This window comes from Protopterus annectens, chromosome 6.part0 (genome assembly GCF_019279795.1).
Source record: "Protopterus annectens isolate FY-2018-M chromosome 6.part0, PAN1.0, whole genome shotgun sequence".
Taxonomy (NCBI): Eukaryota; Metazoa; Chordata; order Ceratodontiformes; family Protopteridae; genus Protopterus; species Protopterus annectens.
The window spans coordinates 1,193,048,119-1,193,192,297 of NC_056737.1; the positions used below are offsets into that span (position 1 = coordinate 1,193,048,119).

At 41.2% G+C, this 144,179-nt stretch overlaps 1 protein-coding gene and 1 long non-coding RNA gene across 2 annotated transcripts in view; both read right to left on the bottom strand.

The window, feature by feature from the left end:
* Nucleotides 1-35,266: 35,266 nt before the first annotated feature.
* LOC122804098 lies at nt 35,267-112,924 on the bottom strand. The gene is made up of 3 exons (XR_006365177.1): nt 112,873-112,924; nt 62,277-62,306; nt 35,267-35,287 (listed from the first exon to the last, which is right to left on the bottom strand). It is a non-coding gene; the product is annotated as an uncharacterized LOC122804098 (long non-coding RNA).
* Nucleotides 112,925-131,938: 19,014 nt separating this feature from the next.
* The window catches only part of LOC122803967 (arachidonate 12-lipoxygenase, 12R-type-like), a 173,872-nt gene continuing 161,631 nt past the window's right edge, over nt 131,939-144,179 (bottom strand). The window contains exon 3 of the mRNA XM_044073645.1: nt 131,939-132,033. Within this exon, the coding sequence (XP_043929580.1) occupies nt 131,939-132,033 (95 nt within the window). The remainder of the gene's footprint in view (nt 132,034-144,179) is intronic.

Below are 144,179 nucleotides of genomic sequence, written 5' to 3' on the forward strand. Positions count from 1 at the left end.
TTACTAACAAATATACTTGATAGCAATTGTCAGTTGAATCTGTTCCCTTCCCCCACCACTCAACTGATCCAACCATCACACTGAAACCAACATGGGTATGTTCATAAACAAACCTCTACTGTTGGGACCGTTGTTCCATTTGGTTTATCATTGTTTAAACTGTGTGCATACTAATATTCCCTGTTGAATAATCATTTTATTGCCTGCCTGACATACCACTAACTGGCATGCTGTTGCAACCCTAAATGCTATTCCATATATGCATGGGTTATGTTTGTTATGGCACTGTTATAATTGCATTGATCTGAAGTAGTTAACTTCATTTGATCAGCAACCTGTGGGTTTCGGATCTGACATGGATCTGAGCCGGTAGCATTCGAAGCAAAAAGATCCGAGCTCCAAGCTCCTCCCCTTACCCATACTACACTGCAGCCTCCTTCCAATCCCATGATCTCATTTACTGCAGCTTTGCCAGCACGGTATTTTTGAGCTCCAGGCAAGTTTGTCAGGGTTTTTCGAAATATTTTGGTCTGTGTGTGCCCCTTTGATATTTCTATAGATAACTATTAGTTTATCTCTCATTACGGGTTTCCTTCCTTGCTAGATATTTGAGTTTTGTAGTTAGAAAGTTTTTAACTTTCTGTCAGTGTAGGCCCCCATTCCCACCTGTAGAGTGTGTCTGTGTGTGTGTGCGTTTACTATGTCGGAAAGTCAGAAAGTGACTTTCTCTAAGTGCACATAGTGTGGCCACAAGCTGTTACTAGACGAGGGTCACAATCTGTGTGTAGTTTGCTTGAGAGTGCCTCATTTGTCATCTGGCTGCAAAATCTGTGCAGCCTTCAACCCCCGATCCCTGTGGGATTGCAGGAACAAGTTAATTCTGGCGGGTCTTCTACCCGCGGAATCAGCTTCTGCTTCTTCTTCTTCCGCAACTTCTTTGCCAGCCACGGCTGTGTCTGTCCAGCCTTCAGGCCTTCCTCTCCTTTCAGGGACTCACCCTCCCACCTTGCCACAAGGAGAGAGAGGCCAAGAAAGAGAGAATGAAAGACAAACACAGGGAGACAGAGAGACATTCAGAAAAGGAAAAAATAGAGATAGAGAGGAGGGCCACAAGCGGCAGGCTGAGTTGGATCCAACGGCCCCACCTGCTAAGGTGATTTTGTCTCCTGTTAAAGTTACTAGACTATCCTCTCCTTGGCTCTGTTCACCATGTTTTTCTCCAGAGCCGGAGGAGGAGGCTATACTACCCTCGAGGTCATCTTTGTGTCAGCTGTCCCGGCCGGCGTTGGTAGCGAACTCTAGATTGACTCTGAGCATCTCTGAAGCAGACATGGATCGGATGATGCGAAGGTTTCTACAAATTCAACTGCAGATGGGAGTGTTGCTGGCTCCCATCCCCCACCGATGCTGGGAGTTCAGCTCTGTTTTTTGCCCCGATAGCTCCTTCTCCGATCCACCATCGGATTTTGGAGTCTATGGATCCGAGAAGCCCCAGAGTGAGGGGGTCAGTGCCAATGGTACCTTCGGCATCGACGCTAGCCATGCCCTCAAGTCTGTTGGATCTGCTTTCGGATCCAAGCTCTCAGAGCTGTGAGTTGGGCATCGGATCCGAGGGTACGAGTGTGTCATCTGTTCCATTGTGGTCAAGGAATACCGTCCCTTTTGGGTCCAGCCATTCCAATTTCGGCTCCGATCCCTTCGTTGGATCCTAGGGTCACAGCTACCCTCACCACCAGTTTCAGGGAAACCGGTTCTCCTTTGGCATTCAACGTTGTGGAGAGGGTTCTCTGTGAAGGATCGAGACCCCTCACTCTTTCGTCGGGGTCCATCCCTGCCCCCTCATAGTTGGGTTTGTCTTCCATCATCCAGTCCTACCAGGGACAGCCTGTGTCTATTGTGCCCCAGCCAGATCCCCTGGAGGAACACAAAACCATTTGCGAGCCTTCCTTCTACCCGGGGAAGTTCCCCACAAACGCCAGTGTAAAAGGAGGCACTTGGACTACCCTGAGTCCCTCACTGAGGATACCGACTTGGAGGAAGAGGAAGGTTCTCCCAAATCACCCCCCGAAAGATGTCTCCTTTGGAGCTATAATGGAAATCTTTTGCCAGGGGGGGGGGGGTCCACCCACAAACCTTCCTCTGATGAGTTGGTATTCCTGGAGGCGTTCGACACAGGTCCATCTACCTCTTGGTTGTCCCCCCCAGCCGACTCTCTGGTGGACCTTATCACCACCAGAGCTTGGAAGGAGCCAGACACTGTGGAGCCAGTACCCAAAAGGCCCGACAAAATATTGAGTCCCCCCGGCAGACAGAGCTTCTTAGAGCAAAGGGTCCACGGTTGATGCCATGGTGGTGACGGCAGCCACAAAAAAGAACTTGCCCAGGAAAGTTCCTCAGTCCACCCCCCAGACAAGGAGTCCTGGGCGATGGGCCATCTTGGAAAGTGGACTTTTGCTTCAGCTACCTTTACTATAAGGGCACTGAATTACTTGGCCCATGTAATTTGACTGGCGTGGATCCTTATGTAAAAGTATGCCGAGTCTCCCCTGAAGTCCATGTTGGCTGAGGTTAAACGGACCTTCTCGGCTCGTATGGCTACTCTCAAGTCTGTGTCCAATACGTCCATGCATCTACTCTCTCACGCCGCCGAGGGAGCCACTAGGGCTAGCGGCTCCGTCTTTGTGATTTCTCTGAACCCTTCAAGGTGTCCTTTGCTAACGCACCCTTTGATGGTTCGACCCTGTTCGGGAAGACTGTCCACGATACGCTTGTCCAGAGCGAGAAAGATGGGAAAATGCTGTCAGCCATCAGGATCCGCTTCTCTAAGCCTCAAAGGTCCTTTTCCAGGAACCAGCGAGGCAAAAGAAGCTGTGGTTCTGGAAAACTCAGCAGTCTCGGAATGCTCAAGACTCTTTCTCCCCCAGAGGCAGAGGGGGACAAGGTGGATGCCAGCCCAGAGGCAGAGGGGGGCCGAAGAACTTCGGGTCATGGGAAGCTTTTTCAGATCGACCCATGTAGCAACCCTGAGGTGTTGCCCGACTGCTCCTCTCTGGAGGCAGTCGGGGGCATTTTTCGATGCACCTAGCCCAATGGGAGTCCATCACGACAGATCGCTGGGTGCTTCGAATAATATCCAGAGGCTAGTCTATTCCCTTCACAAACAAGCCTCTTTACACTAGGTGCCTCCTGGACATCCCACCCGCTCAGATGGAGGCCGCGGCTTTGGAAATACAAAAGTTGCTAGAAAAAAGAGCCATCCAGCAGGTGCCCCAGACCAGTCTGAATCAGGCATCTATTCCAGGTTCTTTTTGGTGCCAAAAAAGACGGGGGAACCTAAGGCCGATTCTCGACCTATCAGCCATGAACCTGTTTGTTTTCAAGGAAAAGTTCTGGATGGTCACGCTTCAATCTATCCTGCCCTTCTTGCAGGAGGAAGACTGGTTGTGCTCGACAGACCTCAAGGATGCGTACTACCATATCCTGATGGACAGGTGATCCAGGAGGTTCCTCTACTTTTGGCTAGAGGCCTGTCATTATCAATTCAGGGTCCTACTCTTTGGTCTCACCACAGCCCCCAGGGTGTTCTCCAAAGTCATGGCAGTTGTAGTGGCCCACCTGAGACTTCAGGGCATTCAGGTCTTCCCGTACCTGGACGACTGGCTCCTCACTGCCCCCACCAGGCATCTACTCTTACTAGCCAAAGATTTCTTTCTTCGGATATCACCTCAGCTGGGGATCACCATAAATCTCAGGAAGTCTTCCCTTCAACCTGTTCAAGTGTTAGACTTCATAGGGGCGAGAATAGATTCTCTTCAAGTCAGGGCATTTTTGACTCCAGACAGACTACACAGCCTGGTACTTCATGTGTTAGCGCTTCTGCAGTCCCCTGCACCCCAGCAGAATTAGTCCTGAGAGCCTTAGGGTCCATGGCAGCAGCTATCAACCAGATCCCTTGTGCTCATCTGCATATGAGAATTTTACAGTGGACGTTGCAAGTTCAGTGGTCGATACTTCATCATCCTCTAGGTTTTCCGATCCCTCTGAGCAGAGTGTGCACAAATTCTCTCACTTGGTGGCTCCGATCCTGGAATTTGCAAGAGGGACGTCCTTTTGTTGCGCCCCAACCACAAGTCATGGTGATCATGGATGCCTCCCATCTAGGGTGGGGGAGGCACTGTTTGGGCAGGACTGTTCAAGGCACATGGACTCAAAGTGAGACCATTCTGCATATAAATGTTCTAGAGATGAGAGCAGTCCTTTTAGCATTGCAGGCCCGTCATACATACTTATCTTCCTCTGGGAACTATCGCAATCCAGTCTAACAATATGTCAGTTGTCAGGAATATCAACAAACAAGGGGGAACCAAGTCTTATCCCCTTTGTCGAGAAGCCATGAGAGTTTGGGAATGAGTGATCTTCACCAACCGCTTTCTGATAGCAACGCACATTCCGGGTCGGTCAAACATCTTGGCAGACAAATTGAGCAGAACTATCCTTTCTCCCTACGAGTGGTCTCTGAACCCTTGTGTAGCGGAACAGATCTTCCTCAAGTGGGGTCAGCCTTGCTGTGATCTCTTCACATCACCATCCCACGCGAAGTGCAGCAAATTTTTTGCTCTAATCCCCCTGACAGGGGAAGCCCCCAGAGATGCTCTTGTTCATGCTTGGCCACCCGGTCTTCTTTATGTGTATCCCCCGTTCCCGCTCATAACAAAATTCTTACAGAAAGCTCATCAGTTGGGGAGCAGAATGATCCTCATAGCCCCATTCTGACCTCATCAAGTCTGGTTTCCCTGCCTACAGTCTCATCTCATAGCTCCACCTTGGATCTTGGATCCCATTCCGGATCTGATTTATCATCCCTCAGGATTGCTTCCTACAAATCTGGACAGCCTGAATCTCACAGCTTGGCTGCTCCAGTTCTACTAGTTTCTAGGACTCCCGGTATCTCTTCCCCTGTCAAATCCATCTTGGTTGCGGCACATAAATCCTCTACCAAGAAAATTTATTGTAGCAAATGGAGACGTTTATCCATTTGGGCTTTACAGATAAATCTGGATAATTTTACTGCTCCGATCCCAGTGGTATTAGACTTTTTGTCTCATATCTTCCAGCAAGGAGCCAGCTCTTCCACAGTGAAGGTCCAGCTGGTGGCTATTTCTCATTTCCATGTAGGGGACAATTTAGGCTCTCTCGCTGCTGCCAGAATTTGTAAGACTTTTCTGAAAGGCACTTTTCTTCTGAGACCTCCTATTAAGAATCTGTCCCCACCGTGGGATCTGACTGTGGTTCTTCTGGCCTTAGTTGCGCCTCCTTTTCAGCCCTCGGCATCAGTTGACTTAAATTTCTTGTCATGGAAGATGGCTTTTCTGGTAGATATCACCTCACCCAGGAGAGTGTCAGAGCTTCAGGCTCTTTGTATGAAACCCCCATATCTTGTGTTTCATAAGGACAGGGTGTCTCTCAGGACTAATCCATCTTTTCTCCCTAAAGTTGCTTCTGAGACAAACATTAATCAATCTATTAATTTGCCTGTTTTTCCCTAATTTTCAGAACAAAGGGGAATACAAACTTTATTTGCTGGATGTTCACAGGCAGTTATGTTTTTATTTGCACAGGATGGCAGTCTTTTGTAAATCTGATCAACTTTTTGTTTCCTTTGCTAAGCCTTTTTTAGGGAAACCAGTTTCAAAGGTGACTTTTGCTAGGTGGATTTTCCTTTGTATCCTACAAGCATATAGAGAGCTTGGTTTACTAGAACCAGTAGGAGTTCATGCTCATTCTACACATTCTATGGCAACATCTGCCACATTCTGGTCTAGAGTTTCCCTGGATGACATTTGCTCAGCGGCTACCTGGGTGTCCTCTCACACCTTTATTTCTCATTATAAACTGGATTTGGTGTCTAGAGGAAGGGCTTCCCTTGGCTCTGCAGTGCTCTGGAATATCCTTCCTTAAGGGACTCCCAAGATTTTGGGTAGCTGGGGACTCTGTCCCACAGGTTGCTCATCAAATTAAGTTAACTACTTCAGATAAAGAAGTTATGCACTCACCATAATGTTCCATCTGAGTAGGTAAACTTAATTTGTCAGCAACCGTCCCTCCCTGCTTCTCCCTAACCTTGGTGATTATTTTTGCTGAGCTCGATGTTCGGAGTTCATGAGCTTGAGGTTTGTCCTTGGTTCAGGAGTCTCAGTATTTAGTTTGTTGGTGTCACGTGTGGATTGGCAAACTCGATCTGAGGATTGGAAGGAGGTTGCACTGTAGTATGGTTGGGGGAGGAGCTGTAAGATCCAAAACCCACAGGTTGCTGACAAATGAAGTTTACCTACTCAGATGGAATGTTATGGTGAGTGCATAACTTATTTACTTGGGTAAATGGGAACCATGCATGTTATTTTATCTAATGTTGTAATGTGTTGCGCATGACTAACCAATATTCATTGTTAATTTCCACACCATAGCACATATGGGAAGGCAGATCCGAGCAGATCTGCCTCTCCCACCCTACCTGGCCAAGACACTGGGTCGCAGCACATCTGGGACCCAATTCAGATCTCCCTCATCTGCTGGTCCTGCACCACCCTTGGATGGAACCAGTTCAGAGGATGGGGTTCACCCCCCCCGCTAGTGAGCATTGTGAGGATGTTGTCACCCAGGATGAGGTCTGTGGCATGGTACGCAGTATACTCCAGATGGAGCTGGATGACCGCCTACAGCAGATGGTGGGCAGGCTGTCAAAGCTAGAGGGGCAGGCGGCCCCTCCAGCCCAGCCCCCAGCACAGCCACCTTTGGGGCTGTGAAGGAGTAGTGGTGACTGCCATCGGGTGGGGACATCAGTGCCACTACTACCATCTGGGGGACTCATGAGCCTCGGATTCCCAACCACCTCCCCATCAAAGTGTTTACCCCCATGTGTCATACACCTCCCCTGTCTGCTGTCTTGTCTATCTGCAAATGCAACCTTTCCTACCAAACCTCCCTCACCACACTTACCAATAATGCTTCCTTAACATCCCTCTCTCACCTTAAAAAAAGGGTCATCTGTCCCAGAAAAAATCATGTCCCATACATAACTCTGCATTTTGCCCAGAGACATGTACCCATCACACAATATAACCCTACCAAACATCCATATTGTATGATGCCGACACACCTCCCTGTAAGGTGTGAGGCATCAAATTCTAAATTGCCCACATTGAAAGCAGCTGTCGCTGCCAAAGAAATGCAGAGCAATGGTCCTTTCCTACACCCCTCCTGCACATCTCTACTTGTTTCTCCTCTTGTTTGTCCCCCTGCTTACCCCAATTTCACCACTTTCCTGTCTCCCTTTTTTATTTTCTTTATTTGAAATTAGTGTTGGTTTAAGTGGCTATAAGCAGGCATAAGCTAAGCTAAACTCACATAAGCGTCGCTTAGCTCCACGCAAACCTGCTTAGAACAGTGCAGCTGTGGAGGAAGGTGAGTTAGAGTTATATATATATACACACACACACACACACATATATATATATATATATATATATATATATATATACATATATATATATATATATATATATATATATGTATATCTGCATATACACACACACACACACACACATATATATATATATATATATATATATATATATATATATATATAGATATATATATATATATATATATATATATATATATATATATATATATATCTATATATATATATATATATATATATATATATATATATATATATATATATATATATATTCATTTCCCCTACTGTTGAATGTCAGTGCTGCATGATATGTGTGAGAAAACATCACACATATCTATACACACATATATACACAGTAGTAAGCGGGTGTGAAATGGACAGTTATGTCTGTTGTGAAATCCATGTTGGGAACACATTGCTCTTGGTTGTGAAGGTTCATAGGTTCATAGGTTCATACTAGGCTATCTGCCCTAGGGCATTTATAAGCCTAGCCAGAGTGTGTGTGGCTTTCACCACCCCTTAGGATGAGAATACTATACCCATTAGTTTTCTGTGCCTCTGTCCAGCAGTGACACAGAGATGATTCCCGGGGTAAACCTACGATCTCCCATCCACTCGTCAAGATTTCTCTTGAACAGAGTCAGTGAGGGGCTCTGCCTCACATGGACTGGGATTCTGTTCCATAGTGTAGGAAGTCTCTGGGTGATGAATCTATCCCTCCAGCACGTCCTATTTATATCCGTGTTGAGGTTTAAGTCTCTTGCTCTCGTGGCTCTGGTGGATTTGGATTTTTTGAGGTGGAGCATGTCCATTAATTCCGGGTTGGACATGGCCTTGTATGTCAGGCACAGATCACCTCTGAGCAGACGGTATGTGACTGAATAAAGCTGGAGTTTCTTCAGTCGGGCATCGTATGACATATGTTTGAGCCCCTTTATCCTTTTGGTGAGGAATTTTTGGGGTCTTTCCAACTGCTGCAGGTGTCGGGTAAGGTACATTCCGAATGGGGCATTGTACTCAATCATTGGTCTGATAAGTGAAGAGTACAGGGGTACAATGACCTCTCCTGATCTGGATGTGAATCCCTTCATGATCAGGTGGGCAATGTAGAAGGTCTTCCTAACCACTTTGGCAATGTGAGTGTCAAAAGAGAGGTTACTGTCAACTTGGGTCCCCAGGTCCCTGATAACTTCTTCCATGTTTAATGGATTACCACCTATGTGGTAATTAGGGGTTACCTTGTTTTTCCCAAAGGGTATGACTATACATTTTTTGGCCTTTAACTTAAGGCCATGGCTCTGGCACCAGTTATCCATTTATATGAGACCTCTCTGGAGGATATCTGTGTCTGATGGAGTGTCAATTATGGTGCCCAGTTTGCAGTCATCTGCAAATTTTGTCAGCCACAATCCCCCTATGTTTGCCTGCACTTCAGAAAAATAAATGCAGAACAAGAGGGGGCCCAGGACTGAGCCCTGTGGGACACCACTCGTGACCGGCTTAGAGTCTGACATGGCACCAGCAACTCTAACCCTGTGTGTTCTGTCCTTGAGCCAGTTTGCAACCCATCTTGTGACATATGGGTTTAAATCTAAGCTGGTGAGCTTTTCTATGATGCCCGAGTGGGGTATTGTGTTGAACGCTTTTGCTAGGTCAAGGTAGGCTGTGTAAACTGCCTTACCCTCATCAATGGCCTTAGTGACTGTTTCGAAAAAGTCAACCAAGTTCAAGAGGCAGGATCTGCCCTTGACAAAGCCAAATTGGGTAGGATTCAGTGTCTGTAGGTCTGCAATGTCTTTATTTATGCGTTCCATTATGATCCTCTCCATAGCTTTGCAGACAAGGCTCGTCAAGCTTATGGGGTGGTAATTTCCAGGGTCCGTAGAAGCACCGCCTTTGTGGAGTGGGACCACAGTTGCCGTACGCCATTCTTTGGGTACGTATCCTGTAGTAAGGCTAAGATTAAACAGCAGCCTTATGTGTGGGTTTAGTTCTTCATTGAGTTCGTGTAGCACACAGCCGGGGACACTGTCCGGTCCCATTGATGCTGTGTTTTTTGCTTTAGAGAGCAGCTCTCACCTGGGCATCTGAGATGTTTGGGAGGCTAGACTCTGGTGGGATAGTTATTTCTCCCTTTGGGGAGGGAGGAGAAATTTGCACTGAACCTGTCTGCCAGTATGTTGGCAATGTCTGTGGGTTCAGTGATTTTTTTATCATTTTGGACTAATTCTGAGCATATCTGGGAGTTTCCACCCAGGTTTCTAACATAGCTAAAGAAGGCCTTATGATTGTCTTTTGTGTCATTAGTGATTTTTCTCTCAAAGTTGGCCAAGGATGATTTTATGAGTGATCGTAGTTTTTTGATAGTATTGATCAGAGATGCCTTCCCTTTTAGGGATTTTGCTCTGTCATGTAGTAGCTTTCTCCTCTTGTTGTAGAGTTTGTTTATGGCTGGGGTCCACCAGACCTGGCGCCTGCCTTTGGTGGAAAGGGTCTTGATTTTATTAGGGATTGCTTGATCCATACATTCCTGGAGGTGCTCGTAGAAGGCATTTGTAAGGGTTTCAGCAGCGTGGGTTGTGGTTTCCACTGGCTCGGGGGCCTTGAAGGATACCACTCCAGTCTTAAGAAGTGTGAAGTTTGCTTTTGAGAAGTTCTTCACTGTGGTCTTTTTTGCTGGGGGTGGGGGCGGGATGTGGATCTCCAATGAGATTAATTTATGGTCTGATCTCACCAATGAGGGATATACTTCCAGTGTGGAGCATTTTGTCCCCATGTTTGTGATGATCAGGTCTAGTATATTTTCTCCTCTTGTGGGAATGGTGACTAGTTGTTCCATAGCATTTGAGTTTATGAACTCCAGGAACCTTTGGGCAAGGGTGTTTGGGCTTGAGTAACGTTCCCAGTCTATGTTTGGGTAGTTGAAGTCACCCAATATGATGGTGTTTGGAGAGGCATTCATACTCTCCAGTGTCTTCAGGAAGGCTGTGTGGGTTTCCTGAGTTTGAGAAGGTGGTCTGTAGCATGCTACAAACTGTAGGGCAGTTTTACCTATGGTTAATTTCACCTGGATGGTCTCTGATGCTTCGTGCATTGCCACTAACCTGGAGGTGTGGGTATCCTTTATGAATATGGATACTCCCCCTCCTTTTGTGATTCGGTCTGGATTTTGGGGCCGGAACGCATGATATGAGGTATAACCTGATAGTGCTGGGGTGCTCTCAGGAGCCTTGAACCAGGTTTCAGTCACAGCACAGACATCGATGTTCTCCATACTGAGGAGGGCTTCGAGGGCGTGCATCTTGAGGTTTACACTTCTGGCATTGAGCAGTATTACCCTTAGTTTTTCTCCATTTTTGTTTTCTAGGGTGGTAGGTTTATCATTTGAGCCTTGCCTAAAAAAGGCACTATGGGGTGGCAAGAGCCTTTGCCAATATCCGAAGCCCAGGAGTGACAGGTGCAAGCCGTCCCTTGCGAAGCAGCGTGGCTTGTCAAGCATGTCATCCCAGGCAGACAGACATTGGATCCCCTTAGAATGACACCAGTAATTAAGCCAATTATTAAAGCTGATCATTTTGTCTCTGTATTGTGGCATCATTCTTGGTGAGGGTAGGATACTGCTCAGGGTCAAGGTCATACCGGCCTGGGCTACATAATCTGAGAGCTCCTCTATGTCTCTTTTCATGTAGTCCAGGGAGGTACATCTCAGGTCGTTCACACCGGCATGGACAATGACTGAGTCATACTTGTACTTGCTGTGGAGTGACCTGAGTGCTTGTGTTATGTGGCGGATTCTAGCCTGACAGGCAGCTTACTGTGATCTTTTCCTTGTTCAGTCTGGTGAGTGGGACGTCAGTGTGTCTGACTATGGAGTCACCTATAACAAGTGTGTCTGGCATTGTGTTTGGCCTTAAGGGCTGTGACTGTTTAGCACACTGACTTTGAGAACTATGTGTTGCATGTCTTATGTCTTGAGGTGGCAGTTGCTTGGGTGTCTGCTTGGAGGCCTCTGTAGTTTTGGTAGATTTTTGATCAGTGCCTCCGAGTATGTCTTTGTGTGTTTATGTGTTTGTTTTGCAGTTGTGATAGTTCTATGTGAAACTGGGTTTGTGGTGTGCGTGGTTTCCTTCTCCTCCTGTCTGGTCTTGCCAGTCCTGAGTTGAGAGAGCTCAGCCTCCAGTTTGGCTATATAGTTGCATCTTTCACCTGTATTTGTGTTTTGTGGGAGAAGGAGTGGGTTGTCTGTGTACATGAGGCAATTGTAACATTGCCTCAAGATGCCCAGATTCACCAGCTGAACAGGAGAGGATGCTAGCAAATGACCCTTCGACATGCTAGAAAAAGTGAAAAAGTCAGAAGGGACCTATAGGGAAATGGGTACTCAAGGGGATTCTAGGCTAATGTAGTACTTTGTTTAGTATACAAGTACTTTACCTATATAAAAATGCTTTAGGAGCAAGTGCTGAGCTTTTGAGATAGAGAATAGACTGTTTAGATTGCAAGTAGAGAAGTTCTAAGGGAAAAATTGAAGAGTAGACTTTACGGAGCCAGAAATAGTTTAACCTTGTTTAACCGGCGCTGCCCGATGGTGCTCTATGGGCAACTCCGCGCTAAATCATGCAAAAGCACGCTAAAGCAAGCTTTATAGCAGGGGGTTGAAAAGAGCTAGGAATTGACTGTTGGGGAAAGATAGTAGGTATATTTGGGGGAGGTAGGTTGGGTTGGAAGACAGACAAGACAGCATACATGGGGTCATATATGACACATGTGGCGGGTAAACACCTTGGATGGGGAATGGTGTTTGGAAAGGGGAAGCCCATGAGCCCCCAAGTGGAAACAGTGGGACCAAGGTCCCCACCCATGGGCAGTCACAACTGCACCTTCATGGTCCTGAAGGTGCCTAAGCTGGGGGCTGAGCAGGAGGAGCATGCGGACCCTGTAATTGTGTACTGAGGGCCTCAAGGTGGTGTAGCACATACCCCAAGTCTCTGTGGAGCTCCCTATGCACCAGACCCTGGACCTGACTTCAGGTGACAGAGTCCTGTCTGTGTGTGCTCCAAGGGTGGAACGAACACCATCCCCGGAGGTGGTTCCACCTGAAGGTAGTGCAGGACCAGCAGATGATGAGGTCCCAGGGTGGGTCCCAGATATGCTGTGTCCTGGTAACATGACCAGATGGGGTGGGAGAGGTGGTTCTGCTGGAAACTGGCTTCCAAAAATGCTATTGTGTCACAGTTATAGAACATATGTGGGTAGTAATAGTCCATACATACCAGGATTACATCTAACAGCATGCATAGATATCTCCATTAACACAAAACACCAGATTTGGAGTAGTCACATAGCAAACAGAACACATGCATATATGGAACCATAGTGGCCCTTACAATAGCATGCAGGTGATATTGTTAGCAACATGCCACCAATGATAGTGTTTCAACATGGAACATGACTAGAAACACATTGCACAGACAGTCACCAAGGCCATTGACGAGGGGAAGGTGTTCCACACAGCCTACCTGGACCTCGCAAAAGCCTTTGATACAATACCCCACTCAGGCATTATAGATAAGCTCACCAGCTTAAATATAAACCCCTATATCACTAGATGGGTTGCAAACTGGCTCAAGGACAGAACCCACATGGTTAGAATTGCTGGAGCCATGTCAGACTCCAAACCAGTTACAAGTGGCGTCCCACAAGGCTCAGTCCTGGGACCTCTCTTGTTCGGTATATATTTCTTGGAGGTACAGGCCAACACAGAAGGACTGTGGCTGACCAGGTTCGCAGATGACTGCAAACTGGGCACCATAATCAACTCTCCAGCTGACACAAGCATCCTCCAAAAGGGCCTCATAGAAACAGACAACTGGTGCCAGAGCCATGGCCTCAAGCTAAACACCAAAAAGTGTATAGTCACCCCTTTGGCAAAAACAAAGTGCACAAATTACCACATAGGTGGTAATCCATTAAGTACAGAAGAAGTAATTAGGGACCTGGGGACCCAAGTTGATAGCAATCTCTCATTTGACAACCACGTGGCCAAAGTGGTTAGAAAAACATTTTATATAGCCCACCTAATCATGAAGGGATTCACATCTAGATCAGGGGAGGTCATTATGCCTCTTTACTCATCCCTCATCAGGCCCATAATTGAGTACAATGCCCCTTTTGGGATGTACCTTACCAGACACCTGCAGCAACTGGAAAGACCCCAAAAGTACCTCACCAAGAGGATCAAAGGGCTCAAACAGATGCCATATGCTGCCCGGTTAAAGAAACTCCAGCTCTACTCAGTGGCATACCGCCTGATCAGAGGCAATCTGTGCCTGACGTATAAAGCCATGTCCAACCCAGAATTAATGGACATGCTGGACCTCAGAACATCCACATCCCATCGAGCTACGCGCTCGAGAGACTTGAACCTCAGCACTGAAATAAACAGGACATGTTGGAGGGACAGATTCATAACCCAGAGGCTCCCTTCACTCTGGAATAAAATCCCAGTCCAGGTTAGGCAGAGTCCCTCATTGACTCTCTTCAAGAGGAATCTTGATGAGTGGATGGGAGATCATAGGTTTACCCCAGATATCACTTCTGTGTCACTGTTAGACAGAGGCACAGTATACTAACCTCGAAAAAGGGCATAGCAAAATTAATTTAAAATGGGTGGCGAAAGCCAAACACACTCTGGCTAGGCTTATAAATGCCCTAGGGCAGATAGCCTAGTATGAACCTATAAGTAGACATCCAAAGCTCACTAAGAATGGCTGTATCTGCACACAGTCAAGGTCATGAATTGTAGCAGACATAACCCAGACTTCACATCAATAGTGAAGGCACTGTGTGACCTCCAAGGGCTGTGCATATGAATTGACCTTGCAATATTGCAGAGTTGGGGGACATTTGTAGGGCAGAGTAACCAAATACTGTCAAGTCCAAATGGGCCATTCTAGTATACCCCTTTCAGGAATAGTGACTGCTGTAGTACACTTAACAGTTGGTGCAACAAACCATCATGTTAAGGGTGTGAACACTTATGCACCCACATATTGTATGCATATCAGTCCGCATCTGTACAACTAACACATTTGTTTGATACTGCATTTGATTGCACAGGTCATATGTCACATGTCAGGTTTGTGTAATGTTAACATATGCAGTATTGTGGCCCCATGGCATATCAGGGAAGAAGGTGCCATGTAATTAAGGGTGTGTACACTCCTCATAGCCACAGTTAGATTTGCAGGTTGCCAGTGTAATTGTATTTTATTGGTTATACATGCACCACTGATGATGAGATCTGCAAATTAGACATCAGGCATTCACTATTGACATCTGTCCACTTATCATCCCAGGTGTGTATCAGACAAGCACACAGCGGTTGTGAGCAGCAGAGCAAACATAACTGACACACATATACACATTCAGCAATGGAGTATATACCTGTGAGATATGGTGCACAGTACATACCAGAGTGCTGAACAGGTGCACAGCAATACTGTGTACATGGGTGCAGTGTGTTCCAGGGGAATTGGCATCACTTAATAACACAACCCATGCATCACAGAGATGCATAATGTTGGTAACAGGGATTGAATATAGCTGTGGTGCTTGCTGTTGAGTGCCATATGTCATGCATGTTGACAGATGGATAATGAGAGATCTGCATGTAATATCTTTGTGCAACATCACCTGTAAGAGAGTGTGTGTGTGTGTGTGTGTGTGTGTGTGTGTGTGTGTGTGTGTGTGTGTGTGTGTGTGTGTGTATGAGTGTATGTATGAGAGCGTGTGTGTGAGAGTGTGAGTGCGTGTGTGTGAGCGTGTGAGTGTCTGTGTGAGAGTGTGAGAGTGTATGAGAGTGTGTGAGAGTGTGTGAGTGAGAGTGAGTGAGAGTGTGAGTGTGTGAGTGAGAGTGAGTGTGTGAGTGAGAGTGTGTGTGTGTGTGTGTGTGTGTGTGTGTGTGTGTGTGTGTGTGTGTGTGTGTGTGTGTGTGTGAGATGAGTACAGTTAAGCAATGACGTACTGGTCTTAAAGTTTGTTTCTTGTTTTCCCCTCACAGGTGGCGAAGTGGGTCAGGGTCCGTCCTACAGGCAAACTGATGGTAGTGTCCATACAGACTCTGACAATGATGATAGGTGTGTTGAGGCACCGGCATGGATGTCAGGGGCTGAAGCTGTGCCATCGTTTGACATCCCACTGTTATCCACCCCATCCTCGCACACAGTCACATTGCCTATACATACTCCATCACTAGTGGCCATAGATAAGGGATATTTGGCAGGTGGTGGCATGAGACAGGATAGTGTGGTGTCTATGGTATGTGTGTCAGGACACAGCAGCCATAGCTGGAATCCTGGTGAGGTACCACACAGGCAGATGTATAGGGGTGTTCGTAGGAGGGCTGCTGGTCATTATGCCCCTGGCAGAAGTGCCACATCTGGGGTCACCAGATGCATGTTTCAGGCCGTCATGGAGGCGCAGGCACATATGGAATGGTATACCAGATAGGGTCTGAGGCTGCAGAGGGCTACTCATTCTGCTGTTATTGACAACATCCATGATCTTGCAGGTGCTCACCGTTATTTTGCAAAGGACCTGGATAGACGGTTGGGTGAGATGGTGGGAATCCTCAACCTTAGAATGTCTGTGCTTGAACTTATGTTGAGAGTAGTGTGGAGGCCATGTGGACTTAGGCCAGCAACACCAACAGGTGGAGGTCGACGTGGACGTCCAAGACTTCAGAGCCACTCCCACACTGGCAGTACCAGCCACAGCACTACAGGGGGGGGTGCTGTCCACACCACAACATAGCAGGCCATGTCCACATGACCCTGGCCAGTCCCAAGAGGGACCTGGATCCAGCGGACATATGTCATCATCAAGGGAGAGTACCATATCATGCCTTGTACCTGGTTGTGCCTGTGGAACCCCTAGCAAGCACAGTTTTCATGTCCATGGCTGGAGATGGTGAACTGCACACCCTGCCATGTGCAGTCTGCAGCTGTCCAACAAACCCTGTATAGGGCAGCCAAATGGCAGAACTGTGTGCATGCATACACACACACACATCACCAACACAGCTAGGGCAACCCCATACCTACACATACCACATCTGCACAGCCCAATTAACAATGAAACCCCCTAACACACACATATGATATCAAATGAATGGCTCTGTCTAGGTCTCTGGCAAACCCCCAACACACCCTGTGCATATGATGATACCTGTGTCACATCCTTGTCATCCATTACATTGATGCAGGGACAGGCTAAAATGGTTCTGATGCACAGGGTGACTGTACTATGGTGTACCAATGGAATGCTGTGTAACATGTTTTTAGCACTAAAGTTTAATGCTTACATGTCAGGATGTGTAGCTGTCTAGCCATGATGCATTATAGCTGTTATTAACATGGAGTGATTGTGGTCTCCATAATGTGTTCCATTTATGTTGTAGGTGTCTATGTGCCAGCAGGATGTTGGTCTGCCTTTGTTTCCTACAAGGGCTATGGCACTGTGGTCACATCTTGACTATGCCATATCCTGGGTACTGCTGAACACAAGTCACAGGTCTGTATAACAGTTACTGCATGTGCCACATGCCTGATAGGTCTGAGGGGTGTATACAGGTGAGTGCATGGTGGCTGATGTCAGCAGCCCTTCTACAGTGGACAATGGTAAGTGTACTGGGTGATACACACCACATGTTTGTGTATAACACACACACACACAGAGGCTTTGGTGTTGATGCAATACATACAGAATACTGTACACATGGATGTATGTACTTTTGCAAGGAACCCATTTTAGCCTATGTAATTCCACCAAGACAGAATACACACATCACATTGGGAAATAATCAATCTGCTAGTTTAATGTAATTGACGATGGTACTGGCAGGGTATATGTCCCCTTCCCCAATGTAGTGCAATCCTCAACTTGGTAAACATAGGTGTGCTGGTGTGTGTGGCACAGCCCTACCCTTTGGAGGATGTGGGGTGGTGTAGAACCACAGATAGCGTAATTGACAACTACTCAACCTGCCAACATGAACTGTACAATATTACAGCCAACTAAGCGAGGAGGATACACTCAACAATAACCGCAATGATGGTGGCTGTGTCCACAAGATCCATGCCCAGCTATATATACCAACCCCAGTATTGCTGTACAGATATACAGTGGGGAAGAGGGCATTTACACATCTACTACTAGTTGTGATGGAAAGAATTTCCACAAAATGATACCTGTGAAATGTTAGCATTTGCCAGTCAGATCTCAGACAGTTGACCTCCTGGGACATGTATATTCTGTAAACTGAAGTAGATCCCTTCACATACACACACACACTCTTACTTGGAAACACTGGGACTAGAACCCCTACCTAGGTACTAATATGTGTGGTCTTAATTGCATACGCCACACAGCTTTTAGGATGAGGTGTCTTCTAGGTTACATGTTAAGTGAAGAACATCACCAGACCTTGTACAGTATGGTAATGGGGGATGTACTGGTTGTTTATGAGCAATACATAGTGTAACATACTGTCATATACACATTAACAAACACATAACAGTCATACACACATCTGAGAGACCTGGGTTTATCAGTGCTAACTACCTTGTCAGTGTGTCCATTCTGTTACAGATACGCTGCACACAGCACATGCATCACTGGGCTGGATAATATACTCAGTTACCTGTAAGGCTGATGGTGACAGTGGTCCCCATACAGTGGACCTTGGGACATGTACTAAGGGGTACCATGGTGTAAAGACAGTATACCCAGCACCCACACCCCACATTGGATATTGTACTTACTGAAATCCATGATAATACTCTGACATACCCACCATCACACATTGACAAGGACTGCAATACAACCCATTGTCTATCTCAATTGTGCTACTACAGGGATATGTATCTATTGCACATGCCACAGGGATAGTAGGGTGATGTGTTGTCATGGCTCTCCTATGGTCAGCAGCATCACTATCCCTTATACTGTGTGGCAAGGTGTATTCTATTAAGATAATGTGGCCTCAGATTACTGTATCCTACAAATTTCACACATACACACACTTGCCAGGACTCAGAGGGTAACCCATGCCTATCTACCCAATTTTCTAACAGTGTTGTGCTGGTACTGTGAGCTCCAGGTAGTCCATAGGGTGAAGAGTATAACAAGGTACATGTAATGCCCATTACAGCAGCAGCCATATCGAACTATGGCAATGGGGGGTGCAGTGGGTGTGAAGGGCCTCAGGGTATTATCAACTACAGGTTTACAAACACAAAGAAACGGTTATTCTCAGTAATGCACACTGACATATTTGTGAGTACTGGGGTCCATAGGTGCATATGTTCATAGATGTGTATCAGGATATTGTCCATGGAGAGATGGGAAGAGTAGGGGATGTGGGTACATTGGTATAATGTCACCTGCCATTTGATAGCAGGCCAGCTTTCAACTGATGCCACAGGAGTGATCCTTAGGGTGAGAGTTAAATGCAACATCTAATCATCTGGTTGTCTCTTGCAGAGGGCCAGTGAGGTGCTCCAATTGACATGTATGCAACATGTATTATATAACATGGTCAGTGTCTGTCTTGGAGACCTGTACCCAAGCATGTTTGGTTGACTGTGATAGTGTAGTTGAGGTTTCCATGGCATGTGGTGCATATAGGGTGGGGATTCCTAGCTGTGGCATTCATAACACAGCTGGGCAGACATGTTATTGGCACTCAAGCATAGATTGCCTGTAAGCAGCCAAGATGGATACCTGACATCTGTACATCTGTACAGAGGACAGACAGAGATTAGCTACCCATCTGGTTATGCATTAGGATGAATGTGTTGACAGACAGACATCTGACACTGATAGGAATGCCATTACTACATAACAGCAGCCCTCAATGACATGTCCTATACACACAGTAGTCTACAGTTAATATCCACATGTCAGATCAATATCCAGCAGGAAATACTTAATGATACACAGCTCACACACCAAGAACATGACATTGTAGACTCAGAGTCCAACTTTGCATGCAGGGGTGTTTGGTTTCAGTACTACAATCTGCAATCTACTCTTACTTGGGAAAACACTGTCAACAGTAGTAACGTAACAATACACTACATGTCAGTGTGATTGCATATAACCTGGGATACTACCCATGAATGTAACACATTCAAATGGAAAAGAGTCTTGTACAAGTCATATATATTCAGGTGTCCCAGACAGTAGACTCACACCCCTTGCTACTGTAATGACAGCACATAGACACATGGTATGTACATGGAATTAAATACACTTATTAAAAAATGTCATTACCCTGCTATTTTATCAGACTGGAATGTAATCAGGCTGCTCATACCTGCCTTAACCACTCTATATCCAACAGCCCTTGTTCTGCCTATCAACAGAATAAACAGCCCTTACAGGTCTTGAACCCAGGACCCTATAGACTAGAGTCACAGCACTTAACTGGAATGTGATCACTGGTTACCAAGGTTGAGCCATGCTTAGCAGGTTTCAGCATTGCTGTAATATAAATGCTAAGCAGATTTGCGCACTGGTATGCAAAACTGAAATGGTCTAAGTGCCTATATGTTAAACCGTACATTAGCAGAGCTTACTGTTGTGCAAACCGGCCAAGGTACATATTCACAATACACAATCTGTCGACAATCACCATAAATACACAGACCTCACTACTGTACACACTACAACAGAATGTCCAGGTTTTGTCCTCAAATATAAGGCCTACTATATATTACATGACTAGCAGTCTGATATCTCACTGCCTTTTTATCAGGTATGATGTCAGTAAATAATGATATATTCAACGTATGCACCTCTTACTGCATGGCATATGTACAAAGGTTAGCAGAAACAAAGCACCCTGAACCACTGCTAGGTAGGCACACAAATTTATTAAGCCGAACAGTTCACTCGAAGAAATAACGCTGAATCAAATCACCATACGTTTTCGTCCACAACTTCATCAGATTACACTAATACATTCAATTAACTGCTTTTATATACTCATCCAACTTTTAAAAAACAGCCAGTAAAAACAATCATTGTACATTGAAATGCATTGAGTTACTGCCCTCTACTGACAAGGAGGATTATTACACATTAATGTCACAATTTTGCTGATCTCATTTTTAATACAGGGGCAAGTGAGATCATGTCATTTAAACCAGGAATTTACTGGCCTCCAACACCACTTGCCAGTATAATTCCCTGTATTCAACTAAAGTCTCCACATACTGCCCCTGGGTCCTTTGGCACAACCTCTAATATAAAAAACTGAAATTCAGCTTCAGGACAAGTTTTTGTGTGTTTGTACAGAGAATTTGTTTCACATTTTATACGAATGTCATAGGTGTGCTCATAAATTCTCTGCTTAACCTTTCTTTCACTCTTGCCAATGTAAAAAGCATTACATTTTTACATAACCCAACATAAATAATCCTTTGTGTTGCAATTCATAAAAGTTTTAAAGTTAAAATTTTGTTATTTCTGGCAGGTAAAGTAATGGTATCCCCAGTAATCAAATAAGAACAATAATTACAAGCACCACATTTAAATACACCAGCTTTTTTGTTTGTACCTGCTAACCTTGAATTCCCTTTACTACCTCTTTCAAAATATCCTTCAGGGTGTTCCCTTTCCTATAAATATGTTTTATTTCACCCTGGAAAATGTGATTTAAGTCAGAAACTTTAGAAAAGTTAATCCACTCTTTGTCAAAAATTCTTTTGATCACACCAGCTTGTCCATCATATGTGGTAATGATACCTGATACGAATTCATTATTTAACCCATCTACTTTCTTGTTTGTGACTTGTTGAGTTGCACCATCTTCAATTTTACCCAATACAGGGGCAAACCTTCCCTTCCTCCCATCACTGACTTCTTTGGAAACTCTATCAATGAGCTCTTCGGTAGCCTCTATTCAGGAACATGTTTCTCAGGTTTTACATTCGTTACCATAACATGCATCATCAGAAGTCATTCTACACAAGCACAAATTGCCCTTTTATAACACTCCTTTTCTGGTGTGGGGGTGCGAACTTGAGTAGTGCAGATAAGAATTAGAAAGGTCTCTTTTCTATAAATTCTAGACTCAAAGCCATACTCAGTTTTAGATATGTTAACATCAAGGTATTTCAATTCATCAGTAGTGAATTTGTGAGTGAATTTTAAAAATTCTGTAGTACCATTTAGGTATTCCACAAAGCTACCAAATTCATCTTGAGTGCCTGCCCATAAAAACACAAGTCGTCCAGAAATCTACCATACAACTTCCATAAACTACTATATTCTGAATTCAGTACAAACTTATTCTCCCAGAAGGACATGATAGTGTTAGCATAAGTGGGAGCACAGTGTGCCCCCATCGCCACACCTTTAGTTTGTCGAAAATATGCCCTGAAAGAATAAAAATTATTCTTTAGTACAATCTCCATTAATAACAAAACAGTTCTGTACTCATTGTGCCCTAGTAGTTTGTATTCAAGTATCATTTCTTGAACCATTCAAGGCCTACATCATGGGGTATACTTGTAAATAAATCAATCACATCCAAGGTACCAAAACCTTTTGTTTCATTTGCAAGTGATTCATTTAGTTTTCCTAAGAAATGCCAGGAATCTTTTAAAATAACATTGTTGTCACAAACAAGCTTTTTTATCTTCTGGTCAATGTACTTGGCCAAAGGTGCAGTGACCGAACCTTCGGCTGACACTATCACTCTCAAAGGTGGGTCACTTTCATCTTTATGCACCTTTGGTATCCCAAATATGGAGGGTATTCTCGGTTTGTCTACATGCAAATATTTAAAAGTACTCATGTCAATAACTCCATCCATTAATAAGTCATTTAAAATAACATAAATTCGCTTGTAGGCAATATTAATTTCATTCAAGGATATTCTGGTGTATTTGGTATTGTCATTTAATATGTCAAACATTTTGCTCTCATAATTAATGGCATCCATAAGCACAATACAAATGAATACAAAACAAAGAAACAATACCCGAAGCCTAAGAATTGGGTGAGAAATGTTAGAAATTATGACATTAATCACTACAGAGAACCTAACAATGACATTTCCGACAATGAATTGCCTTTAGAGAATGATTATGATGCTGCATTTCCACCTTTAAGGCGGTCTGAGAGACTTATGCACAGGGAACCTGTTACTTACAATTCAAAAAACTACAAAACCAGAAACTGGGGAGCTCAGGAAAGGAGACGACCAGTCTGGGAATAATTACAAACTGTGGTTTTAAATACAGTTATAATGATTTTAATATTTTCAATTACACAGATGTAGCAATTAACAGTAGTCATTTTGAACTATTGACAAAAGGTTTTGGTTTTATACCTAGAGAAAACAAATATTTTTAAACTTTTAATTGATATTAAATTATTTATTAGGAAGAAAAACTTAGAATTATATTTTAAAGGAAATGGTGTCAACATGAACAATGTAGAATTGCGTCGTAAGAGCACCTTTAATCCCCCAACACACCCTCAGCTAAGAAACTTTGAATTGAGCTTGGAACATGAGCTTAGGAAAATTCTGAGTTGTCACAAAGTGCAGTCTAATTTAACAGACCCAGAGTTGAAAACTTTGAAATCATTAAGTGAGAACAAGAATATAAGAATTATGAAGCCCGATAAGGGAGGGGGGGTTGTGCTTATGGATGCCATTAATTATGAGAGCAAAATGTTTGACATATTAAATGACAATACCAAATACACCAGAATATCCTTGAATGAAATTAATATTGCCTACAAGTGAATTTATGTTATTTTAAATGACTTATTAATGGATGGAGTTATTGACATGAGTACTTTTAAATATTTGCATGTAGACAAACCGAGAATACCCTCCATATTTGGGATACCAAAGGTGCATAAAGATGAAAGTGACCCACCTTTGAGAGTGATAGTGTCAGCGGAAGGTTCGGTCACTGCTCCTTTGGCCATGTACATTGACCAGAAGATAAAAAGCTTGTTTGTGACAACAATGTTATTTTAAAAGATTCCTGGCATTTCTTAGGAAAACTAAATGAATCACTTGCAAATGAAACAAAAGGTTTTGGTACCTTGGATGTGATTGATTTATTTACAAGTATACCCCATGATGTAGGCCTTGAATGGTTCGAAGAAATGCTACTTGAATCCAAACTACTAGGGCACAATGAGTTCAGAACTGTTTTGTTATTAATGGAGATTGTCCTAAAGAATAATTTTTTATTCTTTCAGGGCGAGTATTTTCGACAAACTAAAGGTGTGGCGATGGGGGCACACTGTGCTCCCACTTATGCTAACACTATCATGTCCTTCTGGGAGAATAAGTTTGTACTGAATTCAGAATATAGTAGTTTATGGAAGTTGTATGGTAGATTTCTGGACGACTTGTGTTTTTTATGGGCAGGCACTCAAGATGAATTTGGTAGCTTTGTGGAATACCTAAATGGTACTACAGAATTTTTAAAATTCACTCACAAATTCACTACTGATGAATTGAAATACCTTGATGTTAACATATCTAAAACTGAGTATGGCTTTGAGTCTAGAATTTATAGAAAAGAGACCTTTTCTAATTCTTATCTGCACTACTCAAGTTCGCACCCCCCACACCAGAAAAGGAGTGTTATAAAAGGGCAATTTGTGCTTGTGTAGAATGACTTCTGATGATGCATGTTATGGTAACGAATGTAAAACCTGAGAAACATGTTCCTGAATAGAGGCTACCGGAAGAGCTCATTGATAGAGTTTCCAAAGAAGTCAGTGATGGGAGGAAGGAAGGTTTGCCCCTGTATTGGGTAAAATTGAAGATGGTGCAACTCAACAAGTCACAAACAAGAAAGTAGATGGGTTAAATAATGAATTCGTATCAGGTATCATTACCACATATGATGGACAAGCTGGTGTGATCAAAAGAATTTTTGACAAAGAGTGGATTAACTTTTCTAAAGTTTCTGACTTAAATCACATTTTCAGGGTGAAATAAAACATATTTATAGGAAAGGGAACACCCTGAAGGATATTTTTGAAAGAGGTAGTAAAGGGAATTCAAGGTTAGCAGGTACAAACAAAAAGCTGGTGTATTTAAATGTGGTGCTTGTAATTATTGTTCTTATTTGATTACTGGGGATACCATTACTTTACCTGCCAGAAATAACAAAATTTTAACTTTAAAACTTTTATGAATTGCAACACAAAGGGATTATTTATGTTGGGTTATGTAAAAATGTAATGCTTTTGCATTGGCAAGAGTGAAAGAAAGGTTAAGCAGAGAATTTATGAGCACACCTATGACATTCGTATAAAATGTGAAACAAATTCTCTGTACAAACACACAAAAACTTGTCCTGAAGCTGAATTTCAGTTTTTTATATTAGAGGTTGTGCCAAAGGACCCCAGGCGCGGTATGTGGGAGACTTTAGTTGAATACAGGGAATTATACTGGCAAGTGGTGTTGGAGGCCAGTAAATTCCCTGGTTTAAATGACATGATCTCACTTGCCCCTGTATTAAAAATGAGATCAGCAAAATTGTGACATTAATGTGTAATAATCCTCCGTGTCAGTAGAGGGCAGTAACTCAATGCATTTCAATGTACAATGATTGTTTTTACTGGCTGTTTTTTAAAAGTTGGATGAGTATATAAAAGCAGTTAATTGAATGTATTAGTGTAATCTGATGAAGTTGTGGACGAAAACGTATGGTGATTTGATTCAGCGTTATTTCTTCGAGTGAACTGTTCGGCTTAATAAATTTGTGTGCCTACCTAGCAGTGGTTCAGGGTGCTTTGTTTCTGCTTACTGGTTTGTTCTGCATCCTCCGTTTTTTGGTTATATGTACAAAGGTTGACAGAGTTGTGGCTGGAGGCACAAACACAAGGCCAGTATTGACATGTTGCTGTGATAAACCCATACATTTACTGGTGTAACAGGGTTTGTTGTGACATATGTCTTCTGAGGGGTATGAAGTCAGTAACTCGCATGGCTGTCACCATGTACTGACTGCAGTCCTCAGAGTATGCTACTGCATTTCTAAAGATAGGAAATTTGTGAGTAACACAACACATGTAAGACTCCAAGCACTGGCCAGTCTGCATATAGCCCTACAGATGAGAGTTTCCCCTACCACATAACACTGTCACTACAGATATTAAATCATGTAGAACAGCTATATCCACACAAACCCTGTTAAACCAACATTATTTCAAATGTAGAAGAGCAATACTTTCTACATTCTGGCCTCATGTCTGGAACATTCCCCTCCTGTTTGTCGGCCTGTCTCCACAGTGTATGTTATAAGAGGTATAGCCAACTACCTTCTGTGATGCTGTTTGTCAAATACCCACATGAAGCCCTGCTCACAGTGGAGGAAAAGGGCCAAAACCCACATGAAGTGCTAAGTTATAGTAGTGTGTTTCCATGCAATTGGCAATAGGAATGATACCACAGTTGTTCCACATGCAATCAGCTACTGGGGGACTGCAATTTGTGCAGAGGCCATTAAGTGATCATGAGCATCACTTACAAAACTCAAGCTGCTGCCTAAGCAAAGCAAGTGTACTTTTTCACATCCACCAGAGAGGGAGTGAGAGAGACAGACAGAGACAAAGTAAGAAAGGAAGGGAGTAGGAGAGTAAGAGCCAAGCATGTTTGTGTATGATCCAGGGATGGAGAGTGGTATCTTGGAATTATGATTGTTCCCCATATTGTGTACGAATGCATACTGTCATGTGGTAATTACACATGGTTGTACACATTTATGGCTGAGGATTGCTGACTAGAATCTCTACAATGTTTGGAAAATGTTGGCCTTGTAATGTTGGCAATGGGACATGTAGCTCCTTGATATAATAATGGGGCAAAACCCACACTGCAATGGACCTTGTCATTACACAATCACCCCAACACCCGCACATGACACTTTTAACACACACTTACCAGTACTGAGTTTCAAACCCCTACCTGACTATGGATTGCTATTACATTGTTATGCAGTTATTGCACATGCTATGGAGCTTACATGTTGGAGAGCTGTCCAGAGGTATATTAGAAGGTGAGTGACATCAGCAACAGTGATAAAGGAGGGATAAGGAAAGTGTAGTACATGTGACTGGCCACAAAAGATGGTGTCAAGGAAGACAAAACCACACTCTTTCAGGGAATCACACACATTATCACAGCTGGCAGGGTCAGGATTAGAACTCCTACCTAACTAGTTTGCTACATTACAGTATTGCACAGTTATCACATGCACCACAGAGCTTATCAAGCTGGTATATGGCCAAAGGGTTATTTCAAGCTAACTGACATCAGAAGGCATGGTACAGTAGGGCAATAGGAGGTGTAGTGAGTGTGAATGGCTTCAAAATCATCAATATCCACACACACACACACACACACACACACACACACACACACACACACACACACACACACACACGTCAGTACTGACATGCATGGGTTCATTGCTTCACATGTGTGTAGTAGTTGACTGTGCCAGAAGACTGTACAAGGTTAGGCAAAGGGAATACCTTGGTATCAAGCCACATGACAATGGTCTCCATTGTGGCTCAGGGGTGTAGTCTCTGGATTGACCCACACAGGTGGGTATTGTATTCACCATCCACTTATCTGGGTTACTAATGTGGGTAGTGCTGTGCAATGCTTGCAATGTATGTGATCTATATTCCATAACATGGACAGTATCTGGGTTGTGCACATGTCCCATATGCATGTTCTGTGATGTGTGGAAGTGTACTTGGGGTCTCTGGGCCATGTTGTGTGGACAGATTGTTATCATCTGATGTGGCATTCCTCACCTCATGTGGTGAGACTTGGCTATGGACCTGAGGTCATGTCTGCACCTGCATTCACAGCATGATACATTCAATGGAGTTAGTGGCATCTGTCCATACAGATCATATGTATAAGGCATGGTATTCACTTTGTGGGTTACATTTGCAGAATCTACAGTTGTTGCAGGCGTTCAGTCGGGAACATAGCAAAGGACCACTGTAAGCAATTATTTGCCTATCGTAGGGATGGAACAGGGTGCCATGTCCTTTTACTTGCTGGATAACACACACTCAGTCAGGAGATGTTTACCCATCACAGTACATTCTGATGTCAGTGGCAGTGTTGTGGTCAACAGGCATGTAGTCCACTGCAATCACACCGTGGTTACTCTCTGTGGGCAATATGCAGAGAACTACCAATATAGTGGTTGTTGCCTAGCCAAGTGTGTTTGTGTATGAGATATGGGTGGAGAGTGTTCTCTGAGTAATACAAGGGTTGCCTATATTATTCAGCAATCCATAATGTCACATGTAGGGCTATAGATTGTCTACACTGGCCTCTCTGCTGTTTGATATCTGTTGTCCTTGTAAGGTGTACATTGTGACATATAGTAGGCCCTCAATATACTAATTTAGCAAAACCCACCCCACAATGCATTCTGTCATTACACAATCAGAGGAACCTCCTCACAGGATACTGATGATAAACACACACATGCTTGCCAGTACTGAGATTCAGTCCCTTACCTAGCTATGTACTGCTACTACAGTGTATTGTATTTATTGCATGTGCCAAGGAGCTTATTGGATGGATGTTGTCCCGAGGTACTTCTAAGGTGAGGAACATCATCAGCCCTTGCAAATACTGGCACTGGGTGATGTAGTGGGTGAGAGATCCCAAAACTAATTTTACCCTACTCACACATTTACATTTGTCAGAGGTGAGGTTAAACCTCTATCTAACAACTTTACGGACCATTATGTTACACATTTACCACATGCACCACTGAACTGACATGATATAGGCTTCGCAATAGATACTTGTAAGGTGGATGATATCTGCAGGACTGATAAAGTCAGGCTCTGAGATGTGTACTGGCTGTAAATAGGGACAAAATCTTTACGGTACACACGCAAACACTTACCACAGATGAGATTCAAACCTATAGCTGTGTAGTTACAACTACTACATTGTTCTGCATTTTTGGCATGCAGCACGGAGCTTATAGGACTAGCCCTTCTCCAAAGGTATATTTCAAGGTAGATGACATCAGCAGGATTGCTAAAATAGGCCAATTGAATGTGTAGTGACTGTGAATGGCCTCAAAACCATTACTCTCTACAGACACGCACACGCGCGCACACACACACACACACACACACACACACACACACACACACACACACACACACACACACACACACACACACACACACACACACACACACACACACACACACACACACACACAGAGTTCCACAGTTGCCATGTCAGGCATTAGAACTCCTACCTAACTAGTACATCACACTATAGCATTACACAGTTATAACATCTGCCATGGAGCTTACAGGGCTGTGTCTTGTCCAAGGAGGTATGTCAAGGTGACTGACATCAGCAGGCTTGCTAAAGTAGGGCAATGGGAGGTGTAGTGACTGTGATTGGCCTCAAACACATTGATTCCTACACACACACAGGGTTTCACAGATACCATGTCTGGGATTAGAAGTCCTACCTAACTAGTACATTACACTATAGAACTACACAGTTATTGCACATGCCACAGAGCTTATAGGGATGTTCTTTGTCCAAAGGGGTATTTCAAGGTGACTGACATCAGTAGGCTAGCTAAACTAGGGCAATGAGGAGTGCAGTGTGTGTGAATGGGCCATAAACCACCCCTCTGGAAACACACACACAACATTCAGTCACACACAATTTTACATTTGACAGGACTGTGTATATGACTACTAGATGAATAATGACTTGTAATACCATGTTACACAGTTATTACAAGCTCCACAGACACTATAGTGCTGAAGGCTACCAGAAGCAAATGTCTACAGTGATAGACATTGGCACATCATGTAATATTGGCCAATTGGATGTGTGGTTGGTGGGACAGGCCTCATGATAGGAAGCTCTTTGTCACTGTCTGTCTCTGTCTTCCCCACATCTCTGTTTGTGTATGTTTGACCTATTATAATGTGTTGTCCTTGGATATATGTGTGTATTCCTATCCAATGTATGTGCAAAGCATGACTGGTTTGCACAGGCATCTGTGACTGACAGATATGTATAGTCTACTGTTGTTGCCAGACATGGGCTTCATTTCAGTAAGTGTGGGAGCATGCCCGGTATGACCCTTCTGTATTTTGTTGTCAGACATTGGCTTCATTTCTCTAAGTGTGGGAGCATGCCCAGCATGACCTTCTGTATTGAATGTGTGAATCCATTCCAGGTAGGTTGCACTCCAGTGCAGGCATTTGTGTTCTACACCTATAGCTAGCAACCTGTTTCTGCAGGATATCTGTAGCTAGGTTGACAATATGGAGTCACAATGGGCAAAGGATAGTGGGATACTGTAACTAACTGTATCTGTGCTATTTCTGCTACATGGTTTTGGTGTTAGCAGAGATACTCAGAAATATGTACTGTTTTACACTGTTATGTATTATGTCATCAACTACTGACTGATATACATATCTGCTCGCAGTAATTTCCTGGGGAGTACAAGATGAATGAAGCTGTGTCCAGTATTGTGGCCTGCAGCCTACATATTCTTGCACAATCATGCCATTCTGGAGGGGGAGCTGCAGACACTTGCTGATGGGTCTGTGTAAATGGTCCAGCACCTTGGTGCTGTGGTGGCTGAGGATCCCATGCTTGTACATTTATCGACGTGACAGAATGGCCATATCCTGCTGTGGCCATACATCTCAGTTGTACAGATTCACACAGGTTACCCAGAGGCAGGGCTCATATATCTGGTCATTTCCTCTTCACGTTGTGGCTTATGAGCAGGTTTGTAGCCACCCAGTCCTGGGTTTGCAGGCAGGGACAGTATGGGCTCACATCAGAGTTTCAGACTTCACACACTCCATGGCATCCATGCCCCCCCCCCATTATTCTATCCTCTTCCTAACATTATTCAAGAGATATCTGATAAGTATCCCTATAGTTATCACTTCATCCCAGCAGTATTTAGGGGTTGGTCCCCAGTTCATGCAGTAGGACATGGTGGACATGCTACTGGGATTTGTCGACATGGCCTTGCATTTGTGTTCTGTATACTGTTATGTTGTGATTTGGGACTCCGTGAGATAACATACATTGGCAGGACGGGTGAGACACAGGCCTTTGACAGAGGACTGCAGGGCATTTGGTAGTGATGCAGGCCATCTGTAGCAGGCCACTGCATTCTGTCACTCCTACAGTCCCAGGCTGCAAGCCACTGGATTCCCCTGGGGTGACAGGGTAGGTGTGCAAGGTGTGAATGGCAATAGTCTCTGTCCTTATTAATCCATTGGTGTGGATGCTGGCAGGGTGCTGCTTACAGCTAGCGACACACCTGCATGGGACACCTCTTCAGCATGCTGCATTCTGTGGGTATTCCCATACAGAAGTGGGGGTCATATTGTACTCATCCCCAACAACAGGGATATGACCTGTGATGAACCTGTGGCTGATAGTGGGGAGAGCTGAGTGCATGTGCGCTATGGAAGCTTCTTGCAGCTGACTCTTAGATATATGTGAGGCATTCCCCTTATTCTGGCTTGTGCAGGGACATCAGCAGTTTCTCAGTACTTCATAACTGTGCCTTTTGTGGTCTGCCAGTGATTGGCCAGACTACATCAGTATTCCATACTACACAGACAACTAATGTACTGCTAACTTGTATGTACAATTCCAAAGGTGTATCTATTTAACAGTAATATTTTATACACTCTCTGTCTAGAGTACTTCCACCTGTGTACTGTGTGTATGTCTGGGCCCACATTCATGCCATGTCCATCTTTCATATGGTGACAGATATTACATATGAACAATTAATATGGATTACTGCTGGAATGGGTCTTGCTAGGATGCATTGTGTTTGGCACTGCAGTTGTTAGAACTTGGTCCTGTCATCAACAGTACTGGCCATAGGCCACCAGAACACAACTCTCCATGCCTACATGCTGACCACTTTCACACGATATACAACCCACAACAACCTAACACACAGAACCCTGAATATTGTACATGTGTAACAATCTACTTTGCTAGTTTGGCCAGCTCAGGTAATCTATGCTCCGCTGTTATTATACCCACACATACATGTTACTACATTTCTATGTAGGATTGTGGGGGGGGGGGGCATCTGACAACTGTAAACATTTTCTATGACTGAATTGGTATTTCAGGTAGTCTGTTGACCTCCATTTCATTCTGTATTCTGACCTATCATGCAGAATAGAGGCATATCAGTGTAGTACATATATTAGGTTTTATTGACCTACACTTCAGTTTCAGACTTCTTACCCTTCAGAACTAACATCCAACTGCCTGACCTGTTGTAGTCTGTCTGTGTAGGTTTGGAGGGGGGCTGTTCTCCATTCCCATCAGTCAGAGGCTTTAGCACAGCCTTTCTTTTTGGTCATCTACACCTGTCCTGCTGGCTGAGACTGTATGTGAGGCCCACTGACATGCATGTGTGTGTCCTATGGTCACATATTTGGCTCGCAGTAATTTCCTGGGGAGTACAAGATGAATGAAGCTGTGTCCAGTATTGTGGCCTGCAGCCTACATATTCTTGCACAATCATGCCATTCTGGAGGGGGAGCTGCAGACACTTGCTGATGGGTCTGTGTAAATGGTCCAGCACCTTGGTGCTGTGGTGGCTGAGGATCCCATGCTTGTACATTTATCGACGTGACAGAATGGCCATATCCTGCTGTGGCCATACATCTCAGTTGTACAGATTCACACAGGTTACCCAGAGGCAGGGCTCATATATCTGGTCATTTCCTCTTCACGTTGTGGCTTATGAGCAGGTTTGTAGCCACCCAGTCCTGGGTTTGCAGGCAGGGACAGTATGGGCTCACATCAGAGTTTCAGACTTCACACACTCCATGGCATCCATGCCCCCCCCCCGTTATTCTATCCTCTTCCTAACATTATTCAAGAGATATCTGATAAGTATCCCTATAGTTATCACTTCATCCCAGCAGTATTTAGGGGTTGGTCCCCAGTTCATGCAGTAGGACATGGTGGACATGCTACTGGGATTTGTCGACATGGCCTTGCATTTGTGTTCTGTATACTGTTATGTTGTGATTTGGGACTCCGTGAGATAACATACATTGGCAGGACGGGTGAGACACAGGCCTTTGACAGAGGACTGCAGGGCATTTTGTTATATTTATACTTAGTACTTTTACTTAATTTTAAGGTCACACTTTAGATGTGGGTTGTCTACATCTTTGGAATTTATATCAATTTTTAGTAAAAAGTTATTCATTTGTTTTATTATGTCGTTCCCCCTTTTAAAATAATGTATACTTGGGAATGACTATTTAGCATTTTGCTTTTTAAATGTACATATGATTTTGTGACACTTTTTTCTTGTGTATTTTTATTTCTTAGGAAATATACTGAATTTTACTTGGGTTTGACTGTGCCAAAATACTGTGTCTTTTTGTATTGTCACAGTCTTTTAACTACATCAACAGTTTAGCATGTATTTAAACTATGCCTGAGGCTTTTTGCATTTTACTTCTTCAGTTTAATGCAGGCATCTTGTTGCATAATTTGTGGTTAATTGATAGCAGTTGACTTCAATTAACTTTCAGTATTTAACTGCTTGTGTTTGGTTGCCTTTGTATCCTCTGAAGAAGCCACCATATGTGTGTGGCTTACGCTGTGATTTTCTGTTTTAATAAATTGCGTTTAGGACTGTGAGGGCTTCTGCCTTGTTCTTTGGTTTCCTTGCTTTCAGACATATTGATTTATGAGAGCAAAAGCAGCCCCATATAATTTTGTTGGTTTTGTTAGGTAACATTTCCCTGTCTGTGTACACCAGTGATGTAGAGTTTGTGGGAAAAACCAGAGTGATATGTGTTTGCATAGTTTATAGTAGTGTGCTGGGCTGGGCTGGTCTGCTGCCTGTGTAATTGGCTGATTCTGATACATTCCATCTGCCAGCTATGCTAGTTCTCCTTGATTGCCTTCCTACTGCTGTTTTCCCTTCCCATTCCCTTCCTGTTTTAGCCCTGAGGTGCGCTGCACAAACCCAGTGCTCAGATGTGAACGAAGCTGCAATTTCCTGTTTTTGTTTTTTTTTTGTTTGTTTAAAACCCGGTGCGTGGCATGCACACCCGTTTAGGCAATATAAATACTGTTAGGCACCTTCAGACACACTCCCTTCCTTAGCTGTGCTTAGCTAAGGGAAAACACGGGTCACAGAGCTCCAATAAGCTTACAGCATGTATGACACACACCCTTATGAAGTCATACCCCCTTATGAAGTCATCTAGTTCTTAGGCTTACAGCATGGTATTACTGCACCTACATGGTTGGGTGCAATCTAGCACTGAAGGGAAATCTGTGATTCAGTATCATTGCCCTCATTTGCATAGGATTGACTGCTAATGCATGGTTACAAAACCAAAACTCAGCCTTCCCCCTTAGCAACCTCTATTCCATGGTCTTGTTGTAGTATGCATGCCATTGACTACTATGGCAAACTTATGATTTTGGTTTAAAAGCTTATTTCCTGGGTTTTTTTATTATTTTCAGGCCGATTTCGTTTGTGCACCATGGCCCTATGCTTAAACAGCTGAAATCGACAAAAAAAAGTAAATTTTTATAATTTTGAAATTAATTTTCATGCCTATGGCCATATATTTGGCCTTTGGCATGCCTAAACTTTCTAATACATGCGTTTGTATGAGCTGTCATGCCTCCGTTTTGTAGTTTGCAGAAATGTGTTCACCTACTGGCTGAATACATTTCTGGAGTCTACACTATTCCCGCATGGATGCCTGCCTGCTTCCTGGATCACTAATTCACCTCATTTGCATGTTTTTTACCAGAAAATGAGGTAATTAGCATACAGGGGTTGTGTCCATGCAGGAATAGTGCAGGAGCGCTCGTGCACATCCCAGGAGCTTATTCCTGGCTCGCCCATTAGCCATATTGCCTGCAGCAGCTCTTGCACTATTCCTGTGCACACCGTGCAGAGCTTGCTGAAGCCTGTGGAGTGGATATATATATATATATATATATATATATATATATATATATATATAGATATATATAGATATATATATACATATATATATATACATATATATATATATATATATATATATATATATATATATATATATATAATAGATACAGCTGTGTGTGTGTGTGTGTGTGTGTGTGTGTGTGTGTGTGTGTGTGTGTGTGTGTCCATGTATATTTAAAAATACAGACATATCAAAACATAGACACTACAGTTTTGATACCAAAATACTGACTGTTCATAATACTGCCACACAAAAATTCCTAACTAAAAATATCTTCATTAACTTAATAGATAAAAAGAAATGTTACGCTTTTGCAAACAGCTTACATTAAAAACAATCAAACAAAAAAACTCCCTAAAAAACATAAGGCAAGGTTTATCTGAATAGTGGTAGTGCTATGGAAAAGGTTTTTCAAAGGTAAAGTACAAGGTTAGGGTTGTTATAGGGACAGGGCAGAGTTAGGGTTGGCATACATTAAGAGGATCTGCAGGGAAGTTTTCTTACAGAACAACAAAAAGTGAACTAATATTACTTATATTTCAAAATATTCAACAAACTGAAAGTAATTAATACTGAAAAAACTGCATGAGTTCTAATCACTAAAACTTTCTGTATGTAATACAAAAATTTTAAGACAAGGAAATAAAAATAAGGTCAGCCTACCTTCATGAAGATCACGGACCACTGTAAAAACAAGAAAAAATGGGTTAAAGCAACCATATAATTGTATGCTCCTATCATGAACAGAAGGACAGAAAGAGAAAAACATACAGAGACATGGCATCCTAAAAGCTAAATTTGCTTCTAGAAACACTAAAGAAATGATGAGTCATGAACATTCTATAAACATCATTTAAATGTTTTCATCATTTGCAAATCTGATTAATGTTATGATGGGTCTATCTTTTCAATGACACATAAAGATACAATATCAGTACTGCCATGACAGTAGGTCATGGATTATAGGGATGGGACTGCTCTGGGAATGCGAAGTTGCAGGGGTACTGTTATGGGACTACTTGTCATATGCAATGCAAATACAGTAAATGATGCTGCTCTGTAAACCCTGAAGGGCACTGCGTAGTACTGCTCATAGGTTCATCGGTTCATAGGTTCATAGGTTCATAGGTAGATACTAGGCTATTGGCCCAAGGGCCTACATAAGCCTAGCCAACAAGGTTCCCTGGCTTATGCCACCCAAGAAAGATATGTGGTTTAAGGTGACGGCACCACTCTGCGAACATGATACAAGCGTACTGCCATGGTACTTCTCAGTGAATGTGATGTAGGTATTATCTGATGGTTGTGAATCTGATGTAGGCACACTGTAATGATATTGCACTGTCAATGTGGTCTATGCATGTTGTAATGGTACCACTTCATAAACATGATTCACATGTACTGCTATGGTACTTCTCAGGGAATGCGATGTAGGTATTATCTGATGATAATGCATTATGAGTGTGATGTAGGGACACTAATGATACTACACTGTGAATGTGGTGTACTCATACTGTGATGGAACTGATCCATGAACATGATACAACTGTAATGCCATGATACGTTTCAGTGAATGTGATGTAGGTATTCTCTGATGGTACTACACTGTGAGTGTGATGTAAGCATGCTGTAATGATACTGCACTAAGAATATGGTGTATGCATACTGTGATGGTACTGCTCCATGAACATGATACAAATGTAATGCCATGGGACTTTTCAGTGAATGTGATGTAAGTATTATCTGATGGTTGTGAGTCTGATGTAGGCACACTGTAATAATATTGTACTGTGAATATGGCCTATGCATGTTGTAATGATACTGCTCCACGAACATGATTCACATGTACTGCCATGGTACTTCTCAATGAATGTGTGTGAGTCTGATGTAGGCACACTGTAATGATATTGCACTGTGAATGTGGCCTATGCATATTGTAATGGTATCACTCTGCGAACATGATTCACACATACTGTCATGGTACTTCTCAGTGTATGTGATGTAGGTATTATCTGATGGCAATACACTGTGAGTGTGATGTAGGCACAATGTGATGATACTGCACTGTGAACGTGGTGTAATTCCTGCCATGGTACTTCTCAGTGAATGTGACGTAGGGATTATCTGATAGTTGTGAGTCTGATGTAGGCTCACTGTAATGATATTACACTGTGAATGTAGTCTATGCATATTGTAATGGTACCATTCCATGAACATGATTCACAGATACTGTCATGTACTTCTCAGTGAATCATTGTGATAATCATCATCATCATCATCATCAACCCCCTTTTCCCCATTTTTGTACATGGGATTTGGGGTGCCATGTTAACTGTCATCATCTCTCAAAATTCGATGCTACACTCCTGACTTCAACACTCACGCCTGACTGTCACAGATCTTCCCTCACACAATCCAAGTCTTTGCTGTATGCCCCTGTTTCCTCTTACCTTCTTCCTGTCTGTCCAAAATCTCCTTCATCAGATTGCCTTCTGTTTTTCTGAACGTGTGCCCAAACCACCAAAATCTGTTCTATTTGATCTTTTCTACAATCGGAGCTACTTTGGCTTCTGCTCTTATGTCATCATTTCTTCATCCGTCCCACAGTGTGCATCCTACCATCCTTCTTAGTCACTTCATTTACATCACCTCTAGCTTCCTCATCTGCCCTGCATCTACTGATCAGGTCTCTGTACCATACAGTAGTACTGGTTGCACCACTTTTTTTGTATACCTTACTTTTCAGCTTCTTTAGCATTCTTCTGTCACACTCTACAACTGACACTCTATGCCACTTGACTGCTAGCTTTGACTTCTTTATTCAGAATTTCCTTCTCCTCAACCACCCCTCCCCAGATACGTGAAGCTATTTACCTGGTCCACAATCTTCCCAACTGTCTCACTTCTCATCTTATTTTGGTTTCTCCAATTTGCTGCCATTACTACTGTCTTAGCTGTACTGTGTTTCATCCTATGTCCCTTCAGGTTTGCATTCCATTTCCCTATCCTTTGCTGAAGTTCTTGCTCAGAGTCTGCTTGTAATACCACATTGTCTGCATACAGCAACTTTGTTAAGCTGTCCCCTCCAACCTATTTGGTAATGTAGTCCATCACCATTATGAGCATCAGTGGGCTCACAACTGAGCTCTGGTGCAAACCCATTCCCACTGGGAACTCCACCTTTGAGACCAAACACTGTTCGTACTTGACTTATTGTGCCTTGTACACAGTCTGCATTAATTCTATCAGTGTTTCTGGGGCTTCAAATAGCCATGGTACTGCCCAAATCAGCTTTCTTGGGACCTTCTCATATGCTTTCTCCAAGTCTAGGAATGCCCAATTGGACTCTTTCCTCAACTCTAGCTTCTTCTCAACTATTTGCTTCTCTGAAAACATTGGGTGAGTTGCACTGCATCTCGATCTGAATCTAAATTGCTCATCTCCCATCTTCCTTTCTGTCACTCTGAATATCCATTTATCAGTCATCATCTTCAGAATTTTCATGCAGTGTGACAGGAGTTTGTTACCCCTGTACTGCCACAGTTGTGAATGTTCTCTTTGCTCTTGAACACTGGGATTAGTATGCTTATTCTTCAGCCATTTGGGATATGTCTTTCTCTCCGCATTGTGATAAGTACCTTTCAGGAGCCGTTTCTCGCCTGTCTCACTCAGCACCTTTATCATGTCTGCTTTGGCTTCATCTGAGCCTGTTGCTTTCGCTGTCTTTATTTTCCTTAATGCTCTTTTCTCTTCTTCTATGGTGGGCTCCTCCTTTTCTATGTTTTTTCTTTTCATTCAGAAATTGTTAGAAGTACTCCTTCATCTGCCTTTGATGCCCTGTGTACTGGTGAGCAGGTTACACTGGCATCCCTTTATCTTTCTGTCTTTGCCTTGTAACCTGCTATAATTTCTTTGTGCCATCTACTGACTTACATTCCAGAAGTTGGTACAGTGCCCCTGATGCCTTGTTCTTTGCTACTGCAACTCCTTTATTAGTTTCTTTGTTAGTCAACCAGTATTCCTTCCTAGCCTGGTCAGTCTTTTCTGTCTCCCACTTCCTTCTGCACTCCTTTTTTCTTTTGATGACTTCCTGGACTTCTGCATTTCACCACCAGCTTTCCTTATGTACCTTATTTCCTTAGCTGACTCAGCCACATATCTGGTCTGTAGTCCTCACACATGCTCTTTTGAAATGCTGCCATTCTTCCTTAACTCCACCTATCTCCTCTTTTTCCTTCGGTGCTATAGGCGTGAGTATTTCCTTGAATGATTGTGCTTTCCCTCCAGTCAACTTCCAGGTCTTCTGCCAGGTCTCTGTTGACCTTAGAGCCTTCTCTGTCCACTGCTCATAGCTGATTGTGGCAACTAGTGATTTATGCTCTGGGCTAACAATTTCACTGGGGATGATTTTGCAATCACTGATTCGACCCCAGTGCTCCTTTCTTTACTAGGAGGAAGTCTACCTGTGTTTCATGCTGTATGTGATCTTCTGACTCTCTCTCTGAACCATGTGTTGGCTACTATCAAGCCATTTGCCAGACAGAAGTCTAGAATGGCCTCTCCTTCTTTATTCCTGGTGGCCCACCCATGTGGACCCAGGTAGTCCTCATATCCTGTTCTGTCTGTCCAGATATGTGCATTCAAGTCACCCGTTATCAACATCAGTTCATGTTGCCCTGCTTTATCCATTAGGTGCTGCAACTGCTGACTGAATGCACTCTTCTTCACTCTCGCAACCCTGCTGTGGGACAAAGGCTGAGATTATAAATACAGTAAATACACTAGAGATTATAAACACTATAAATACACTGGAGCCAGCCATGAGTCTGTCAGTAATTCTGATGACATGCCTCACTGTCTTCTGAAGCCTCTCCCTCACCACAATTCCCAGACCATTTCTAGCCTGTCCTTCTCCTGAGAAGTAGACTCTGAAACCCAAGCCAAGTGCCTTTGTGTCACTGCCTTTCCATCTTGTCTCTTGGTTGCATAGGATGTCTAGCCTCCTCCTTGCCATCATGTCATCCCCTTCCAAACTCCACCCTGTCTGTGAACCTACAATGAGTGTAGCAATTGTTAGTTCATGTTTCGCAGGTTGATTGATTTTAAGTCCAGCTTTCACTCAACAGAGCTATCCCAAGTAAGCCATGCTGGTCAACTGGACACAGGTCAGCCAGTAACTAATTGACTCAGGACTGTTAGGCTTTATGGCAAGTACACATTTGCCAATAGGGGCACATAAACCCTTCCTACTGTTAGCATGGCTCCCTGGCATAGGTCAGAGCAGGCTGGGTCCTCAACCCATTCTCACGGGCAAATATCCATGTCCATTTGGTGACATTAGTCAACATGACCAAATTACCTAGAGGTTCCATGTTATACCTTGATCCCACAGAATTTTTGTGCTTGATTACATATAGTCTCTATTTGTCTGTTTCATGACTCTGAGCAAGTCATTAATCAGACATTTCTTTGGTTGTTCCGGAAAAGGGCAATGTGTCCAGCTGACACTTTTTTACTGTGATGGTTCTCTTCCAGGATTGTGTTCTGCATAATATCGTTCTGTGAATGTGTATGAAGTAATGTGATGATCCAGATTTGTGAATGTGATATGAAGCAATCCAATGATCCATATCTGTGAATATGATGCATTGTGATGGTAGTGCCTACTGAATGTGATGTGAGGTACTGCATCAGTAGAGTACTGAGAATGTGAAGTGTGACATAGGGATATTACTGCTCTAAGAATGTGATGTGAAGTAATAACATTGTATCATTGTACAAGTAGGTCTGGTGATGGTGCCCTCTGTGAATGGATTAATGTATACTGACATGGTGCTTTTTGGTAGTGTCTATTGAATGTGATGTGGTGTACTGCATCAGTAGTGTACTGAGAATGTGAAGTGTGACACAGGGATATTACTGCTCTAAGAATGTGATGTGAAGTAATAACATGGTATCACTGTACAAATGAGAGGTAGAGCTGGTGATGGTGCCCCCTGCAAATGTGATACTGACATGGTGCTTCACTGTAAATGAAATGTGGTGTACTGTGATGCTAGATAGGAGGGTTGTGTACTAATTCTTAGACGGTCATATCTCACAGAATTCCACTTGCTCAAATGCAAAATTATCTCAGGTTCATAGACTTTGCAATTAGTCTGCAGACCATTACATTCCCAGCCAGTAACTAATGGTGAGAATCGATCCATATACCTTGTATTTGTGAGGTAAACACCTTAACAATTATGCCAACCCCAAACCCCACTGAGTTAGTATATAAAAGAAACGATTTCATAGGGTGCAGTGAATGAACACTTTCAAACTCTTACAGCTAGTTACTATATCCCCAAGGTACACCTCTGTGTTTACAGTTTTGCATGCCAAGCATCTGTATGTTGAATATTTCTCATGCAGCTGTCATGGTATTGTTCTGTAAATGACATCTGCGGTACTGTAGTAACGATCCTGTGTGAATGTGATTTGGGTACTGTTATGATGGTGATCCTCTATGAATGCGATCCGTCATGTTGTGATGCTACTGATGATGATAATGGTGATGGTGGTGATGGTGATAATGATGATGATGATGGTGATGATGGTGATGATGATGGTGATGATGATGATGGTGATAATTATGATGGTGATAATGGTGATGATGATGATGATGATGATGCTCTGTAAATGCAGTTTTGGTACTCTGATGTTCTGTAAATGTGATTTGGACAGCGTAATATTCTGTGAATATTATTTTCGGTACTGTGATGATGATGATGATGATGATGATGGTGATGGTGATGATGATGATGATGATGATGATGGTGATGGTGATGATGATGATGCTCAGTAAATGCAGTTTTGTTACTCTGACGTTGATCTGTAAATGTGATTTGGATACTGTGATGTTGTATGAATATTATTTTGGGTACTGTGATCATAATGATGCTTGAGAATGTGATTTGGGTACTGTGATGATGATGATGGTGATGCTCGGCAATGTGATAGGGGGTATTGTGATGACATCCTGTGAATATGATCTGAGAATCTCTGATGATGATGCTCAGTTAATGTTATTTAGCTTACTGACATGGTGGTCTGTGAATGTGTTTTGTGATATTATGATGATGCTTTATAAATGTGATAAAATAATACTGTGATGCACTTTCTGTGAATGTGATTTAATGTACTGTGATGGTGTTCTGTGAACGTGATATGGGGATCTCTGATAATGATTCTCTATGAATGAGATCTAGGTACTGTGAAATGGTCTGTGAATGTGATTTGAGGTACTGTGATAGTATTCTGTGAATGTGATATGGGGATCGCTGATGATGATTCTCTGAATGTGATTCATCATGCTGTGATGCTTCTGCTGATAATGATGGTTGTAATGATGATGATGATGATGGTGATGATTGAAAACTGCTGGGACAGAGCTCAGTTCTGTGTTTTTTTTACGGGTTAATTGGGTAATTTGTTTTAAACAGTTTGCTTGTTTTCTATTGTTATATATAAAAAAACAATTTGCACTTTATCTGCTTTTACTGTATTTGTGTTTCTTCCTATTTTATTACCTTATTTTGCTTTTGCCTCTTCTTAAAACTACTCAATCGTCTTTATTCTGCTGCATTTATTACTGCTTGGTAGTAGCCTGATTAAATTGTAACTGTTATTCTAAGTCTTTTGGTTATTGCACTTGGGCTTCAGATCAGTTGTTATACATTAAGAAGGTTTGTGGTCTGCACTGTTGTGGCAGGACAGGTAGCTTACATCCTTCTAAGTTAGGAATTGCTGATTGAAGGCTCAGTGTCTGTTATTCTAAAAGTGCATTAGTTCTGGCTTAAGCACTTGGGCTCTAGGCCAGTTATTTTACATTAAGAAGGTTTTGTGATCTGTACTCTTGTGGGAGGAGAGGCTAGATTCTGCCCTTCTGAGCTGGGAATTTCTGGTTAAAGGCCTACTGTGCCTGCTTATTTGAATTGTTTTTCTGATATTGGTGTGCCTTGTCTGCTGTAGCGTAGACTAGATTCAGGCCTGCTGAATCTAGTTTTGTTTGTATAACTTAAGCACTAATCCAGGCCATTGTTTCTGGAGAAGGTTCCCCTGCACCCAGTGGCAGGAGTGCGCAGTTAGAACTTGTCAGATTGAAGACTGCTGGAAATGGGCTCAGTTCTGAGTTTTTCACTGGTTAATTGAGTAATTTGTTTGTCAGTTTGCTCATTTTGTATTGTTATATATATAACAAAAATGCAATTTATTCATCTGATATTGCTGTAATTTTGCTTATTCCCACTTTATTACCTTATTTTGCTTATGCTTCTTGTTAAAAGTACTCAATTGTATTATTCTGCTGCATTCATTACTGCTTGGTAGTAGCCTGATTAAATTGTAACTGTTATTCTAAGCCTTTTGGTTTAAGCACTTGGGCTTCAAACCAGTCGTTTTACATTAAGAAGGTTTGTGAACTGCATTGTTGTGGCAGGACAGGTAGCTTACATCCTTCTAAGATGGGAATTGCTGATCGAAGGCTCAGTGTCTATTATTCTAAAAGCACATTAGTGCTGGTTTAAGCACTTTGGCTTCAGGCCAGTTATTTTACATTAAGAAGGGTTTGTAGTCTGCACTCTTGTGGGAGGAGAGGCTAGATTCTGCCCTTCTGAGCTGGGAATTTCTGGTTAAAGGCTTATTGTGCCTGCTTATTTGATCTGTTTCTTTCTGAAATTTGTGTGCCTTGTGTGATGTAGCCCAGAAGTTAGTAGTTTATTGGACATTTTGGGCTAACTTCTATCTCTTTAATTTCCCTGCTATAAAAATCGAATTTGCGCAGTTTTGCATGCCGGGCAGTGCCTGTTAGCTAGGGTTAAACTATTCCCTGCCCCACAAAGTCTGCTCTTCAATTTTTCCCTTGGAACTAGACAAACTTTCAACTTAACCAACCACTCAAACCATTTATTTCACATCCCAGCACTTGCTCAAAACTCATAGCAAGCACTAATTAGCCCTTGCACTAGACCCCCTATACTGTCCAGACGGACAAGGCTCTCTATTCGTCCCTACCAGCTAATCAGTAAAACAGGTCAATTTACCTATTCAGGCATGTCCAAAGGGCAGTTTCAGGTGTACTCTCCAGTCCAACTGGTGAATCTAGGCATTTTGAAGCAATGTTACAACTGCCTCATGTACACAGACAACCCCCTCCTCCTACCACCAAACACTAATATATGTGAGAGATGCAATTATACAGCTAAACTGGAGGCAAAGCTCTCTCAACCCAAGACTGGAACTGATAGTCAAGAGGAGAAGGAAAATGCTTGCAACACACCACCAATCTCACATAGACCTACTAAACCAACACCGGCAAATAACACACATAAAATACACAAAAACATACTTGGAGGCTCTAAATAAAAAATATGCAAAAGCAACAGACCTCCAAAGCAGAGACCCAAGCAACCTCCACACCCAGTCACAAACCATGAAACAGATACTTCACATAATCAGTGTACTACGCCATCACAGCCCTTAAGGCAAAATAACATACCCAACACACTAGGAATAGGTGACTCTATAGTCAGGCACACTGATGTCCCACTAACTAGGCTGGACAAGGAGAAGGTTACAGTTAGCTGCCTGTCGGGCACCAGGATCTGCCACATAACACATGCACTCAGGTCACTCCAGAACAAGTACAAATACGACTCTGTCATTGTACATGTTGGTATGAATGACCTGAGATGTACCTCCCTGGACTACATGAGAAAAGACATGGAAGAGCTCTCTGATCACATAGCCCAGGCCAGTATGACCCTGACCCTGAGTAGCATCCTGCACTCACCAAGAATGATGCCACAGTATAAAGAAAAAATGATCAATTTCAACAATTGGCTAAGTTTCCGGTGTCATTCAAAGGGGATCCAGTATCTGTCCACCTGGGATAACACGCTCGATAAGCCACGTTGTTTCACAAGAGATAGCTTGCACCTGTCACCCTTAGGCTTTTAAATACTGGTCAATGTTTTTGCTGCCCCCATAGTGCCTTTTTTAGACAAGGCTAAAAAGACAAACCCACCACTGTAAATAGCACAAGTAACTAAAAACTGAAGGTAATGCTACTGAACGCCAGACGTCTAAACCTCAAAATGCATGCACTCGAAGCATTCCTCAGTATGGAGAACATCGATATCTGTGCAGTAACAGAAACCTGGTTTAAGGCTCTAGAGAGCACCCCAGCACTACCAGGCTATAACTCATACCATACTTTTCGGCCACAGTACCTGGAACGAAACACAAAAGGTGGGGGTGTATCCATATTCATCAAGGATACCCACACCTCCAGGTTAGTGGCACAGCACAATGCCTCAGAGAGCATCCATGTGCAACTAACAAAGGGCAAAACTGCAATTCAAATTCTAGCTTGCTACAGATCACCCGCCATGACCCAGGACCCCCATTCCACGTTTCTGGAGACACTGGAAAATATGAAGATCCTACCAAATGCCCTAATATTGGGTGATTTCAATTACCGAAACATTAACTGGGAGAACTACTCAAGTACTAACTCCCTTGCCAAACACTTCCTAGAATTTATAAACTCAAATGCCCTGGATCAACTGATCAACACCCCCAACAGAGGTGACAACATATTGGACCTGGTCATCACCAACATGGGAGATCGGTGTTCTACACCGGAGGTCAAACTCTCGCTGGTTAGATGAGACCATAGACTAATCACTCTGGATATCCATATTCCGCCCCCCACCCCCAATCAAGTAAACCACTGTGAAAAACTTTCAAAAGCAAACTTCGCATTACTTAAGACCAAGGTGGAAAGGTTCACAGCCCCCATGCTAAAGGACATTGCTGTCCAAGCTGCTGAATCCCTTACAAAGGCACTCTATGAGCACCTGCATGAATGCATGGCTTGTGCTATCCCAAGCAAAACCAAGACTCACTCCTCCAAGAAAAGGAAATCAGTCTGGTGGAGCCCTGCCATAAACAAGCTATACAATAGAAGGAGGAAACTAGTGCAGAAAAGAGTAAAATCCCAAGAAGGAAAGACATCCCTGATCTGTATCAGCAAGAAACTATGATCCCTCATAAAATCATCTAAGGCTAGCTTTGAACGAAAAATTGCCAAGGATTCCAAAGTTAACCACAAAGCGTTCTTTAGCTGTGTCAAGAACCTAAGTGGAAACTCTCAGATGTGCTCTGAGTTAGTGCAGAATGGCACAAAATACACTGAACTGACTGATATTGCCAACATTCTGCCAGACAGGTTTAGTGCAAACTTCACCCCCCTCTCACCCCCTAAAGGGCCCATAATCATACCAGAAGAATGTAGTGCCCTGGCAATCACTGACACACAGATTAAAACAGCCCTATCCAAAGCCAAAAATACAGCTTCAATGGGACCAGACGGTGTCCCAGGCTGTGTCTTACATAAGCTACAAAATTAACTAACCCCTCACCTAAACAAACTGTTCAAACTCAGCCGCCTCTCTACAGGCTACATACCCATAGAGTGGCACACAGCAACAGTTATCCCGATCCACAAAGGTGGAGCCACAACAGACCCTGGAAACTATCGCCTTATAAGCCTGAATAGCCTGGTCTGTAAGGCTATGGAGCGCACCATCATGGAATTCATTAACAGAGACATTGGGAACCTTCAAGCATTGGACCCTACCGAGTTTGGCTTTGTTAAGGGCAAATCATGCCTCCTAAACCTGGTGGACTTCTTTGAGATAGTTACCAAGACTTTAGACAAGGGAAAGGAGGTCCACACAGCCTGCCTAGACCTCGCAAAGGCTTTCAACACCATTCCCCATTCTGGTATTATAGACAAGCTCACCAGCCTGAACATAAACCCCTATGTCACAAGATGGGTTGCCAATTGGCTCATGGATAGAACCCAAATGGTGACAGTTGCAGGCTCTTGGTCCGACTCTAAACCAATTACAAGTGAGGCCCCCAGGGCTCAGTCCTGGGACCCTTCCTGTTTGGTATATACTTCTCAGAGGTACAGGCAAGCACAGGAGGACTATGGCTGAACAAGTTTGCAGACGACTGCAAACTGGGGGACATAATTAACTCTCTAGCTGATACAAACATCCTCCAGAAGGGTCTCTCTGAGATGGATACCTGGTGTCAAAATCATGGCCTCAAGCTAAATGCCAGAAAGTGCATAGTCATCCCCTATGGAAAAAACAAAGTACCTGCAAACTACCACATATGTGGTAGTCCCTTAAATACAGAAAATGTAATAAGGGATCTGGAGACCCAAGTAGATAGTAATCTCTCCTTTGATAATCATATTGCCAAGGTGGTTAGACAATCCTTCTATGTGGCCCACCTAATCACAAAAGGGTTTGCATCTAGAACAAAAGCGGTTATGCCCCTCTACTCATCACTCATCAGACCCATCATAGAGTACAATGCCCCATTTGGGATGTACCTTACAAAACACTTGCAACAGCTGGAAGGACCACAGAAGTACCTCACCAAGAGGATTACTGGTCTCAAACATATGCCCTATGCAGCCCGACTGAAGAAACTCCAGCTGTACTCAGTTTCATACCGCTTACTAAGAGGTGATCTCTGCCTGACATACAAGGCCATGTCCAACCCAGAATTAATGGACATGCTCCACCTAAAAAAAAAAAAAACAAATCACCAAGAGCCACATACTCTGGGGATCTAAACCTCACCACAATGATAAATAGGACATGCTGGAGGGATAGATTCATATCCCACATACTCCCCATGCTTTGGAACAGGATTCCAATCTACATTAGGCAAATCCCCTCACTAACACTCTTCAAGAGAAACCTTGATGAGTGGATGGGAAACAGAAAATTTACCCCGGGGATCACTGCAGTGGCTCTGCTGGACAGAGGTACAGGGAACTAATGGCTCTGCTGGACCGAGGCACAGGGAACTAATCTAAGAGGGGTGGCAAAAGCCAACACATTCTGGCTAGGCTTATAGATGCCCTTGGGCAGATAGCCTAGTACTTACCTATGAAGCTATGAACTTATAATGAAGATGATGGTGGTGATGATGATGATGCTCTGTAAATGCAGTTTTGGTACTCTGATGTTGTTCTGTAAATGTGATTTGGACAGCATAATGTTCTGTGAATATTATTTTGGGTACTGTGATGATGATGATGATGATGCTCTTTAAATGCAGTTTTGGTACTCTGATGTTGTTCTGTAAATGTGATTTGGACAGTATAATGTTCTGTGAATATTATTTTGGGTACTGTGATGATGATGATGCTCTGTAAATGCAGTTTTGGTACTCTGATGTTGTTCTGTAAATGTGATTTGGATACTGTGATGTTGTTCTCTAAATGTGATTTGGATACTGTGATGTTCTGTGATGATAATGATGCTTGAGAATGTGATTCAGGTACTGTGATGATGATGATGGTGATGCTCAACAATGTGATAGGGGGCATTGTGATGACACCCTGTGAATATGATCTGAGAATCTCTGATGATGATGTTCAGTGAATGTCATTTAGCTGACTGTCATGATGGTATGTGAATGTGGTTTTGGATATTATGATGATGCTTTATGAATATGACAAAATAACACTGTGACACACTTTCTGTGAATGTGATTTGAGGTACTGTGATGGTGTTTACTTTGTGGATGTGATTTGAGTATTGTGATGCTGGAGTGTGAATGTGAGTTGGGGTACTATGATCATAATGCTCTCTGTAGCTGATTTGTGTACTATTATGATAATGTCTGAATGTGAGTTGTGGTATTATGATGATGGTGATCTTTGAATGTGATTTGACATATTGTGCAAAGCTTTGTGGAGATGATTTGGGCACTATGATGCTGGAGTGCAAATGTGAGTTGGGGATCTCTGATGATGATTCTCTGTGAAGGAGATCTAGGGTACTGTGAAATGGTCTGCTAATGTGATTTGACATACTTTGAAATGCTTTGTGGATATGATTTCAGTTCTGTCATGCTGGAGTGTAAGTGTGAGTTGGGATATTATGGAGAGGCTTTGGATACTATGAAGCTAGCGTCTGAATGTGAGTTGGGGTACTGTGCTGATGATGGTCTTTGGATGTGATTTGGGTGCTATGATGCTGGAGTGTGAATGTGAGTTGGGGTACTATGATCATAATGTTCTCTGAAGGTGATTTGGGTACTATGAATGTAGTGCCTGAATGTGAGTTGGGTACTGTGATGATGATGGTCTTTGAATGTGATTTGAGGTACTGTGATGATGGTTTGTGAATATGACATGGAGTACTATGCTGATGATATAATCTATGAATATGATTTGAATACTGTCATGATGCTGTGTGCATGTGAAATTATCATACTGGGATGCACTCTCTTTGATTTGATCTGGGGCTCTTTGATGATGTGATGATGATGCCATGTGAATGTGATTTCATTTACCATGATGAGGATGAAGATGATGCTCTGTGAATGTGATTTGGTGTTCTGTGATGTTCTGTGAATGTGATATGTGGTACTCTGATGATAACCTGTGAATACCATCAGAGTACTGTGATGGTGATTATGATGGTGATGCTCTGTGAATGTGATTTGAGGTTCTGTGATGATGACTATGGTCTGTGAATTTGATTTGGGGTTCTGTGATTATGATGATGATGTCCTGCGAATGTTATATGTGGTACTTTTATGATAGTCTGTGAATACCATCAGAGTACTGTGATGATGATGATGATGATGATGATGATGATGATGATGATGGTGATGATGCTCTGTGAATGTGATATGTGGTGCTTTGATGACAGTCTGTGAATACCATCAGAGTACTGTGATGATGATGATGATGATGCTCTGTGAATGTGATATGCGGTACTTGGGTCTACATTAGAACATCGAAGTTTCACAACTTCGAATGTTCTAATATTGACCCCTATTAAGCGAATGCTGACAACATCGAACATGCAGAACAGTGAATTATTTTCCTAGGGAAACAATTTGCTGTTCCAAAACACATACACACAACACAAGCACACCAAACAAACAGCAATCCACACACATACACCTAAAAATCTTACATCTAACCCTACACTAAACTGTACACACACCACTAACTATCCACTTACCTTAACCCAAACACTAACCCTAAGTTCTGTCACTATTGCACACTCACCTCACCCGTGCCCTAACTCTAACTCACCTAACCCACCCTAACCCTCACATTCACACAATCGCACACTTACCTGAACCTTTCCACCACAGTGCTGAAAATAGCAAAGCGACAGAACCGGACAACCAAATTCTTTCCCTAAGAAAAAATTTGGTTTTCGGCAGCTTCGCTATTTTCAGCATTCGCTGAATAGGGGTCAATATTGGAACATTCAAAGTTGTGAAACGTCGATGTTCTAATATAGACCCGTGGTACTTTGATGATAGCCTGGGAATACCATCAGAGTACTGTGATGATGATGCTGATGATGATGATGATGCTCTGTGAATGTGATATGTGGTACTTTAATAATAGTCTGTGAATACCATCAGAGTACTGTGATAATGATGATGATGATGATGCTCTGTGAATGTGATATGTGGTACTTTAATGATAGTCTGTGAATACCATCAGAGTACTGTGGTGATGATGATGATGATGATGATGCTCTGTGAATGTGATATGTGGTACTTTAATGATAGTCTGTGAATACCATTAGAGTACTGTGATGATGATGATGATGATGCTCTGCGAATGTGATATGGGGTACATTGATGACAGTCTTCTAATACAATTAGAGTACTGTGATGATGATGACGATGATGATGATGCTCTGTGAATGTGATATGGGGTACTGAGATGGTGATGATTCTGTTTGAATGCAATTTGTGGTACTCAGTCAAGATGTTCTATGAATGTGATCTGAGAAGTGTAACGATGATGTTCTGTGAATGTCATCTGGGTGTCTGTGCTGATGATACTCTGAATTTGATCTGGGGAACTGTGATAGTGTTTCCTGAATATGATTGAGAGTCTGGAGGTGATTGTTGTAAATGTAATGTTGACATTGTAATTATAATGATTTTGAGTAAAAGCCATTTGTGCTACTATGATGATGATTGTGAATGTGATCCAGGGCTAAGTGATGAAGATGAAATTCTGTCAATGTGATTAGAGGTACTGTGATTAATATCTCAGAATGTTATATGGGGTACTCTGATGGTGCTCTCTGAATGTGATATATGGGTACTGTGATGAAGCTCTGTGAATGTGATATAATCATAGTGTGATGTATTCTCTGTGAGTGTGATCTAGGTCTGGTGGGGATTCTCTGTTAAAGTGATCTTGGGTTCTGTGATGATGATGCTCTGTGAATGTGATGTGCAGTACTGTGATGATAGTTTGTGAATGAAGCTCTGTGAGTGTGATTTGGGAACTGTCATGATAATACTGTATGTATAAGATTTTGGTTCTGTGATAATGATGATTTGTGAGTGTGATTTGAGTACTGTGATGATCATGATAATGCTGCTGCTGCTGATGATGATCTGCAAATTTGATCGGGAGTACTGTGATGATGATGTTCTGTGAATGTGACTGATCTCAGTGACTACAATACTCAGTGAATGTTATTTAGATACTGCAATGATAATGCTTTTGAATGTAATTTCTGGTATTGGGGTGATAAGGATGATAGTCAGTGTATGGGATTCAAGATACTATAATGCTGCTCTGTGAATGGAATTTGGGTATTCTGATAATGATGCTATGTGAATGTGATTTGAGGTACTGAGATGACTATGCTCTGTGAATGTGATTTAGGGCTCTACAATGATGATGCTCTGTGAATGTGATTTGAGGTACTGTGATGACTATGCTCTGTGAATGTGATTTAGGGCTCTATGATGATGATGCTCTGTGAATGTGATTTACTCTGATAATGATGTTATGTAAATGTAATTTGAGATACTGAGATGATTATGCTCTGTGAATGTGATTTAGGGCTCTACAATGATGATGCTCTGTGAATGTGATTTGGGGTATTCTGATAATGATGTTATGTGAAAGTGATTTGAGGTATTCTGATAATGATGCTATGTGAATGTGATTTGGGTATTCTGATAATGATGTTATGTGAATGTGATTTGAGGTACTGAGATGATTACGCTCTGTGAATGTGATTTAGGGCTCTACGATGATGATGCTCTGTGAATGTGATTTGGGGTATTCTGATAATCATGCTATGTGAATGTGATTTGGGGTATTCTGATAATGATGCTATGTGAATGTGATTTGGGGTATGATGATGATGCTATGTGAATGTGATTTGAGGTACTGAAATGATTATGCTCTGTGAATGTGATTTAGGGCTCTGCATTGATGATGTTCTGTGAATGTGATTTGGGGTATTCTGATAATGATGCTATGTGAATGTGATTTGGGTATTCTGATAATGATGCTATGTGAATGTGATTTGGGGTATTTTGATAATGATGATATATGAATGTGATTTGGGGTATTCTGATAATGATGGTATGTGAATGTGATTTGGGGTATTCTGATAATGATGCTATGTGAATGTGATTTGAGGTACTGAGATGATTACACTCTGTGAATGTGATTTAGGGCTCTACGATGATTATGCTCTCTGAATGTGATTTGGGGTATTCTGATAATGATGATATGTGAATGTGATTTGAGGTACTGAGATGATTACACTCCGTGAATGTGATTTAGGGCTCTGCAATGATAATGCTCTGTGAATGTGATTTGGGGTATTGTAACCATAATGTTCTGGGAGTGTGACATGAGCAGTGTGATAATGATGGTCTGTGAATGTGATTTGTGCTGCTGTGATGAAGTTCTTTGAATGGTGTAGTCCTACTGTGATGTACACTCTATTATTCTGATTTGAGGCTTTATGATGATGATGACAATCTGAGAATGTTTTCTGAGGTACTGTGATGAGGAGGAGGAAGCTCTGAGAATGTGATTTTGGAACTTTAATGATCTGTGAATGTGGCAGTCACACTGTGATATACACTATGTAAATGAGATCAGGCATTCTGTGATGATACTCAGCGAAAGTGATGTGTGGCTGAAATATTCTGCTCTGTGACTGTGAATTGGGTTACTGTGATAATGATGGCCTGTGAATGTGGCCTAGGGTACCATTATGATCCTCTGTGAGTATGATTTTGGATATCATAATAATGATGCTCAGTGAATGACTTGTATGGAGCTAAAATGATGCACTGAAAATATGACTTCAGTACTGCAATGATGATGAAGCTCTGTAAATGTGATTTGGGGTACTGGTATCATGCAGTGAAAATGTGATATGGGGTTCTGTCCTGAAGATGTTCTGCCAATGTGATTTAGGACACTATGATGCTGGTCTGTACATGTGTTTTGGGGGTATTGTGATGGTGATATATTGTGATGGTGATCTCTAATCCTGATTTGTACAACTGTGATTAAGATGGATTGTGAATGTTATCTGAGCTACTCTGATGACAGTGCTGTTTGAATGTGACTTGGGTAATGTGACAATGACCCTCTGCGAATGTTATTTCTGTGGTATAATGAAGCTCTGTCAATATTATTTAATCAAACTGTGAGAAACTTTCTATGAATAATATCTGGGGCTCTCTGATGATGATGTTCTGTGAATGTGATCTTCAATTCTGTGATGAAGACAATCTGAAAAAAGCAAACTGTGGTACTGAAATGATGACGTTATGCAATCAGTTTTTGGTACCATGATGATGATGATGATGATGATATATGAATGAGATTTGGGTACTGGGATGATGATTATTTTGTGTAAATGTGATTTGTGATATGATGATGAAGATGTTTTGTGAATGTGATCTGGGTTGGTCTAACAATGACATTCTGGGAATATGACGTAGGTCTATATGCTGCTGATGTTCGTTGAATGCGATTTGGTTACTGTGATAATGATGATCAGAGAATGTGATTTAACATACTGCAATTATGCTCTGTGGATATGTTTTTGAGTACTGTGAAGATGATACTCTGTAAATGTAGCCTGGGGCTCTGTGATGATGATGCTCTAGTAATTAAATCTGAGTACTGTGATGATGTTCTGTAAATGTGATTTAAGGACTGTGAGAATGATGCCTTGTGAATTATATGATAGGTACTGATTCAGTACTACTCTGTGGACATAGTGTCTAGTACTAATACTATATTACTCAGTAAATGTGATATTAGGTACTGATATAGTACTGCTCTGTGAGAGTTATGTGAGGTCCTGATAATGTACAAATCTTGTAATGTGATTTGATGTGAGGTAATGATACAGTACTAATCTGTGAATGTGAAGTGAGTGCTGATATAGTATTGCACAGTGAAGATGATGTGGCACAGTACTATTCCATAAATGTAATGTGGGGTACTGATACAATGAATGTGAAGTGAGTGCTGATATAGTATTGCACAGTGAAGATGATGTGGCACAGTACTATTCTATAAATGTAATGTGGGGTACTGATACAATGAATGTGAAGTGAGTGCTGATATAGTATTGCACGGTGAAGATGATGTGGCACAGTACTATTCCATAAATGTAATGTGGGGTACTGATACAATACTACTCTGTCAGTATGATGTGGGACATGATACGGTACTACTGTGTGAATGTGATGTGGGGGTACTGATACAGTAGTACTCTGTGAATGTGATATAAGATAGTGATTCAGTACTACTCTGTGAATGTGATGGGGTACTGATGCAGTACTGCTCTGTGAATGTCATGTGGGATACAGATACAGTACTACTCTGTGAATGTGATGTGGGGTACTGATACAATACTACTCTGTCAGTATGATGTGGGACATGATACAGTACTACTGTGTGGAATGTGATGTGTGCACTGATACAGTACTACTTTGTGAATGTGATGTGGGGTCCTGATATAGTACTGCTCTGTGAATGTGATGCAGGGTACTGATACATCATTGCTCTGAATGTGATACAGATACCAGTATAGTATTACTGTTTGAATGTGATGCGGGGTACTGATATAGTACTAGTCTGTGAATGTGATGCAGGGTACTGATATAGTACTACTCTGTGAATGTGATGCAGGGTACTAATACATCACTACTCTGTGAATGTGATGTAGGATACTGATATAGTACTAGTCTGTGAATGTGATGCAGGGTACTGATATAGTACTACTCTGTAAATGCGATGGATATTGATGCAGTACTACTCTGTGAATGTGATTGATGGTACTGATATATTACTACTCTGTGAATGTGATGCAGGGTACTGATATAGTACTACTCTGTAAATGTGATGGATATTGATGCAGTACTACTCTGTGAACGTAATTTGGGGTACTAGTACAGTACTAGTCTGCCGATGTCATGTGGGACATTGATACAGTGCTCCTCTGTGAATATGATGCAGGATACTGGTAGAGCAATGAAGGCCCTGAATGTGATATGAGGCATTGTCACTCTGTGAATGTAATGGATGGTAGTGATACAATATTACTTTGTGAATGTAATGGGGATAGTGATACAATACATCTCTGAGAATCGGATGTGGGATAGTGATGCATTACTACTTTGTGAATGTGTTGTGGGGTTCTTATACAGTACTTCTCTGTTAATGTGATGCAGGGAACTGATATAGTTCTACTCTGAATGAGACGGATACTTATTCAGTACTACTCTGTGAATGAGATGTGGGATACTGATGCACTATTATTTTGTGAATGCAATGCAGAGTGCATGCTTTGTGCTGTTCAATATATGTGTTAAGTGCACTGTGATAGCACTGCTGTCTGAATGTGGTGCGAAAATTGTTTTGGTTCTATTCTATGAAAGAAATTTGAGGGATTGTTTTAGCACAACTTGTGAAAGTGGTGTGAAGTAATTTGATTGTTCTGCTCTGTGGATGTGATGTTGGGGACTTTGATCTGACTGTTGTGTGAATGTGTTATAGGGTATTGCAATATGTCTGATCTGTAAATGTGATATAGGTGTGCTGTGATCGTTGTTCTCTGAATTTGATGTTGGTGACTTTGATCTGACTGTTGTGTGAATGTGATATAGGGTATTGGAATACCCCCCAGTAAGGAAACCTCCATAAAAAACTTCTCCAAAGCCAACTTCATGCTACTCAAGTCAGAAGTGACAAACTTCATGACACCCATGCAGACGGGAACTGAAAGTTCAACTGCTGAGTCCTACGCTAAGGCACTGTACGAACACACCCACTCATGCATGAATGGTGCCATCTCAAATAGAACCAAGATGCTCTCCTCCAAAAAAAAGGAAACCAATCTGGTGGTCCCCTGCCATAGACAAACTTTACAACAAAAGGAAGAAACTGTTGCAGAAAAAAAAGGAAAATCCCAGGATGCAAAAAACTCCCTTACCAGCCTCAGTAAGAAACTGAGATTCCTCATAAAATCCTCCAAAGCTAGTTACGAAAATAAAATTGCCAAAGATTCCAAAGACAACCACAAGGCATTCTATAACTATGCCAAGAATCTAAATGGCAATGCTCAGATCTGCTCTGAGCTAAAACAGAATGGCATTAAATATACTGATCCCAAGGATATTGTCAATATACTGGCAGATCGATTCAGTGCCAACTTCACCCCCCTCTCACCCCCTAAATGGCCCATCTCAATACCGGAAGATTGCCAAATTCTGGTAAAAACGGCCACACAGGTAAAACACTAACTCCCAAAAGCTAAGAATACAGCATCCATGGGACCAGATGACATCCCGGGCTGTGTACTACATGAACTACAATATGAACTGGCACCTCACCTAAGTGTCATGTTTAATCATAGCCTCACCTCAGGTTTCTTGCCCACTGAGTGGTGCAGAGCTACAGTTATCCCACTCCACAAACGGGTATCCACCTTGGATCCCGGAAACTACCGTCCCATCAGTCTGGCAAGCCTTATCTGCAAGGCCATGAAGCGTATTATCATGGAACTTATAAACAAAAACATTGGCAACCTTCAAACACTGGACCCCACCCAGTTTGGGTTCATAAAGGGCCGATCTTGTCTCCTGAACCTGAATGACTTCTTTGAATCAATCTCCAGAGCCATGGACAAGGGTAAGGTGGTTTACACAGCCTATCTAGACCTTGTCAAGGCCTTTGACACCATCCCCCACTCTGGAATCATAGATAAACTTACTAAGCTGTGCATTAATCCCTACATCACCCATTGGGTTGCTAACTGGCTTACTGATAGAACCCACACTGTAAAAGTAGCCGACTCCAAATCCAGCTCCAGACAAGTGACAAGTGGAGTACCTCATGATTCAGTCCTGGGACCGCTCTTGTTTGGCATCTACTTCTCTGAAGTACAGGCCAACACTAAGGGACTCTGGCTAACAAAGTTCACAGATGACTGCAAACTGCGAGCCATTATTGAATCCCCAAATGATGTGAATACTCTACAAAAGGGCCTTACAGAAACAGATGCTTGGTGCCAGAGCTATGGGCTCAAGCTCAATGCCAAGAAATGTATAGTTATCCCCTTTGGGAAAAAACATGTACCCATGAATTACCATATAGGTGGCAGTACACTAAACACTGAAAGTATGATAAGAGACTTAGGAACACAGGTGGACAGTTGTCTCACCTTTGATAACCACATCACCACAACAGTCAGAAAATCCTTCTATGTGGCACACCTCATCACTAAGGGCTTTTCATCCAGAAAAAAGGAGGTAATTGTCCCACTGTACTCATCCCTCATTAGACCCATTATAGAATACAACGCCCCATTTGGTATGTACCTCTCAAGACATCTGCAACAACTGGAAAGGCAACAGAAATACCTCACTAAAAGAATCAAAGGCCTAACGCAGATGCCCTATGCTGACCGCCTTAAAAAACTCCAGCTGTACTCTGTTGCATATCGTCTACTCATAGGCGATCTCTGCTTGACATACAGGGCCATGTCAAACCCAGAGCTGTTGGACATGCTGCACTTAGAAATCCCAATCCCTCAAAACCACACACTCCAGGGATCTAAACCTTGTCATCACAATAAACAAAACATGCCGGAGGGATAGGTTCCTGACCCAGAGACTCCCCAGACTCTGGAATAGATTGCCCATACATGTCAAGCAGAGTGACTCTTTGGCCCTCTTCAAAAGGAACCTTGACAATTGGATGGGAGAAAGGAAATTCACCCCAGGGATCAAATCAGTTGCCCTGCTAGATAGGTGTCCAGAGAAGTAAAGAGTGTGCGAAGAAATAGCCAGGGAATTGTTATTGCTATGCTTGTATAGGCCCTAGGGCTGATAGCCTAGTACCAACCTATGAACCTATGAAATTTCTGATCTGTAAATGTGATATAGGTGTACTGTGATGGTTTTACTCTGTGAATGTGATATTGGATGCTGGTGACATTGTCCTCTAAATGGTATCTGTTTACATGATATATGGAATAAAACTGTAATGATGATGGTCCTGCTCTGTAAATGTGATGTGGGATACTTATACAGTACTACTATGGGATTGTGACAAGGGCACAGTCTGTTGTGTTCTGTTCTGGAATGTGATGTGGGGTATTGTGGTGATACTGCCCTTGGAATATGATTCAAGGGTTCTGTGACAGTACTGTTTTCAGAAAAGGATGCAGGGGTACTGTGATGGTGCTCTTCTAAGAATGTGATGCAGGGATACAGTAAGGGTATTTTTCTATTAATGTGATACAGGGGCACTGTGATGGTTCTGCTGCATGAGTGTGATATGGGGTGCTATGATGTTTCTGGTTTTCTAGTCTATTAATGTGATGTATGCAAACTTTGATGGCACATTCTGTCAAATGTGATATAGGGTACAGATTGCAGTATTTCTGTGAATGTGATCTGAGAATGTTATAATGAGAAATGTGGTAGTGCTGTTTTTGTGCTGGTGCATTATATTTGTATGATGTCCTGTTACTTTTTTACATTGTAGGCATTATGCAACGACTGTGATGTTACTACTCTGTAAATGAGACACAGGTGTACTATGATAAGATCTGCCAGTAATTGTGATTTGGGCTACTGTATTGAACTTGCTTTCTAAATGTGATATAAGTGTACAATGACTGATTTTGTAGTCTGGCTATGTGGTTACTGTGATAGTTTCTGCTCCATGAATGTCGGATAGGGGTCTTACAATTTTCCTGCTTTGCGAATGTAATGTAGGCACTGTGATGCTGCTCTTTTTGCAAATCTGAAATGAGTAATTTGGTGGCAGCGCTGCCTAAATGTGATCTAGGGTACTGTGATGGTCTTGTTCTTTAAATATTATATGGGCTGCTGTGGTGATTCTATGAATGTGAATGTGATGTTGGTACTGTGACTGTACTGTTCAGTGAAAGTGATATCAGTACTGTGATAGTTTTGTTCTGTGAATGTGATGTTGGTACTGTACTGTGAAAGTTCTGTTCAGTGACTGTGATGTTGGTACTGTAATGGTACTGTTCAGTGAATGTGGTGTTGTTACTGTGATGGTTCTATTCAGTGAATGTGATGTTGGTACTGTGATGGTTCTGTTCTGTAAATATGATGTTGGGCTGTGGTGGTTCTGTTCTGTGAATGTAATGTTGGTACTGTGATAGTACTGCTCTGCGAATGTGATGGCACTGTGATGGTTCTGTTCTGTGAAAGTGAGTTCTGTGGTGGTTCTATTCTGTGAATGTGATTATACTGTGGTGGTTCTTTTCTGTGAATGTGATGCTAGTACTGTGATGGTACTGTTCAGTGAATGTGGTGTTGGTACTGTGATGGTTCTGTTCAGTGAATATGATGTTGATACTCTGATGGTTCTTCTGTTCAGTGAATGTTATAGTGGTACTGTGATGGTATTGTTCAGTGAATGTTAGTGTTACTGTGATGGTACTGTTCCGTGCATGTGCTGGTGGTACTGTGATGGTACTGCTCTTGGTACTATGATGGTACTGTTCAGTGAATGCTTAATTGTTACTGTGATGGTACTGTACAGTGAATGTTAAAATGCTACTGTGGTGGTACTGGTCTGTGAATATGTTGCTGGTACTGTGAAGGTTCTCTTCAATGAATGTGTTGTTGGTACTGTGATGGTACTGTTTAGTGAATGTGTTATTGGTACTGTGATGGTTCTGTTCTGTGAATGTAATGTTGGTACTGTACTGTGAAGGTTCTGTTCAGTGAATGTGATGTTGGTACTGTAATGGTACTGTTCAGTGAATATGGTGTTGGTACTATGATAGTTCTATTCAGTAAATGTGATGTTGGTACTGTAATGGTACTGTTCAGTGAATGTGGTGTTGGTACTGTGATGGTTCTGGTCAGTGAATATGATGTTGGTACTGTGATGGTGCTCTGGTTGTTCTGTTTTGTGACTGTAATGTTGGTACTGTGATAGTACTGCTCTGTGAATGTGATGATACTGTGATGGTTCTGTTCTGTGAATGTGAGTTCTGTAATGGTTCTGTTCTGTGAATGTGATGATATTGTGGTGGTTCTGTTCATGTGAATGTGATGTCGGTACTGTACTGCGAAGGTCCTGTTCAGTGAATGTGTTGTTGGTACTGTGATGGTTCTGTTCAGTGAACATGATTTGGATACTCCGATGGTTCTTCTGTTCAGTGAATGTTATAGTGATACTGTGATGGTACTGTTCAGTGAATTTTATATTGGTACTGTGATGGTACTGTTCAGTGAATGTTATAGTGGTGCTATGATGGTACTGTTCAGTGCATGTGTTGTTGGTACTGTGATGGTACTGTTCAGTGCATGTGCAGGTGGTACTGTGATGGTACTGCTCTATGGGTGTGATGTTCATACTATGTTATTTGTACTGTGATGGTAATGTTCTGTGAATGTGGTGGTACTGTGATGGTTCTGTTCTGTGATTGTGATGTTATTGCTATGGTGGTTCTGATCTGTGAATGTTAGCACTGTGGTAGTTCTGTTCTGTGACTGTGATGGTATTCTGATGGTTCTGTTCTGTGACTCTGATGTTAGTACTGTGGTGGTTCTGTTTTGTGAATGTAGTGTTGGTACTGTAATGGTCAGGTTCTGTGAATATGATGTTGGTACTGTGATGGTTCTGTTCTGTGAATGTTATTACTGTGGTGGTTCTGTTCTATGAATGTAGTATTGGTACTACAATGATTCTGTTCTGTGAATGTGATATTGGTACTGTGATGATTCTGTTCTGTGAATGTTAGTACTGTGGTGGTTTTGTTCTGTGACTGTGATGTTGGTACTGTGATACATAAATGCATACATACATACATACAAATGTTTCAAGCATGGTTCTGATCTGTGAATGTTAGCACTGTGGTGGTTCTGTGCTGTGAATGTAATTTTGGGACTATGATTGTTCTGTTCTGTGAATGTGAGTACTGTGATGGTTCTGTTCTGTGGACGTGATGGTGGTACTGTGATGGTTATTTTAAGTGAATGTGAGTTTTGTGGTGGTTCTGTTTTGTGAATGTGATGTTGGTACTGTGATGGTTCTCTTCTGTGAATGTAATGTTGGTATTGTGATGGTTCTGTTCTGTGACTGTAATGCTGGTATTGTGATGGTTCTGTGAATGTGATGTTCATACTGTGATGGTTCTGTTAAGTGAATGTGAGTTCTGTGGTGGTTCTCTTTTGTGAATGTGATGTTGGTGCTGTGATGGTTCTGTTCATTGAACGTTATATTGGCACTTTGATGGCTCTATTTTGTGAATGTAATATTGGTATTGTGATGGTTCTGTTCTGTGAATGTCATGTTGGTATTGAGATGTTTCTGTTAAGTGAATGTGAATTCTGTAGTGGTTCTGTTTTGTGAATGTTATATTGGTACTTTGATGGTTCTCTTCTGTAAACACAGTGTTGGTATTGTGATGGTTCTGTTCTGTGAATGTCATGCTGGTATTGAGATGGTTCTGTTCTGTGAATGTAGTGTTGGTATTGTGGTGGTTCTGTTCTGTTAGTGTGACAGTACTGTGATGGTTCTGTTTTATGATTGTGAGTACTGTGATGGTTCTGTTCTGTGAATATAGTGTTGCTATTGTGATGGTTCTGTTCTGTGAATGTAAATCATAGTAGCTTAAAAAGTGACCCATTTCTCTCCATGTTGTTTTCTGCCCAGTCTTTCCTAGGGCAATAAATTGTTCACTTTTTATGCATAATATTTTTCAAGAATATTACACAGAAAAAAATGTTCTAAAAAAATCATTTAATAATCTGCACATAAATTGTTAAAGACAATCAGTAGATAAGTAATTTCATAAAACTAGCATAAACTGTAAACTAATATGTTAATTTATCAATTATTAAATGTTCACTGGTGTATATTCACTCAGTTTCAAATGGCTATGAAGAGGCAAACAAGGAAAGGAAATATCCAAAATAGTGTGCTTCTCTAGGATTATGCTGTGGGAAGATTCATAAAGAATTTGAATGACATAATAACTGATGAAGCAGAATGGAGCGAGGCATTTAGATACAAATAGAACTATCAGTTGGTTTAACTTTAGCCTGTTTCAATAGTCCAGTCTGTTTATGTGTTAATAAGCCATAAAGAGTCCTGCTTGATTTAAAGCATTTAGTGTAAAGTGCAAAAGAAATCAAAAATCTAAATTATCACATTGTATTTCTAATCAGTAGCAACATTGTAAATTAACTGGTTTAAATGAAAATAAATAAATCAACAAACCTATGTCTGGAGCTGGTCCACGAATCAGTCCTGTTTATTGGACAGAAATGAAAAGATACATATTAAAAAAAGTATAATGTCAAACTAATGCACAGTTTATGTTACAGTAACAATTTGTTCTTCTCTTTTGTGACATCAGAACATTCCATCCTATTCTCTAACATCACCTTGCTGCAAGCCCATATTTTCTTTATACCTCATCTTATAGCACACACTTTGTTTTCTTTTAAAAATGCTCCCGTAAAATAAAGAGTTTTAAAGTGTATGCTAAGTGGTATTTTAGTAGGATAACTCTTACATCTTTATCATGTCTATTAGATGTGCAGAACAAGAACAATTATGCCACTGACATTTCTGATGAAGCCCTTTTGAAGGTATCAGTACTGTGTTGCTATGCTATTTGAGCAACATAAACAGCAAAAAGTAGAGTCCTTGCTATGGTTATACAGTGAACTGAATGTATTGCAGTAATGGTTCTGGAGTAGGGCTTTGTTAAGGTTATACAATGAACTGAATGTATTGCAGTAATGGTTCTGGAGTAGGGCTTTGTTAAGGTTATACAATGAACTGAATGGTTCTAAAGTAGAGCCTTGCTATGGTTATACAGTGAAATGAATGAATTGTAGTAATGGTTCTGGAGTAGAGCCTTATTAGAGTTATACAGTAAACAATGTATTGCAGTAACAGTTTTAGAGTACAGCCTTGCTAAGGTTATACACTGAACTGAATGTATTATAGTAATGGTTCTGGAGTAGAGCCTTGTTAAGGTTATACAGTGAACTGAATGTATTGCAGTAATGGTTCTGGAGTAGAGGCATGTTAAGGTTATACAGTAAATTGAATGTATTGCAGTAATAGTTTTGGAGTAGAGCCTTGTTGATCTTATACAGTAAACTGAATTTATTACAGTAATGGCTCTGGAGTAGAGCCTTGTTGATGTTATACAGTGAACTGAATGTATTGCAGTAATTGTTCTGACACCATGTTTCTTACAAGTCATCTGATTAGGCCAATTCTAAATTATAACAATAACGGAAATATCATAAGAGATGTTGTAGTACACTTCAGAAATCAGGGTGCTGCATGTCAAAGGTGGAACAAAGCTGTCTCATCTATTAAACAAGAGACATAAGTTCTACCACAGTTAGCAAACACAGTTTGAATATGTAAATTAGCAACTTAACTTTATGCTAGTAAATCAAAGTACAAACCTGGTACCACAGTTCAGAAGGACAAAGCATTAACTGATCACCCATGTTTGATTAGCAGTGGATGTGTAGGAGGTATCAAGTGGGAGAGGACAGGAGTTAATATCCATTGCTGGCTGACAATCCAGGAGGTGGGGGCAGCCCAGGCTTACTGCACTAGCAGCATTGAAGGTATGGTGAGGTGACCATTGCAACCGAGTGAACATTCTTCATAGAGAATCGTTACCTCCTGATTAAACCAGGGATCTATATTCGGTCTTTTTTTATTTCAGTTGTGTGCTTTCTACCTTTCATTGGACTCCAAACTACTGGGCTGCAAAACACACAAATGACTGTAAGACTAAGGGAGCTATCACCACACCGCAGGATATGGAAGTAATGAAAACCTACATGCCCTCAGTCTGTCCTTGGCTAAGAACTAAAGCTTAACTTTTAATTTCAATAAGAGATACGTTATGACTTCTGCTAACTTACAGAACCCCAAATACAACATGAATGGTGATACTCTTTAACTGTTAAAAGTGTGAAAAGCTTGGGAATCACTGTTAAATGTTTATTTAAGGAATAGTCCCTTAATATAAAAGCAAAAGCAATGAAGCAAATGAGACGTCCCTTTTAGGTCATAAAATCCAAGGGCATAAATACTTTGTCAGACACATTTAACTCAATTATACAGCCTGTTCTTGTGTTTAATATCTCTTCTGTACATACACTTGGATGTTTACAAATTTTCTGGAAACTTAAAAAAAATAAAAAATTCTTTCTGTAATAACTTTCTTTTGCAGTCATAGACTAGATAAATTGCTTCTGTTTATTATTGCCTTCTAACGGGTAGGTATGTTTGGCTTTTTCAGTCCTGCAGAATTATGTACAGAGGCGTAACCACGTCTTGAACTCTCAATATCCCATTATATGTAATTCTCTTACCAGGAAGTGATTTGCCACATGCCTGATTTCATGACCGTGGAATAAATTGCCATCTTTTGTTAGACATTTAGAGGGATTATTTACATTTAATTGGGCGGCACAATGGTGCAGTGGAGAACATTGTAGTCTCACAGCAAGTGGTTCCTTGGTTCGATTGTTGGTTAGAATAACTTCTGTGCATGTCCTCTCTGTGTTTGCATAGGTTTTCTCTGCTTGCTAAAGTTTCCTCCACCATTTCAAAGACATGCAATATGTGGACTGGATACCGAAAACTGGCTGTAAATGTGTGTGTGTGTGTGTGTGTGTGTGTGTGTGTGTGTGTGTGTGTGTGTGTGTAAGTCCGTGCGTGTGTGTGTGTCCGTGCGCATATACATGTGCGTGTGTATGCGTGTGTGTGTGTGCGTGTGTGTGTGTGCGTGTGTGTGTGTGTGTGTGTGTGTGTGTGTGTAAGTCCGCTCGTGTGTGTGTGTGTGTCTGTGTGCATATCCGTGTGTGTGTGTATGTGTGTGTGTGTGTGTGTGTGTGTGTGTGTGCATGTGTGTGCATGTGTGTGCGTGTGTGTGTGTGTGTGTGTGTGTGTGTGTGTGTGTGTGTGTGTGTGTGTGTGTGTGTGTGTGTGTAAGTCCGCGCGTGTGTGTCCTTGTGCATATCCGTGCATGTGTGTGTGTGTGTGTGTGTGTGTGTGTGTGTGTGTGTGGAAGTCCGCGTGTATGTGTGTGTGTGTCCATGTGCATATCCGTGTGCGTGTGTGTGTGTGTGTGTGTGATGTATGAAGGAACAACCACAGCGCATCTATCCCTTCCAGTGGAATGAACATTGACTAGTGATGTGGCACCCTAACCCCATGTGCAAAAATGCAGTAAAGGAGGCTATTGATAGATGGATTTATGTTTGTGACTTATAGATGATTAGATGAGTATAATCAAATATTATTATAATAAAAAGGAGTGTGTGTTTCTAGATGTTCTTTGGACCTACATGCATTCTGGATAAACTATGACACTAAAAAAATAAAGGACTGAAGTGTGAAACCCCACATTTCTATATTTATTGAAAGTTTAGATCTTGGACTGTTTCATTTTTTTTTCATTTATTTGTGGTCAGCAATGAGGGTAAACTATATCTATGAAGGTGTAAATGGAATTGGTCACAAATGCATAATGCTATTAGAACTTGTTTTTACAATTTGCAAATACCTACTCCAAGCATCTGTTAATGAAATATTTATTTATTTGGTAAATGAGTAGATGAACTGGTCCAGAGACCTTTGCAGTTGCTACCTGGGCTTACAGATAATAAACAACACATGCAGACATAAGTTATACACTTCACAAATATGACAGAATATTAAATTTAGATAGTTGCAAAACTTTAGAAAGTTCGTACACAGTTACTATACATTTTGTATAAAGTAGACTGTCCTACACTTTTTATACATGTCTAATAAAATAGCTGGTTTACATCAGGTTTTATCCATTTGTGTCGGTTGTGATACAGTTTGGCTACATGAAATTTTTTCTTAAAAGTTTTAAATCGAATTTCCATGAAAAAAAAGTTGTGTAGGAGTGAGTAACAAGGAAAGATTTACAGAGATATGCCTAACAGTCTACGGAGAGAGCACAGCAGTAAGAATCGTTAAATGATAAATGAAACAGTTGAGAAATTGTAAGCATTTGTAGATTTGTAACCCTTCAAAGAGATTATGTATTATCCTTATTTTATGTTGTGGAAAAATAATAGAGATGGGAATATTGTATAAGTTATTGTCAGAACAGGAAAGACTGGGTCATGAAACCAAATATGAGCATGAATATGTTGAAAATATATCTATTACCACCTGTAACATGATGTTCTATAACTATACAATAACAGCTATGAATGAAAACATGTCCTGTGATGTAATCTATACAGATTTGACTTCAGCATTTGACAGGGTCATATACACAAAACACTGATCAATAAATTGGTACAACTAGGTATTGAAGTACTATTGGTAAGATGGATAGCTGCATTGCTTACAAATAGGACATGGCAAGTATCATACAGCAACTGGACAGGTTAGTCTTGGTTACAGTCAGGATGTCCCACAGAGCTCTGTCCTAGGCTCTTACTTGTTTAGACTGTAACCTTCAGCCCTATCATTTTCATCTGAGGTGTTTTACAGTCTGTATGAAGATGACTTGAAATTGGATAAACTGATTTCATGTGTTACAAATAGAGCATGTCTGTGAAATAACTTGACTAAATCGACCATTTGGGCACAGGAGAATAATATGCTGATAAACACACCAAAAATGAAGTGTTATGAGATTTGGGAGACAAATTAAAAGGTGAATATTTCATACAGTGCTCAGTGATTGAAACTGTATCTTCATTTGAGGACCTGGGTATATGGGTAGATCCATCTTTGAGTTTTTTTAATCATATCAACCAATTGGTTAATGATAGTTATAGAACTATAGGTTGCATAAAAAGATTTCTAAAGTCTAGGAACTCAGAAATGATGAAGTCATTATTTGTTAATTACATTAGACCCAAACTTGAGTATGGAATAACAATATAGAAACCTTATAAGAAAACAAGCTTAAGTAAACTCAAAAGAGTAAAGTGGAAATATGCCAAGGGCATCCACGGATGTGAAAAATTAAATTATTACAAAAGACTATAATATCTGAATTTGTACAGTCAGTATCTCATATAGATATTTAAGAGATCTTATTCAGGTATATAGGTATATTTACAGACAGCTACTTCTGGGAATGTTTCAGGTCATCAAAAAGTAGATGAGAATCATTAGACAATGTATGTAGAGCAGTGGTGCACAACCTTTTTGTGGGGCAGGCCACTACACAAATTCTTAATGCATCTGTGGGCTGCCTCAAAACATAGTAAGTCATTACGAGTTAACAATAGGTACAGGTGACTGGCATTTTTACTTATGACAGCAGTCATGAAATTGCCTGATTTCTGCATCAACTTTGCATTTAACTTTATTCTGGTTTGCAGCCATGACTTATTACAAATTCTTGCAAAAAGTTACTACTGTTTACAGACTACAAGTTATAAACAAGAAAGAATAGTTACTTCCGTGGCTAAAATTAGAGGTGTGCGCAACTCCAGTCAGTTAGGTTAAGTAGGCACATGCTGGGAAGTTTATGTGACTGGAGCAGGGCATAGTATTTTTTTTACTTTTTTAAAATTTTTTTGGTTACTCTCTGGGAGCCAGATGGCATTGCATAGCAGGCTGGATTTGCCCCCCATGTTGGACATTGTGCACCACTGATGTGGAAGATTCTACAGGAATGAGAATTGTACCTAGAATCCTTGCTGTCTCAGTCACAAACCATTGCATCTGGCACTGAGAAGTTTGTCTGCACAAACAATACAAACACCACACCTGTAACACCACCCACACCTGTACACCACACTTGCACATATGTAGAGGTTCTCAACAAACCTACCTAAACAAAAGAGACCGCTGAGGCAAAAACACACATGCATATCACAACCCACAGCACCAGGCACCACAGATAGTACACATGCCTGTGTCTCACAGCCTCTATGTCTCAGCCACAAACCCAACATACTAGTCATAGGAGACTATCATGAGACACACAGATGTGTCCCATGTCTCACAGCTTCTACGTCTCAGCCACAAACCCAACATACTAGTCATAGAAGACTCTATTGTGGGACACACAGATGTGTCCTGTATCTCACAGCCTCTATGGCCCAGCCACAAACCCAACATACTAGTCACAGAAGCCTCTATTGTGGGACACACAGATGTGCCCCTCACCAGGCTAGACAATGAGAAAGTCACAGTAAGTTGCTTGTCAGGTGCTAGAATCCACCATATCACAGACGCACTCAAGTGTCTCAACAACAGGTACTGTTATAACTCTGTCATAGTCCATGTTGGTGTGGATGACTTCAGATATACCTGTCTGGATTATGTGAAGAGACACATGATTGAGCTCGCTGAATATGTGCCCCAGGCAGGTATGTCCCTAGCCTTAAGCAGCATCCTACCCTCACTCAGAATGATGCCTCAATAAAAACAGAAAATGACTGACTTTAACAATTGGCTTAGTTTGTGGTGTCATTCCAAGTGGATCCAGTAGCTGACAGCTTCGGAGGACATAATTGACAGACCACGATGCTGTGCCAGAGATGGCCTTCCTCTGTCCCCTCTAGGCATCAGGCTTCTGGCAAAGGCTCTTGCCTTGCACAAAGTGTCTTTTTTAGGCAAAGTCATCTGGACAAAATTACCAATAGAAAAAAATCTTCTAAATGAAATTTAAAGGTCATGTAGCTAAATGCCAGGAGTCTTAACATGAAACTGCAATAATTGCAAGCACTCCTCACCCTGGAAGATGCTGACATTTGTGCAGTCACTGAAACCTGGTTCAAAGCTGCAGAGAGCACCCCAACCTTACCAGATGATTCATCCTACCATAGTTTCAGACCACAAATAGATGGCTGCAAAGCAAAAGGAGGTGGAGTTTCAATATTTATCAAAGACATACACACCTCCAGGCTGGTCAAACAGCATGACACACTAGAGACACTCCAGGTGCAGTTAACTGTTGACAAAACACCTATTCATATCCTAGCTAACTACAGACCCCCAAGCATGACTCAAGATGCCCTCTCCACCTATCTGGATTTACTTGAATCCATCAAAATTCAACCCTCTACCCTGATCCTGGGCAACTTTAAGTACTCAACCACAGAGTGGAAGATCTGTTCTAGCCCAAACACAAATGCCCAGAGATTCCTCGACTTTGTCAGTGCCAGTGCATTGGATCAGCTGGTCGACACCCCCATGAGAGGTAAAACTATCCTTGACCTGGTACTAACCAACATGAATAGCCACTGTAGCACCCCTATAGTGTCATACTCCTGGTAAGATCCAACGAAAAAATTATCACTTTCAAAATCACCATCTCTCCTGACCTTTCCCCTTGCCAGGATCAAACTAAAGAACCTTTCCAAAGCTGACTACAACCTCCCGAGAGCAGGTATAAACAGCTTCACAGCCACCATCCCTTCAGTTGCAACTAGCACTGATGTCCAAGCCTACACCAAAAAAACTATATGAGCACCTACATAGCTGCATGGACTCAGCAATACCTGACAGGACAAAATCGTCTTCCTCAAGGAAGAGTAAACCTGTCTGGTTAACAGCAGCAATAAGGTTTTACCTCATATCATGCATTCCGGCCCCAAAACCCGGACAATACCAAGAAAGGAGGAGGGATATCCATATTCATCAAGGACACCCACACCTCAAGATTGGTGGCATCGCACGATGCATCGGAAACCATCCAGGTGCAATTAACCATAGGCAAGACTGCTCTGCAATTTGTAGCATGTTACAGGCCACCCTCGCAAACTCAGGAACCTCATATGGCCTTCCTGAAAACACTGGAGGGGATAAATGTATCTCCGAACACCATCATACTAGGTGACTTCAACTACCCTAATATAGACTGGGAACACTACTCAAGCCCAAACACTCTAGCCCAAAAGTTCCTGGAATTCATAAACTCAAATGCCATGGAACAACTAGTCACCATCCCCACAAGAGGAGAAAACATACTTGATCTCATCATCACGAACATGGGAGCACAATGTTCAAAGCCGAAGTATACCCCTCACTGGTGAGATCTGATCACAAACTAATCTCGCTGGAGGTCCTCATCCCCCCACCGAAATGAAAAAGACCACAGTAAAGAACTTCTCGAAGCCGACTTCACACTTCTAAAGACTAGTGTGATCTCCTTTAAGGCCCCTGAACCGTGGTTAACATTACTCAAACCGCTGAATCACTTACAAATGCCTTCTACCAGCACCTGCAGGGCTGCATGGATCAGGCAATCCCAAGCAAAACAAAGACTCTTTGTACCAAAGGCAAGCGTCCAGTCTGGTGGACCCCAGCCATAAACAAACTCTACAACAAAAGGAGAAAGCTACTACAAGATAGAGCAAAATCCTTAAAAGGTAAGACACCGCTGATCACTATAAGTAAAAAGCTAAGAGCTCTCATAAAATCATCCAAAGCTAATTTTGAGAAAAAATAGCTAAGGACTCTAAAGACAACCATAAGGCATTCTTTAGCTATGTCAGAAACCTAGGAGGAAACTCCCAGATATGCTCAGAATTAGTTCAAAATGATGTGAAGATTACTGATCCTACAGACATTGCCAACATACTGGCTGACAGGTTCAGTGCAAACTTCTCCCCTCCCCTAAAGGAGAGATATCTATACCAAATGATTGTAGCCCCCAAACATCTCTAACGCCCAGGTGAGAACTGCTCTCTCCAAGGCAAAGAACACAGCATCCATGGGACCTGATGGTGTCCCCGGCTGTGTGCTCCATGAACTCAACGAGGAATTAAACCCACAGTTAGGACAGCTGTTTAATCTTAGTCTCACCTCTGGATTTTACATTGCCAGGGAGTGGCGCACAGCGACTGTGGTCCCACTCCACAAAGGCGGTGCCTCCACCAACCCTGGAAATTACCGTCCCATTAGCTTGACAAGCCTTATCTGCAAAGCCATGGAGAGGATCATAATGAATCTCATAAATAAAGACATAGGGAATTTGCAGACTTTGGATCCAACCCAGTTTGGCTTTGTCAAAGGCAGATCATGCCTTCTAAACTTGGTTGACTTTTTCGAAACAGTCACCAAGGCCATTGACGAGGGAAAGGCAGTCCATACAGCCTACCTAGACCTGGCGAAGGCTTTTGATACAATACCTCACTCGGGTATCATTGAAAAACTCATCAACTTAAATGTAAACCCATACATTACAAGATGGGTTGCAAACTGGCTGAGTGACAGAACCCACAGGGTCAGAGTTGCTGGCGCCATGTCAGACTCAAAGCCTGTCACAAGTGGTGTCCCACAGGGCTCAGTCCTGGGCCCACTCTTGTTTGGCATCTACTTTTCTGAAGTACAAGCAAACACAGGAGGGTTATGGCTGACAAAGTTTGCAGATGACTGCAAACTGGGCCGTAGTTGAAAACACATCCGACACAGATATCCTTCAGAAGGGTCTCACAGAAACGGATAACTGGTGCCAGAGCCATGGCCTAAAGTTAAATGCCAAGAAATGCATAGTCATACCCTTCGGGAAAAATAAGGTTACCCCTAGCTACCATATAGGTGGCAATCCCCTGAACACAGAAGAAGTTATTAGGGACCTGGGAACCCAGGTTGACAGTAGCCTTTCATTCGACACTCATATTGCTAAAGTAGTTAGGAAGACCTTCTGCATTGCCCACCTTATCATGAAGGTATTCACATCTAGATCAAGGGAAGTCATAGTCTCCCTATACTCATCACTCATCAGACCAATGATCGAGTACAATGCCCCATTCGGAATGTATCTGACCTGACACTTGCAGCAGCTGGAGAGGCCACAAAAGTTCCTCACCAAAAGGATAAAGGGTCTCAAAAATCTGTCTTATGCTGCCCGACTGAAAGAACTCCAGTTATATTCAGTTGCTTACCGCTTGCTCAGAGGTGACCTATGCCTGACATACAAGGCCATGTCAAACCCAGATTTGATGAACATGCTTCATCTCAAAAAATCTAGATCCCTCAGAGCCACAAGGGCGGGAGACTTAAACCTCGACAAGGTTATTAATAGGATGTGCTGGAGGGATAGATTCATCACCCAAAGACTCCCTATGCTGTGGAACAAAATCCCGGTTTATGTGAGGCAGAGCACCTCGCTGGCCTTGTTCAAGAGGAATCTTGACCAATGGATGGGAGATCGCAGATACACCCCAGGGGTTACCTCAGTGTCACTGCTCGACAGAGGCACAGCAAAATAATGGGCATAGTTTCTCCAAACTAAAGGGGTGGCGTAAGCCACAAAACTATGGGCTAGGCTTATAAATGCCCTCGGGCAGATAGCCTAGTATGAACCTATGAACCTATGAACCTATAAATAAACTCTATAATAAAAGGAAAAAAAAATTGCTGTCCAGGACTAAGAAGGAGCAGGTTTCAAGTTGGAAGCAATCTCTGCTTTGTCTGAACAAACAGATAATGTCACTGGTGATATCCTCTAAGGCTAAGTTAGAGTCCAAATTGGCCACACCCAATAAGAACAATCACAAAGCCTTCTTCACATACATCTGCAGCCTCAAAGGTAACTCCCAAATCTGTTCTGAATTGGTGGTCAAAAATACCACATACACAAATGCCATAGATATAGGTAACCTGCTGGCAGACAAGTTCAGTGAAAAATTCACCCCCCCTGTCCCCATCAGTAAACCAGGACATCCCCAGCATCTGCCTCCCTCCCCTCTTCACCAGGGAGCAGGTCATTAATGCCCTCACAAAGGCAGAAAATACAGCCTCCATGGGACGCAACAACATCCCTGGCTGCATCCTACATAAACTCAGGCATGAGCTCTCAGCACCATTAGGCACCCTATTCAACCAAAGCATAATCACTGGCTTTGTCCCAGCCAAATAAAGGACAGCTACTATCATCCCTCTACACAAAGGTGGTGCATCCAGCGACCCAGGCAATTATATGACCATCAGCCTAACTAGCCTGATCTGCAAGGCCATGGAACACGTTGTCATGGACCTTATAAATGAGGACATTGGCAACCTCCAAATGCTTGACCCCAGCACCCAACACAGTTTGGTTTTGTCAAAGGGAGATCATGCCTGTCAAACTAGGTCAATTTCTTTGAAACAGTCATCAAAGCCATGGATGAGGGGAATATGGTGCACACTGCCTACCTTGACCTAGCCAAAGCCTTAAACACTATTCCCCACTCGGGCATTATAAATAAACTCTCCCAGATAGGCATCAACCAGTAAGTTACCAGATAAGTAGCAAACTGGCTCACTGACAGAACCCACTCAGTCAAAAATAGGGGAAGCCACTTCTAATAGTAGACCTGTAAAAAGCGGCATACCCCAAGGATTGGTCATGGGACCTCTACTGTTTGAGATATAGTTTTCTGTGGTGCAAGCCAAAATCAGTAGTCTGTGGCTAACCAAGTTTGAAGATGACTGCAAGCTGGGTGCTGTCTTAAATTCCCCTAGTGATGTGAACATTTTTCAAGAGGGTCTTACCCAAACAAATGACTGGTGCCAAAAACATGGCTTCAAACTGAATACCAGTAAATGCATCATTATCCCCTTTGGGGGAAAATGGCACCCCCACTAATTATCACATTAATAACCATGTGCTAAGCATGCCATCAGTCATGAGGGACTTGAGTGCCCAGGTTGATAGCAAACTGACTTTTGACCAACACGTTGCCTCCATTGTATGGAAGGCTTTCTACATAGCCCACCTCATAAGTAAGGGTATTTCATCCAGGAACAAGGAGATCATAACATCCCTGTATTCCTCCCTTATCAGACTCATTATTGAGTACAATTCCCCATTTATTATGTACCTTGCCAAGCACATGAAGCAACTGGAGAGACCACAGTGGTTCCTGACCAGAAAAATCCAGGGTCTCAAACAACTATCCTATACAGATAGGCTAAAAGTCCTGTCCCTCTACTCAGTCTCATACAGACTGCTCAGAGGTGACCTGTGTCTGGCATACAAGGCCTTCTCAGATCCAGCCTTAATGGAGTTGCTGCATATCCATAAGTCAAATTCCACTTCTCCAACCCACATGCAAGGCCTCGACCTGGTCTGTGACATTAATTTGTTTGAACTTGTTGGCAGGATACATTTGTGCCCCAAAGACTCTCTCATCTGTGGATTAGACTCCCTCTCCATGTCAAGCAAAGTATCTCACTAGCCCTCTTTAAGAAGAACTTGGACAACCGGATGGGAAACAAAAACTACACACATGGGATCTTACCTGGTTCCCTGCCAGACAGGGGAAACAGGTGCTGACTTTGTGGGAACATGGGCAAAATTCTTGGCTAGGCTTATAAGGGCCTCCAAGGCAATAGCCTAGTATCATCCTATGAACCTATGAACTAATTGGTTCTCTGAGAGAGTAGGTCATGCATGGAACAGTCTACCAAACTGCATTAATGCAGGCACTAGTTTAGATATTTTTATGAACAGTCAGAGCACTTATTATGGGAACAACTGTTTTGGTATATTGGCAAGCTAGACGGTCATTAATGTCTGTGCTTCAAATTGTTGATTATATATGTATGTATGTGTTCTTAAAGCATTTACAACTCCCTTGAAGAGCTGTAAGAATACCTGAATACCTTGTTTCAGGTAGCAGTGTGTTCCACAAAGCTGGGGACATTCATGAGAAGACCCTGTCACCAATGACTGTTTTAAATGGGGCACTGTTGAGTGATATTAAGTTCTCCTGGGAATTCCTTATGCAGTAGAACTGTTTTATGACTGGGAGTTTTCATTTCAGAGGGAGGCAGTAACCATAATTTAATATTTTATATAGTATGGTGCATAGAAGATAAGAAGATCTTTCAGTAATGAGATGTCAGTTTAGGTCATTTAGAAGATTGCAGTGATATATCTGGACATTAGCAAATAGGGCATATTTGAGAATTTTATTCTCAGTGACTTGAAGTCTGAGTATTATAGGCATACTATAAAAAGGGAACTGAAAGACAATATTTTACTTTAGTGAGAAGGACAGCCTTGAACCGCAATTTGTGGAAAGTACAAAATATGGATATCCTATAGAAGAGTTTTAGTTGTCAGAGAAATGTATTAACAATGTTACTAGTGTGAGTTATAAAGCTTAATGCACATTCAAGGATTAGGCCTATGTGTTTGCGTTCAGTTACAAAAGGAATAATATTGTTGTTATTGTTTGTGATAGTAAGAGTAGGACGTTGAGAAACTCTTTGAGGGGAGAGTAAAATGCATAGCATCATTTTCTGTGGATTATTTGTAGATTATTTTGCTCAGACAATTGACAAAGGAGAAAGAAAAAGATTGGAGTTAAGATTGTAGGACTGTGGACATCTATGTACTTGGAGTAATAAAATATCATCTGCGTAGAGGGAAAGTTTAAGTTCAGGTAAGTTATCAGTGTTATCATTAATGAATGAAGAAGACAATAATAGGCCTAGAATAGAGCCTTGAAGGACACCAGTGTTTAATGGTTCATTAGTAGGCATTTAGTTATTGGAGTAAACTTGAAAGGTTCTGCTGTCAAGATAGCAATGATGATTTCACCCAAGTTGATTTTTATTTGTAGTTGAGCAAGCACAATTTTATGGTCAACTGTCTCAAAGACATAGGTCCAGTCCCGCAAAAAATATTGTCTGTACTGAGACTGTCATTTAGGTTACTATAGATAGTGCTAGATGGAAAGAGTATAGTGGTGGTTGTTCTACAATCATATCTGAAGCCATGCTACCAGACCCTGTCCCACAAAAATATTGTCTCTACTGAGACTGTCATTCAGGTTACTATAGATAGTGCTGGATGGAAAGAGTATAGTGGTGGTTGTTCTATAACCATTTCTGAAGCTATGCTATCAGATGGAAACCCATTGTTAATAAAGTGATTAAGTAACTGTTTACAAAGAATTTTATTTTCAAAAATCTTTGCAAGAGGGTAAACAGTGGCGATAGGTTGATGGTCTTTATGGGTTTTGGCCTGGTGTATCTTAGGAGGAGGTATAATGATGGAATGTTTCAGGGCTGCTAAAACAATTCCTGGGGAAAGTAAACATTATAAATATAAGTTAGGGATTTCACTATTTTGTCTACTACCATTCTCAGGAAGTTAGACTGGAATGCAGTGAAGATAGAGGTAGAAGGTTTCAAGATTGTTCATTTTTTTGTTTCCTTCTTAGACACAAGTCTGAAGTGAAAACTGTCTACATATTCTGCGGGAATATACATTGGAACTTGAACTAGTTGTATGTGTAATACATTTGTAATGATCACTTTGATTTTATGTCAGTACCACTGATAGTCCAATACAACTTGTATTGACTAGCAGTTTCCTTTTCTAGACAGGAGAGATAAAATCACTGAAGTATAATCAATCTACAGGAAAGTATCCAGGAACAGATGGTATTCCTGTGGAACTTTAGAAGTTACAACGGAAAAAGTGGTAAAGATCTGGAAAATTTTGTTTAACAGTATTTTAAAAGGAGGAGAAGCACCATCTTTAGGCTGTAATACCTAAAGATGGAAAAGGCCCTTTAGACCCAGACTCATATAGACCCATTTCAATTTTAAAACATGCTTGTAACTGTTTATGTCTATTCTAGCTAAAGGAATGGCAAAGGTATTTGCCAAAATTTATAAATATGGATAAATGTGGTTTTGAGGAGGAAGGCAAACATTTAACAACAGTAATAGGACAATTGTGACCCAGACTGAAGCAGAAGACAAGACAATACTGCGGTTGGTGGGTTCTTGATGCAGAGAAAGCATTTGACAGAGAAAGCTGGGATTTTATGGGTAGGGCAGTGGAAGCATTTACATTCCCTGATACAATAATGAGGTTAATTAGAAGGATATCTGAAGAACCAGAAGAAAGAATTAAAGTGAGAGGGTTCCTCTCCAATACGTTGAGTTTAAACAGAATCAGGAAGGGCTGTTTTCTTTCCCTTTTGCTCTTTGCATTATATTTAGAGCCATTGGACTCAGAAATTCAAGGATATAATTGGTATGGTAAACAAGAAAATTTGGCTTTATTTGCAGATGATATTATTTTGCATCTGATAAATCCAGAAAAGGACATCTCAACATTGTGGAACATTTTAAGACTGTTTCAAGTCTTTTTGAGATATAAAATTAATGAAGATAAAAGAAAGGCTATAGCCATAAATTATGTACCCACAGACAAAGTGGTTCCACAATACCCATATTTATGAGGACATGATAAGATGAAGTTTTTAGGAGTTTGGATTAAAAGGGCTTCTATTACGGCAGCTAAGGATATGTAGGAAGAGATTAATCAGAGGATACTACAAGTACTGATAAACTGGAAGCTTTTGTTTATGGATATGGATAGTAAGATACAAGCAGTGAAAATGTTTTAGTCCCTTTAGTATTATAAGTAGATCAGGCATATTTTTATCAACCAGAGGAGAACTGGACAATCGTTGATAGAGCTGAAAGAATTTATCTGAAATGTGAAGCGGGTAAGAGTTAACTAGGATAAGTTTATCCTGCGTATAGAATAAGGCGGTTTAGGATTATCTGATCTGAGGGGATATTTTAGAGCTACACAGTTAAGGCTTGTATATATAACACAAGCAGAAAACCTACAATTCAAAGTGGAAAGGGAATGATGAAGCAGGGAGAAGTTCAAAAATAAAAGGAGAGAGTGGGATTTTGGACTCAAATCCTTAAGCAGAATAAAACCAACCATATAGAATATTATAGTCATAAAGTAGCAGGGCGTTTTCTAAGAAGTAAGCCAGCACAAGAATGGAGAAAGAATATTTTATTAATAGGGAAGACTACAAACAGGGGCACAGAAAATATTCAAGAGGGGGGCTGGAATTTACTGGAGAAAACTGGTGAAGAAACCAAGCTATTGTGTGCAGATAATTAAAGAGGGAAGGGTAATATTGTGGGATATGGCTAAAAAGACATTTGGACTGCAGGCTGGAGATTGCCTTCTCTACCAGGGACTTTTATCAGAGTACAGGCAAAGAAGAAGGGATAGGGGTATCCTAAGTGAAAGATCTGCTCTGGTAGAGGTTTTTAGTTGAATCTAGAACAGAAGCTGCTGTTACAAATGGATAATTAGTAGGACATATAAAGTAATGCATGATAAGAACCGATCAGAGGGGTTTATAAAAGGATGGGAAGAGAGCCTGGAAAAGCAATTTACAAGCAAAAAAAATGTGAGGCCATTAGTTTGGCTCCCACATATGCAACAAAGTCCAGAAGGTTTAGGATGTTTGCTTGGAAGTGTTTGCATAGGTATTTTTAAGCCCAAAGAAGACTGCAAAGAGTTTTTCCACAGGAAAACAGCAAATATTGGAGGCGTGATAGGGAAAAAAGATGCAACTGGGATCATATGTTTTGAGAAAATAATGAATTGGAAGAATTCAAAAATTCCCTACAGAGTACTCTGTCAGAAATATTGGGGGAGCAAAGCACTATAATTAATGAAATTATTCTTTTGAGCTGGGACACAGATCTGAGTTGCCTAGACCTAGTAAGATATTATTATATTTTATTCTAATGGCTGCCAAAAAAAGCAATTACGTGGAAATGGGGATTACAGTCTAACCCAACTATAGTTAAAGTACTGAACATTATAAAAGAGATAAAATAACTAGAAAAGGGGGATTTAGAAAAGAGAAAGTGCAAAAATACCTACAAATATATAGCAATTGTGGGAACAATACATGCAGAATAATGTTCAGCAGGAGGAGTGAGGTTTAAGGGAAGGCAGGAATACATCAATTTATGTAATGTTGGATAGATAGTTATACAGATACAAAGATATGTGATTTATAATGTATGTAAAATGAAAATTATTAATCTGGGTTGATTTATTTTATGTTAATCCATGTTTGCTTATGTGTAAATGATAAATTATGGAGATGTTTAAAATATTTGCTACTGCTTGTTGAGATGTGAAGCTGTTTATTAATTTTTTAAGGGCCTGGTTGAGCTTTTCAGCCTAAAGTCAATGCTTTTCCCTCTGTGTCAGTAACTCAACCAGTACAGAAAAGTTGTACACAGAAAGAATAAATGGGCAGAGCCCACCTTGTGTAACTTTTATTGTGATGGGTATGTGTTGCCTGAGTGTTATTACTAATTATGGGCAATGCCCTGCTTGCATAACTTCTTATTGTGTTGAGTTTGTGTTGCCTGAGTGTTATTACTAATGATGGTCAGAGCCCTCCTTGCGTAACTTCTTATTGTGATAAGTTTGTGTTGACTCAGTGTTATTACTAATGATGGGCAGAGCCCTCCTTGTGTAACTCCATATTGTGATGAGTTTGTGTTACTTGAGTGTTATTACTAAAGATGGGTGGAGCAGTCCTTGTATAACTCCTTATTGTGATGAGTTTGTGTTGCCTGAGTGTTATTACTAATGATGGGCATACCCCTCCTTGTGTAACTCCTTATTGTGATGAGTTTGTGTTGCCTGAGTGTTATTACTAATGATGGGCAGAGCCCTCCTTGTGTAACTCCTTATTGTGTTGAGTTTGTGTTACCTGAGTGTTATTACTAAAGATGGGTGGAGCAGTTCTTGTGTAACTCCTTATTCCGATGAGTTTGTGTTGCCTGAGTGTTAATACTAATGATGGACAGAGCCATCCTTGTGTAACTCCTTATTGTGATGAGTTTGTGTTGTCTGAGTGTTATTACTAATGACAGAGCTCACCTTGTATAACTTCTTATTGTGATGAGTTTGTGTTGCCTGAGTGTTATTACTAATGATGGGTGGAGCCCACCTTGTGTAACTCCTTATTGTGATGAGTTTGTGTTGCCTGAGTGTTATTACAAATGATGGGCAGAGCCCTCCTTGTTTAATTCCTTATTGTGATGAGTTTGTGTTGTCTGAGTGTTATTACTAAGGATAGGCAGAGCCATCCTTGTGTAACTCTTTATTGTGATCAGTTTGTGTTGCCTCAGTGTTACTACTAATGATGAATAGAGCCCTCCTTGTATAACTTTTTATTTTGTTGAGTTTGTGTTGCCTGAGTGTTATTAATAATGATGAGTAGAGCCCTCCTTGTATATCTTCTTATTGTGTTGAGATTGTGTTGCCTGAGTGTTATTACTAATGATGGGCAGGGCCCACCTTGTGTAACTCCTTATTGTGATGAGTTTGTGTTGTCTGAGTGTTATTACTAAGGATAGGCAGAGCCATCCTTGTTTAATTCCTTATTGTGATGAGTTTGTGTTGTCTGAGTGTTATTACTAAGGATAGGCAGAGCCATCCTTGTGTAACTCTTTATTGTGATCAGTTTGTGTTGCCTCAGTGTTACTACTAATGATGAATAGAGCCCTCCTTGTATAACTTTTTATTTTGTTGAGTTTGTGTTGCCTGAGTGTTATTAATAATGATGAGTAGAGCCCTCCTTGTATATCTTCTTATTGTGTTGAGATTGTGTTGCCTGAGTGTTATTACTAATGATGGGCAGACCCCTCCTTGTGTAACTCCTTATTGTGATGAGTTTGTGTTATCTGAGTGTTATTACTAATGATGGGCAGAGCCTTCCTTGTGTAACTCCTTATTGTGATGAGTTTGTGTTGCCTGAGTGTTATTACTAATGCTGGGCAGAGCCATCTTTGTATAACTCCTTATTGTGATGAGTTTGTGTTAACTGAGTGTTATTACTAATGATGGGCAGAGCCCTCCTTGTGTAACTCCTTATTGTGATGAGTTTGTGTTATCTGAGTGTTATTACTAAAGATGGACAGAGCCCTCTTTGTATAACGTCTTATTGTGATGAGTTTGTGTTGCCTGAGTGTTATTACTAATGATGGGCAGAGCCGTCCTTGTGTAACTTCTTATTGTGATCAGTTTGTGTTGTCTCAGTGTTACTACTAATGATGAATAGAGCCCTCAATGTATAACTTTTTATTTTGTTGAGTTTGTGTTGCCTGAGTGTTATTAATAATGATGAATAGAGCCCTCCTTGTATATCTTCTTATTGTGTTGAGATTGTGTTGCCTGAGTGTTATTACTAATGATGGGCAGAGCCTTCCTTGTGTAACTCCTTATTGTGATGAGTTTGTGTTGCCTCAGTGTTATTACTAATGATGGGTAGTGCCCACCTTGTATAACTCCTTATTGTGATGAGTTTCTGCTGCCTGAGTGTTATTACTAATGATGGGCAGAGCCGTCCTTGTGTAACTTCTTATTGTGATCAGTTTGTGTTGTCTCAGTGTTACTACTAATGATGAATAGAGCCCTCATTGTATAACTTTTTATTTTGTTGAGTTTGTGTTGCCTGAGTGTTATTAATAATGATGAATAGAGCCCTCCTTGTATATCTTCTTATTGTGTTGAGATTGTGTTGCCTGAGTGTTATTACTAATGATGGGCAGAGCCTTCCTTGTGTAACTCCTTATTGTGATGAGTTTGTGTTGCCTCAGTGTTATTACTAATGATGGGTAGTGCCCACCTTGTATAACTCCTTATTGTGATGAGTTTCTGCTGCCTGAGTGTTATTACTAATGCTGGGAAGACCCCTCCTTGTATAACTCCTTATTGTGGTGAGTTTGTGTTGCCTGGGTGTTATTACTAATGATGGGCAGACCTCTCCTTGTGTAACTCCTTATTGTGATGAGTTTGTGTTACCTGAGTGTTATTACTAAAGATGGCAGAGCCCTCCTTGTATAACTTCTTATTCTAATTAGTTTGTGTTACCTGAGTGTTATTACTAATAATGGGCAGACCTCTCCTTGTGTAACTCCTTATTGTGATGAGTTTGTGTTACCTGAGTGTTATTACTAAAGATGGCAGAGCCCTCCTTGTATAACTTCTTATTCTAATTAGTTTGTGTTACCTGAGTGTTATTACTAAAGATGGCAGAGCCCACCTTGTATAACATCTTATTGTGATGAGTTTGTGTTGTCTCAGTGTTACTACTAATGATGGGTAGAGCCCTCCTTGTATAACTTTTTATTTTGTTGAGTTTGTGTTGCCTGAGTGTTATTACTAATGACGAGTAGAGCCCTCCTTGTATAACTTCTTATTGTGATGAGTTTGTGTTGTCTGAGTATTATTACTAATGAGTGGGAAGAGCCCTCCTTGTGTAACTCCTTATTGTGATGTGTTTGTGTTGTTTGAGTGTTATTACTAATGAGTGGGCAGCGACCTTCTTGTATAACTCCTTACTGTGATGAGGTTGTGTTGCCTGAGTGTTATTACTAATGATAGGCAGAGCTCTCCTTGTATAACTTCATATTGTAATTAGTTTGTGTTGCCTGACTGTTATGACTAATGACAGGGCCCTCCTTGTGTAACTTCTTATTGTGTTAGGTTTGTGTTGCCTGAATGTTATTACTAATGAGGGGCAGAGCCCTCCTTGTGTAACTCCTTACTGTGATGAGTTTGTGTTGTCTGAGTATTATTACTAATGAGTGGGAAGAGCCCTCCTTGTGTAACTCCTTATTGTGATGTGTTTGTGTTGTTTGAGTGTTATTACTAATGAGTGGGCAGCGACCTTCTTGTATAACTCCTTACTGTGATGAGGTTGTGTTGCCTGAGTGTTATTACTAAAGATAGGCAGAGCTCTCGTTGTATAACTTCGTATTGTAATTAGTTTGTGTTGCCTGAGTGTTATGACTAATGACAGAGCCCTCCTTATGTAACTTCTTATTGTGTTAGGTTTGTGTTGCCTGAGTGTTATTACTAATAATGGGCAGAGCCATCCTTGCGTAACTCCTTATTGTGATGAGTTTGTGTTGCCTTAGTGTTATTACTAATGATGGGCAGACCCCTCCTTGTGTAACTCCTTATTGTGATGAGTTTGTGTTGTCTGAGTGTTATTACTAATGACAGAGCCCTCCTTGTATAACTTCTTATTGTGATGAGTTTGTGTTGCCTCAGTGTTATTACTAATGATGGGCAGAGCCCACCTTGTGTAACTTCTTATTGTGATGAGTTTGTGTTGCCTGAGTGTTATTACTAATGATGGGCAGACCCCTCCTTGTGCAACACCTTATTGTGATGAATTTGTGTTGCTTGAGTGTTATTACTAATGATGGGCAGAGCCCTCGTTGTGTAACTCCTTATTGTGATGAGTTTGTGTTGCCTGAGTGTTATTACTAATATGAGCAAACCCCTCCTTGTGTAACTCCTTATAGCGATGCGTTTGTGTTGCCTGAGTGTTATTACTAATGATGGGCAGAGCCCTCCTTGTGTAACTCCTTATTGTGTTGAGTTTGTGTTACCTGAGTGTTATTACTAAAGATGGGCAGAGCCCTCCTTGTATAACATCTTATTGTGATGAGTTTGTGTTGTCTCAGTGTTACTACTAATGATGGGTAGAGCCCACCTTGTATAACTTTTTATTTTGTTGAGTTTGTGTTGCCTGAGTGTTATTATTAATGATGAGTAGAGCCCTCCTTGTATAACTTCTTATTGTGATGAGTTTATGGTGCCTGAGTGTTATTGCTAATGATGGCAGACCCCCTCCTTGAGTAACTTCTTATTGTGTTGAGTTTGTGTTGTCTGAGTATTATTACTAATGAGTGGGAAGAGCCCTCCTTGTGTAACTCCTTATTGTGATGAGTTTGTATTGTTTGAGTGTTATTACTAATGAGTGGGCAGCGACCTTCTTGTATAACTCCTTACTGTGATGAGGTTGTGTTGCCTGAGTGTTATTACTAATGATAGGCAGAGCTCTCCTTGTATAACTTCGTATTGTAGTTAGTTTGTGTTGCCTGAGTGTTATGACTAATAACAGAGCCCATCTTGTATAACTCCTTATTATGATGACTTTGTCTTGCCTGAGTGTTATTACTAATGATGGGCAGAGCCCTCCTTGTGTAACTCCTTATTGTGATGTGTTTGTGTTGCCTGAGTGTTATTACTCATGATGGGCAGAGCCCTCCTTGTGTAACTCCTTATTGTGATGAGTTTGTGTTTCCTGAGTGTTATTACTAATGATGGCAGACCCCACCTTGTGTAACTTCTTATTGTGATGAGTTTGTGTTGCCTCAGTATTATTATTAATTGGGGGCAGAGCCGTCCTTGTGTAACTCCTTATTGTGATGTGTTTGTGTTGCCTGAGTGTTATTACTAATGATGGGCAGAGCCCTCCTTGTATAACTTCTTATTGTGATGAGTTTGTGTTGCCTGAGTGTTATTACTAATGATGGGCAGAGCCCTCCTTGCGTAACTCTTTACTGTGATGAGTTTGTGTTGCCTGAGTGTTATTACTAATGATGGGTGGACCCCTCCTTGTGTAACTCCTTATTGTGATGAGTTTGTGTTGCCTGAGTGTTATTACTAATGATGGGCAGAGCCCACCTTGTGTAACTCCTTATTGTGATGAGTTTGTGTTGCCTGTGTGTTAATACTAATGAGTGGGCAGAGTCCTTCTTGTGTAACTCCTTACTGTGATACGTTTGTGTTGCCTGAGTGTTATTACTAATGTATGTCTTTTTAAAGATTTCCTGAAATATCTTGATTGCATAATTTAAGGCTCAATATTCTGTTTTGCTTTCCTTAAGTTCACATTTCTAATCATTCATTGTTATGCCACTTCCTATCAGTCTTTTTGAAACTTCTTGTAAACTGTTGTTAGTGACATTCACAAAAAATTCTATTATGTCTGACTGAAATTTCTTATCTCACAAATCCCTTGTGATACCTGCTGAGTGGTATTTTAGGAAAATTCTGCAAATGCATTTGCTCCAAAATGAGTGTGTTCTATGCATTTCATTTTTTATTTTTTATTTTGCATGTGCTACCAAAGTGAGCTGGTTTAGGGACGTTTTTATTTCTAGATGGGTTACAAACTCTCATAATGCCTCTGCATTCTCATACTTTTTGGAGGTACTTTGACCTCACGTCTATTTATTTATTTATTTTACATTTGTTGACTGGGATAGTCCAACTGGATGCATGTCCATTTTCAGCGGAGGCCCGGGGAGAAAAGCTCCAAGGGTAAACAGATACAGCATTACATAATACCAGCATTACATATTACAAACAGACTATTTACAGAGATTACATAAGTAAGCAAGTTAAACAAAGTTCCACAGGTTACAGTTAATCCTGAGCACAAGTCAGGATTAAATTAAATTACACAGTAAACTGGTTAACAGATTTTTACACATTCTAGAGAGAGTTAGCCAGGCTTGATACATTGACATAGCCAGTTAAGTGACAAATGTTGTTTGAGTCTAGTTTTAAATTGACCTAAGGTGGAAAGTAAGGTAATATCAGCTGGAAGAGAGTTCCAGGATCTACTTACAGAGTTTGCAAAGAGAGAATCACCAGCTGTGTTATTAATTTTGCTAGTCTGAATTAGTAGTTTGCTAGAGGATCGAAGCGGTCTAGGACTGTTATAGGGGGTGATAATATTTTTAAGTGCAGGAGTATTGTCCGGATTATAGAGGATATTATAGGCCATAATCAATTGGTTATACTGGATTAGGCTGGGTAGTTCAAGCCACCCAAGCTGATTTAGATTGATGCAATGATGTGTCCTAAAAGGCAGCCCAGTGGCAAACCTGGCAATGTGGTTGTAGCAAATTGAGAGTTTGTTAAGGACAGTCTTGTTCAAATTCGAGAGTAGAGGGGATGCATACAGAAGGGTTGAAAGAAGGTGAGAGTGAGCTATGGCAATTTTAGCTGGAGGAGTTAGGAAGACTTTTATTCTGTAAAGTGACCCTAGTTTATTATTGATGGTTTTGATAGTTTGGTTAACATGTAGGTCACATTTTAGATTATTGTCTATGATGACACCTAATAGTTTTGTAGATGGGTCATGGGAGATTATTTTGCCATCATTTGATTTTCTGGTAAAGGTGAAAGCGGTAGACCTACGTGTTGGTGAAAATAACAGCATTTTATTTGTTTTGGGATTTAGGATCATGTCATTAAGTATCGTTTCTTATTTTATTTTAGTACAATATCTTGTACAGTTGGTGTGAGTTGTATTTCTTTATCTGGATAGAGATGTGTTTACTTTGTGTGAGTCTACAAAATTCCCAACATCCTTTAGATGAGACGTAACATAATCAGTAAAGCTACACAAATCCTGACATCATCACATGTTTTAGGTTTAATGGGTGACACAGTCAGTAAAAACTAAAATATTTGTCCTGATGCCATTTCAATAATATTTGCTTCTTCTTGTTTCTGTAGCTTTTCCTTAACATCTAGACTCCTGTGATATGATACCCTTTAGGGAGGCAGTCACAATGGCTTTACTTTTTTGTTTATGTAGCATTTTCCTCAGAAATTATCTAATTTCCTTGTACTAGGTGACCTATTTCAGCATACTTTCAGTTTCCCCTCTATGTGTTTTGGGCCTGGAGCTGTCTGTTAGGGAATGAAAGACATGTATTAGTCTTGGAACTGTTGTTGTCTGACAGTTAATGCAGAGGTTAAAGTTCTCAGCTGCTAACAAGCTGCTGCCTGTACTCAAGTGAACAGAGTTTGATTTCTTCCACCTGTGTTTGCCTGTTGTGTGACTCTGGGCAAGTCACTTAACCTGACAGTGCTACTGGGTAACCCTTGAAAAAAATTGTTCCCAATGGGCTTATCTTGTAATACTGTAGTTCAACAGTGACTTGCATTTCCCTTGACTCCATATACTTCTGCTACTGTTTATTAAGACTGCTTTGTTATCACTTTGTTTAAAATTCATTTTTGTGTAAAAGTGCTTTTATTATTGTGTACACATATTTTGGCTACACTCTAGTACATGAAGTATTTGTGTGGATTCACTTTTGCAAAGGCAACTTCATTTATTATGTACATTTCTGTACCAGAGTCTCTTAATGTTGAAAGTAGCCTGATATGGATTTTCCAGGTTCAGCTGCAAAAGTAAAATATAACATATAACACCAGCACACATAAATCCTTTATGAGATTTATTGTAAATGTTGAGTGTTTTCCTCCTTGCTACAGAAATAAGTAATATGGACTTTATCAAAACACAAGCCCACCTTTCACTATTACTGTATAAATACCTTCTCAATCACATGACCAAAACATAATTTAAAATGAATTAATTTCACAATCTTTCAAAAGGGACATCCAAATAAAATTGCCACAAAAATTTTAGCTTACTAAGTGCTGACTGAATGGCAGAAAATTAAATAAAATAGAAAATATATCTTTAAACTCTTCTAAATATTTTATAAAAAAATATTAACTTTTAAATATGTATCCATAAGTAAATAAAAAGAATTATACAGGTGCTATTTATTTTGTTTTTTAAATAAATAAATAAATAATATGTATGATCTATTTCATTTTGTTCTGATTATAAACTTGTAATTTGGCTGCTCTTAGTTTTAAACTGTTAATAGACACATGCTCATTAATCCTGGGACTGGAAATGGGGGGCATTATCCTTTAATCTAAGTTGCCATATTAAATCTTTGATCTCTATTTTTGTCTCCTATTGCCCACCCCTGGGTTTTTTTAAAAGCATTTCTAAGATGGCAAACTTAACCAAAAAAAAAAAAAAAAAAAAAAAACAGTTTGAGCCACGTTCCAGTGAATGTTTTGTTCATAAAGCATTTTACACAGACTTCTCAGTTATGCCAATGTAATAGGCCTGATATCTATTGCAAACTGCAATATTATCCTATCCCATTGAATTGCAGTTGCCATGTGTGTTATTTACAGTGGCAATTTCTTTCTACAATATATAGACATTAGTTACATTTTCCACATTCCCTTGTTCCTACCTTTTTGTGTTCTGTGGAATAACTATTGATTTTAATCCTACTCTTAATGTTCTGACCTCTCTTATATACAAATACAGGTCTCTCACTTACATCCTGTAAAAGATTTTCTTCACTTTTAAAAACTGAGCAGTTGTTGTTAATAATATCTTTCTCTCCTCTGGAATTATTATTTTATTCCAGAAGCATAGAGTTTTCAAGTTTTTTTGTCTCTGCATGTAACTGACATACCTTTCCTTTCCAACCCTTTACCCATCTAGGAAAAATGTGTTGTCACCTCACAGCAGGAGGTTCGCCAATTCAATTCTCAGCTGAGGTGCCTTCTGTGTGGAGTCTGCATGTCCTCCCTGCATTCGTGCGGATTTCCTCTGGGTGCTCCAGTTTCCTTCCACGTTAAAAGACATACATCTGGAGTGTTTCTCCCCGGTGCTCTGCTGAAAACTGGCTTTGTTCCAAGTCGGACATTCCTGGTTAACAAATGTTAAATAAATAAATAAACAAACAAACATAAATAAATAAATATTGTGTTGTCCTAGGTACAGTAACTTCTTCAGTGATATGAATAAGAAAGTCTTTGGGATACCACTTTTCAAGGACAATATATAATCTCTTTCCATTAAATTATATCATCACATAATGCCTTTTTTTTGTGACAAATGTGGTAAGAACTGCTGAAATGAAGGTAGACATAGGTTTTCTAAAAAATCTTTGTAGCAAATGTGTCATTTTGTTTTAAAATAGTGATCTCTAAATAGTTCATACTTTTCATGTTATGTTTATATGCAAATTGTAGAAAAGTTGTAGTATTGATCTAAAGAATAAATTCAATAACCTTATCTGTGGTATCCTTTCAAAATATAGTGGTGTCATACAGAAGCATATCACAATAGTTTTAGCAGTTCCCATACAGAGAAACAAAAATAAAATCTCTCCCCTTTCCACGTTGCCATGTTTGCATGTATGGGGGCAAAAGCTGCCCCCGACACAACCCCCTTTCAGCTGTTTATAAAATTCCCCCTCTAATTAGATTAAGCATTTAAAATTATTATATCTGAGGAACTTAAAAACTGTTACAAATTAATGCTTCATTAAACATGGTCAACTCCTTGTCATGGGGTATACTTGAAAATTAATTTATCACGTTGAACATTAATAACTTAATTGTTCATTCCAGAAAAATAAAGTTCAGAGAGTTAATCTGGTAACTTATATTAAAACTGATGCCCCCACTCTAGGGGGTAAAGAGTATGTACCTATGAATGCTGTTTTAAAATTACCTTTAAGCAGACCCTTTTCAGGCACTTAAAAGTACTCACTTTTCAAATCGAGTAGGCCCACACAGGATAACCCTGGTCTAATTTTGCATTCAGTGATGGGTCTGATAAGGGTAGAGTTCAGTGGTAAGATGCTTTCTTTGAGTTTTGAAGATATTCCCTTGGAAATCAACTGAGCCAAATAGAGGATTTGGTGACTATGGAAGAAACTTGATCATAGAATGAGAGAGAGTTATCTACATATGTACCCAGGTCTCATGACTGTATCGGTCTGAAGAGGAATACTGTTTATAACATATGAGGTGGAGCAACATTTCTGCTAAATCCTACTACACTGAACCTTTTTGAGTTGATTTCAGATTGATTTAGCTACAGTGTATGTGTGTGTGTGTGTGTGTGTGTGTGTGTGTGCATATTCCAAGCATTGTTGGTGCAGCTTTCTATCAGTGGATAAGTGACAAACATAGACTATTCTGTGCAGTTACCCAAGAATTTCAAAGCATGCTAGACACTTAACCCTGGTATAGAGGGAGTGCTGCCATTGCATTGAAACCATGCTTCAGTAACTATATGAATATGAATGTGGTCCAGTTACAGGAAGGCCTTAAGTACTTGGAATCTTTCTATGTAGATTTTTAGGACTGAATAGTGTCACCTTGATGTCCAAATATGAGTTTATGCTTTCTATGCATGAATGTCCAGTAAGGGGACTCTGACTAAAAAAGGCATTATGGTGTCATCAAAGGCTTTAGTCAGTACGTGGAAGCCCTGGCATGACAGGTGTAAGCCTTCTGTGGTGAAACAGGAAGTGCTATCTTGCATGTCACCCCCTGATGACACATACTGGATCCCTGTAGAATTGCACCAACTATTTAGCTAATTGTTAACACCAATTATCTTTTCTTCATCTTTTGGCATTATTCTTGGTGAAGGTAAGATACTGCCCAATACTAGTGTCTTTCCTGCCACTAACAGATGCATAGTAAGATCCAGTGTATCTCTCTGCATGTCCTCTGGGTGATCATTCTCTTCTACATGGGTAACTATTAAGTTGTAGTCACATCTGTGTGGCTTAAGGGATATTAGGCCCTTGTAACATCACATATCCTGACACTGGACAAGCACATTCACCCCGTTCTTGCCCAGTCTGGTGAGTGTGGGGTCTGTATGCCTACCTGTAGAGTCACCTATAACTAAACATTTCCATGCAGGTGTGTTGGGCAGTATGGGCTTAGGCCTGGTATCCTGGTGACTACTGGGTGAGTTTTGTAGATTTGTAGTATGTATGTGTGGAGAAGGAGTAGGTGTTGCCTTGTGTACTGAGACTGGGATTTTTTATAGTGAGTTCTAGGAGGCTTTGGCATTTTTTTATAGCCTCAGCATGTTATGGGGCTGGTAGTGTGCTGTGTATGATGTGCTGCTATGGCGGTATGATGTGTACTAATGGGGCTGGTAGTGTGCTGTGTATGATGTGCTGCTATGGCGGTATGATGTGTACTGACGGGGCTGGTAGTGTGCTGTGTATGATGTGCTGCTATGGCGGTATGATGTGTACTGATGGGGCTGGTAGTGTTCTGTGTATGATGTACTGCTACGGCGGTATGATGTGTACTGATGGGGCTGGTAGTATGCTGTGTATGATGTGCTGCTATGGTGGTATGATGTGTACTGATATGGCTGGTAGTGTGCTGTGTATGATGTGCTGCTATGGCGGTATGATGTGTACTGATGGGGCTGGTAGTGTTCTGTGTATGATGTACTGCTACGGCGGTATGATGTGTACTGATGGGGCTGGTAGTATGCTGTGTATGATGTGCTGCTATGGTGGTATGATGTGTAATGATATGGCTGGTAGTGTGCTGTGCATGATGTGCTGCTACGGTGGTATGATGTGTACTGATGGGGCTGGTAGTGTGCTGTGTATGATGTGCTGCTACGGCGGTATGATGTGTACTGATGGGGCTGGTAGTGTGCTGTGTATGATGTGTTGCTACGGCGGTATGATGTGTACTGATGGGCTGGTAGTGTGCTGTGCATGATGTGCTGCTATGGAGGTATGATGTGTACTGATGGGGCTGGTAGTGTGCTGTGTATGATGTGCTGCTACGGCGGTATGATGTGTACTGATGGGGCTGGTAGTGTGCTGTGTATGATGTGCTGCTACGGCGGTATGATGGTTACTGATGGGGCTGGTAGTGTGGTGTGTATGATGTGCTGCTATGGCGGTATGATGTGTACTGATGGGGCTGGTAGTATGCTGTGTATGATGTGCTGCTACGGCGGTATGATGTGTACTGATGGGGCTGGTAGTGTGCTGTGTATGATGTGCTGCTACAGCGGTATGATGTGTACTGATGGGGCTGGTAGTGTGCTGTGTATGATGTGCTGCTATGGCAGTATGATGTGTACTGATAGGGCTGGTAGTGTGCTGTGTATGATGTGCTGCTACGGCGATATGATGTGTACTGATGGGGCTGGTAGTGTGCTGTGTATGATGTGCTGCTATGGAGTTATGATGGTTACTGATAGCGGGATGATGCAAGAGAATTCCTTCTATGTTTCATCTTGCAGGTTGTACTATCAACTGTTGGAAGTAGTTAACAGTCAGTAAGCATAAGACATTTGCTACACTGTCTTAGAGAAACTAATGGAAACATACTGGCCGCTGATGGGGAGAGAGAGAGAGAGAGAGAGAGAGAGCACACTACTGATTTATGTTGACAATGGATGGTGGACTAGGGCTTGTGTAGTACTTCAGTATTGGAAGACACTACTGTTGGACACCCTGAAGAATTACAAATGAAGTATTTATGCAGATACTCTGAAGTTAGGTTAGACAGTAGTTAATCAAGCAGTACTTATTCAAAAGAAAGAATCAGCTTTGTCAAGAATGATGAATAGTGGGGATTCACCTAACTGGCTACTACCTCGTTACTACTAATGTTGGTCTTGCCACGGCTTCGCACTGCTGGAATACAATGTCTCTTGGCTTCTTCTCTCAACAGAAGCAAAACATTAGTACTAATCCTAAGATGAGAAACAGGCCAAATCCTGTTTGGTGATCAGCAGTTGTTGTCCAATATAATGCTGTGGTCTCTAGGCTTGTTGTAGAGTTTACCTGGTAAGTGCCTTGAATACCAACCAGACCAATCAGGAAGGTGTCCCACCGCCACTCCACAAACACACACATGCACACACACACACACACACACACACACACACACACACACACACACACACACACACACAATCTCTCACACACACACGCACACACACACACGCACACATACACACACACACACACACACACACACACACACACACACACACACACACACACACACACACACACACACACACACACACACACACACACTGCCCAGTCAGAGACAGTAAGGAATCAATACCCTCTGCCCCTTTTCTCTCCAGGATCCAAACAGGAGCAAATATCCCAGGCTGGCTCCAGTGAAGCACTTATCAGGTTTTCCGGTGATGTGCAGTCTCTAAGAAATTATGTCCCTCACCTCCTTCTGTCACCAAGAACAAAACAGCAGTTTGAATTCTAACATTATTAAGGAAAAGTGGAATGTAGACCCTTCGGTGATCGGTAGTCTTGCCCCAGAGGTCACATATTTTAAAAGTTAGAAGGAAAAAAAAACATGGATAATACCTCAAGAATTGCACTGTGCACTAAGCACTTAAGAAGATATGAAAGAGAAGGTTACTGGAGCTTTAGCAGCCTAAAGAGAATGCCATTAATTTTAAAAGAGAAAAACATATTAGATGGGGGGGTGGGTACTCAGTATTCTGGCTGAATAGAATGCAGTGGGAGAGCAAATACATTTAAATAGCCCCTTTCTTAGAGAGTGCTTTTATAAAATGATAACTTTATGCTGACAACAGCCAAATAAAGTGGAGAAGGAACTGTCACGCTAACATAAAGGGTGGGCAACTAGGGAGACAGTGAGTCTAAGAACACAACAACAGAAGGGTGGAGAACATTTTAATTTCTGTATGAAACACAAGAGTTACAGCTCTGGAATCTTTCCTAGCTTAAGTATGCAGTAGAAAACAGAATGCAGTTAAAACACAGTGCAATGAAAATACACCACAATATGCAAAATAGAAGAAAGCACCTAAGTAATAAAAATGCAAGAAAACAACATAATAAGAAATCAACATTTCTCTCACAGAAGACTATGGCAGAGTGTGAGCTTTTCCAGTAAACAACTGAAATGTTATATTTCTCCCTTTAAATACAATGTTTAGTTCTTAGCTCCTCCCTGAATTCACAAGTGATTAACCTTAATATACAATGACTGGCCATTAATATTCGAAAACAAGCACGCTGATTAGCTAGCCCAACCACCATGCCCATTGCAAATCCCACAATATACCAATGGAAAGAGGTCCGGTCACCCGGACTTCTTTCCATTCATATATTCCATAACTTTTATTGTTTTTTAACAAAAAATAAAAAAAAAATTCCATAGTCCAGACGCCGGACATACCAGAGAGGCAGCATGGAGGAAACACAAAGACAATCAGGTGCGTTATTTAAAACTAAAGACCCGTACCTGATTGTCTTTGCATTTCCTCCATTCTGTCTCTGTCTCCTACCTGTAATGTAGCCGAAACTTTTTTTTTAATTAAAAAAAAAAAAAAACGGAGCAACAGAGACTTTCTTTTCTCCGTTGCTTCATTTTCAAAGCATTGATGCACTGGGTATACATGGGAATGCAAGCTCCATACGCATGCGCAGTACATCAACACAAGGAAACAGTATACCACCACCAGCGGAAGAACAGTAATGTGCCATTATACAAAGACATTGTTTATGAAAAGTAAGTAATTTTTTTCTTAAATAATGACATTGTATAATAGCAATAACCGACTCCGTGGTTGTGGTATATTGAAATTTGCTCACGGTTGGCTTTATTTACTCACGAGGGCAAAGCACACCAGCCGTGGGTAAATCTTCAATATACCACACCACGTCGTCGGTTATTGCTTAAGTAACTTGTTTCAACTTCTGTGAGACTCACTAGAGACACAGCTCTGAATTATTTCCTTTCCCTCACAGCAGCCCACGGCAGAGTCAGCTCATTCAATAGCTATGCTTTGTAGATGCATTTTTATGATTCAGTAGATGACCTTAGCAGGTAATCTGTATGGAAAAAAATACTCTTGTGGTTTCTGTTTAAAATGATTTCTGCTTCTGAGGAGTACTGTACAGCACTTAACAAAATGGTTGTATTTTCACATGACATACAGTGTTTCCCAGGAGACTGACTGGAAAGAAAGCAAAGGTCTTCAAGGAGATATTCAGGACTCCAGCAGTTCAGGAAAAAGAAGAAATACGTGGAGCTTATGAAGAACGGCACCACCTGACAGATATGTGGCTGAGCCAGGTGTGGAAATAAGGTACATAAGGAAAGCTGGTCATGGAATCTATAAGTCCCAAGAAGTTATCAAAGAAAGAATGCAAGAAAAAGTGGGAAAATGGAACAGGGACCTAACAAATAGCCTGAAAGACCAGTTGTAGTAGCAAAGAACAAAGTATCTGAGAAAGACTAAATGTTTCTGAAAATTGACTCAGCAGATTATACACAGAAACTCTACCAACTTGCAAGGTAAAGAAAAAAGTATAAAGAAGTAAGTCAACAGACGCCATTCATAAAGGACGCCAGCAATCACCTGCTATCCAGCCAACAATACATGAAAGGCAGATGGAAGGAGTATTTCCAGCAGCTTCAGAATGAAGAAACCCCCATAGAACTTGTTCTGCCTTGTACACAGCCTACAACGAAAGAGAGACCCCACCCTAGAAAAAGTAAAAACAGCACTAAGAAACATAAGCAGCATTCTCAGATGATTTCACAGCTGATATGTTTATAAAGGAAACATAGGTAATTTATTTTATTTATTATTTATTTGATGTTTGTTTACCAGGATAGTATGACTGGGCACATGCCCGTTTGCAGCAGAGGCCAGGGGGGAAGCCCCAATAGCTACAAAAGAGAACAAAACAAACCATACAATAAACAACTCCTACAGCAGTTGTAAGTACAAAGGAACACAAAATATACATAAAAGATAGTTGAAAATACATTACTGGTAAAGCATTTACAAACAATGGATGATGCAGGATTTTTTTAGAGTGACGTAAATTTGGTTTACATTATCTAGGTAGATGTACCCATTTACAGTATGCAATACACACTGTATAAGGTATTACTGAGGAGTTCAGGAACCAAAGAGGAAAATTAGGGTGAGCGTAAGTGACTTAGAAAGAATCTGGAGAGACAACATAGGATATAGCTATTGGTGAAGTAATAAGTGAGATGGGTGAGGTTAATATCAGGAAGTGAAAATAATAACAGTAAAGTATAATACATGTAAATGGAAAATGGTAATATGTTTATTTTATTTTGTATTAATGTATGTGTGACTGTGTCTTAAGTGATTATTTAATAAAGGTGTTTTAAAACAGATGTTGGGCGAGTTAGGGGAGAAATGGCTCCTGAGGGTACTCATAGCAATATGAGAAGAAAGGATTATCTTGGATGACTGCAGAACAGGCATACTAGTACCAGTGTACAAGAAGAAAGGGGTCATCTACAACTGTGGGCAGTACAGAGGTATCAGACCCCTCTCACAATGTAAGAGAGTGCTGGAGACGGTAATTAATAAAACAAATATGCTGAGTAGTACTAAGTAAGACGGGACCCGAACAGTTTGAATGCAGATCAGGATGCAGTATAACTGACTCGATATTTGCATTGAGAGAGATAGCAGAGAAGAAGCTGAAGATGAGGAAAGAGTCGAACTGGGCATTTCTAGACTTGGAGAAAGCATATGACAAGGCAATAAGCAATGTCCAAAAGAATGGAACTCAGCGATAAACTGCACAGTAGACACAGTAAAAACACGAACCAAAAATAAAAGCTGTGCAGAAATGCAGAGACACCAACAGCTAAAACAGCAATGTTTTATTTTATAGCTCTAAGCGCTTTCACATCCTTCGGTGCTTCCTCAGACAATACACAACTTGAAAAGAGCAACTTAAATAGATCCTGTGCAAATTCAAACAGACCAATAAAAATTCACCTGTCATTAATGATTCATACAAATTTAAAGAGATACTAGATAAAACAAGTATAAAATACAAAATGTCACTAAAACATAGACATAATAAGCTCATTTCTTAGGCAGCTTATGCCCTTTTAATGCTGGTTTAATAGAAACAGTATCATTAAGACCGGAGCCCAAATGCGCTCCCAGACTAAATATCCATTTCATTTCCATTGTATCAGTATAAGCATAGATATCCCCCTGCCTAATGTTACTATGTATGACTTGTACTACTTGAGACAAAAATGAATGTGCAGCACCTTCAGTTACAGTATGCTTAGCTAAAGCACTATGCAATAATTATTTCCTTGTACAGTAAACATGATCCCTTATATGCTCACAAAGTCTTCTATTCGTTTTTCCTACATAAAATTTGGCACATGTAGAACATTGGGCCAAATAAATCACGTTCTTGGTGTTACAATCAGCCTGCACCTTAAACTGCCAAGTACGTTTGGTGTCCGGGTGTGTAAAATATTCTTCCTGAGTGATAAACTGACAAAAATTGCAATTATTGCATCTTGTCAAGCCTTTTAAAAAAGTCTGTTGACTAGTTCTTTTATTCGGATAACATAATAGTTGCTTTAGTGTATTCTTATTCTTGTAGACCACTCTCGGACGTAGACCAACTATTTCTATAATGTCCTGATCCATGTGCAAGATATGCCAATTCTTATATAACACATTCCTAATAAATTTGACATCAGAACTGCATGGCAAAATCAAAGGTACCCCTTGTGTATTCCTACTACTATTCCTATTAGGCGTTTTCATATCAGAAAAATAGGGACTGGCTTTGCCGCCCATTTTTCCTCATAGTAGTACTTATAGCTTTGGATACAGCATTCTGTTCATATCCCCTGCCCACAAACTCTGACTTGAGTATTTCTAGATTCTCTTTTAAAATGTCATTATTAACTGTTAGCCTAGCTACTCTCAATGTCTGTCCATGCACTATACTAAAGAAAACATGTTGAGGATGCATACTAGTTCTGTGTAAAAAAGAAGGACAATAACATTCCTTACGATACAGTTCTGTAGTCAAAAAACCCTCACTATTTACCGAAACCACGACATCTAAAAATTCTGTGTTGGTTTTAGATATCTTGTGTGTAAAACACAAAAAACTATTACTATTATTCAGACGTCTTATAAAATTCAAAAGTGAGACCTCACAGCTTCCCCATACAACAAAAGACGTCATCTACAAAACGTCTGTAGAAAATAAGGTCTGTGCCTATAAATTCTCTAATATTATCATATTCCCACTCTGCCATAACCAGATTTGCATAGCTGTTGGCACAACTGGTTCCCATTGCCATACCTTTCCGCTGCCAATAGTATGCTCCTTCAAATACAAACACATTGTGATCTAAGATGACTTCCAGCAGATAGCAAATAAGATCTACATGTTTCTCATCAAAGGCACTATCCCTAATCAGATACCTCTTAATCATACCGATGCCTTCATTATTTGGAATGCAAGTAAAAAGAGCTTCCACATCCATGGATACCAAAATGTTAGATGGACAGAAAGACTTTCCAAATTCCATGTATAAATCGTATAAAAACTGCTGAGTGTCTTTCAGAACTATACAATACTTATCAAGGACTGTTCTTAATTGTTTATCTATGTATATAGATAAAGGCTCAGTAAGCCATCCAGAGCCAGATACTATTGGCCTAAAACTATGAACCATCGGATTTTTATGAATCTTGGGTAGGCCATACAGCTTTGGTTTAAGAGGAAATTCTACATTAAAATAGGCATATAGCTCATGTGTAATGAGTCTCATACAAAGACACTCATATAATCCCATAAAGACCTCTTGTTGCATTTTTCAATAGTGCATAATTCAACAGATTTGTATGTCAAGGAACCATCTAGCATACTGAGCATTGATTGTACATAGTAATCATTATTCAGTACTACAACTGGCCCACCCTTGTCGGCAGGTCTAACAATAATACTCTCATTATTTTGTAAAGTTCTGAGTGCTAATCATTCACCCTGACTCAAATTATCATGCATAACCTGTTTACATGAATTAAAATAACTGCACAAATCATTTTCACAGGCTTTCACAAACACATCTAAAGTAGATGAAAAATTAGGCATAAAACTACTAGGTATAGTAAAAATATTTCTATGAGAAGTACTCATATTACCAAACATCATACGTAAAGCAATATTCCTCGCAAACAATCTAAATTGCAGTAAAGTCTCATCAACATTGCCTGTAATGGAGGGCACATAGCCCAAACCTTTAGTTAGTAAAGAGATCTCAGAGGCAGTCAAGGAACAGTCAGACAGGTTCCACATTAACAGTGTACAGTCGCCCACATCTTCTTCAACGTATGTCCGTTGTTGTGGTGCGATATATCTTTCCGCCTCTGACCTGTGCGTATATTGTCTCTTTCATGCACAGATTTGCTCTTTATGTGAAAAGGAAGCGGTAAAGCTGGTTCACCTGTATTAAAACTACTTAATTGTTCTTTCCTCCTTACCACTGGTTCATTCTCTACGGAAATGTCATTCAAACTTCTTCCTTCAGTTGGTTTGTCAATGACCACAGAAACCTGGGACTGGATAGGTTCTGTCCGACCAGTCGTCACACTTCTCTCGGACTGAGGATTGGTAGACTCATGGTTTTCAGTCAGGTCCTCTATATTACCACAACTCGTAATAGGCTCACTAGACTCTTCACTCCTAGGCCAAGCGAATACACGTTGATTTTTAAAATCATCCAGGTCACGAACCAGTTTCTTCTTTTTGGTTAGCAACAATTTATTCTCATAAATTAATACTTTATCAATAGTGGCATGTAGAAACACATTGGTTATATCAACAGATGTGGTTCTCAACAGTTCTTCATATTTGAGCTCAATGGAGACATTAAGTTCATTTTCAATGGGCAGAAAATAATCAATAATTAGCTGCATATAAGCTCTGCTTGTATCAAGATTAATCTTCTGCCATTTAGCCAATAAATCAGGAAAAGCATTTCCATATGTTGGCATGTTTAACACTTTAAGTCCTTTAGGAACTATATTCATTTTTAAACATGCTTCCATGTGTTGTCTCTGACACTGTAGCCATTTACTATGAAACAAATTATTCTCAATGTCTCTCATTAGCAATTTTGTTTGTACATTAACATCCACTTCAGTGGTATTCTGCTGACCTGCACTGAGTTCCATGGAAAGAAGAGGATTCGTACGAACATTAAGACAGTTCTGCAGTCGTTCATTACCAGAGCCATTGCTCTGTGTAGAGCGATTCTCATCTAAACCATCCAATGTATTGTCTGCCATGTTCACTGAGTATCCAACAAACCGATCAAAAAGATCACAAGCAATGTCCAAAAGAATGGAAATCAGCAATAAACTGCACAGTAGACACCGTAAAAAACACGAACCAAAAAGAAAAGCTGCGCAGAAACGCGGAATGGAAATGAAATGGATATTTAGACTGGGAGCGCATTTGGGCTCCGGTCTTAATGATGCTGTCTCTATTAAACCAGCATTAAAAGGGCATAAGCTGCCTAAGAAATGAGCTTATTATGTCTATGTTTTAGTGACATTTTGTATTTTATACTTGTTTTATCTAGAATCTCTTTAAATTTGTATGAATCATTAATGACAGGTGAATTTTTATTGGTCTGTTTGAATTTGCACAGGATCTATTTAAGTTGCTCTTTTCAAGTTGTGTATTGTCTGAGGAAGCACCTAAGTGTGTGAAAACGCTTACAACTATAAAATAAAACATTGCTGTTTTAGCTGTTGGTGTCTCCGTGTTTCTGCACAGCTTTTCTTTTTAGTTTGTGTTTTTACAAGGCCATAAGTAAGCTGATTAGGGCAGTACTGAGGTGGTTCAAAGTCCCAGAAACATTGGTAGAATTACTGCAGTTTATGTACAAGGACCTGTTAGTAAAAGTATGAATAATGTTTGGACTTAAAAAGGGGTCCCCATTGAGAGTAGGGGGGTGCTGCGAGCACAGTGCTATTCATACTGATGATGGAATACATCAGTAAATATGACAAAAGGAATAGATCAACAAAGCACCTGTATGCAGATGATGTGGTACTACAAGCAGACACTGGACAGGAACATCTAAAAAAATATTGTACACTTTATTCATCTGCTTTATTGTAATTGTGCTCTTTATACTTTATTACCTTATTTTTGCTGTGTGCTCTTAAGTGTTTTATTCTGCTGCATTTATTACTGCTTGTTAGCAGCCTAATTAAATTTATCTCTTATTCTAAATGTTTTAAGCTTTGGCCTTAGCACTTGTGCTTCAGGCCAGTTACTTTATATTTAAGAAGGTTCTTGTGGTCTACACTCTTGTGGACGAACCCTTAACAAAAGCTTCTCACTATAAGTCTGCCCAAGCATTTGGAACATAATGTCTGGACAATTCTCATCACTTTCTCCTGCCAGCCTGGTCGACATGAGCATACTGAGACTGTGTAGCAACTGCCTCATGTTTACTGACATCCCTCTTTTCCTACCATATAAATCTTCCACCTGCGAGAAAGGCATGACGTCAGTAACCTGAACTCCAAGCTGTCTCGTGCCTCGGTCAATAATCTGACAAAGAGGAGATTGTCAAAACAAACACCACACAGTTCACATCACATAGCCAAGCACAACACACACACACACACACACACACACACACACACACACACACACACACACACACACACACACACACACACACACACACACACACACACACCTATGCAAAGGTCCTCAATAAAAACTTACCTAAAGAGCAGAGACCTCCAAAACACACTCACAAACATTCCACACACAACACCAGACACAGTCAACACACCAGTGTCCCACAAACAAAACCCTTAAGGCAAAACAATAAACCATCACAATGCACAGGACATAATAAACCAAAAACACTAATCTCTGGTGACTCAGTTGTGAGACACACTGATGTTCCCCTCACCAGGCTCGACAAGGAAAACGTCATGGTCAGTTGTCTGTCTGGTGCCAGAATCCTCCACATCACACACGCACTTAAGTCTCTGCCCAACAAGTACAAGTATGACTCTGTCATTCTACATGTTGGTGTGAATGACTTAAGTTGCACCTCCCTGGACTATATGAAAAGAGACATGATTGAATTCTCAGAGCATGTGTTACAGGCAGGTATGACCCTAGATCTAAGCGGCATCCTACCTTTGCCTAGAATAATACCACAATACCAACAAAAAATAATTGACTTCAACAATTGGCTTAATTTCTGGTGTCATTCCAAGGGTACCCAGTATCTGTCTGCCTGGGATGACATGGTCGACAAGCCTCGATGCTTTGCCAGAGATGGCCTTCACATGTCACAACTGGGTTTACAGATCCTGACCAAAGCTCTTGCCTCCCCCATTGTGCCGTTTTTAGGCAATGTCCCAGAGACAAACCTTCTGTCATAAAAGATTAGTCAAAAAGCAAATTGAAGGTGATGCTGCTTAACGCTAGGAGCCTAAACCTAAAAATGGACTCACTGGAAGCCCTCCTTGCACTGGAAGATGTTGATATCTGTATGGTCATGCAAACGTGGTTCAGGGTTGCGAAGAACACCCCTGCCTTACCAGGCTATACTGCATTCCACACAGTCTGACCCCAAAATGAGGTCAGGAAGACTAAGGGTGGTGGAGTCTCTATCTTCATCAAGGACAGGCACACCTCCAGATTGGTTTGCCAGCATGATGCACTAGAACTACTCCAGGTAGAACTGACAGATGGCAAGACACACATCCAAGTTATAGCTGGCTATAGACCCCCCTCCATGACTCAAGACACCCACTCCTCTTACCTGAATCTACTAGACTCCACCAAGGTACCCTCTAACACCCTGATCCTTGGTGACTTCAACTGCCCCAGCACAGACTGGGTGAAATATTCTTGCACTAATGCTCAATGATTCCTTGACTTCATCAGTTCTAATGCACTAGACCAGCTCATCTCATACCCCACAAGGGGAGATAACATTGTGGACTTGGTTACCACCAACATGACTGCTGCACCACCCCCATAGTATGTCCTTCCCTGGTTACATCAGATCATCGGACTGTCTCATAAGAAGTTTTTAACCCACCCAACCCCCCAGCTGAAATCAAGATAATAAACTTCTCAAAAGCTGACTACAAACTCCTAAGGGAGGTTATCTTTAGCTTCACACTACTGCCCCCCCCCCCCAAGAGGATGCAAACAACTATGCTGAACAGTACACCAATGCAGTTTACAAGCACCTGTAAAACTGCATGGACTTAGCAATACCCGGTAGAACTAAAACCTGCTTTTCAAGGAAACACAAACCTGTTTGGTGGACATCCTCTATCAACAGGCTTTACAACAAAAGGAAGAAACTGTTGTCCAAGGGTAAGAGGGAACGAATTCCAAACTGGAAAAACTCCCTCCTTAGCTTTAGCAAGTGAATTAAATCACTAGTGAAAACCTCCAAGGCCAATTACGAATCAAAATTAGCCTCCATATCAAATGGAAATGATAACGTTTTCGTTTACGTCAGGAACCTCTGTGGCAAAGCCCAGATTTGTTCCGAATTAGTACTTAACAGTATCACATACACTGATCCTGTTGACTTAGCCAACCTGCTAGCAGATAGCTTCAGCACAAACTTCACCCCCCTGTCCCCCAAGGCCCTTTTGACATCCCTGATACTTGTGCTGCACCTCACATCTCCATAGATCAAGTGTTACAGGCCCTATCCAAGGCAAAAACACAGCTTCCATGGTTTCTGATAGTATCCCAGGATGTGTTCTGCACCATCTCCAGCAAGAACAGGCTTTGCCATTGAGCACCCTATTCAACCACAGCCCAAGTACTGGCTTCATTCCAGCAGAGTGGAGAACTACCATTGTCATTCACTTGCACAAAGGTGGTGCCACTACTGACCCTTGAAACTATCACCCCATTAGCTTGACAAGTCTGATCTATAAAGCCATAGAGCGTATTATTATGGATCTCATAAACAAGGACATAGGCAATCTCCAAACACTTGACCGCACCCAGTTTGGATTCGACAAGGGCAGATTTTGCCTGTTGAACCTGGTCAACTGCTTTGAGACTGTCACCAAGAATGTGGATAAAGGAAAGTCAGTACATACAGCTTACCTTGACTTGTCCAAGGCCTTTGACACAATCCCCCACTTCAGCATCATCAAAAAGCTAACACAACTTGGCTTAAATCCCTATCTCATCAGGTGGATGGTCAACTGGCTCACTGACAGGACCCTCAAAGTCAAAATAGGCACCTGCACCTCTGACAGTAGACCTGTCACTAGTGGAGTTCCCCAGGGATCTGTCCTGGGACCCCTACTGTTTGGCATCTATTTCTCGGAGGTACAGGAAAAGACTAAAGGCCTGTGGCTGACCAAGTTTGCATACAACTGTAAAATGGGTGCTGTCATTGACTCCCCAAATGATATTAACATACTGCAAGAGGGTCTCACAGCAACTAATGACTGGTGCCAAAGTCATGGCTTCAAGCTGAATGCAAAAAATGTATCATCATACAATTCAGAAAAAACATGACCCTTACGGATTACCACATCATCGGCAACCTCCTAAGTGCACAACCTGTGGTGAGAGACCTGAGCACTCAGGTTGATAACAACTTCCACATTCGACCATTATGTAGTGGCAGTGGTCAGAAAAGCCTTTTACTTGGTTCACCTCATAAGTAAAGGGACTGCATCCAGAAAAAAGGAGGTTGTTACCTCTCTGTACTCCTCCCTCATTAGACCAATAATTAAGTATAAAACCCTGTTTAGGATCTACCTCTGCAAACATCTGCACCAACTGGAAAGACCACTAAAATACCTCACAAAGAGAATCTATGACCTCCAACACCTGTCCTATGTGGACAGGCTCAAATCACTATCATTCTACTCGGTGTCATACAGATTTTTCAGGGGAGATCTGTGTCTCGCCTACAAGGCAATCTCGGACCCTGCCCTACTAGAGATGCTCCATATCCGTAAGTCTAACTCCTTACACACTACCTGCTCAAAAGGCCTGAACCTAATATGTGACATTAACAAAACCTGCTGGAGAGACAGGTTTGTCTCCCAGAGGCTGGCCCATCTCTGGAATAGACTTCCCATACACATCAAACAGACAACCTCACTGACCCTCTTCAAACACAACATTGATGAGTGGATGGGAAATCACACATTTGTCCCAGGGGGTCCAACTCTGTCCCTCATTGACAGGGGTGACAGGTGCTAACTGAGGTTTCCTTTGGGGAATAAACTCTTGGCTAGCCTTGTAAGGGCCCCAGGGGCATAAGCCTAGTAACTTCCTATGATCCTATGATGGGACCGGAATGGAAAACAAAAGGCTCATGGGATAAAACTGAGTACAAACAAGACAGTGGTCATAGTCACAGATGGGGAAAGAAAGGAAAAGAAGTTAAACAGTTTAACAGCTTCAAGTATCTGGGAGGGGTGGTTGAGGAGAAGGAAATCTGAATGAGGAGTCCAGACCAAGAAACAGAGGTGCTGCAGTCAGCTGACACTGAGTGTCAGGCGTAGCCCATGAGAGACGTATGTCAAAGATGCTGAAAAGTGGGGTGTCTAAAACAGTAGTATGACCAGTGCTTTTGTATGGCACTGAAAGTGGGCAGTAAATACAGACCAGCTAAGGAAGCTCGAAGTCATGGAGACCAAGCCAAAAAACAATTAAACAGGATAAAAAAAATACTACACAACAGTTCAAGAAAAGCACCAAAATAACACACAAAAGGTTTGGGGAGCTATCAACCAATTACTAAAACCGAGCCAATCCACCACCATAGCTCCATCCACAGCAAACCCCACTGACTGTATACCCTCACAATTTAATACACACTTCATCAACTCCATTCTGTCCCTTATTAAGAATTATGTCCCCTATTAAGAATGACAGCAACACCCCTTAAACTATCCTTCCAGATCTAGAAACTAATCTTAATTCCATTTCATAAATTTGATACAAACTTCTATAATAAAAAAATACCTATTCAAACTCAAACCTTCTTCCCTTGCAGCTGACCAACTCCCCTATGAATTTCTTAAACTGACCACATCATGTCCTACTCCTGTTCTGTATCAATCTTAATCAACCAAACTATAACAGAAAAATACATCACTAAACTCTGGAAGGTTTCTTACATAATCTACAGAATTCACTAATTACAGGCCAATCAAAATTCTCTCACCCATAGCAAAAATGCTTGAAAAATGTGTACATTCACAACTACTAGATCTTCTCAAAAAAACAAAAAACAAACAAAAAAAACCCAACCTCCCGTCCACATCCCAGCATGGCTTTAGACCAAAGCATACTACAACCGCTCTAGTTAGTTTTATTAATACAATCAACCAGCATAGAAACAATAGCCTACTTGTCTCATCCATCTTTCTAGGTATGTCAAAGGCCTTTGATACAGTTTCACACCAGAAACTTAATGATTTGGCTGTACCAAACCTTTCCAAATCTGCCGTCACATGGTTCACCAGCTATCTTACTAACCGTCAACAGGCAGTCAGGTGGCAAAATGAATTTTCAACTCTACTAACACTCTGCATGGGAGTACCTCAAGGGTCAGTCCTTGGTCCACTCCTTTTCTCCATTTTTTCAAACAAACTCTGCACAGCCACTCAACATGCAACCATAATCCAATTTGCTGATGATTCCATGCTAATATTTGCAGCTCCCTCTCTTACTGAACTCTGACATAAAACCCAACAATCCTTCCTAGATATCAATCAGCTCTTTTTAGACATTCAACTTATTCTCAATCCAACAAAACAAAACCTCCACAATAGCAAAAAAAAAAAAAAAAAAAAGACTGCAATCCCTCCGTCATTATCTATCATCGCACAGGGCACTATTAAAACCAGTACGTCACACTAAGCTCCTTGGGGTTAAACTGACAAACCCCTGGCACTAGTAATCAAAAAGGTACACTTTAAGTTAGGCTTTCTATATAGAATTAAACCCTTTCTAACTGACACCACCAGGCATTCCATCTCTAAAACACACTTACTCTCCACCTCTTATATGCTTCACCAGTATTTACAAATCTAAGAAAATCTAACTTAAATAAATTGGTGTGCTGCTATAATAAAATAGGTGGATTTGCTGCTAACCATCCATGCAGATTGCATCACTGCTCAGCCCCACACCAGCTTAAATGGTTGCAACTTCCTAGTCTATTCCCCCTTAATCATCTAGCCCTAGCACACTCTACCGTGCATCACACAGGTAACTGTCCAGGCCTTAAGGACCTTGTTCAACTCCATACCAACTGTAGAACACTAAGGCCCTCCCAGAAACTCCTGCTGAAGGTAACCAAGTCCTATAATAGCCATGGTGACTCCCTATACTCTAACAAAATATCAACACCTTGGAATATTATCCAACAGAATACAACCAACCCATCTAAATTCAAGGCACTGCTTAGACAACACCTAAATAACACCTGGCACTGCTCCTGCGCTAAGCCAGGCTAAACTTTCTGCCCTTCTATCCCTTTATAATGTTTGTCTGTTATTACAGGGCCTCATTTTTTCCAGTTATGTAGCTCTATTTTTACTGCCTGCTCTGCAGATGTAAAGCTTTTTTGCTTATTCTTTTCTGCCTCTCTGTTACGCTTTTAACTGGTAACCCTACCTCACATTATGCCATAACTTATCCACTCTATAGCTCCATTACCAGAGCATTTTTTACCTATTTTTGTAATGTACCTTCTTTCTATCTCTGTTACTACTTTATGTAATTAACTTCATAAAAATGCTTATAATGTCTGTATCACTGTTAAAATTGTAACATTTCTGTATTGATCATAATACTTTGGAGCTTTTCTCTCCAGGCCTCTGCTGAAAATGGGCCAACAACCCTGCCGAACGTCCCCAATAAACACATGTAAAATAAATAGATAAATAAATGTGTGCCTGAGATGGGTGGTAGGATGCATGCTATGGGACAAACAAAAATGTCAACATCAGAGCAGAAACCAAAGTAGCTCCAACTGCAGAACCAATTGCAGAAAGGACAAACAGGGTAATTTGTCACATGTGCAGGAAAACAGAAGATGGTTTGGTGAGGAAGATTTGGGAGAGAGTGGAAGATGTCAAATAGAGATAAGGATATCTGGGCAAAGGATGAATGGATTGCATGAGGAAAGCCTGTAACAGAAGGTAAGGGAGTGATACTGAAGGGACTGAGGTGGTGATAGTTCATGCAACACACTGTGTAGAAAAATGGAAAAAATGTGGTTGTTGTTGATAATGATTATACACAGCTTCCGTTTTGAAGGACAGTTTGTTCTGTATCAGAATCTGCTCTTGTGGTTTCTGCATACAATTTTATTTTATGATTTTCAGTGAACAATTTTCCTCTATTGTATCAATCATGATACAGTTTTAAAAATTATGTTCTAAATGCCAGCTGTTACTGCCCCATGTGTATAACATGCATGTTATGTTCTAAATGCCAGCTGTTACTGCCCCATGTGTATAACATGCATGTTATGTTCTAAATGTAAGCTGTTACTGCTCCATGTGTAAAACATGCATGTTATGTTCTAAATGCCAGCTGTTACTGCCCCATGTGTATAGCATGCATGTTATGTTCTAAATGTAAGCTGTTACTGCTCCATGTGTAAAACATGCATGTTATGTTCTAAATGCCAGCTGTTACTGCTCCATGTGTATAACATGCATGTTATGTTCTAAATGCCAGCTGTTACTGCTCCATGTGTATAACATGCATGTTATGTTCTAAATGCCAGCTGTTACTGCTCCATGTGTATAACATGCATGTTATGTTCTAAATGTAAGCTGTTACTGCTCCATGTGTATAACATGCATGTTATGTTCTAAATGCCAGCTGTTACTGCTCCATGTGTATAACATGTATGTTACGTTCTAAATGCCAGCTGTTACTGCTCCATGTGTTTAACATGCATGTTATGTTCTAAATGCCAGCTGTTACTGCTGCATGTGTATAACATGCATGCTATGTTTTAAATGCCAGCTGCTACTGCTCCATGTGTATAACATGCATGTTACAGGGTACTTATACAAATACAAATATTGTGTCAGTTGTGCTGCAGCCTGACCTGAACTGACACACACATAGTATTAAAACATACCTTGAGATATTATTTATGTCATTCAATCCAGTCATGTGATGCTCTGCTGTCGCTGTCGGACAGATAGCACAGAGGATTACCACTGTGAGGTGTTAATGTGCTGCTTCCTGTAAGGTGTCAGTGGAGCTCAGAACTGAACCCCAGACCCTGGAAGCAGAGCTCTTAAACACTGAGCCACCATACTGTCATAATAAACAAGTAAAAAAGAAATAAAGTAACAGAATTAAACAAACGTGCTGTGCAAGTGTAATCATGTATGTAGATGTACACCTGAGCAGCTGCATTGTTAATATCGACAGACACTGCAGCTCAGTAGGTACGTACCTCAGCAGTAAGGGGTGTCATCAGAACTAGTGACAGACTCGTGGCACTCAGATTCCTGTGTAAAGATAGAGCACTATGCATAATCTCAGGCTATGCCCCATGGCAGAGCTGTGATAGTGAGGAAAAGACTGCATTCAGACAGCTGTTTTAGGACCTACTAGATAAGGCAGGACAAAAGGAACTGGTGTTGATAATAGGGGGCCTGAATGCCCATGAAGACAAAGAGAACAGGATATGAAGACTGCCTGAGTCCACATGGGTGGGGCAACAGAAGTAACAAAGGAGAAGCCATTCTAGATTTCTGTCTGGCAAATGGCTTGATGGTGGCCAACACATGGATCAACAAAAGAGACAGTGACAAGATCACATACAAGAGTGTTCAACATGCAACTCAGGCAAACGTCTGACTAGTAAGGAAAGGGCATTGGGGTAGAATCAGCGATTGCAAACTCATCCCCAGTGAAACAGTCAGCCCACAACATAAACCACTGGTAGTCACAATCAGCTACAAGCAGTGGTCAGAGAAAGTTCTAAGGTCAACAGAGACTAGGCTGAACACCTGGAAGTTGATGGAAGTCTCGCCATAAGAGTTTGAGGAATTACCCAGGGCTCTAGCACCTCTGGAAGAAGAAGACATAAGTACAGCTGAAGAACAATGCCAGTGTCTCATGACAGCATGTGTGGGAACTACAGAACAGATCCAGTGTCTCATGACAGCATGTGTGGGAACTATAGAACAGATCCAGGGTCTCATGACAGCATGTGTGGGAACTACATAACAGATCCAGTGTCTCATGACAGCATGTGTGGGAACTACAGAACAGATCCAGTGTCTCATGACAGCATGTGTGGGAACTATAGAACAGATCCAGTGTCTCATGACAGCATGTGTGGGAACTACAGAACAGATATGTGGTAGAGCCAGGAATGGAAATAAGGTGCATAAGGAAAGCTGATGATGAAATGTCGACTCCAGGAAATTATCAAAGGAAAGAAAAAGGGCATAAAAAATGGGTGATAGAAAAGATAGATCAGGCAAGAAAGAATGCAGGTTTGCTAAAAAAAGCTAAGAGACTAGTTGCAATAGCAAATAACAAGCCATCACAGGTACTCTACCAGCTTCTGGAAAGTGACTCAGCAGATGGTGCAAAGAAACTCTATCGGGTTTCAAGAAAAAGACAGAAAAATAAAAAAGAAAGGCATACATCCTTCATAATGGATTCCAGCAACAATGTGCTCACCAGCCCAAAGGACATCAAAGGCAGATGGAAGGAGTATTTCCAGCAGCTTCTGAATGAAGAAAACCCCATAGAAGTTGTACTGCTCCAGGCACAGCCTACAATCAAAGATAAAGTGGAGTCCACATTAGAAGATGTAAGAATCACTCTAAAGAAAATGAAATTAGGAAAAGCAGCAGCCAGCAGGGTCAGATGAGGTCACAGCAGATCTGATCATGATATTGGGTGAGGTAATCTGCTCAGCCAACAGGATCAGATGAGGTCACAGCAGATACGATCATGCTATTGGGTGAGTCAAGCTGCTCCGGTGGTGTAGAGGGATAAAACCCTAATTACTGCCAAACCAACCCGGGTTCAATTAGCAGCTCAGGCAACTACTCATCCTGGAGGGTGCTTATTGGTAACACCCCCTAAGGGGAGGCATGGGCCAAAAGACGGGAGTTGCTCTCAGATGTAATCAGTGAGCATGTTAATAGGCAGTCAGCTAAGGATTTATGGGGGAGTGTCAGATAGGATAATACTGTTCTTGTTGACACTTCTGTCCATATGCAACATGGGGACCTTTCCCATCCAATTGTCAAGGTTTTGTTTGAATAAGATCAGGGATGAACTCTGTTTACATGGACAGGGAGGCTATCCCACATTGTGAGGATCCTTTGGGAGACATAGCTGTCTCTCCAGCATGTTCTGTTTATGTCGCAAGAAAATTATAGACCCCCAAATCTAGTGTTTCTGGTGTGGTTTGTTTTACACATGCAACAGCACCATTAAGGCTCTGTCTAAGGAAGCCCTGTAAACCACACAAAGATCCCCTATCAACAACCCATAGGGGGCTGACTACAGAGTCAGAGTCTTTAGGCAATCAGTGTAGGACAGGGTATTCATGCCCTGAATTGTCTTGGTGAGAAACCTTTATGTCATTCCAACTGTTGCAAATGTCTGGTTAGATACATGCCAATGGGGATATTTTATTCAATGACAGGTTTGATAAGGGCTGACTATAGTGATACTGTAACTTCCTTAGACCTAGATGCCGTACCTTTACCTAGATGTTGGGTGACATAGAATGATTTTCTTATTGTCTTAGCTATATATTGGTCAAAGGCAGACTGCTGTCTGCTTGTATTCCTAGAGCCCTTACTACTGAGTTGACTCTTAAGGGCAATTTATTGATTGAGTAAGTATTTGCATTGACAGTTTCCTAAAGGGTATTATAATGTATTCTTTGGTATTACGTTTTAAGCCATGGCTTTGGCACCAGTCATTTGTCTGTGTTAAATCCACTTGCAAGATGTTTGTGTTTTGGGGGAATCTATAATAGCTCCCAATTTCATAGCTATCTGCGAACTTGGTGAGCCAGAGGCCTGTAACATTAGCTTTGACTTATGAGAAATAGATGCTGAATAGGACCAGGTTCAGCAATGAGCTCTACCATACTCCAGTGCTGACTGGTCACTTGATGGAGGTAGTCTCACTGATCCTGACCTCTTTGGGTCCTGTCTAACAGCCAGATGACAATCCAGAGAGTTATTTAAGGTTTATGCCTAGCTCAAAGAGCTTGTCAACAATGCTTAAGTGGGGTATTTTATCACTTGACTTACTCAGGTCAAGATATGCAGTTTGCACTGTTTTACCCTCATCCATTGTCTTGCTGACCTTCTCAAAGAAGTCTAAAAAGTTAGGTAGGCATGACCTTCCCTTAAGCCAAACTGAGATGGGCCAACTATCTGTAGGTTGCCAATGTCCTTGTTTATCATTTCCATGATAGTTTGTTCCATGGCTTTGCATATTAGGCTTGTTAGACTGATGAGTCTGTAGTTCCATGGCTTGGTTGATGGTCCTCCTGTTGCAATCCACCTTATCCAGGGGCATTTACTATGGTGGTGTGTAAAGATTCAGTGTCATAGCCTGTAGCTAAGTTGAGATTAAAAACATTTGAGAAGGGGATCAGCAGGGGCACACTTGACACTACTTATCAGACAACCCAGTATATTGACAGGAACCCATGGAAGAAGTACTTTTGGTCCTTGATAGAGGCTTAAATATATGACTTTTGGCAATGAGGGGTGGATTGAATCCAGAAAGATGAGTGGGAATGATAGTTTCAAGAGAAAAGGTTTGTTTGGTAGTATGTTTGTAATGTCCTCCAGTTGTCAGTGGGAGGCACCATTGTGGAAAAGCTCAGAGCAGTGATATGAATTGCTTGTTAGTTTTCTAAGATAAATGAAGAAAGACGTGTAGTCAGTCCATTCCTTCAGTGACTAATCTAAGTTCAGGGAATGCTTTGTTGCCCTTAATAGCTACCTTCAGCTTCTTAGTGGAGTTTTTATATTATCTTCATGGTGATGGATTCTGACCTTATAGAATACTTTGATCAGGTTTTTCTTTTTGTTGTAAAGTTTGTTTATATTATATATTATATTACAATGAGAGCAGGCTGTTAACAGGTGAATCTGGTCCATGTAGTAAGCCTGTTTCTAGATTGGTTTTAAAATGAAGTAAGTCACTTACACTGACAGCAAGTATTTGGAATCAGGGCAGACTTGAAAGCAAATCTTTTGGAAGCTGGACCCTTGTGTTTTTCCCCATGGAAATAAATATATTTATTTAAAAACAATACAATTGCTTTACCACTGCAAGCCTAATGTACACATTGGCAACCCCATCATTTATATTAGCTTGACATCAAAGTACACATGAAATTATCTGAAATGTTAGGCTGGAATTCCACCTCCAAGGCCTATGACAGCATAGTCCAGAGATGCAAAATGCCATGATCCATGGTTACTTGATATCCATGCCACATAAGAAATTACCCTCCATGTTAGAATTACCAACCCCCTCAGTTCTTCTTAAGGTATCACCATTTCTAAGTTGTTGGCTTCTGTAGACTGAACCATGTAGCTGCCATTTAAAAATAATTAACTATGTCAATGGTTAAATTATAGCAGTTCATTATGTTTTAAAACGCAACACACTACAAAAATAGAAATGTACTACTTACCAAGATTTACGTTTTTTAATGCATCCAATGAACCTTCAAATAATTCTTCAACTGTGCAATTGAAAAACATAAGTAAAGCATTTCAATGAATGTCTATTGAACAGTTAAACTCATAATGCATTAGCTTATACCACACAGTGTAAGGGTTGTTTTAATATATATTTATAAATTGATTGGTATTATTACTTTTCTATTAGTATAATCCTTCATTTACAAATATTCTTTTTGATTAAATCTGATAGTGTCATTCCTGTAAAGCACATTTCAGCTGTGAATATAACTTCCTAATAATATACATTATTACTTGCTTCTGTTACAGTGTAATACTGCTGTGTAACATCAGTAATCCATTTTAATCCATTAATCATATGCTAACTGGCTGCAGAATACATTAACATTCATGTTAAGCAGATTCCAGCTGTGACTATAACTTCCTAATAATATACATTGTTACTTAATTCTGTTACAGTGTAATACTGCTGTATAACAGAAATAATCCATTTTAGTCCATTAATCATATGCTAACTGGCTGCAGAATACATTAACATTCATGTTAAGCAGATTCCAGCTGTGACTATAACTTCCTAATAATATACATTGTTACTTAATTCTGTTACAGTGTAATACTGCTGTGTAACAGAAATAATCAGTTTTAACCCCTTAATCATATGCTGACTACAGAATACATTAACATTCCTGTTAAGCACATTTCAGCTGTGAATATAACTTCCTAATAATATACATTATTACTTGCTTCTATTACAGTGTAATACTGCTGTGTAAACTGGAACAACGAAAAAACACTAACAAACTCAAAAAAAAAACAAAATACCACGACACAGGAACCAAGCAGTAAAATAAAATGTGAAGTGTTTAATTAATATCCACTTTTCGTTCAAAAATCACTGAACTTCTTCAGACTGACATCAAACAACAAAAAAATAACAAAACCTTTTTATACTTAATTAAAACATCGCATGTTGCATTTAAAAGGACCAAACAGCTGTCAGGAAGCACTTAACATCACTGGTGGGGAGTGTTCTATGAAACTCTTAAAGTACTACTACATACAAGAATGTCAAAAACTTGTTTATATAAATAGTAAAATACTGAAAATAGACAACTCTGTAAAAACTAACACTACAAAGAAATATTAGCATGTCAGATCACTGAAAATGAATAATAATAAAACCAAAAACGAAAAAATAGACATAAAAATAAACACATCAACTTTAAAAATGTCAAATGACAAATTACCTTTGCATACTCCTTAGCTTCAGAATACAAGCTAAACTAACTCTGTCATTAAGCCCCGGCCACCTGTAAGAACAAAGTTTTAACTGCCAAAGCAGTTCTAAATGCTCAAGCAGTAGCTGTAAAGGGCCCCCTCTAATGTCAAAAGATACCTGTCCTAACACCCTAAATGTGAAACTTTGTTGAGGGTTGTCATTCACGTGCTTTGCCAATGCATTTTCAAACTTCTTCTTCTTGATGCTGTATATATGTTCATAAATTCTTTCATTAAAACCTCTGTCAGTCTTGCCCACGTAAAACGCTGGGCAGGACTCACAGCAGGCTAAATAAACCACTGAACGAGATGCCTGACAAAGGGGGTGGTTTAGTATTGATGGACACTTGTGATTATGAGAGTCGCCTTACTCACATGTTAATGCAGGATGCTTATGAACTTAATACCGCTTATAGATGTATTCATGTTTTTTGAATGATTTATTTGTGGAGAATGTGATTGAACAGGATGTTTTGAACTATTTAACTGTTTTGTCTCCTAGGATTCCATCAGCGTTTGGTCTGCCTAAGATCCACAAAGATGTTTTGGACCCTGCTATGAGACTATTAGTTAATGCTAGGGGTTCTATCACTTACCCGCTAGCTAAATTTGTTGACAACATTTTGAAGAAATATGTCAAAAAGGAGACACAAATCTGTAGGGATTCTTGGGCTTTTTTGAAAGCCATAAACGCTATGGAATACAAGAGTGGGCATAGGTTTTTGACGATAGATGTAAAGGACCTTTACACATCCATTCCACACGATATGGGCATTGACTGGGTTACTGACCATTTGTTGTATCACAAGGCTAGTAGTAGTGAAATTAGATTGGTACAGGAACTTTTGGACCTCATTTTGAAGTACAATTTTGTAGCTTTTGGAGGTGAGATTTATTTACAAAAAACTGGAGTAGCTATGGGCTCACTGGTGGGGGCAAGTTTCGCCAATTTAGTGATGGCTGAATGGGAACATCGATTTGTTTTCAACCACCAAGTGGGCCCGTTAAAAATTGATTTCTACACCAGATTTTTAGACATCTTTATTTTGTCGGAAGTTACCCACACTGATGTGGAGGCCTTCATGAATCACCTCAACTCTAGTACAGCCTTTTTAAACTTCACTTTTGCAGAGTCAGACTCCAGAATTTCTTATCTGGATGTCGACCTGCATAAGGATGTGTCTGTTGGTACTTTTAAGGCCAACATTTTTCGGAAAAGTTCCTACTCTAATACCATGTTACATTACACCAGCGCACACCCTAGTCACCAAAAAAGAGGGGTATTAAAGGGCCAATTGGTGCATGCCTCCCAGATGGTGACTGATCATCGATCTTTTTTAGAAGAATGTGAATTCATTAAGGGGCTATTCCTTCATAGAGGTTATCCAGTTAAGTTTATACATGAATTGGTCAGTGAGGTCCAGTTTAAAAGAGAGAGGGGACACTTACTATATTTCAGCACAAGTACATACAGAAACAAATAAAACACATACCATATTACTCTTCTCCAAGTATAAGCTGGGGTCAAGCCCCCCTGCACCCTCCATGGGGGGGGCTGCACCCCCACACCCCCTGCTACTTCAATATATCAACTCCAATTTTGCCCATAATCTCAGAGTTGATATATTGAAGTAGCAGGGGGTGTGGGGGATGCAGCCCCCACATGGGGGTGCAGGGGGGCTTTCCCCCTGTGTATAATTAAAGGGTAACATGTTTCTGTATAAACTTGTGCTGTAATATAGTAAGTGTTGGTATCTTGTGTGTTTTCAGTATTTTGAGTTTTCAGTATTTTGAACTTTTGAGACTTTGTTCTCAGGATTTTGGGCTTCAGGATTTTGGGCTTTAAGGATTCTGTAGCACTCCCACACACGCACACACACACACACACACACACACACACACACACACACACACACACACACACACACACACACACACACACATATATATATATATATATATATATATATATATATATATATATATATATATATATAGATAGATATACAGTGGATAGAAAAAGTGTACACACCCCTATTAAAATGCCAGGTTTTTGTGATACAAAAAAATGAGACCACAATAAATCATTTTGAAACTTTCTCCCCTTTAATGTGACCTATAACCTGTACAATTCAATTGAACAAATCTGTTAGGGGAAAAAATATGAAAAATAAAAAATGTACAATAAGCTGGTTGCATAAGTGTGCACACCCTTTAAACTAATACTTTGTTGAAACACATTTTTATTTAATTGCAGCATTCAGTCTTCTTGGGTACATACCTGCCATCAATTAAAGAGACTCTGATTAACCCCAAATAACGTTCAACTGTTCTAGTAGGATTTCTTGACATTCACTCAGTTGCCTGCTACAGCAAAAGCCATGGCTTGCAGAGAGCTTACAAAGCATCAAAGGGATCTCATTCCTGAAAGGTATAATTCAGGAGAAGTGCACAAAAACATGTCCACAGCATTGGATATACCATGGAACACAGTCATCAAAACATGGAGAGAATATAGGACAACAGTGATGTTGCAAAGAACTGGCCGTCCCACCAAAATTGATAAAAAGACAAGACAAAAACTGGTCAGGGAGGCTGCCAGGAGACCTATAGCAACACTGATGGAGTTGCAGCAATGTCTGGCAAGTACTAGTTGTGTACTACATGTGACAACATTCTCCCATATTCTCCATATGCCTGAGCTATTGGGTAGGGTTGGAAGATGGAAGCCTTTTCTCACACACACAAAAACATCCAGGCCTGGATAAAATCTGCAAAACAATACATCAAGTCTCCTAGAAGCATGTGGGAAAATCTGTTATGGTCTAATGAGATCAAGATTGAACTTTTTGGCTACAGTTACAAAAGGTACATTTCATAGGTTCATAGATTAGTACTAGGCTAAGTGCCCTTGTGGGCCATTTTAAGCCTAGCCAATTACTCCATGTGAGAGTCAAACCCTGCACCTTGTGTTTGTAAGGCAAACACCTTAACCATTATGACAACCTCCAAAAACAACACTTCGCATCAGCAAAAGAAGACCATCCCTATGGTGAAATATGGTGGTGCCAGTGTCATGCTTTGGGGTTGCTTTTCATAAGCTGGAACTGGGGCTTTAGTCAAGGTGGAGGGAATTATGAGCAGTTCCAAATACCAGTCACTTTTCTCCCAAAACCTTCAGGCGTCTACTATAAAGCTGAAGATGAAGAGGAATTTCACCTTTCAACATGACAATAACCCAAAGCATACATCCAAATCAACAAAATAATGGCTTCAACAGAAGAAATTTTAAGTTTTGGAATGGCCCAGTCAGAGCACAGACCCAATAGAAAATCTGTGGGGTCACCTGAAGAGGGCTTTGCACAAGAGATGCCCTTGCAATCTGACAGATTTGGAGTGCTTTTGCAAGGAAGAGTGGGCAAATATTGCCAAGTCAGGATGTGCCATGCTGATAGACTCCTATCCAAGAAGACTGAATGCTGTAATTAAATCAAAAGGTTCTTCAACAAAGTATTAGTTTAAGGGTGTGCAGACTTATGCAACCAGCTTATTGTACATATTTTATTTGTTATATTTTACCTCTAACAGATTTGTTTTTCAATTGAATTGTACAAATTACAGGTCACATTAAAGGTGGAAAAAGTTTTGAAATGATTTATTGTGGTCTCATTTTATATATCACAAAAACATGGCATTTTAACAGGGGTGTGTACACTTTTTATATCCATTGTGTGTGTGTGTGTGTGTGTGTGTGTGTGTGTGTGTGTGTGTGTGTGTATATATATATATATATATATATATATATAAAATGTATGGATTCCTCAGAAATCTCTTTCAGTAATGAACTTAATTTGCATCTGTTGCTGCAACTGAAAGTCATCTTACTGTAAATTAAAAATAATATATTTCTTTTAAGTATCCAATCATTGTAAAAGACTGAAGTATGAAATCTTCATATAAAATGAATACACATACATTTTAAGCCATGTTAGGAAATGGCAAAATACTGTTTTGTCTTACTTAAAAAAATTATCCTTGTTTTTCTGCAAGCTACCTATTCAGTTAATCTTCACTGACAAATAGTAGCACTAGAATGCAAACACCCATGTATTATCTTCTTTAATATGTGTCGATCCAGGTTCTTGAGATCTCATTAAGCATCACCTTTAATGTTTAGGATAATTCAAACTCTGCAGTTAAGAAAGCTCTGCAGACCACCTTAATCTTGATTCCTTTAAGAGAAAACTAAATTCCTGCCAAGTGACTTTCCTGCTGAAAAAGATACTGGCATGTAAAGTAGGCTTCCTTTATCTTGATAAATTATTTTCTTCCTGTGATCATCCCCAGATCACTGTTTTTCTGTATATATATATATATATATATATATACATCTATGTTTTCTTGGGATATTTCTGGTGACCACTGCCTTTGTCCTTTCTCCATCCTGACCACCAGAAATGGCAGCCTCATTCTGCTCTCTTCCTTCTCGGCTGTGTGACCACTGCCTTTGTCCTTTCTCCATCATGACCACCAGAAATGGCAGCCTCATTCTGCTCTCTTCCTTCTCGGCTGTGTGACCACTGCCTTTGTCCTTTCTCCATCATGACCACCAGAAATGGCAGCCTCATTCTGCTCTCTTCCTTCTCGGCTGTGTGCCCTGCCTTTCCTTTCTGCCTTACAAACCAAACTGTCCTCATTTTCTTCTTTACATTCCTTATTGTTTTTTGTGTATTACTATTTTGAATTTCTAGATTCCATATATTAGCGTCCTTTCTTATTATCATATAGCTTCAGGAAATTATTGATCGCATGATATTTATTTACTGCTTTTGACTTTGCTTTTCAGTGTTTATGATTTCTACTATGCAGATATTACCATTTTATTTAGTAGAATCATAGGATCATAGGAGGCTACTAGGCTACCGACCTGAAGGTCATTTCCAGTCTCGCCATTTCATCCCAATGTAATGCCATAGAAATGTTAGTTGCTACCCAAGACTGCATTTAGTAATGACTGCCCATGTCCAGGAGGGTTGTGGGTGCTATTCCCGGTAAGAATTTACAGTGCCCCATCCATTCGTCCAGGTGGCTTCTGAAGAGTGCCATAGAGGTGCTAAGTTTCACATGAATGGGTAGTCTGTTCCAAAGATGTGGCAGTCACTGGGAGATAAAGTTGTCCCTCCAGTATGTCCTATTTAAGTTGCAGGCCATATTTAGGTCCCTGGGTCCAGATGGCCCTAGTCCTGACTGGTGTATGGATATGTAGCAAGTTCATTAGGTTTTGGTCTCAGATTGCTCTGTAAGCCAGGCATAACTCTTCCCTAAAAAGTCTATATGATACAGAGAAAAGTGACAGGGACTTTAATCGGTCTGTGTAAAGCACATGCTGGAGTCCCTTGATGTTCTTTGTTATAAACCTCTGAGGTCTCTCCAATTGCTGTAGGTGCTTTGTATTGTAAAAATACACCCAAATATATCCAGACTGCACTAAATGAACATTAAAAATTGCTGAGTATAGAGGGGTTACAACCTCTTTTGCTCTCGAGGCAATGCATTTATTATTCAAGTGTGCTACATAGAAAGCCTTCCTTACTACAGTAGACACATGCTGGTCGAAGTTAAGGTTACGGTCAACTTGTGAATCCAAGCCCTTTACCACTTTGTGGGTACTTAGGGTATTATTGTTGTTGATTTGATAGTGTGAAGGGATATTATTTGTGCCAAAGGGAATGATGGTGCATTTCTTTGCATTCATTTTGAGACTGTGACTAATATACCAGCTGATGGTCTATGTGAGGCCATCCTGGAGTATACTGATATAATTTGGGGATTCAATAATTGCGCCAAGTTTGCAGTTGCCTGCAGACTTGGTTGGCCACAATCCCTTAGTTTTGACCTGAACTTCTAAGATGTACATACCGAACAGTAGGAGACCCAGCACTGACCCCTGTGGCACACTGGTAACAGGTTTGCTGGTTGATGTGGAGTCACCCACTTTGATTGAGTGTGTGTGTGTGTGTGTGTGTGTGTGTGTGTGTGTGTGTGTGTGTGTGTGTGGATGTGTGGTTTGTGTGCCAGTTAGCAATCCATCTTACAACAAAGGGATTTACAATCAGTTTCATAGGTTCATAGGTTGGTACTAGGCTATCTGCCCTAGGGCCTATACAAGCCTAGCTATAACAATTTCCTGGTTATTTCTTCCCATAATATTTACTTCCCTGAACTCCTGTCTAGCAGAACAACTGATGTGATCCCTGGGGTGAATTTCCTATCTCCAATCCAATCTTCAAGGTTCCTTTTGAAGAGGGCCAAAGAGGTGCTCTGCTTGACATGTATAGGCAGTCTATTCCAGAGTCTGGGGAGTCTCTGAGTCAGGAACCTATCCCTCCAGCATGTTTTGTTCATTGTGATGACAAGGTTTAGATCCCTGGAGTGTGTCACTCTGAGGGATTTCTTTAAGTGTAGCATGTCCAACAGCTCTGGGTTTGACATGGCCTTGTATGTTAAGCAAAGATCGCCTCTGAATAGATGATATGCGACAGAGTAAGGCTGGAGTTTTTTTTGATGGTCATAATAGGGCATCTGCTTTAGGCCTGTGATTCTTTTAGTGAGGTATTTCTGCGGCCTTTCCAGTTGTTGCAGATGTCTTGAGAGGTATGTACCAAATGGGGCGTTGTATTCTATATTGAGTCTAATGAGGGATGAGTACAGTGGGACAATGACCTCCTTTTTTCTGGATGAAAAGCCCTTAGTGATGAGGTGTGCCACATAGAAGGATTTCCTGACTGTTGTGGTGATGTGGTTATTGAAGGTGAGACCACTGTCCACCTGTGTCCCTAAGTCTCTTATCACACTTTCGGTAGTGTACTGCCACCTATGTGGTAATTCACCGGTACATGTTTTTTTCCCAAAGGGGATAACTATACATTTCTTGGCATTGAGCTTTAGCCCATGGCTCTGGCACCAATCATCTGTTTCTATAAGGCCCTTTTGTAGGATATCCACATCATTTGGGGATTCAGTAATGGCTCCCAGTTTGCAGTCATCTGTGAACTTTGTTAGCCAGAGTCCCTTAGTGTTGGCCTGTACTTCAGAGATGTAGATGCCAAACAAGAGAGGTCACAAGACTGAACCCTGAGGTACTCCACTTGTCACTTGTCTGGAGCTGGATTTGGAGTGGGCTACTTTTACAGTGTGAGTTCTCTCAGTAAGCCAGTTGGCAACCCATTGGGTGAAGTAGGGATTAATGCCCAGCTTAGTATGGTTTGTCTATGATTCCAGAGTGGGGGATGGTGTCGAAGGCCTTGGCAAGGTCCAGATAGGCTGTGTGGACCACCTTACCCTCGTCCACTGTTCTGGAGACTGATTCGAACAAGTCAGTCAGGTTCAGGAGACAAAATCAGCCCTTCACGAACCCATACTGGATGGGGTCCAGTGTTTGCAGGTTACCAGTGTCTTTGTTTATAAGTTCCATGATAATATGTTCCATGGCTATTTGCTAAGTTTATTGGTAATGCCCTAGTGTGAGATTGTGTAGATAACCTTTGCCAAATTGAGGTATGCTGTGTGCACAGATTTGCTATCATCAACTGCCCTTGTCACATTTTCAAAAAATCCACAAGATTTAATAGGCAGGACCTGCCCTTGACAAAGTCGAGTTGGGTAGGATCCAGGGTTTGGAGGTCACCCTTGTCTTTATTTATGAGGTCAATAATTGATGCGTTCCGTGGACTTACACATGAGGCTGGTCAGGTTTATGGGTGTTGTTAGGCCATCTTTGTGGAGGGGTATAACTGTTGCTGTTTTCCATTCCACAGGAACAAAGCCTGTGGTTAGACTGTGATTGAAAAGTGTACTTAATGGTGATGCTAGTTCATGTTTGAGCCTGATTAGAAGACAGCCTGGGATGCTATCTAGCTCCATAGAGGCTGTGTTTTTTGCCTTGGACAAGGCTTTGATTGCCTCTTTTTCAGGTATGCAGGATGGTGGGAGTTTGAGGCAAGGTTTGTGATAGAGTTGGAGGGAATGGAGTGACTTTTTTTTTACCAAACCTATCCCTAGCAGGTTTGCTATCACTGTGGGGTTAGTGTGTGTGATACCATTGGTCATTATTTCTGCACATGCTTAGGTCCTACCTTTTAGGCTATGTATGTAGCTGTAAAAGGCCTTATGGTTATCCTTGGCTGTGCCAGATAAGTTTATCTCAAACAGGCCCTTAGAGAATTTGACAAGTTGTCTTATTTGCCTGTTGAGACTGAGGATGGTGCTTTTCCATTGTTGGGGTCTCACCTTTGTTTTCATGTACAGCAACCTTTTGCATTTATTGTAAAGTTTGTTGATGCTGGATGTCCACCATGGTGGCTTGTTTTTACTTGGGGCTCTGGCTTTGATTCTTTCTGGTACAGCCAAGTCTATACACTTATGCAAGTGATTGTACAGGTCTTTAGTATAAGCTTCAGTGTACTTACCATTTAAAGCTGGGGGTGGGGTGTCATAACATAAACCTTCACCTAGCAGAGTATAGTTTGCTTGGTGATGTTTTTTAGTCTGTTTTAACCCTTTCTGATTTCTGGTGTTAGTGTTAGCTTGAAGGTGAATGATGTGTGGTCAGATTTAACAGGCTCCAACAGTTGTAGAAGTGCATCTGTTTGACATGTTAGTGAGGACCAGATCTAGTATGTTTGTTACTCTTGTTGGGGTATTAACAATTTCTTTCAGGGCATTTGAGTTAAAGTCAAGGAACTTTTCTGCTCGTGAGTTAGGTTTTCCAGTTGATGGTGGGATAATTGAAATCCCCCATAACCAGTGTGTTTGTAAAATTTGGATTGTCTCTAGTTTGGTCAATTAGGCTTTGTGGACATTGTAAACCATGGAGGGGGATCTATAACTGGCTATGACTTGAATGGGGGTCTTACTCACTGTTACCTGAACTTGCAGTAACCCCATGGAGTTTTCCAGTCCAACTAGATGGGAGGTGAATTTATCTCCAATTTTGACAGAAACACTGCCTCCTTTGTTTCTCACATGTTCATTTCACGGTCTGAAGGTGTGCAAGGCACTGTAGCTTTGCAAGACCAGGGTACTCTCTGAGTTCTTGAACCAGGTTTCTTTGACTGCACAGACATCTACATCTTCCAATGATAGAAGTGCTTCCATTGTGTGCAGTTTTTGGTTTAAGCTCCTAGCATTTAACAGCATTGCCCTCAGAGAGCTCAATCATGTCTTTCTTCATATAGTCTAGTGAAGTACTTCTCATAGGTTCATAGGTTGGTACTAGGCTATTGGCCATAGGACCTATACAAACCTAGCCATAACAATTCCCTGGCTGTTTCTTCCCACACTATTTACTTCCCTGATTCTCATATAATTTACTCCAACATGAACTATGACAGAGTCATAACAGTACGTGCTGCTGAGTGACCTGAGTGTATGCATGATCTAATGAATCCTGGCACTGGACTGGCAGCTGACTGATTTTCTCCTTGTCCAACCTGGTGGGTGGGACATCCATGTGCCTCACTATTGAGTCTACAATGACTAGAATATGAACACTTGTTTTTTGAGTGTTACGCCCTACGGGCTTGGTAGGTGAGACACTGGTGTCACTATGCCCTACGGGCTTGGTAGGTAAGACATTGTTGTCGCTATGCCATACGGACTTGATAGGTGAGACATTGGTGTCGCTATGCCATATGGGCTTGGTAGGTGAGACACTGGTGTTGCTATGCCATACAGGCTTGGTAGGTGAGACACTAGTGTTGCTATGCCATATGGGCTTGGTAGGTGAGACACTGGTGTTGCTACACCCTACAGGCTTGGTAGATGAGACACTGGTGTCGCTACACCCTGCGGGCTTTTATAGGTGAGACATTGGTGTTGCTATGCCATATGGGCTTGGTAGGTGAAACACTGGTGTCGCTATGCCATATGGGCTTGATAGGTGAGACATTGGTATCGCTATACCATACGGGCTTGGTAGGTGAGACACTGGTGGTGCTATGCCATATGGGCTTGGTAGGTGAGACACCGGTGTCGCTAGACCCTATGGGCTTTGTAGGTGAGACACTGGTGTCGCTACACCCTACGGCCTTGGTAGGTGAGACATTGGTGTTGCTATGCCATATGGGCTTGGTAGGTGAAACACTGGTGTCGCTATGCCATATGGGCTTGATAGGTGAGACATTGGTATCGCTATACCATACGGGCTTGGTAGGTGAGACATTGGTGGTGCTATGCCATATGGGCTTGGTGGGTGAGACACCGGTGTCGCTAGACCCTACGGGCTTTGTAGGTGAGACACTGGTGTTGCTACACCCTACGGGCTTGGTAGGTGAGACACTGGTGTCGCTACACCCTACAGGCTTGGTAGGTGAGACATTGGTGTCGCTATGCCATATGGGCTTGGTAGGTGAAACACTGGTGTTGCTATGCCATATGGGCTTGATAGGTGAGACATTGGTATCGCTATGCTATACGCGCTTGGTAGGTGAGATACTGGTGTTGCTATGCCATATGGGCTTGGTAGGTGAGACACCAGTGTCGCTAGACCCCACGGGCTTTGTAGGTGAGACACTGGTGTCACTACACCCTACGGGCTTGGTAGGTGAGACACTGGTGTCGCTACACCCTACGGCCTTGGTAGGTGAGACATTGGTGTTGCTATGCCATACGGGCTTGGTAGGTGAGACACTGGTGTCGCTAAGCCATACGGGCTTGGTAGGTAAGACACTGGTGTCGCTATGCCCTACGGGCTTGGTAGGTGAGACACTGGTGTTGCTATGCCATACAGGCTTGGTAGGTGAGACACTGGTGTTGCTATGCCATATGGGCTTGGTAGGTGAGACACTGGTGTTGCTACACCCTACAGGCTTGGTAGATGAGACACTGGTGTCACTACACCCTGCGGGCTTTTATAGGTGAGACATTGGTGTTGCTATGCCATACGGGCTTGGTAGGTGAAACACTGGTGTCGCTATGCCATATGGGCTTGATAGGTGAGACATTGGTATCACTATACCATACGGGCTTGGTAGGTGAGACACTGGTGTTGCTATGCCATATGGGCTTGGTAGGTGAGACACCGGTGTCACTAGACCCTACGGGCTTTGTAGGTGAGACACTGGTGTTGCTACACCCTATGGGCTTGGTAGGTGAGACACTGGTGTCGCTACACCCTACAGGCTTGGTAGGTGAGACATTGGTGTCGCTATGCCATATGGGCTTGGTAGGTGAAACACTGGTGTCGCTATGCCATATGGGCTTGATAGGTGAAACATTGGTATCACTATGCTATACGGGCTTGGTAGGTAAGATAATGGTGTTGCTATGCCATATGGGCTTGGTAGGTGAGACACCAGTGTCGCTAGACCCCACGGGCTTTGTAGGTGAGACACTGGTGTCACTACACCCTACAGGCTTGGTAGGTGAGACACTGGTGTCGCTACACCCTACGGGCTTGGTAGGTGAGACATTGGTGTTGCTATGCCATACGGGCTTGGTAGGTGAGACACTGGTGTCGCTAAGCCATACGGGCTTGGTAGGTAAGACACTGGTGTCGCTATGCCCTACGGGCTTGGTAGGTGAGACACTGATGTTGATATGTATCATGAGTGCTGTGGGAACTGTGTTACTTGTAGCAGTCATATGTTTTGTGGGTCTCTGGTGTCTCGGTAGGCTTTTTGAGAAAACCTCCATGCATGTTGATTTTTGTGTTGGATGCATACTATGTGTATGAGTAGTGGTACTATGTGCATGTACAGTTGTGGGTGGGTTGACAACCTCTTCTGTGTTACTGTTTTGAGTGTAAGAGAGCATGGATTCAAGATTCTTGGTGTAGATATACCTCTCACACTCTGTACTAGACTGAGTTATTAGTAGAGGGTTGTCGGTGTACATGAGACAGTTACTACACTGTCTCAAGATACCAAGTCAAGAAGGTTGACAGGAGAAACAGCAATGGTCCAACTGTCCATAATGCTAGGTTGAAGACTGTTATCATTAGGGGTGCTATTCGGGATTGATCAAGAAGGAGCTCTGTGGATGGATATTTCTGCCGTTTTTTTTTTTTTTTTGGTAGTTTAATAAGTTTCAGCTCACTAGCAGTATTTCTTTGACTAGGACAGTACTAAAGATGACTGTTACACTAATGTGCCATAGCTGTAAGTAAGGGAAAAACTGTTGAATTAATGTATCTGGCTATGGCACACAATTGAGCAGCAGTGAGTGATGCTGCAACACACAGACAAGTAGAAATCTGCTCAAATTCAGGGCTTAAATACCAGAAGCTAAACCTTAACAAAACTTTAAAAAGGTTCAAAAGGATCTATGAGGATGCCTATTCCAAGGCCTACACCAACCAGCCTTCACCAGACAGGGTCCAATCAGCACAGTTCTGTCACTAGAGTACAGAAGGGCCCCTTCCAATCAAAGATGGCCTAGGAAATGTGCTCAGAACAAACAGCCACTACAAACAGACCTAGATGCAGCAAATCTGTATCTGGACTATGCTACAGCTACTAGCTATCCTAGTTTCAGCAGAAACCACTAGAAAATGTTTAACACAGCAGAAAAATAGCAGTGAAACACCAAGAAAATATTAAAATGGCAGAAAATCAGCAAGGAGACCCTAAAGAATGTTTTAAACAGCTAACAAATAAGTTATTATAGCACTGCTTGGCTGGAAAACCAGAACAAGCAGAACAGATTGCTTTGTGATAGTGAAAGAAACACCAGCAAATAATTACCAAAAAGTGAAAATAGCAAAAAGAACTTAGTAAATAGTGAAAACAACAATAAAATTTAATTTAACAGGCACAGTAAGGCACATAATTGCAGCACAACAGTGTAGATTAGTACACAGTATTTAAATACAGTATTAAAGTAGGTGGCAGGTAATAAAAAGTACAGTAAATAGTATAAATAAGCAAAAAAAAAAAAAAAAAAAAAAAAAAAAAACAGGCAACTTCTGTTTTTTGGAAGCTCAGAAGCCTGTAGTCATCCGGTATCTCACCTCAGAGTTGTGGCTGATAGCCCACCTCAATTCAGCTCTGTACAAATAAGCAGAAAGCTGCTCAAATGCAGGGCTCAAATACCAGAAGCTAAAAACGTGAAAAAAAAATTAAAAAGTACAAAAGGACCAATGAGGATGCTTATTCCAAGCCCTAGACCAACCACTGTTCACCAGACAGTTCCAATCATCACAATCCTCTCACTTGAGTGCAAAAAGACCCCTTCCAATCCAGGATTGCCTGGAAAACATGCTCAGAACAAACAGACACTGCAAACAGACTCAGATGCAGCAAACCTGCATCTGGACTGTGCTGCAACTGCTAGCTACCCTAGTTTCAGCGGGAACCAATAGAAAATGTTTAACAGAGCAGGAAAAATAGCAGTGAACACTAAAAAAACATTTGAACAGCAGAAAATCAGCAAGGAGACCCTAAAGAATATTTTAAACAGCTGCAAGTCCCACCTCTACATATATGCACAGTAATAGTGATGACACACCTCCCTGCCCAGTGTAGCACAGTCTCCCCAGTAACTGCTACAGTTCTGACACCCACCAAATTATTTTCAAATGTACCACCAAATACATCACTGCTCACTAATGACACATTGTGGTCTTCCCCAACTATACGTATAATGATAACTGGGTCCTGTCTCGACTCTCATTTGCTTGGTCAGCCTGTGCCTGAGGCACAGTGTTGACAGTCTATGCATGGAATAGCACTGCTTGGATGAAATTGTTCATGCAGCAGTTTTACCTTTCTATGTAATGCTTTATTCTGCCCATAATTACAAATCAGCCACTGCCTCTTAGCTATTGCTACAAGAAAATGCTCCAGCCTTCACCTGAGATCATCCTCTCCTTCCTTTAGCTCCTCTACAGGCACCTATACAGGTTCCTCCTCTTTAACAAGCTTCTTCCCTGCAGTCAGCTGCTCCACAGCCTTTTCATCAGGCTCCTCCTCCTCCTTAGACTCCTCCCCTACATTTATCTCCTCTACAGGCCCTCATCACGCACCTCCTCCATCATGAGCACCTCCCTTGCAGCCATGTCCTTCACAGGCCACTCAACAGGCTTCTTCTCCTTCACACGCTCCTCCTCTACATTTAGCTCATCCACAGGCCCTTCATCAGGCTTGTTCTCCTTCACAGGTTCCTCCCTTAAAGTTAGTTCCTTCACAAGCCCCTGTTCAGTCTCCTCTTACATTGCTGCAGCTGGCCCATCCTTTTCCTGAATGCGTTTCCACCATTGAAACAATATGCATCTAACCATGTTATGTAACAACACACACTGAGAGTATCTTACTGCATGTGGCAGGGTCATACTGCAAAGCATCATCAGATCCATCCAGGCAGCAGAAACAGGCATTCAGCAGGTCAACACATGTTTAGCAGTGATCCAGTTTTGTGACAGTGCATAATTGTAACTATTCTCTGTCATGGCCTGGGTATTTTTAATGGTTATCATTATCGATGGCTCCAGGGCATATCTTCCATCACCAGTAAGATGCCCCTGGATAAAATCACCCCACACGAACTTCTGGTAAAAGTCACAGGAGTGCCATATGTTGGAGTTATGGGCACTTTTTAGGTGGCATGGAGACATGTTGTATATTATACCCTGCGCAATACAGACCCCTTGGCAGATGGTAAAGTAGTAACCTTTGCTTTTAATAGACCTTTGCCCCCCCAAGTTCCATAGCTAAGACATTTGTTGCAATGTAGATGTAGTCTATGGCCCCCAGTATATCAGAAAAATGGGATATGGCATAAAAGCTTCCCCCAGTGTTGTCTGGAAATCACATATGCTCTCCTTTATGGTGCAGTATCCTTAAGGCAGATGCTAGGATACTCCTACTATGTCCCTTGTTAGCTACTGAAAAATCTCTGTAGCTAGTATTTTCAATGTTATATATACATTGGTATGACAGTGAGCTGTGTACCCCATGGGCTTGCATACTAAGGTAACACATCTCAGCTTCTGCATGATAACTCTATCTACACAGTAGTGGTCAGTGTTGTGGAGGGTGCAATGCCACACTGGATGATGATGCATGTCACATGATTACTGGCAGTAAGTCCAGCCTGTTACATATACAGGCTGGCCAGAGCAGTGGCTATCTGATATATATGTAATTGTGACTTGGCTCGTGTAACTGCAGTCATTAATGCTGGAGCCCACACCTCATGTTCTGCTACATACCACCATGTTGTTTGCTCTCATTTGCATTTCCAATCTATGAACTTGTTGGTCCAAGTATGCACAAACACTTCCCTGACACACAAATGAATTATTTCCCCCAGCAACCCCTTCATTAGTCTAGATTAAGTATGTGCAACCACTAAACTGACACAGTAAGTTATTTTGCCCTGTAATCACTTCCCCTTCATTAGTCTAGATTAAGTATGTGCAACCACTAAACTGACACAGTAAGTTATTTTGCCCTGTAATCACTTCAGCAGTCTGACAATGGATGCACAAGCACTTCCCTGACACACAAATTAATTATTTCCCCCAACAACCACTTCAGTAACAGTTCCTAGTATGTGCAAGCACCAAAATGAAACATTCACCCAAGCGACCCCTTCAGTAACATGCCTTAGTATACACAAGCACCAAAATGTAATATTCACCAAGGTTAATCCTTCATTAATATATCAGATATGCACAGGCACCAAAATAACACATTCATCCAAGAGACCCCTTCAGTAACCTGTCCAGCTATGCACAAGCACTAAAAGGAAACATTTCCCCAAGTAACCACTTCAGTAATATGTCTGGTTATGCACAAGCACTAAACTGAAACAGTTCCTCAACTAACCCTTTAGTAACATGCCCTCGTATGCAGAAGCACCAAAATGAAACATCCACACAAGCAACCCCATCAGTAACATGCTCTAGTATCCACAAGCATCAAAATGAAACCTTCACCCAAGCAACCCCATCAGTAACATGCTCTAGTATCCACAAGCATCAAAATGAAACCTTCACCCAAGCAACCCCATCAGTAACATGCTTTAGTATCCACAAGCATCAAAATGAAACCTTCACCCAAGCAACCCCATCAGTAACATGCTCTAGTATCCACAAGCATCAAAATGAAACCTTCACCCAAGCAACCTCTTCTGTCATATGTCCAGGTATGGAGAAGTACCAGCTGAGCTCTCCTTGCCTCTCCATGTTCTGACTGAAAACTTCTGTTTTTTGGTGAAACATCAGGGCTATTTACACTCTTTGTATGCAAATGCATTCATTATAGATTCCTGTCTATGAATCAAACTCATGCGCATATGTGTAAAGCCCCTTAACAGCTTAGTAGCTGTCCCCCTATCACCTATGTGTTAATCATGTTATGCTTTTCCAACAGGGGATCATGTCCACAAAAAGTACTCCACATTTCTATAATCATCCTGAAGGTCTGGGATTTGTACAACCTTACAACACTGCTCTTCGCAGATCACCTCTATGAAAATGGAAAGCCCCCAGACTATGAATACTGCCCTAAGCCTTGGTCATTCACTGTCCTACTTATACCACATCAAATCAAAATCCCAAAAAGTTCTCACACAACTTAAGGTTGCCTGTAAAATTTTTCACCTACTAACAGTAGAAGCCATGCGAGCTATCACCATAAACATTATAACTTCTAGAGTAGAACATGTCCTCCCTTCATCTGCTTTTAGCTCATCACAGAACCTGCTTATCCATCAAAAGACTAAGAACAAATTCTTGATATTCATTACGGTAGCCCCAGTAATGACTGCCTTCACACTATCAACTCTAGAAACTACTGGCTTCCATCTCCTTCCATAGTTTTCCTCCTCTTTATGCACTCACATTTAAGCTAATCAGTGAACTCTTTTGCTTCACATTTAGCCTACTTTATTTCCATAACAACATGTTATGAAACTCTGACAAACTCCTGATCACCCTTTAGTCTATCTGTTGCAAATAACTCTTTTTATAGACTAGCATCAGGAACCTAGTCTCTTGCAAAATGTAGCATTCTTCTTCATCCTAAGTGTAAAAATATGTGCAAGGACCACCTTAAATAATCCCCTCATTTTAAATGGTTTAACACCTCAGGATGACAACTGCCACCCTCCTCCTTCTACCTCATCCTCTTTTACTGCCCCTCCCCTTCTCTGCTCTTCCAACTCCTACTGAATCTACTCTTTGTTCTTGCCCTATTCTCGGTTCTTACCCTATTCTTGGTTCATGCACTACTCTCAGTTTATGCCCTATTCTTGGTTCTTGCCCTTACTTCCCTACTTCTCCCTTCTATATTTTACCAACTATCTCTGTCTTTAATCCCCAAGTGATGTTATGTGTGGCCTAACATTCCAATACTCACCAAGATGTAGGCCTTTCACTCTGAACTTGTCCTTATTAAATATCTCTTTTTTCTTTCTCTTCCTCCACAAAGACGTCTCTTGTGTTTGAAGTGAATGTTTTTCCATTTTAAGATCCTTTTCTTGTTGAATACTATCTTCTTTTTAAGCTAATAGTACTATTTATGACATACCATTTCACATACAACTGCTGTTTTATGGCCTTGTCATCACGGTTGAAAGAACTGTTACTTTATTTATTGTCTGAACAACTGTGTTACATACATAATTTGTTTCTTTTCCTTGCCTTGGCTTGCTGGAAATGCAATTGTTTCATCTGTTTAGTCCAGGTTGTCCCTGAAAAGGGTGTTCAGAGCAGTGTACCTACCTTTTTAACAAGCAAAAAATGATAATGCAAACAATACAACTGATATATTTTTTTTACATAAATGAACAATACTTACCAACACCTTGTCTCAGCTGTTCTTGTGCTTGCAGCTCTTCCAGGAATTTTGTACCTTCCAATGATATCCTGGCTGCAGAAGTTAATATGCAAATGTAAGTATGCATTAGTTAATATGCAAATGTAAGTATGCATTAGTTAATATGCAAATATAAGTATGCATTAGTTAATATGCAAATGTAAGTATGCATTAGTTTAAACAAAACACAAGAAAACAGTCAGTATGAGACACTGTTTAACTAGATTGCCTTCCTTAATTCCTTAATGTAATATTTTTCAAATTTGTATATATTCTTAAATTATTATGTGCCTTTTATATGGTATACCAACACAAATCAAAAATGTGAAGCTGACATTATCATTTCTGAAGGGCAGAACATCTCACCTTATAATATACCTATTTCCGATTACAGTACGGTTATGAATATATGTTCCCAAACAGGAAAGTTTACAACCAATAAATGCATCAACATCACTAAAAGTTCATTAAAAAAAAAAAAAAACAGAAAGACAGTTGTATGAAATTACACAGGTAGGTACCCCACAGCGGATACAGAGCTGGTGCAAAGAACAACAACATGATTACGGTCCCCTAAAGTTATCTATAGTACAATGTCAGTTATTCTCATTAGTGGTAATATATAATTAATGACCGTGGGATGGGTAAGGCCATTCTAACAAATGGGATAAGTTATTTTGAACACAAAAAGGGAAATTGGCTAGGCTTAAAATGGTCCGCAATGGCAGCTAGCCTAGTACTTACCTATGAACCTATGATAAAAATTAAGAAAAACACAGATCTTAGTAAAGGAATCAAAGAAAGGAATCTGAAACTGATGGATATTACTTGGATAATGAAAAAATCAGAGAGGCACAAAATAATAGGATTGTACCATGCCACTGCAGATCTTCTAGAAATGCTATTTAATAAATCAGTCTTAGCATGCAGAATCACTGCTTTTTGGAAATGAGGACAGATCTTAACTGAACCAAGCAATCAACAGAACAATGAGCCTAAAGTGTGTCTTCATTATAAACCAATCAGAGACTGGATGTCTATTTTATCACAAACAAATGTCACTTTGACTGTGTGAACAGGTTCTGGATTTAATAACCGTTTATTAATGTGTTACATCAGCACCAGAACAAGTGTCAGAATTTCATATTGTCTAACTGCAGGTAAATAATGCCTCTGATAGGGTCTATATTATATGAATGAAAGTTAATAACATCGAACGCTCTAAAGAACGAAAATGCCAGACCTCAAAGTGCTTCTTGTGGGCTCGCAGTACAGTGAAGGTCAGGATATTTGCCCGTTCCTCACTGTAGTGGGATCTCAGAGTTGAAACATCTACATATCAGACAAATTATCAAAAAAGTAGCTCCTACCACTGGTGTACATCAAGGGCTGAGTCACTATTATTGCAATTTTTATTGGTGATATCAAAGAAAACAAATGTCAAATAAATAAAGAAAGAAAGGGAACCTATATAGGCAATAACATTCTCTGGTAATTGTAAAATAGAATATGCAGTCATACCACAGCCTGAGTTCATTTTTTATTTTTATAAGAAATAATTACAAATAAATCACTAGCAGTTCTCTATACACCATTTCTAAACATGTCTGACAGGCTTACAGTATAGAAGGGATCAAACCCTGACTTGTAAGTCTTTTATTGGAAAAGCTCACCCAGGCTCTGCTACAGCTTGCTGTGAGGGAAAGGTTAGTTTGCTTTTGATTTTTTTGTATTCTGTATTACTTTATTGCCTTCTTCTGTTTTGTATACTGTGATCTGTTTTCTTTACACTGTGTTTTGTTTTACTTGTATTCTGCTTTCAATTGCATATTGAAACTTGGAAAGAGACCACAGCTCTGTCTCTTGTGAGTCACACAGAAATGTTTTCCCACCCTTCCACCCTGGTACTGTTGTGTTCTTAAACACAGCTGTCTTTCTAGTTGTCTGCCCTTATGTTAATTTGACCACATATCTCATTTTGTCTCCCCTTTGACGGGCTGTTGTGAGTAAGCACAAAAATAATCATTTTGTGAAATCCCTCCCCTTCAACTAATTAAATTTATTGGCCATGCCACTGTATTCCATAGAACCAGAATATAGAGGTCCCACCCCTTTTCAGTCTATCTTGCCCTTTTAAAACTAGTGGCTCTCCACTTAGACAGCTAAAGGTTAGCCCCCCTTTCATATCTAACTGCTTAGTGCACACTGCTGGTCTTAGAAAATGAACCCTTCTTTTCATCTTGCTTTTAAAATCTGCAACATCTATTGCAAGACCAATAATTACTGGAGAGCCCACATTCTGCCTCTCAGTATTATAGGTTCATAGGTTCATAGGTAGGTACTAGGCTATCTGCCCGAGGGCATTTATAAGCCTAGCCAGAGTGTCTGCTTTCACCGGCCCATTGATTAATTAACTGAGCCTCTGTCAAGCAGAGCCAATGAAGTGATCCCGGGGTGTATTTTCCTTTTACCCATCCACTCATCAATGCTTCTCTTGAAAAGTGTTAGTGAGGGGCTCTGCCTAATGTCGTTAGGAATTTTGTTCCAAAGCATGGGGAGTCTCTGTGACAGGAATCTATCCCTCCGGCATGTTCTATTTATTGTTGTGGCGAGGTTTAGCTCAGTAGAGCGCATGGCTCACAGTGACTTGGATTTCTTTAGGTTCATAGGTTCATAGGTTCATAGGTTCATACTAGGCTATCTGCCCTAGGGCATTTATAAGCCTAGCCAGAATGTGTTTGGCTTTCGCCACCCATTTTAAATTTATTTTGCTATGCCCTTTTTCGAGGTTAGTATACTGTGCCTCTGTCTAACAGTGACACAGAAGTGATACCCGGGGTAAACCTACGATCTCCCATCCACTCATCAAGATTCCTCTTGAAGAGAGTCAATGAGAGACTCTGGCTAACCTGGACTGGGATTTTATTCCAGAGTGAAGGGAGCCTCTGGGTTATGAATCTGTCCCTCCAGCATGTCCTATTTATTTCAGTGCTGAGGTTCAAGTCTCTCGAGCGCGTAGCTCGATGGGATTTGGATTTTCTGAGGTGCAGCATGTCCATTCATTCCGGGTTGGACATGGCTTTGTGCGTCAGGCACAGGTCGCCTCTGAACAGGCGGTATGCCACTGAGTAGAGCTGGAGTTTCTTTAACCGGGCAGCATATGGCATCTGTTTGAGCCCTTTGATCCTCTTGGTGAGGTACTTTTGGGGTCTTTCCAGTTGCTGCAGGTGTCTGGTAAGGTACATCCCAAAAGGGGCATTGTACTCAATTATGGGCCTGATGAGGGATGAGTAAAGAGGCACGATGACGTCCCCTGATCTAGATGTGAATCCCTTCATGATTAGGTGAGCTATATAAAATGTTTTTCTAACCACTTTGGCCACGTGGTTGTCAAATGAGAGATTGCTATCAACTTGGGTCCCCAGGTCCCTAATTACTTCTTCTGTACTTAATGGATTACCACCTATGTGGTAATTTGTGGGCACTTTGTTTTTGCCAAAGGGGATGACTATAAACATACAACAGGTGGAGCATGTCCATCAATTCTGAGTTGGACATGGCTTTGTAAGTCAGGCAGAGATCACCTCTGAGTAAGCAATATGTCACTGAGTACAGCTGGAGTTTTTTCAGTCGGACTGCATAGGACATAGGTTTGCAGCCAGTAATCCTCTTGGTGAGGTGCTTTTGTGGTCTTTCCAGCTGTTGGAAGTGTCTTGTGAGGTACATCCCAAATGGGGCATTGTACTCTATGATGGGTCTGATGAGTGACGAGTAGAGTGGCACTATAACCTCTTTATTTCTAGATGTGAACCCCTTAGTAATTAGATGGGTCACATAGAAGGATTTCCTAACTACTTTGGCAATATGATTGTCAAATGAGAGATTACTATCTATCTGGGTCCCCAGATCTCTTATTACCTCTTCTGTATTAAGGGGGCTGCTGCCTATGTGGTAATTTGTGAGTGTTTTGTTTTTCCCAAACGGGATGACTATGAATTTTTTGGCATTTAGCTTGAGGCCATGACTTTGACACCAGGTGTCTGTCTCAGTAAGGCCTTTTAGAAGGATGTCCGTGTCAGCTGGAGAGTCAGTTATGGCTCCCAGTTTGCAGTCATCTGTGAACTTGGTTAGCCATAGTCCTCCTGTGTTTGCCTGTACTTCTGAGAAATATATGCCGAACAGTAGGGGAACTGAGCCTTGCGGGACACCACTTATGACTGGTTTAGAGTCGGACCTGGAGCCCACTATTCCTACTGTGTGATTTCTGTCTATAAGCCAGTTGGCAACCCATCTTGTGATGTAGGGGTTTATGTTCAGGCTGGTGAGTTTTTCTATAATACCTGAGTAAGGAATGGTGTTGAACACCTTGGTGAGATCAAGGTAGGCTGTGTGAACCACCTTTCCCTCGTCTATGGCCTTGGTGACTGTCTTGAAGATATCAACTAGGTTTATTAGGCATAATCTGCCCTTAACAAATCCGAACTGGGTCAGGTCAAGTGTTTGGAGGTTCCCAATGTCTTTATTAATGAGGTCCATGATGATGCGCTCCATAGACTCACAGACCTGGCTAGTCAGGCTTATGGGGCGATGGTTGCCAGGGTCAGTTGTGGCCCCTCCTTTGTGGACCAGAATAACCGTTGCTGGGCGCCATTCTATGGGCACGTAGCCTGTGGAGAGGCTGAGGTTGAACAGTGTGTTTAGATGGGAGGTTAGTTCGTTCTGTAGTTCGTGCAAGACTCAGCCTGGGACACCATCTGACCCCATTGATGCTATGTTTTTGGCTTTTGAAAGGGCTGTTTTCACCTGTGCTTCTGTGATTTCTGGAACACTACACTTTTCTGGTATTGTTGTGGGCCCTTTTGAAGGTGAGAGGGAGGTGAAGTTTGCATTGAATCTATCTGCCAGGATGTTGGCAATATCAGTAGGTTCAGTATATTTTGTGCTATTTTGCACTAGCTCAGAGCATATCTGCGAGTTGCCACTTAGATTCTTGACATAGCTAAAGAAGGCTTTGTGGTTATCTTTTGAATCCTTGGCTATTTTTCTTTTGAAGTTAGCCTTGGATGATTTTATGAGGGACCTTAGTTTCTTACTGATACTGATCAGGGATGCCTTTCCTTCTTGGGATTTGCTTTTTTTCTGAACTAGTTTCCTCCTTTTATTGTATAACCTGTTTATGGCAGGGGTCCACCAAACTGGTTTCCTTCTCTTAGGGGAGTGAGTCTTGGTTTTGCTAGGGATGACACGATCCATGCATCCTTGTAGGTGCTCACAGAGTGCAACTGTAAAGGATTCTGTATCTTGGGCAGTGTTATCCTTGAGCATAGGGGCTGTGAAACCTACCACCTCTGCCTTAAGTAAGGTGAAGTTTGCTTTAGAAAAGTGTTTCACTGTGGTTTCCTTGGTTGGGGGTGTGGACATCCAGGGTGATTAGTTTATGGTCTGATCTAACCAGTGACGGGTTGACCTCCGGTACGGAACACCTGTCACCCATGTTGGTAATGACCAGGTCCAATATGTTGTGGCCTCTGGTAGGGGAGCTTACCAGCTGATCCAGGACATTTGAGTTGATAAATTCCAGGAAGCGCTGAGCCTGGGAATTTGTACTCAAGTAGTTTTCCAAGTTAATAGTAGGGTAATTGAAATTGCCCAATATCAGGGTGTTCGCTAGGACCTTCATGTTTTCCAGTGTCTCGAGAGTGGTGGTCCTGGGTCATGGAGGGTGATCTGTAGCAGGCCACAATTTGCATTGCAGATCTGCCTGATGTTAGCTGCGCATGGATGATCTCAGAGGTATCATGCTGCGCCACTAACCTGGAGGTGTGAGTATCCTTAATGAATATGGATACACCCCCTCCTTTTGTGTTTTGCTCCGTGTTCTGTGGCCGAAATGTGTGGTATGAGTTATAGCCCAGTAGTGCTGGAGTGCTCTCTGGAGCCAGGTTTCAGTTACTGCACAGATGTCGACGTTCTCCATACTTAGGATTGTTTTGAGCGCATGCATTTTGAGATTTAAACTCCTGGCGTTGAGTAGCATAACCCTCATTTTTTTACTTGCGCTGTTTATGGAGGTGGGTTTGAATTTTGAGCCTTGCCTAAAAAAGGCACCATGGGGGCAGCAAGAGCCTTGGCCAGTATTCGAAAGCCAAGGGGTGACAGGTGCAAGCCATTTCTTGCGAAGCAACGCGGCTTGTCAAGCATGTCATCCCAGGCTGACAGACACTGGATCCCCTTTGAATGACACTAGAAGCTTAGCCAATTGTTGAAATTGATAATTTTTTCTTTATACTGAGGTATCGTTCTTGGTGAGGGCAGGATGCTACTCAGGGTCAGGGTCATACCCGCCTGGGCTACATGATCAGAGAGCTCTTCCATGTCTCTTTTCATGTAGTCCAGGGAGGTACATCTCAAGTCATCATCTTGGGATTAGTGCATTTGTTTTCTCCTGATGAGAGGAGTACAGGGACATTATTTCCTGGAGACTGGTGATCACCAGAAAGCCTAATAATGGCTTCACAGGTGACAGCTTAGAATTTGTGCTTATATTCTGCTCCTGGTGAGAGAAGGAGCAGAGTGTATTGATTTCTGACTATTTCTGATTGAGCACTGAGTGTCTGTGCTTAACATTCCTGATACATCTGGTTGCTATTCAAAGCATCTACCAGGAAAAGGTTTCAACAAGCCTACAGACCCTTGCATCATCTGGGACAAGACTGTGGATCACCATATAGTCTATGTCTATTTCTCATGTTGAGATTGTTGCTAAAGTTTTGCTTCTGAAGCAAAGGACTATTACATTCCAGTAGAGTGAAGCTGTGGTGAGACCAGCATTAGTAGTAGCCAGGCAGTAGCCATTCACATGACTCCCCTCTTTTCATCATTCTTGACAAGCTAATTATTTGTTTTCAGTAAGTATTGCTTAGATTTGTTTATACCTTCAGAATATCTGCCTAAATACTTCATCCTTAAATTTTCAGGGTCTACTTATTGGTTTTGTTTCAAGTGTTTGACAGGTGCCCTGTATAGACACAGACACCCTGAGTGACATTTTTTTCTGCAAGAGCATGATTGAAATTTCACCAATACGTAGTTGCACACAGAACAGCTAGTTTGTAGTAACAAGCACTGTCCCCAGAGTTGCAAACCAGATACTCCTGACTTTGCTTTATATTCTCACTCCAAGTGTCTAATTAATAAAAAAGGGTCTGTTGCCATGGATATGAACTTTCCCACGATTTCCATTACTAGCTTGGTGGATATGGGCATCCTGAGGCAATGTAGAAATAGCCTCATGTTTAATGATAACCAGTTAATTTTCAAACAAATTGCTGTGGTACATAAGAGATGCATTTGCACAATGTCACTGGAGGCAAAGCTCTTACATAAAAGTACTCCTAATGTCATCAAGGTTGTCAGTAGTACACACGCTGCACCTATTGCACACAGTTCAAAGCAGAAACATAGACCCACATATGTTGAGGCACTAAAATGTAACTTCCTAAACTCCACAGACCTCCTAGATGAGGTACACATAACAAATACCCTCAGCAGCCCCAAAATGTACTCTTTAAAACAACACCCCCATCAACACATAAAGTCACATATCATGGAGCCTCTACTTCTAAGTCCATAAGACAAGCCACCCCACAATCTAACATTCTGTTAATTGGAGACTCCATTGTGAGACAGACTGATGTCCCTCTCACCAGCCAGAATAAGGAGAAAGTCACAGTCAGTTACTTATCAGGGTCCAGGATCTGCCACATTACACATGCACTCAGGTAATTTGACCACAAGTGGCAGTATGTCTCAGTCATAGTCCATATGGGTGTGAATGACCTGAGACTTGCCTCCCTGGACTATATGAAGAGAGACATCATGGAGCTCTTGGAATGTGTACCCCAGGCTGGTATGACCCTAGTATTGAGCAGCATTTTACCTTCTACAAGGATAATGTTACAATAGAAACAACTTTAATAATTGGCTTAGCTTCTAGTGTTATTCTAAGGGGGTGCAATATTTGTCAGCATGGAAGGCGATAGTCAACAGATCATGCTGCTTTCCAGGGATGGTCTGCACCTACCCCCCTCTAGGCTTTCAAATATTACTTACAAACATTGTTCTCCCCCATAGAGCCTTTTTTAGGCAATGCCAAACTAAAAGTACTTCTGAAATAGCAAATCAAAACCAAGAAAATCAAAGGGTATTACTACTCAGTGCTAGGAGTCTAAAGAAAATACTCCACTCCCTAGAAGTTCTCTTCACCCTAGAGAATGCTGACATCTGTGCAGTCACTAAGACATGGTTTAAAGCCATGGAGAGTACATGACTCCAAATGTACAGGCACAGAAATTCCTAGATTTTGTAAACACCAACCCTGGACAGACTGGCAATGCACCAACCAGGGGTGCAACCATACTGGAATGAATTGTCCCTAATATAAAAGAGTACTGCACACCCCCTAGTGTATTGTCTTTTCTGGTAAGGTTAGACCCCCAACTAAACCTGGATATTCAGGAACTAATTCTAAGGCTAACTTCTATCTAATAAGTGATACGCAGGCAACATTTCAAGCTCCCGTAAACCCTGAGAACACTGCTTCCTATGCAGAACTGTTCACTGAAACCCTAAACAAACATGTAAATTACTGCAGAGAGGCAGCTGTACCCACCAGGGAGAAGTACAGACCTAACGCAAAAAAAAAAAAAACACCCTGGTGGAATCACACAATCAATAGGCTGTATAACAGGAGGAAGAAAATCATGGCAAACATTAGGAGGTGCAGCGCCCAGTAGGATAAAAACATTTTCATCAAACAACCCAGAGGGCAAATAAAGTCTACCAAAGCCAAATTATAGGTAAATTTGGTCTCCCAGGCCATGTACATCCACAAGGCATTCTTTAGCTATGTCCACAACCACAAAGGCAATATACAAGTGTGTGCAGAGCTCATGGTAAACAGAACTGCATATACTGAGTCAGAAGATATAGCAAATCTACTGGCTGATAAATTCAGCTCCAAATTTACCCCTCTCTCCCCCTCAACCTACCCTCAAGAAATACCGTCAAATATAACTCCCTCTGCTATCACTAGGGAGCAAGTCCTTAATGTTTTCTCTAAGGCCAAGAATACTGCATCAATGGGCCTAGACAATATCCCAGGATGCTTCTAAATAGCATGAGACATGACCTATCAGGTCCTCTGAAATTTCTGTTTAACTGTAACCTCCAAACAGGCTTTGTGCCTCATGAATGGAGAACAGCAACAGTCATCCTTCTACACAAAGATGGGCCATCTACAGACTCTGGAAACTACAGACCAATAAGTCTCGCTAGTCTTATATGCAAAGTCATGGAAAGAATTATCATGGAAATGATCAATAATGATATAGTAAACCTCCAGACACTGGACATAACCCACTTTGGCTTTCTCAAGGGCAGGTCATGCCTACCCAACCTGGTGGACTTCTTTGAGAAAGTCACCAAAGCAATGGATGAGAGCAAAATGGTTCACACTGCCTACCTTGACCTGGCCAAGGCATTTGACACAATACTCCACTTGGGCATCGTTGAAAAACTCAGAAGGCTAGGTCAAACTCATATGTCACCCAGTGGATAGTTAATTGGGTTGCAGACAGGACACAGGAAGTCAGAATTGGGGAGCCCACCTCTACAAAGAGGCCAGTCACAAGTGGAGTCCCTCAGAAATTGGTACTTGGACTTCTCCTTTTTGGCATTTACTTCTATGAAGTCAAGGCCAGTGTCAGTGGTCTCTGGCTCACTAAAGTTGCAGATGAGTTTAAGTTAGGAGCTGTCATTGAATCCCACACACTGACACAAATGTTTTCTAGGATGGGCTGACACAGACAAATAACTGGTGTCAGAACCATGGACTAAAACTAAATGCCACGAAATACATAATAGTATCTTTTGGGAAGTCATCCACCCCTGGTAACTATCATATTGACAGCACACTCCTTAGAGTTGACCCAGCAGTCAGGGACTTAGAGACACACAAAGACAGTGATCCAGCCTTTGACCATCACTTATCTACCGGAGTGAGAAAATCATTCTATGTTCCACATCTTATAAAACAAGGTATGATATCTAGGTTCAAGGAAGTCAATGTTTCACTGTATTTGGCATTCACCAGACCTATCATTGAGTGCAGTGCTCCCTTTGCTATATACCTAACCAGGCACATCCAACAATTGGAATGCTCACAGAAGTTGCTCACTATAAGAATGCAGGGAGTAAGTAACATGTCCTATGCAGACCTCCACAAGGCTCTATCCCCTGTATCATATCTCCTACAGGCTGTTAAGGGGAGATCTGTGCCTCGAATACAGGGCATTGTCGGAACCTACTCTGATGGACCTCCTACATATCTGCAAAACAAACAGCACCAGGATTACCCATTCTAAAGACTTAAACCTTGCCTGTGATATAAATAGGACCTGCTGGAGAGACGGGTATGTATCCCAAAGACTACACCATTTGTGAAACAGGCTCCCCATCAATGTGAAGCCGAGTTCCTCCCTAATCCAATTCAACAGTAACTTGGGCAGTTGGAGGGGGAACGAGAAATTCATCCCTGGTTTGGCACCTATGTCTCTAATGGACACAGGTAGCCTGTAAATGTTTGATCTCCCAAACCCCTGTTTGTACTTATCAAGGATACCAGAACTTGTCAGAGATTTAGGATACATTGCTAGGTTTAAAAACGCCCTTGTGGTCATTAACCTAGTAAACACCTATGAACCTAAGGAGACCAGAGTTTGATTAGTAGCCCCAATACTAGTGAAGCCAACTGGGGAGGGGGAGAAGAAAGGTGACCAAGGCTGCTCATTTCTCCCAGGTGCATCTCTGAAGGCATTCAGTACCCATAATTTCCCCAGGTAGTGACCAAAGAAATGGAGCTTTTGTATAACTCTGAGAAGTTCCAAAATCCTAGGCATATGCATGGTTTAGGGCTGAAGTATAAACCCAGATTTCTCACTCAGCCCTCACCCATAAGAGAAAGAAATGGGCTATAAGTATTCAGCTTCCCTCAAGAATGACCAGACCAGGTTGGCTAAAGTAAGAATTAGGCTTGATGGCCAAAGCAGGGATCACGGCATAATACTAAAGATAAAATCTTTTGCATATTGTCCTCAGATAGAAAAATGTATTGGCTAAATAGTGATGGTCAAATATAGATACCACCATAAAGAAGATCTGATAAAAAAAAATTGTTACTGTTATAAATACACCCTTGGCACCCAAGAATCCAACTTCATGATATAAATCTGCCTGCATGTTAGGAGGAGGTAGAAAGCTACAACAAGGCATGCACAGATTTTTTTTGTTTTGTCTACAAAACCAAGATAAAATTATTAAAAATGAAAAAGGGTCTCTTACAATGAGCAACATAAAAAGACATTATCAGTAATATAGATTGCAGTCTCACCATTGGCCACATGTCTGTTCCTATGTATGTTTTTTCTCTTACTCTAAATGTTTGGCATTTCTAATACCTTGACAGGAATGGATGCTATTCATAAGTCAGGGTAATATTAAAGTTTATGAAATTAGTAATGCTTCAGTCTTTGAAGTTTGCCAAGACTGTTTTTCTCAGCACCTGTGGTGAACTTAGAATTTCTTTTTTCAATACTTCATATGGAGTTATATGTACCTGCAGCATATATAAGTGAGCTTTAAAATTATTTTTAGTAGTCCTCTTAGTTGCTCTATTAATGGAACTATATATGTCTCTTTATTCCACATTCCTAAGCACAAAAGGCTGACTTTGACTTAGACGGCACCAATGAGAAGGATTATAAGAAGCCAAAGAATAAGATCCTGGTAAATACCTTTTTACAGTCCCCACCTGGACACACCTTTGTTACAAGCCCCACCTGGGCACACCTGGTGCATACCTTTATTACAACCCCCACCTGGACATATGTGGGACATACCTTTGTTACAGCCCCCACCTGGGCACAGTATTTTCAGAGTTGGATTTGCATGCATGAAAAACCTGCAAGCTCTCACATGTTTGTTCTCATTCACTTGGCTGAAAAGTGGCTTCAGCCAGATGACAACACTGCAACTCACAAATCACCATATTGGTGGTAGCCTTTGCCAGATGACAATACCACAACTCACAAATCTCCATATTAGTAGTGGCCTTTGCTAAATGACAATGCTGCATCTCACAA